The sequence below is a fragment of the Hylobates moloch genome, unplaced genomic scaffold (genome assembly GCF_009828535.3).
Source record: "Hylobates moloch isolate HMO894 unplaced genomic scaffold, HMol_V3 SCAFFOLD_12, whole genome shotgun sequence".
In the NCBI taxonomy this organism is placed as follows: domain Eukaryota; kingdom Metazoa; phylum Chordata; class Mammalia; order Primates; family Hylobatidae; genus Hylobates; species Hylobates moloch.
This window is the reverse complement of record NW_026652287.1, coordinates 97,324,073-97,468,251: the sequence shown is the minus strand read 5'-3', so window position 1 is coordinate 97,468,251 and position 144,179 is coordinate 97,324,073. Positions and strand designations below refer to the sequence as shown.

The window sequence follows — 144,179 nt, the reverse complement described above, 5'->3', positions numbered from 1 at the left end:
TTTTTTCTCTACAACCTTCCCTTAAGGACAAGTTCCAAAAAGTGAAGTAGTTTTAATTAATATGAAAAAGAAAACTAGTGTGAAGATTTCTCTTAATAGCCCAGTCTATTGTCCTAAAACAAAGTGGTGGTCAATAAAATATTTAGAATTAGCACATCTTTTTTATGCATGCATTTCCAGTGTGAGAGGGAAAAGAGTCAGATATTCAACACAAAATAATTGTTTTCATTTATGTTGTCTTCAACGCATTGCTCTGTTATGTTTCATTTTGCTAACAGTGCCTGTTCTAATAATGTCAGTTACTTAGGTTTATGGGGTAACCTGATAACCAATCCAGCCTTATTCATAGATTTACCCCAGTTTCTTATGGGGTGGTAAGAGATATGATGCTATAATTTAATTAGGTCAGAAACTGATATATGCTATGCAAAAAGGAATTATATGATTCATTTGAATCTTAAATCCTGAAATATATACAATCATAGCTCATCACTACTCACCATCCAGCCATTAAATTGTCTAATGTGAAGTGCTTACATTTTACCCTTTCTATTGATTTTTATTCTTCTGGCACTTGTGTCTTTCATCTGAGACCAAAATGATCTGCCTAAATCCTTCTGTTAAAAGATCTGCCTAAAACACTTCCTATTTCTATGCTTTCAAGTCTGCTATCTTTATTTTTGTGCAAGAACATTGTTTGGCCTGCATTTAAACAGATATCTTCATTTAGGTATAAAATTCTAGTTTTGCAATTATTTCGTTTCATCCCTTCAAAGATACCCCATTGTCTTCCTGCTTCTATCACTTTCATTTAGAAGTCAGGCAATGTCCTATTGTTGCTCCTTTTGAAGGTAGTACATATTTTCTATGCTCTGGCTGTTTTAAGAGCCTCTTCTTGTCTTTAATTTTCAGTAGTCTTTCTATACTGTGCTTAGGTGTAGTTTTCTTGCATTTATATTACTTGGAATGCTTCAGGCTTTTTGAATCTGGTTTGAAGCCTTTCATCAGTTTTGAAAACTTCTTACGTCTCGAATGTTTATTTCTCCTCCATTTTCTCTCCTTTCCTTCTGACACTTCAGTTGCATGTATGCTATAACTTTTTACTATGTTTCATATTCCTGAAGGATGATTTTCTATGTTATCCTTTTTTTTTTCTGGATTTCTATCCAGGCATTTTTTTTTTTATTGACTTGTCTCATAGTTTACTAATTCTCTTATCAGTTGTTTCTAATTGGTGATCAAACACATCTACTAAGTTTTTAGATTTTCTTTGCTATAAATTCCATTTATTTCTATTGTACTAGTACTGGTTTTCTGCTAAAATTATCCATGTTTTTATCAAGTTTTTTGATACATTAATTATAGTTCTCTTTCTTGGTTCTCTTTCTTAGTAATTTTTTCTCTTGTATTCTGACATGGCTAGTAATTTTTTGTTAAAATGGACATAATATATAAAAAGTATATAAAGATAAATAGAGGGTCTGGGTAACATTATCTTCCTCCATATTTACATTATTCAGTGTAATAGTAACAAGGCACAGGGAGCTATTTCAACTTAAATTAGTTAGAATTAATTAAAATGTGTAATTTCTGCATCACACTAGCCACCTTTCATGTGCTCAATAGCCACATGTGGCTAGTAGCTACATCATTAAACAGCACAGATATAGAACATCTCCATCATCACAGAAAGTTCCCTTGGACAGCTTTACTCTGGAGTACTCATTTTTGCTTCTGGATGACAGTCACTCCATTGTGAGGTGAATAGAAGCTGGGTTTTACTCTTTTTGAAGCTAGATCTATTCCTGCTTGTTTTTATTCTTAAGGTGAAGCCCTTCAGGATTCCCCAGTGAAGCCCTGAGTCATTTAGCAGCACCCTTACCTCTAATTTGTTGTCTCTATAGCTGTTAGACTGCCCATAGGTCTGGTCATCTTCTTCTTTTTTTTTTTAATCATACTTTAAGTTCTGGGATATATGTGCAGAACGTGAAGGTTCGTTACATAGGTATACATGTGCTATAGTGGTTTGCTGCACCCATCAACCGGTCATCTACATTAAGTATTTCTCCTAATGCTATCCTTCCCCTTGCTCCCCATCCCCCGACAGGCCCTGGTGTACACTGTTCCCCTCCTGTGCCCATATGTTCTCACTGTTCAACTCCCACTTATGAGTGAAAACATGCGGTGTTTGGTTTTCTGTTCCTGTGTTAGTTTGCTGAGAATGATGGTTTCTAGCTTCATCCATGTCCCTGCAAACGATGTGAACTCATTCTTTTTTACAGCTGCATAGTATTCCATGGTGTATATGTGCCACATTTTCTTTATCCAGTCTATCACTGATGGGCATTTGGGTTGGTTCCAAGTCTTTGCTATTGTGAACAGTGCTGCAATAGATATACGTGTGTACGCGTCTTTATAGTAGAATGACTTATAATCCTCTGGGTATATACACAGTGATGGGATTGCTGGGTCAAATGGGATTTCTAGTTTCGATCCTTGAGGAATTGCCACACTGTCTTCCACAATGGTTGAACTAATTTACACTCCCACCGACAGTGTAAAAGCATTCCTATTTCTCCAAATCCTCTCCAGTATCTGTTGTTTCCTGACTTTTTAATGATCACCATTGTAACTTGCAAGCAATGGTATCTCACTGTGGTTTTGATTTGCATTTCTGTAATGACCAGTGCTGATGAGCCTTTTTTGGTATGTTTGTTGACCACATAAATGTCTTCTTTTGAAAAGTGTGTGTTCATATACTTTGCCCACTTTTTGATGGGGTTGTTTGTTTTTTTCTTGTAAATTTGTTTAAATTCCTTGTAGATTCTGAATTTTAGCCGTCTGTCAGATGGATACATTGCAAAAATTTTCTCCCATTCGGTAGGTTGCCTATTCACTCTGATGATAGTTTCTTTTGCTGTACAGAAGCTCTTTAGTTTAATTAGATCCCATTTGTCAGTTTCGGCTTTTGTTGCCATTGCTTTTGGTGTTTTAGTCATGAAGTCTTTGCCCATGCCTATGACCTGAATGGTATTGCCTAGGTTTTCTTCTAGGGTTTTTATGGTGTTAGGTTTTATGTTTAAATCTTTAATCCATCTTGAGTTAATTTTTGTATAAGGTGTAAGGAATGGGTCCAGTTTCAGTTTTCTGCATATGGCTAGCCAGTTTTCCCAACATCATTTATTAAATAGGGAATCTTTTCCCCATTGCTTGTTTTTCTCAGGTTTGTCAAAGATCAGATGGTTGTAGATGTGTGTTGTTATTTCCGAGGCCTCTGTTCTGTTCTATTGGTCTATATATCTCTTTTGGTACCAGTACCATGCTGTTTTTGTTACTGTAGCCTTGTAGTATAGTTTGAAGTCAGGTCATGTGATGCCTCCAGCTTTGTTCTTTTTGCTTAGGGTCATCTTGGTTATACAGGCTCCTTTTTGGTTCCATATGAAATTTAAAGTAGTGTTTTCTAATTCTGTGAAGAAAGTCAATGGTAGCTTGATGGGAATAGCATTGAATCTATCAATTACTTTGGGCAGTATGGCCATTTTCACGATATTGATTCTTCCTATCCATGAGCATGGAATGTTTTTCCATTTGTTTGTGTCCTCTCTTATTTCCTTGAGCAGTGGTTTGTAGTTCTCCTTGGAGAGGTCCTTCACATTCCTTGTAAGTTTTATTCCTAGGTGTTTTATTCTCTTTGTATCAACTGTGAATGGGAGTTTGCTTATGATTTGGCTCTCTGTCTATTATTGGTGTATAGGAATGCTCGTGATTTTTGCACAATGATGTTGTATCCAGAGACTTTGCTGCAGTTGCTTATCAGCTTAAGGAATTTTTGGGCTGAGACGATGGGGTTTTCTAAATATACAATCATGTAATCTGCATACAGAGATAATTTGACTTCCTGCCTTCCTATTTGAATATGCTTTATTTCTTTCTCTTGCCTGATTGCCTTGGCCAGAACTTCCAATACTGTGTCGAGTATGAGTAGTGAGAGAGGGCATCCTTGTCTTGTGCCTGTTTTCAAAGGTAATGTTTCCTGTTTTTGCCCATTCAGTATGATATTGGCTCAAGGTTTGTCCTTAGTTTGAGATATGTTCCATCAATACCTAGTTTATTGAGTGTTTTTAACATGAAGGAGTGTTGAATTTTATCAAAGGCCTTTTCTGTATCTATTGAGATAATCATGTTGTTTTTGTCATTGGCTCTGTTTATGCGATGGATTACGTTTATGGATATGCATATGTTGAACCAACCTTGCATCTCAGGGATGAAGCCGACTTGATCAGATCATGGTGGATAAACTTTTTAATGTGCTGCTGGATTTGGTTTGCCAGTATTTTTCTTATTTTATTTATTTTTTTTTTGAGAAAAGAGTCTCATTCTGTTGCCCAGGCTGGAGTGCAATGGCATGATCTCGGCTCATTGCAACCTCCATCTCCTGGGTTTAAGCAATTCTCATGCCGCAGCCTCCTGTGTAGCTGAGGTAATTTTTTGTACTTTAGTAGAGACAGGGTTTCACCATGTTGCCCAGGCTGGTCTTGAACTCCTGAGCTTAGGCAATCTGCCCTCCTTGGCCTCCCAAAGTACTAGGATTACAGGCATGAGTCACCGCACCCAGCCACCGGTATTATATTGAGGATTTTCGCATTGATGTTCATTAGGGATATTGGCCTGAAATTTTCTTTTTTTGTTGTGTCTCTGCCAGGTTTTTGTATCAGGATGATGCTGGCCTCATAAAATTAGTTTGGGAGGGTCCCTCTTTTTCCATTGTGTGGAACAGTTTCAGGAGGAATGGTACCAGCTCCTCTTTGCACCTCTGGTGGAATTCGGCTGTGAATCCATCTGGTCCTGGGCTTTTTTTCATTGGTAGGCAATTAATTACTGTCTCAATTTCAGAACTTGTTATTGGTCTACTCAAGGATTCAACTTCTTCCTGGTTTAGTCTTGGGAAGGTATATGTGTCCAGAAATTTATCCATTTCTTCTAGATTTTCTAGTTTATTTGTGTAGAGGTGTTTATAGTATTCTCTGATGGTAGTTTGTATTTCTGTGGGATCGGTGGTGATCTCCCCTTTATCATTTTTTATTGTGTCTATTTGATTCTTCTCTCTTTTCTCCTTTATTAATCTGGCTAGTGGTTTATCAATTTTGTTACTCTTTTCAAAAAGCCAGCTCCTGGATTCATTGATTTTTTTGAATGGTTTTTGGGTCTCTATCTCCTTCAGTTCTGTTCTTAATTATTTCTTGTCTTCTGCTAGCTTTTGCATTTGTTTACTCTTGCTTCTCTAATTCTTTTAACTGTGATGTTAGGGTGTCGATTTTAGAGCTTTCCTCCTTTCTTCTGTAGGCACTTAGTGCTATAAATTTCCCTCTACACACTGCTTTAACTGTGTCCCAGAGATTCTGGTTTGTTGTGTCTTTGTTCTCATTGGTTTCAAAGAACTTATTTATTTCTGCCTTAATTTTGTTATTTACCCAGTAGTCATTCAGGAGAAGGTTGTTCAGCTTCTATGTATTTGTGTTGTTTTGAGTGAGTTTCTTGATCCTGAGTTCTAACTTGATTGCACTGTGGTCTGAGAGACTGCTTGTTACGATTTCCATTCTTTTGCATTTGCTGAGGACTGTTTTACTTTCAATTATGTGGTCAATTTTAGAATAAGTGCTATGTGGTTCTGAGAAGAATGTATGTTCTCTTCATTTGGAGTGGAGAGTCTGTAGATGTCTATTAGGTCCGCTTGGTCCAGAGGTAATTACAAGTCCTGACTATCATTGTTAAATTTCTGTCTCATTGATTTGCCTAATATTGAGAGTGGGGTGTTAAATTCTCCCACTATTATTGTGTGGGAGTATAAGTCTCTTTGCAGGTCTCTAAGAACTTGCTTTATGAATCTGGATGCTCCTGTATTGGGCACATATATATTTAGGATAGTTAGCTCTTCTTGTTGCATTGATCCCTTTACCATTAGGTAACGCCCTTCTTTGTATTTTTTGATCTTTGTTGGTTTAAAGTCTGTTTAATCAGAGACTAGGATTGCAAGCCCTGCTTTTTTTGGCATTCCATTTGCTTGGTAAATCTTCTTCCATCCCTTTATTTTGAGCCTATGTGTGTCTTTGCACATGAGATGGGTCTCCTGAATACAGCACACTGATGGGTCTTGACTCTTTATCCAATTTGTCAGTCTGTGACTTTTATCAGGGCATTTAGCCTGTTTACATTTAAGGTTAATATTGTTATGTGTGAATTTGATCCTGTCATTATGATGCTAGCTGGTTATTTTGCCCATTAGTTGATACAGTTTCTCCATAGTGTCAATGGTCTTTACATTTTGGTTTGTTTTTGCATGGCTGGTACCAATTTTTCCTTTGCATATTTAGGGCTTTCTTCAGGAGCTCTGTAAGGCAGGGCTGGTGGTGACAAAATCCCTCAGAATTTGCTTGTCTATGAAGGATTTTATTTCTCCTTCACTTATGAAGCTTAGTTTGGCTGGATATGAAATTCTGGGTTGAAAATTCTTTTCTTTAAGAATGTTGAATATCGGCTTTCACTCTCTTCTGGCTTGTAGAGTTTCTGCAGATAGATCTCCTGTTAGTCTGATGGGCTTCCCTTTGTGGGTAACCCGCCCTTTCTCTTTGGCTGCCCTTTACATTTTTTCCTTCATTTCAACCTTGGTGAATCTGAGAATTATGTGTCTTGGGGTTGCTCTTCTCGAGGAGTATCTTTGTGGTGTTCTCTGTATTTCCTGAATTTGAATGTTGGCCTGTCTTGCTAGGTTGGGAAGTTCTCCTGGATAATATATTACAGTGTGCTTTCCAACTTGGTTCCATTCTCCTGTCACTTTCAGGTACACCAATCAAATGTAGGTTTGGTCTTTTCATATAGTCCCATATTTCTTGGAGGCTTTGTTTTCTCTTCATTCTTTTTTCTCTAAACTTGTCTTCATGCTTTATTTCATTAAGTTGATCTGCAGTCTCTGATATCCTTTCTTCTGCTTGATCAATTTGGCTACTGATATTTGTGTATGCTTCACGAAGTTCTCATGCTGTGTTTTTCAGCTCCATCAGGTCATTTATGTTCGTCTCTAAACTGGTTATTTGAGTTAGCAATTCCTGTAACCTTTTATCAAGTTTCTTAACTTCCTTGCATTGGGTTAGAACATGCTCTACTAGTTCTGAGGAGTTTGTTATTACCCACCTTCTGAAGCCTGCCTCTGTCAATTCATCAAACTCATTCTTTGTCCAGTTTTGTTCCCTTGCTGGTGAGGAATTGTGATCCTTTAGAGGAGAAGAGGCATTCTGGTTTTTGGAATTTTCAGCTTTTTTTGTGCTGGTTTTTTTTCATCTTCGTGGATTTATCTACCTTTGGTCTTTGCAGTTGGTGGCCTTCAGATGGACTTTTTGCGTGGTTGACCTTTTTGTTGACATTGATACTATTCCTTTCTGTTTGTTAGTTTTCCTTCTAACAATCAGGTCCCTCTGCTGCAGGTCTGCTGGAGTTTGCTGGGGTTCCACTCCAGACCCTGTTTTCCTGGGTATCACCAGCAGAGGCTGCAGAACAGCAAAAATTGCTGCGTCCTCCTTCTTCTGGAAGCTTCATCCCAGAGGATCACTCGCCAGTTGCCAGTTGGAGCTCTTCTATATGAAGTGTCTGTTGACCCCTGAGGGAAGGTATCTCCCAGTAAAGGGGTACGGGGATCAGGGACCCACTTGAGGAAACAGTCTGTCCCTTAGCAGAGATCGAACACTGTGCTGGGAGATCTGCTGCTCTCTTCAGAGCCAGCAGGCAGGAATGTTTAAGTCTGCTGAAGCTGTGCCCACAGCCGCCCCTTCCCCCAGGTACTCTGTCCCAGGAAGATGAGAGTTTTATCTATAAGCCCCTGACTGGGGCTGCTGTCTTTCTTTCAGAGATGCCCTGCCCAAAGAAGAGGAATCTAGACAGGCAGTCTGGCTACAGCGACTTGGCCACTCTGTGGTAGGCTCTGCCCAGTCTGAACTTCCCAGTGGCTTTGTTTACACTGTGAGGGGAAAACTGCCTACCGAAGCCTCAGTAATGGCAGATGCCCCTCCCCCCACCAAGCTCAAGTGTCCCAGGTCGACTTCAGACTGCTGTGTTGGCAGTAAGAATTTCAAGCCAGTGGATCTTAGCTTGCTGGGCTTTGTGGGGGTGGGATCTGCTGAGCTAGACCACTTGGGTCCCTGGCTTCAGCCCCCTTTCCAGCGGAGTGAATGGTTCTGTCTTGCTGGCATTCCAGGTGCCACTGGGGTACCAAATAAAACTCTTGCAGCCAGCTCGGTGTCTGCCCAAATGGCCGCCCAGTTTTTGTGCTTGAAACCCAGGGCCTTTGTGGTGTAGGCACTCAAAGGAATCTCCTGGTCTGTGGGTTGTGAAGACCATGGGAAAAGTGTAGTATCTGAGCCAGATAGCACTGTCCCTCACGGCATGGTCCCTCAGAGCTTCCCTTGGCTAGGGGAGGGAGTTCCCTGACCTCTTGTGTTTTCTGGGTGAGGTGACACCCCACCCTGCTTCTGCTCACCCTCCATGGGCTGCAACCCCTGTCTAACCAGTCCCAGTGAGACGAACTGGGTACTTCAGTTGGAAATGCAGAAATCACCTGCCTTCTGCATTGGTCTCACTGGGAGTTGCAGATTGAAGCTGTTCATATTCAGCCATCTTCCTGGTCATCTTCTTAATTCCATGGCTGTCACTTTCTGCTTGGCCTCCCTGCCTTTACTCCAGGTACCTCTTATAAATAAGCAAGTGAATTAAATTGGGGGAAAAAAAACCCAGCAACAATTGCTGAGCTTTCTTCAGTGCCCTTTCTTTCTCTCTGGATCATGGCCAATTAGTACTGTCACTCTTAGCGTCTCTCAGATATCTTCAAATAGATTTTTTAAAATCCAGCTTTTCTAGTTATTTCAGCAGGGGGTTAGTTTGATACAAGCTCAACCATTATAGCCAGAAGCAGCATCTTCCCATTCTCTCTACAGCTCCCTGCTGTCAGGTTTTCATCTTCCCATGGAAATATGGAAATATTAAACTATTCTTGTCAAGGTCACTAATGACCTCTCTGTCATCAATTCAGTGGTCAGTTCTCATCTCACATGGACTTTCAGTGGCATTCAAATGCTCCTCTAAATGTATATATTCAACTTCCTACTTGACTTTTCCAAATAAAAGTTTAACAGTCATCTCAAATGTAATGCATATGGTTATAAATTCTGGATCTCCCCATTCTGCTTCTCCCTCAATCTTCTGTCATCTCCATAAATGACAGCTTTATACAGAATTCTAAGTGCACTGGTGAAATACATTGTAATCATCTGACTCCTCTCCAATGACTTTCCATTTTACTCAGAACACCACCCAACCTTCAATCCCACAGACTCTGAGCCATAAATAATCCATCCTCCCTCTACCTCTCTGACTTCATTCTCCTGCCATAGTTCGTGTCTCCTGTTCTACTCCAGTTATGCTGGTCTCCTTGCTGTTCCTTGAAGATGCCAAATAGCTTCCTTCGTCAGCATCTTAAACCAGCTGTTCCCTTGGCTTAGTTATGCTTTGTCCAGATACATACGAGGTCTTTGCCAAAACATTACTCCCCACAAAATCTTCAGCTCATTATTCCACGAAAATGAGTACCTTTCTATCACTCTCTATCCCTTTACCTTGTTTTGTATTTCTGTTATGTTTTTATCACTACTTAATAAATTATTAAGTAGTGATGAAAAGATGTATTTACTTGATTTTTGTCTTTGCTAGAATGCAAGCCCTACTGGAGCAGAGATATTATCTGTTTTATTACTGCTGTATCCTCAGTGTCAGCCATACTAATACAAAAATAGTGCATCATTCCCATTTTACAGGTTATACATGGAAAAAACAAAGAGGTTATTCACTTTAATCCAGGACATAGAGCTAGTGAGCTAGGACTGAATCTGGTAGCTTGAGTCCAGTGTCCATTCTCTTAGCTATTTCCTTGTATCCTCTTCTGATAGAGAAGGTTTTAATTAATAGTCTGGGCTACATGAATCCACACAACTTCTTTTGCTTGTAGAAGTTGGGCTCAAGACAAAACAAAACAAAATAAAACAAACAAAAACAGTGTTATCTGGCATGCCCGCAAACCCTCCAGAATCCTTCTTGTTTTCTAAAAAGATGAAAGTGGAAGGGAAGAATCCTTATCCCTAGTGGGAGCAAAACTGAGACCTCTTATTATAAGCACTTCCAATGTCCAGGCAAAATAAGACAAAAGTTCAAGAAAAGAGGAGGCAGAAGAGGGAAAGGCAGAAGAGGAAAGGGAAGAATGGAGGAACAGAGGAAAAAAGAGAGAGGGAAAGAGGAAGAAAGCATGCAGCCTCGTGCATGTTCCGATTTTACTTGTTTTTCACATATACCAAAACCATACCACAATTTAACCTTATAGTTGAATAACTATTATTTTCATTGATTCTTATTCAAGCCAGGGAGAGACAGGAGGTATAAAAGGAGTCACGAACTCTTCTTAGAAGACAAAGCACCCACTTTCTCTTAATAGTTCCCATTGGTAGAATAGAGAGAAGCAAGCCAAGGAAAATGTAGGCCTAGTTGGACAACAGAGGAACCATGTGATGAGAAAATCTTTCTCTTAGAAAGACCCAGAGCAAGCAGAGGAAGGATTAATCTGGAGAAGCTAATAGCGTCTGTCTGCTAATGGTTAGACTATGAATGGGTAGGAAGCTCAGTATCTGTCTACTAATGGTTAAACTATGAATGGGTAGGAAGCTCAGCAACTTATGAATAAAGGAATTTAGTAGAGTCTACTCAGGTTATGTGTTTAAGATTGGAGATTAAATAAGCTCTCACAGAAATAATACAAAGCCTAGTTAGAAAAGAAGAAAGGCATTTGACCCGTATTTCCCATATGTTTTTAACTTCTAAATGTTTGCTCTGAAAAAGGGCCAAGGGATTTGCTACATTTTGAGGCCATCTATTCTATGCATGGACAATTATCAATGCATTACATAACTTATTTACATACGTAAAGACTTCCTCTCTATAGCTTTGCCAACTGGTGCTACTTTTGCCTTACAGAGTTGTACTGGTAAACTGTGTTCATTTTCCCAAATACCAGTTCTTTAGGTAATTAAAGACAGGATTCATATTCCTCTACAGATCTCCTCTGTTATGGTCTCTACTCTCCTGTTTCAGCTTTCACTCTAGGTAAACTTCCAGTTGTGGGCTGGACATTTGGATCAGGAGGTCATCTTGCTTAGATCTCAATTTCAACGTGATTAAAACAGAACAGAATCACTCCTACCCCTAGAGCAACTCTTCTCTTGACTTTCTCATCTGCCAAGAAGTCATTTTTGACTCTCTTATTTCTCTACTGCAATCTTGAATTAAATAGATCACCATGTCTTTGTGGACATTATCCCATTTGTTCCTTCCTTCCCATCTCCTCTGCCTTGACTCGAATCTATGCCATAATGACCACTCCCTTTGACCTCTAATTGATGTCTCCTTACCTCCTCCTACTCTTTCTTTCAACTCATCTAACATATCCCAGCTAAACCATATTCTTATCAAAATTGTCAGTGCTTTCTAACGGTCATTTAATACAATACAAACTCCTTAACCCAGTATTTGAGGCAATCTACACTACGGTCTGACTCTATGAGATTGTCTTGTACCAGATTGCTACTAGGTTGGTGCAAAAGTCATTGCGGTTTTGCCATTAAAAGTAATGGCAAAACCGCAATGACTTTTGCACCAACCTAATGTATCAACAAAAACAACAACAATAATTAAAATGTATTGACTACTTCTGACTCTCTACTATGTTTCGTATAAATCACATCTTCTAGAACAATGTTGTCCAACATGGTGGCCACCAGATACATGTGGCCTATTGAGCACTTAAAATAAGGCTAGTTTATATTAAGATGTGCTGTAAATGTAAAATACATACTGGATTTTGAAGACTTAGTATGCAAAAAGAATGTACTACATCTCACTAGTTTTATATTGATTACATGATGTAATGATAATATTTAGATATAGATTAAGTTAAATAAAAAATTAAGGCCAGGTGCGGTGGCTCACACCTGTAATCCCAGCACTCTGGGAGGCGGAGGTGGGTGGATCACTTGAGGTCAGGAGTTCGAGACCAGCCTGGCCAACATGGTGAAACCCCATCTGTACTAAAAATACAAAAATGAGCTGGGCATGGTGGTGGGCACCTATAGTCTCAGCTACTTGGGAGGCTGAGGCAGGGGAATCACTTGAATCTGGGAGGTGGAGGTTGCAGTGAGCCAAGACTGCGCCACTGCACTACAGCCTGGGTGACAGAGCGAGACTCCGTCTCAAAGAAAAAAAAATTAAAATTACTTTAAATTTTTATAATGTGAGTCTTGGAAAATTTAAAAGTACATATATGGTTTGAATTTGTGGCTTAAATTATATTTTTATTGAATAGTTTTGCTTTGCTGTGACAAATAAATATGTGTATGAATGAAAAAAGGAAAATATGTAGAAATACAGTGTTTTAAAAACGTGACAGGATTTGGGGATGACTCTTTTGCTTTTTTTTTCAAAATAATTGTTATCATTTTAATTGTTTATAATAAAAAGTATAACACCCAGTTAAGTTTTAAAATGATCATATCCATCCCTCAAGATAACTCTTTCTACAGGAAGCCTTTTTCGGGAGTCTCAGCCAAAAGTAATTTCTTCTTCATTGTATTTCTTCTGTGTGTGGTTCTGAAATGTGCAGCACAGAGAACCACCCAGGGTGTACCTAAAAAATTACCAGCTACCCAGGCCAATTGAATCATCATTTCTACAGATGGGGTTTATTATCAATACTTAATAAAAGCAACATTGAGAAATAGCAATGGGTCAGGCTGTGGCACTTATTAGATGCTTCCTTTTAGTACAGTAACTTGTCTATTTGATATTTTGTCTCCTTTATTAGACTTAAGGTATGCAACTTTGTATCCTCTGTGCTACAAGGTTTTATGTGTCACAGATCATCAATAAGTATCATTAAATAAATGCTGAAAGTTGAAAAGCATTTCCATAAATGGAATCACTGTAGGTAAATTTAGTAAATTCTGTCAATTACTGGGTTATTTATTTCTTACCATCCTATGATGTGCATACTATTATTATTCCCATTTTTATGAAAATGAGAAAATGAGTTTTCTGAAAATGAAATAAAGTAGATGTGACATCCCACTGACCAGTGACAGGGTCAGGATTTGAACACAGATTGAACTGACTGCAAAGCACCCAGTCCTGGAAAAATAGCAGACATTATTGTTCTCTATATTGAGCACGACCAAAATGCACTCTGCCCAGAAAAGCATGAGACCAATAAAACAAGACAGGAGCAAAACTTAAACCTTTATGGCAAGAGTCGAGTGGTGGCACTGAGTAAAGAAGAAAGTTTAGCTTGTACTGAAAGGAGGAGAACATTTGAATGTGTTGCAAAAGCTTACATTTTGAGATTTTCTCATATTAGAGTGAAAATCTTTGAGTAGTAGCCAACTAAATCATATGTTGGGCTGAATTCAATCCATCAAACATTTTTTGAGGCTCTCCTATGTGCCAGGCACATAGGTCCTTAGCATACAATAAAGCAGAGCCTGACACATAGTAAACATTAGGAATGTTGCACACATTGCTGAGTTCTTGAATGCCTGAGTAATGAGTAATGATTCATAAAACAGTTTCTGCTCAAAAGGTACTCACAGTCTGGTGGGGAAAACAGTTAAGAGACAATTATAGCACCATCTGATCTGTGTTATAAAAGAGCTAAGTCCAGAGGGGAGCGTGGGCCAACATAAGGGCCACCTAGCTGAAGCCTCGCGTGGGAGAAAAAGGCCATAGTCCCTAATCTCTTGCATAGAGAGGAAAGCTTCCAGCTACAGAAGGCTATGGATCCCTTCTACTTAAAATATCCAGGATCCAGGAGTGTGCCCAGCTATTTTTAATTAGCACTGCCGATAGGAAATGTGTTATCTCATGGAATGTAATGCCATCCATGCAGGAACCCAAGGAAGCCTAAACATTACTCTCAACTTGATCTCCTCCTTCCCTGCCTATGTTCAACTGGTTGCAAACTCCTTCTTTTTTTTTTTTTTTTTTTTGAGACGGAGTCTCGCTCTGTCCCCCAGGCTGGAGTGCAGTGGCGCAATCTCGGCTCACTGCAAGCTCCGCCTCCCGGGTTCACGCCATTCTCCTGCCTCAGCCTCTCCGAGTAGCTGGGACTACAGGCGCCCGCCACCACGCCCGGCTGATTTTTTGTTTGTATTTTTAGTAGAGACGAGGTTTCACCGTGGTCTCCATCTCCTGACCGCGTGATCCGCCCGCCTCGGCCTCCCAAAGTGCTGGGATTACAAGCGTGAGCCACCGCGCCCGGCCGCAAACTCCTTCTTAATAGTCCTCCTTAATAGCTTTCTAATCTGCCCCCTGTAGTCTCCATCTCCATCGCTACCACTGTAGTTTGGGTCCTGATAAATTCTCTCCCAGATTACTGCGTCAGCCTCCTGACGCGTCTCTCTGCCCCCATCTTATCTTATTCTCCCACCCTGCAGCTCGAGAGATCCTCCCAAGAAGCAAAGCTGATCACAGTTCTCTCTGTCTCTGAATCTTAAGTGGCTCTCTATTGCACACAAGATAAAATATAACTCCTTATTTGACATACCTTTCAGGTCTCTACTTGAATCTTCTCTTTATAGCCTGTGATTCTGATGTACTGAATTGATGGCCTATCTTGCATCTTGTCGTGGTGGATGATGATTCTAAGCTGACCACGGGCTGCTGCTTCATCCTGAATGCTCTCCATTCCTCCTTCAGCTTTCTTCACGAAGCTTCCTCCAACTTACCTTTCAAATCTCAGCTGAAATGTGACTTCCTTAACAAGCGTTTCCTTGTTTGCCACGTCTGGGTAGGGGATGGCTCAATCTTCTAATAGAGCAGTTATCATGCTGCATTACAATTCCTTTCCCCACCTGAGCCTGAGCATCTTGCATCAGAGAGAAGTTGGTGTCTTTCCAACGTCTATTTCTTATGCCTAGCAAAGCACCTATCACTTAGTAGGAACTCAATGAATGCGTGTTGGGGTAGCCTTTCTAGTCAGTCAACACCACAACAAATACCCTCTCTCCTTGAGTAGGTATGATAATCTAATTAGCAAGGCTAATCTAAGAAACTTGTGCAAGTCAGAGGTCAGATGGTGGTGGTAAACAGAGGTCTTTGGGTTGTCCCAGTGGATGAGGACCAACTATGCAATATGTATTATATAATCAGTGCTAACTGAACAGGCCAGACAAAATGAGCTTGGAACCAAAAAGCTCTCCCTTGGCCAATCTAGTCAGTGTAAAACTGTCCAAACCATCATTTAGCTAGCCACCTGGAAATACCTAGTTTCCCAGAGAATACCCTGACAGCCAAAATTGAAAAAATTTCCCATCACCAGTGAGGTTTTATGTTTTTTTAATTTTCTGTTCCAATGACAAGAATATAAAAGTATGTAATCCTCTATACAAATGACAAGAATAGAAAAGTCTGAGTACAGTATGAACTTCATATCTTATTATGTATTATATTTTATTAGGCAGAATGATATCGAAGTTAATAATGTGAAGTTTTTGTGTAGGAACTGCTACTATTATCAGTAAAAATACAACGCTGAAACAAAATTATAGAAAAGGAATATTACACTTTTGTTTCTAAAGAATTTGCATTAAGCTCAAAGAGAGCAAATAATGAAGAATGAAAGCAGGCTTTGTTATTCAGCAATTTCTGTGATCTGCCAAAATGTCAAATAAACCATTTAATCAATCAGAAAATTAAAGAATGTGGCAAACCTCAAGGTAGTTTGAGATTACAGCTGTGCAAAGTACTTCAACTGTAACATGGAGCTATGTCACAATAACAATTACTTCATGACTCATTTTTCTATAACTTTGTTGATGCGAAAACATAATTTAGGTTTCAAATTAATTGCAGCTGTGCTTCTATTTGAATCTTGTACACTTTATTTGAGGATGTTTTCACAAATTCTTCCAACTGCTACTTTAATGAACCTCACTTTTATAGGGAGGCTATGTCTATTAAAAAGGAATTTTTGCCATATTTCATCCCAAAATTCAATTATAATCTTCAAACTTATTTCTTTGAATAATCATATAGTGAAATCAAGCTTGGGAGGCAATTTGAGATTTTTGAAAAGAAACATGAAATGTTCTGATAAGTTATCCCAGGATGGAGAAATTATTCAAGCAATCATTCAACAAACATTGAGTTCCTTCTGTGTACCAGGCCCTCTGGTAAATGTCGGAGAAAAATAGGGACAAACCAGAAATAGTCCCTGCTTTCATGGAGTATCAATTATAGTTGAGAAGAAAAACATGAGTGAATTATGCAAATGACAATTGATTAGAAACCAAGTCAAATGCTCTGAAAGAAAGAAATATGCTTTGATGGGAATAAGTAACAGGTGAGCCTGATCTGGACTAGAAAGCTAGGAACGTGATAGATGGGAGAAGAGTCTGAAGGCTGAATAGATGTGGACTAGAGAGAGAAGCAGAGGAGTGGGCTTGGAAAGGCTTCCAGGTGGAAGCAGTCATGAGGGTGGGAAGAGGTGGGAAGGGATGTTAAGGTAACTAGAGTGCCCAGAGAATGGGGATAAACCTGAAGAGGTAAACAGGGCCCAAATCATACAGCACCTGTGGGACATGGTGGTGACTTGGGCCTTTAACAGAACTGGCAAATCATTAAAGGGATTTAAGAAGGAAAGAAAGTCAACATGTCACACTTGAATTTGAAGAGCTATGTCTGGCTGCACTATGAGACTGGAGGCCCAGAGAGGATTCAAAGCACATTGGAACTGTAGGCCATTGCAGCAGTTTTGGCATGTTGACCTTGGGTGGTGGTGGTGAGGACAGAGACAGATGGATTTCATAGATTTGTAAGACATAAAAATCAATATAACTTTGAATTAGATTAGAAATGGGTCAAAAATTGTTTCAAGGATTATTCCTGGACTTCTGCTTTACCCAAATGGTATAAACCGCTAAGATAGGAAAACGTGTAGGAGTCCCAGGTTTAGGGCAGGAGATAACTAATTGGTTTTAAAGTTGTTGCAAATGATATACCTTTGAACCATTCTAGTGGCAGTGTCTAGAACTTAGATGTAGGGATTTGGAATTCAGAAGAGATCAGGGAAGAAGTTATTGACTCCATGGACTTGGAGGAGATTCCCCAGAGAAAGAAGAGGAAGAGATCTAGGCCCACCCAGGAAAATACCCAAAATCTTAAGTAACTTCAGATTAAATGTTTGGGCAAAAATGGAAAAACCTGCTAAAGAAATGAAGCTGTAGCTAGAAAGATAAGAGAAAAACAGAAAATTGTTGTGTCATAGAGGCCAGAATGACACAAAAGAGAATATATATATTTAAAGCCACTGATCAACAGCATAGATTGCTATGGAGAAGTCAGTAAATGAGGATCTAAATAGTTCATTAGATTTAGCTGCATGGAGATTACTGGTGACCTTAGCAGCAGCTATTTACAGAGATGAGTCATGGGTTATAAGGCAAATTGGAGTGAACTGAGAGCAAGGAGGAAGTAAGAAAATAAAGATGATGGTTATAATCATAATAGTATTAGCTTACACTTGTATAACATTTACTATGTTTCAGGCACTATTTTAAGTCATACCTAATTTATTCTCTACAGCAACCGTATGAGAAACATCCTCTATAGAGAGGTTTTACCATTCCTCTATGGAGAGGTTAAATAACTTCTCCAAGGTCACATGTGATGACAAGTCTCTGAAGAAGTTTTGTACGTGAAGAGAAGGAGACATTTATTTAGCAAAGTAACTGAAAAGCTTTAGAGTTGTCTTGTCCTCACCCCTTAAGGGAAACCGCTTGGTTTATTTATGTAGGAATAGGAAAGGTATTTGTATCCCCTCAAAGATAGAGGTGTGGGTTTCTATTTTATACCTATCAAGAGAAATGGGGTTTTACCTCTCAACCATGGTTCAGGAGATACTGAGCCCTGCTCAGCTAGACAACGAGGATCAGAATTGAAAATGTTCTGTGTAAAAGTTCACCCTCAACCTAAGAATTCATTTTAATTTTATTTTTATATCTGTGCAACCATAGGAGGAACTACTTTGAATCCTTATTTAAGATATGGAAATGGAGACTGGAAGAATGTCAACTCTGTGTTTTCTAGTTTTATGATAGTCATGATGTTGTGGCCTCCTTCCTCTGAAACCAGAGTTCATATCACTTGTCCAGGAGGCCTTCTCTGATTCCCCCAAAGGAATCACCCTATATATCTATTAAACCCTGGGCATCCCTTTTCACAGCATTCATTCCACTTTCACCACTCGCTCAGTCTGTTCCCCCGTCACCCCCATCATGCCATTAGTCCCAATTGGGGATCGTGTCTGCTTTGTTCTTGACAACATCCTTAGCCCCAGGCAGAGGACTTGGCACATAAATCAGCAAATGAATTTCAAATCTACACATTACAAGTGAAATGACATTTTTGTCTTTTTCATGTCAGTTTCTAATCTAATAACCCTGGAGATGTTATATCGCCATAGTCTTCATAGTGCTGTTAGGGTTTTCAAGCATTTCTGCTTATGTCTCTTGAGGAGATCCTCAGAACAACCTGAAATGGGAAGGATGGAAATCACCCCTAAGTTAGGGGGTTAATTTGGATTTGGATTTGATAAAACTGAAAAAACTATTTATTGAAATTAGCTTCTACAATTTGAATAAGAAGGGACCATAACCAAAAGGTATGTATTTTAAATGAAAATAACATTTGCAAAAGCAAGATGAGGAACTTGGGCTTCAAAGGAGTAAGTAACCTCTTCATGGCGATGAGGAACTTGGGCTTCAAAGGAATAAGTAACCTCTTCATGGCCACACATCTAGCCAGGAGCACAGGAGGGTCCTCTCATTGTATTAATTACACTGTCCTGTTTACCAGCTGCTGTGGCACACAATGTGTTCTGTGTTCCATTATCAAAAGCTTATGTGGATTGCCACAGGGTGGTTGAGCCTCTTTCAAATATCTACTTCCTCAATTTCCCTTTAGTTTTGATGTCACATGCCCTAGTAGAATTAGGATATAAGCCTTCCTCAGCTGCACTGTCTGCATAAGGATGTGGGGAAAGTCTGAAAATCCACCCCACAGAGACCTAGGGACCCTTGACACTTTGCTCCCTCCTGGGAGGTGGGAAACCTGCTATGCGGGTACTCAGAGGCTTTTGCCCAGAGGGCCATTCCTATCTGTTCTAGTATCATTCTGACCTTTACCAAGAATATGGGGAAAGGCTGGCAATATGGACAGAGAGAAACAGAGGGGCTGAGAGGGCTTGTAAGCTTTCCCTCGACTGGGCAGTCTCAATCATCAGAGGCAATAGAAGAAGGGAATGTTTATGGAGGAGTGGTGGGCACTCTCTGACCTCAAAGCCCTGATGAGAAGTAGGAGTGAAGGGATCTGACTATATCACCTTACGCAAAGCGTAGATGATAAGTTTGGAGCTGAGAGACAGTATCTTGATAATTGGCACACCTAGTACGAGTCCTGTCTGAGGACTGACATCAAGGTTATGATGAGAATATTTTGAAAAACATCCCAGGCAATCGTAATCTCTAAAAGCCTTACTTTCCAAATCTGGAAGAAAAAAATATTAAGGCAATAACTTCCTAGTGAGATTGTTGAGAGAATTAATCAAGAAAATTTATGTAAAAGACAGGGTATCTAAAAGGCTATTAGTGGATTATTGTGTTCTTAGTTCCAAGGTGTCTCAGAGAGGAAGATAGTGCAGAAATGGAGTGAGAGGCAGGAAAGCCATGAACATCTTAAGACAAAGTTGTTTTCTAGATTTGAGAGGCTACAACTGCTGAGAGATGGTGGGGGTCTCATTGGCTTTAAAAATTTGAATTTGATGAAATTGAGAAAAATATTTACTGAAATTATTTTCTATAATCTGGATAAGAGGGGGCCATAACCAAGAGGTATATATTTCAGATGAAAATAATATTTGCAAAAGCATGTGCAGTATTTGCTTAAAGCCTGGTTTTCTTTCGAGCCTTTTGCCTCTTGGTCCTTGAATTTAATAGAAATTTGTGCTCCTGAAACAAATGGGTCTGCTCACATGTACACATCTACACATACAACCATAGTGAGCATCTATTAAATGTATTCATTATCCTTCCTTTTGGATTTCTCCTGTCAACTTAAGTCATCTGTTTATTTTACCTAGGCTATTACATTTTCTTTAGAGACATTAAAGCCTATTTGTAAATAATTCTGTATTCTTCATAAATAGAAATTACGGACATCCTGCATTTAGCCTCCAGTTAAGACATATTTTCATATACTACTAATTTTTATCAGAACATGGTATCCTATTTAAACTCTCAACTGATTCATCCTTCAAAATCTGGGAATAAACAGTTCTTCTTTACTATGGATATTAACTACCATTCGATTGATGGCATTCCTCTAACAATTAAATTCGTGAGTAATGTAAGAACATCATAGCTGAAAAAAGTCTTATTAAGGCTTTTTTAATGTGGAAGAAAACCATACGACTAGTCTTGAAGATTTCAAAGGAAAGGCAACCTATAATTCTAAGTTTTTCATTAATGTATATTTCTCTACAGAGAAATGAGAGCCTATATGTGTTTATCTGTGAAGACAGATGCGGATGTCTCCAAAGGCTTATATAAATGTACATGCTGGTGTGAATCGCCATTCCCACAGAGTCTCCAAATGACAATTTGTTGATAGCTTCGGAAAAGTCCAAGACCTTTCTCTTTAGTAGGAATAGCAACTATCTGATTGTTTTACTTTTATTCAAAGAAATTTAACAAATGCTGCTCAATTCTTGGTTGCCTTACAATTTTATGAAATTCACACACAAAAAAAGACAAATGTGAAGGAGCCAGATTGTGCAAGAGTCTTAGATAAACAAAAGATTCTGGAACAAGCTAACACAGTAAGTAGAACAGGTAGTGCAACTTCAAAGTTATTTCATACACACCACAAACAGAGCTAATCTCTCAACATCGAGAGACACTCTTGTGGACATTTTGACCTTAATTTTAACAAGGAACATGTAGACACTGGTATTTAAGAGTTAGCATGGTGTACTTTGATTCCTATTTGGTGACTCATGGTTTTCAAATATTTTCAGGTGCTGATGTGAGTCACCAAAGTCCTGTGTCTCTCACTCCTGACCTTGTTAGTAGTCAGCAGTGTGATCTATGAACTCCATTTCCTCATATGTAGAATGGGGGATTGAAATATATAATTTATGGTTTCTTTCCATCTCTAAAATGATTGCTTTCATTCTAGAAATTTAAGATAGAATATTTGAAAAAGTAAATAGAAACAGCACATTTTGACAGACACTCCCAGAGGGAACAAAAAAAAGGAATGGAGACAGCAAGGGAATCTGGTTAACTTTGTGCAAAACAGCATAACACTGATTAAGAAGGTAAACAAAAATTTTCTGACATTTACTTCTGCTAGGAGTGTAGATTGGTACAACATTCCTGGAAAACAATTTGATAATAGTTATAAAGAGCCACAAAAATGCTCATTAATTTCTAAATTGGTAACTTCACTACTAAGAGTTTATTCTAAGGAAAAATAGAGATAAAAGTTGATGGGCAAAGAAAGATCCATCTCTGCATTATTTATAAGAGGGAAAACTAGAAAAGCAAAACTATGTGTCTTACAAGAAGATAATGGTTGGAGCATGGTGAACTCGGTGAGAAATGTAAGTGATTCTTTGTTGTCATGACATATAATGGCGGTATCTTGACACAATAATGCCAGGAAGTACCATATATGTATTACTTCTTTTAACAAATATTTGAGTGTCTGCTATGTGCAGACATAATTCTAGGCTCTGGGGACAAAGTAGCAAATAAAGAGGAAGATTTCTCTTCCAGCCCCCCGGAGCTAGTGAGGTAAGACTATAAACAAATAAAGAAACAGGTAAATATGTAGTATATCAGATGATGAAAAGTATTATGGAAAAAAACAAGGTGGTGGAGTCTGGAAGAGCAGGAGACTTGTGATTTTATAGTCACAGTCAGGGCAAGGCTCATTGATCAGAGATTTTGGAGCTGAGATTTGAGTCAGTGAGCTAGTGGACATGTAAATATCCAGGAAGGGTATTCTGGGTCAAGGAAAGAATTTCAAAGGCTCCGAAGTAGAAGTACACTTGGTGTATTTATGAAATACCCTAAACTCAGCAATGGGGAGAGTGATAAGAGATGAGGTCAGAAAGATGGCGTGAATGCAGGCCATGTGAGCCTTGGGGGCCACTGTAAGAACTTCGAGCTTAATTAAGCAAGAAATTAAGTCATCAACATTTATTGAGTCCTCGTTGTGTAACCTAATTTTGGACTACCAATAAATTGTTTATGTATTCCCTGCTAAAACATACTCTTAGAATATTTGCTATCAATAAAAAAAGATTTTTTAATGTCCAATTAAACAGATGAAAGAGAAAAAAAGCTAATGGAATGAAACAATGAACTATAAGGGCAAACCTTATTACCTTGAACCAACCGATTTATTTTGCATTCTTCTTGATAAGGAATAAAGGTGAAGAAAAAGGTAAAAAGGCCTGGTATCACTGACTTCCATCTCTGAATTATCATATGTTTCGGAGTCTCTTTTATGGAAGATTGTAAGAAGGGCCGTCTAATAGAATCAAGAGAGATTTTCCTCAAACCCCATCCCACTCCACCTTTTGGACATCAGTGTTTCAAATCCAAGAATAGTCTAATCTATAAAAACCGGGTCTGGGGAAACCCTTTCAGGAGTAGCTACCCTATAGAGATATGATTCCAGGAATTGGTTTAGAAGCAGAAAACCTGAGGCTCATGACCAAGAGGGTCACATTACTTGGTGCTCACTGAGGTTTTGGGTTCTGCTCTCCTGGTAGACCCCACCCTGATCCTAAGCTGCAGGTTCTGTTTCTTCCTCAGTCATGTCTCGCTTGCAGATGTGGGTGACTTTGCTGATAAAGGTGGGCAAGAGGAAGGGTGTGTGCCAGCATGAGCTCATTCACACCTGAGAAACACCGTGTACATGTCTACTTGGTAAGATCCAAATTGTGATGAAAAAGATCAGGCTCTGCGATTTGAATGATGGATTCAGTGTGCCTGTTACCACTCAAATAATGAGACAAGATTTCCAAACTCTATTTCACCGTCTTAGGAGGCCTACCAACTCCATAGCACCATTTTGGGATTTGAATATGTAGGATGATGGATGGTTTTTTTCTTAAGCTGCCCAAACCCAGATCCCATGAACATTGTCCTCCAATGACTAAGACAATGTTGTTGGTGAGACCTCTGATGAAGAGAAATTTCTGACAAGGGCATAGAGTTAAGCAACATGAGAAAGATGGCTCTGCGATCTTGTCACGCTCTCATTCTTTCCTGATGCTTGTGTCTCCTGCTTGTGCAAGACTAGTGGCAAGATTGAGAGATTTACTCATTCACTTGCTGAGGGAGACCACTTTTCACTGCAGCATTCTGCTCCACTGACCAACATATTTATATGCACTTTACGTAGGAATACCCTGTGAGATTTATTGCCAGCCAATACTTTTTAAAAGGTCAGAATCTGGTGACAGAGTCAATATCCAGAGCTACTGGGAGCTGCTGAGCCCTTCTTGGAGACAATCACTTTTGCACAAGTTGCCTCAGAGATGCAGCCTGTATTGGAATTCAGATAGAACCACACAAGAGTACAGGGAAGGGGAAAGTAGACAAATACATGGCCATTCCTGAAATCACTAGCATACTGGAAGCTTAGACTTATCTCACCCCATATGGGTAATAGCTGATTGCAGCCCACTGAGACTCAGCAGTAATTAATTAATCTAAGTAAGTGTGTCCATTAAAACCTACTATCTATCTGCTTCAAATGGTACTTGTGAAGATATTTAGAAGTAAATACATTCTCCAGGGTAGAATACTTTGTGTGTTGGAACAATTCCCAAGAACCACTCACTTAAGCTTTTCATGAATTCCTTGACTCATTAATTTTCAATCCTTGACTCTTGCCTATGGAAATTTGACTGTCTATATCCTGACATTAATCTTTCCCTGATTCTAGAAAACTTTCTTTACGTGAGGCCCCTATAGTGATTTTTTCTATGCCACTCGTATTACATTTTATCTTGAGTGGTGTAGCAATATCTACTCCAAACTTAAACTCTCCTCATTCTTGCAGTAGGCCTTTACATTCGTGTGTGTGTGTGTGTGTGTGTGTGTGTGTGTGTGCCCATGCATGCACGTGTCTGCCCTGCTTTCCTAAATATACAATATATTTCCTACGATATGGCCTTTTGCTTCTTTATTCTCCTCCTGGCTCCCCCTTCCTCTCTCCCTCCCACATCATCTTTCTCCCCTCTTTTCCCATTCATTTGTTCACAAATAACTAATGCCCTACTATCAGGGATATTTCTAGGACCTGGGGTTATAGGGATAAATGTGAGTTTTAAAGAACAAATTCGATGATGATAAAAGAACTCTGGATACAAATGTGGTGTCACTAATTTTCACCACATTCTATTTTTATAGCAATACACTTACATTATTCTATAATTTTAAAAAAGTTTCTGTTACTTGCAAAGTCCTTTCCTTTATTGACAATTATTCCTAGTCTTTAGTGATAAAGTCAGATTCTAACTTTTATATATTTAAAACATAAACGAGCATCACAGTTACAACTAAATTGATAAATATCCCCAAGCACATTGATATGCAAACAAAACGTGGGAGTGGAGAGTAGAGAGGGGATATAGTTCTTTTGGTACTAACAGTGGGTGGTTTTTAAGAAAAAAGCACCATTTGTCTTACTGGAGCAGCCTAGACACAGGCTAAAATCCCATTGGGTAAAGGAAATAGAGAGACAAAAGACAACAAAAATAATTTTTATTATAATTTTCATTGAAAAAATACAGAAAATCAATAAAAATGAGCAGAGGTAAATAGTCAACATTAAAACACTTCAAGCAAAAATAAATATACAGAAAACAGTAAAAGTGAATGTAAGTCCATAGTCAACATTAAATAGTTCAATAAAAAAATTAAACTATTGATCCAACCTAGGCATTTAGGCCACATATGGAAAGGAGGTGCAACTAGACATCCTTGAAGCAGTCTTTTCTTTCTCAAAGGCGCTGCTTAGATCCAAGGTGCTGTTTTAGACTAACATCTGAAGGAAGGAGAGGGGAGAGGAGGGAGAGAAAAAGGAACAGGGAGAAAATAGAAAGAGGGGAAGGAAGAAAAACTAATATTTCATGAGCTTTTAAAAAATATGATGTTACATACTTTGTTAGGCACTGTATGCATTACTTCATTTAATCCTCACAACAGCCCTACAAGGTAGGTATTACTTCTCTTCATTTTAAAGATAAGGAAAGAGGCTAATAGAGTTTATATCATTTGCCCCAGGTCACATAGTTGAAGTGGCAGAGAGATTAGAGTGCAACTCCACTCCAGAGCCCTCCTGCTTTCCTCCGACATCAGGTGTTCCTCATTGTACCACACCCTTACATGGAAAACAACTCTTGGTGGATTTATGGCTCTCAGGAGGAATTGATCTAACCCATCCAATGTATACCTTTTTTTGGAGCTTGGGAGTAGAGAAATCTGGACCATATTTCCAAGAGGGCAAGTCTGATTTGTCTATTTCTTCTTTGTTTCAGAAGAAAGACCTCAACAGGTGGCGAAAGAAGGCATAGAAGGATTGAATGCTGCCTACCCGACTGGTGGGCCATTAATAGTTCCCCTAGAGCATGTTCGTTAATAGAAAACGGAGAAAAATGTATGATAAACAAAAATGTGCAAACCCAAATGTGCCTGTTAATCAATGATTACGAATATGAATCCACCTAGATTCCTCAGCTGTCAAATCTAAGGATAAAGAAACTCAAAGGAACACCAAGCAGGTAGCAGAGCTATACACTAAATCATGTCTCCATCACATTCACAGCTCCACAGGCTAACATTCTCTATACTGATGGCCCCTTCTTAGTTGATGATTTTTCACAATGTATTTCATGGCTTCCATCCCTACATGAGACTTTATTACTATCACATAGGAATAAAAAGCCATAAAGCACTAGAGTGAATTTATCTTGGTCGGATGCAAAACTTATTTTCTTCACATGACTTCACAACCATTTCAAACCTAACCAATCATTTCATGCTACATTAAAAACATTTTAAACTACACATAGGTGACAGGAAGCACACTTAAATTGTGACATCACGAATTAACAAGATTTTATCCTTCCACGACATTCTTAGCTACAAGGACCAGGAAACAAGACCAAGAGACACTCAGCGACATTCAGCCATTGAATTCACCAAAAACAAAGGACACTGGGGAGAATTCCTGGAGAAAAGCTCATCACTTTGACATTGAACTTGGAAACACATACGGAAAGACAGAAGACAGACAAATCACTGATGCAAACTGAAACCAGAGGAATTATTTCAAGCCTCTTGCTCCAACTTTTCCCCAGAAAGCTTTCTTACATACCCATGCTGGCTTTTAGACTTTTCATTTTGGGTCAGGTGGGGAGTAGGAATCTTAGTACCTGTTTGACTATGTAAGCGTTAAGCTTTCTCTACACCTAAATAACAAAAAGGAAATAAAAGAGTATAGCATACTAAGTTCTAACTGCTCACCTACAGCCTTTTATAGAGATGCATCCCCCACCCCATCTACAAAAGCAAGAACGATGCCAGAAACAATACTATGCACTGAAATCTCTCAGTGATCTAAATAACTCAGGTCCAAAGACCAAGAACATTCTTCATGCTGCATTAAAGTGACATTGCTCTTGGTATTATTAAAACACGTATAAGTGGCCATGCTGAAACCCAATTCTCTGTACCACTGAAAACTCAATACCATAAATCCCAATGGTTTTATCTGGCCTTTCAAAAATAAACTTGAGGTGCCTATCTATCAACTCTCGAAACAGCATTCCAGACTATTAAGCACTGCCCTCTGCTTTATTTTGTAAAGATGCATTATTCAAATTCAAATAAAAGAAACAAGAACTTGAGTTCCTCCTTAGGAGTAAAGGCTAGGCAAGCTATTTCCATCTAGAGGTGACTACCATGACATCTTGGTTTATGTGAATCACAGGGAAGAGACTGGAAATAGTTAAATGAAAGGAAGTGCATACATAAATTCGATTATCATGCAGAAAACATGCAAATGATTTAAGCACTGCATCTGAAACACTAGTTTATATTCATTAATCTCAGGTTGCACTTTTGAAGGAGAAAGACATGCTAATTGGGTCCAGATTAATGCACTCCCAAACCTCTCCAATTTGTTTTTAGGTGAGGGTTAAATGATATGTTTTAAAATAAACACAGCTGCTCATCTGCCTCCACCTTCTACCTCCCAGACTCCACCTCTACCTCCTCCCCCAGCTGGCTCAGCTCTCCCCACCCGCTACCCTCCCAACCCCCACCGCTCCTCTACCACACCTCTCCTTCCATTAGGGAAGGAGTTCAAGAGCCCTACCATTTTCCCTTTGAAAATACACTAAAAGAATAACACTGTTTCTTAGCCAGCTCAACACTTTCCCTTTCTCCACCAGCCGCCAAACTCCAGAAACAGAGTCAATCGCATATCACATCTGCTGATGCTTAAATGGTAGCATCAAGAATGCGGATACAGGGGAAGGCAGCCTTGCATTTGCTCAGGCAGTGGGTTCTTTCTACAAGTTTGGACCTGCATCCTTTGGATCAGTACTGAAGGGCAGTTTTAAAGTGTCGAGGCACATGCTTGCTGAAAGCCAACATTGCTGAAGGTTGGCATGGCAATCCTGTGACTGTTATGTGGGAAACTAGAGACTCAGGAGAGAACTTGGGGGTTTTGTTGCTGTTCTTCCTCTGTGGCTCACTCAGCCAGCAAAAACTGGCACCGAGCGGAGGGCACTCAAAATGCCTTTCAAAAGGATCCCTTGCTTCCTTTCTCCCTCCTCCCTGGCAAAATTATCTTTAAAAAAAAAAGAATGTTATTATTGATTAACAGATTGATTGATTTAATGTATTAAAACACATTAGTTTGGGATGCACATTTTAGGGAGAATCTTATCTTGTGAGGAGTGAAGCTTTTGAAATAGTAAAATATTCATTTCCTGGACCTGATCTTTAGAAAAATAAAACAAAGGAGGAGGAACTGTGGGCTACTGGGAGTAGACCTGGGCACGGAGCTGGGATGGAAGAAATCCTCTCTGAATAAGCAGCCACCAAGGAGTTAAACCAGGCACACACACAAAAAAAAAAAAAGCCTTCAAACTAATTTCACACTGAAAGTGATGTTTAATTTGAATCACGCTCGTCCCAAAGGGAAAAGGTTAGTCTTGTCACTTGACTCATATCCCCTCCCCTTCCTCCTTTCATGTGAATTGAAAATTCAGATTCACCATTAATCATGAGGTGACACGTTCTTTTTTTCCCGTTCCAAAAATCAAATGAAAGCCTGGGACCACATCTGAGAACCCAATGGTTGGCTAATTCTCCCAACCTGCGTTCACAACAGAGAGAAGACAGAACAAGGGCACATACAGACACAGAGACATAAATTACTGGACATGCACTCACAGCAATACACACAAATACATACAGCAAGTAGCAGTCATTGGCTCGGAGGAGAGCCTTTCCGCCTAAATTGATTTTTGCATATTTACAAATGTAAAATTAGTCATAGTAAATAACAACATGGGCAAGACTGATATTAAATCTGTCAACATCCTGACAAATGCTCTGAACACTCTTTAGTTAGGAAATACACGTATGATAGTCATTGCTCCTAAAAGAGAAAATGATTATACGCTAACCAAACCCTAAGTACAAGCTAAAGATATTCACCTCATGAAGCCATTCCTCAACTAGCCCCTTGGCACTTGCTGGAATTATTCACAGCACGAGCTCTACTTTCTCATTTTCTGCTGACTCCGTGTGGGTAATTTCTTTCTCATGATTAAAAGTGAGCTTGGCAGATCCTTCAAAGCGTGGCTTTAGGTGTGTTGGGGCTCCGAGTGCATTCTTTGTCTAAGGCAGGTCTCCAGTAATTCATTACTGGACCATTGGAGGAGCAGGTCAGGGGAATATTCCTGCACCTAAAATGATTTTTTAAAAGGAAAACTTTATAGATATCTTTATATAAACATATTGGTATACTGAAACATGCCGCTGACAGATGAAATGAACTGTTTACCTTGGAAAGAATAGGTAGGCTTTTCTCTTCCAAGTAATCACTCCAGCCTCTCTGAATGTCATCCCAAAGCAATTCTGCCTCCTTCGACTTATCCAGCATCTGAGGTTGTGAGATAACCCTGGTAGCACTGGCCTCCTTCCCGGCCCCTTCATTATTAGCCTCCTGGTGGGTGAGATAGAATACAGTGAATGTAATAACCCTACTTCACACAACAGGCTTGCTCTCTCTTTTAAATTGAAAATCCCCTTATTACAAAACAAGGGGTGTTCTTTTTCTTCTACCTTTAAGTAGGACTGCCACATTCATTGCTTTTTACAAAAACGCAGCTGCTTTTTAAGCTACAGATAAATAGAATCTGCTAGGCGGTAATTCGACTGAGTCTGAATGCATTATTTTCTAAGACACTTTAGCGAGGGGCTTTTTATTATCAAATGGAATGAACAAGGAAAGTCCTTTTCTCTTCTAATTATGAATGTGTTTTGTTCCCTACTATTAACCTACAATGTCAGATTGATCTTCTTCTTCTTCTTCTTTTTCTGCAGTCAGTTCAATAAATCAACTTTTTTTCTGGAAAATTAGAGGGATAATGATTAAGTCTTCATGAACTTCAATGACAAAAATGAAAATAGCGCATGGGAAAAGCAAATGCTGAAACCATAAATAAAGACAACGAAGTGGCCCTCTGATGTCCAAGGTAACAAATCCTGTTCTGACACCAAAAGTTAAGATAAAAAGGATTTACTTAATTTTAATGAATTTAACTTTAATAAAATTAAGGCTTTCCAGGCATCTTATTGTATTTGTTCACCTAGAAAGGATGAAGGTATTTTTAAAATGACATTTCTATATAGAGTGCCCAAACCACTCGTGTTTGTTGTTTACTTGTTCATTATGGGTAATAGTTTGCAATGTAATCAGTCATCCCCACACTTCTAGAAGCAACGAAATGAAGAATTAAAACAGAAGAGGAAACACTGTGATAAAGCATATTCAATTTGAGCTTCTGCAGGCATTTCTGTAACTTCAAAGAGAAACACTGAGAAAAATCGTGAGTTCCTAATAATATCAAAAGGCAGTCTAGAAACTGGAGGTTGGTTTAATTTTGATCCCAGTGTTGATATTCCTGACTATAATATTACAATAGACCATGGCGTTTATGATCTAGGTCTATATGGATATATTGCCTTGCCAAGGGGAGGGGTGGGGGGAATCCCACAGGATATCAGTGGGGTTCCAATTAAGGAAAAATAAATACTGCTGCAGCCCTGACAGTAAGTGGAGATTACCAGTACATCACAGAAGCACAGGCAGGTGCCCCACTACTAAATTTACAGATTTAAAGCCAATGCTGTCATTTCCCTTCCTTTGGCAATAATAGAAAGCAAAGTGCTGAAGATGAACTCTGCGTGGCAGATAGTTTCAGAACAATTTACTCTGTTTGTTTATACAATTTTGAGTTTATTTCCAATAATGGTGAGAGTGGAAGTCAAAACGGCCTTATGCAAAACACAAAGTCATTCCTGAACCCTGAACTGAGATCACGTGCATATTCAAAAGATCCCAGACCCAATGTATATGAGAGAGAGAGAGAGAAACCTCAAAATCATATTTGCATCTAAAACCATGCTGCCTTTCTTGTGTCGTTCTGTGTGAATTTTTTTAAAGGGGATATTTATCACAAGTGAGATGCAGACCAAATTTTCAGAAAACTCCCTCTAGGAAGAGTATATTTGTAGTGAGTGTTGGTGACAGAGCTTTTGAGATTCTACCACTCTGCTTAGATTTGAATCCATTTTCTATCCTTCTGTTGTGCCTGGGAACAAATGAGGCCCCGTCAGGTTGCTGGCCTCGGTATCAGGAGTCTAAGTGACGCTGTGGCAACACAAAAAGCCCAGTTTACCCAGAATAAATAAGCAAGTCCCTTCCCTGAGACACAAATTGAAGTATATTAGGTATCACTATAAGAGCGAAATTGAATCCCGGGGCATCGATAGCTCCATTGAGCTAACGTCACAAAAACAAGCCTGCTCTAGCAATCAGGAATTTACGTTTGTAATATTGATGTGTGGAGGAAATAGAAGAAAAAAAACCTCAGCTGTATATTTGAAAAAAAATTAATTTCCTAGATACCCTGATACAGTAACACATTATTTTTATAGAAACAGGTTTTACTGAGTTACTCACAAAAATATCTTTGGACATCTGCTATCCTCAATTCATTCTTTCTGCCTTTTAACCCTGAACAATCATTAACACAGACAAAAGATAGAAGGCAGATTTGAATGTGAGCTTATGAAGGACAGCATATAATCACCATACTCTGCCACGTGTGTTCATCTTTTAAGTTAATGAAAAGTATGTGATGATAAATAAGCCATCGGCCAGAACTCTTAGCCCTTATCAAACTTTCAAAATAATTAAATAAGTAGCTCTACTAAGAGCAACTCCATGACGAAGGAGAGAAAAATGGCTGTCCTTGTTGACCAAGACCCAATGGGACAGTGCTTTAACAACCTGGCCACATTTCATTCTGTGTTTGAGAAAAGAAAAATAAAGAGAAGGAGAAGCTAAGTAAGAAGAAAGAGGAGAAGGTGATGAAGGAAGAGGATAGAAACAAGAAGGAAAAACTAGAGGGGAAAAATAAAAACACCAACGATTGCAATGAATAGATTGTTTCATTCCTTTCCATGTAAACATAATTTTTTTCATACAATCTTCCTCTCTAAGCTTCACTTTTTCTCCCTGTAAGTCGAAGATAGTTGTGCCTGTCTTATTGGGCTCCTATAAAGATTAAGTGAGGTTGTATGAGTTATCTGTGATACACCTGGTAAGTAGTAGTTATCCAGTAAGAATCAGCCATTATTATTATTGGCACTGTTAATTAGGTGACCTATTCCCTTTGTGCCTCTCTACCTGATTCATTCCACAGCCATCTTCCAAACTCTAAGCACACCCAGCAAAGCAAAACAACCCCAGTACAAAGTGACCCCCAGCATCACTTCACTTTGTTCTTCTACCAGATTCAAATCACTTTATGCTTGCGATGGGAAGTCTAAACATGTACTTTGTTTTACCTCCAGGTTCTGAAGCAAAGACGATATATCTCAGAAATGAGAAAGAGGAGGCACTAAACGTGCAATAATTAGAGCAATCAGCTAAGCCATTCTGTGTTCTGAAAGGGTTTCACAGGTATCGCTAAGTCTCCAATTTATTGAGAGGTGGCATCCACAGGGAGAAAATAGACTCTACTTGTTTTCAGAGTTGTTGCCTTCCAATCCCGATTTTAAGTTAGTATGCACACCTCACACATAGCTGCACACATACGTGCAGACATACACACAGCTGAATTAACAACCTCTCAGGTGTACTGCAACTCCACTCAAGAAAAAGACAGCTTTAATTACTGCACCTGAAAGTCTTCACTCTTCCTTGACTAGTGATAAAAACATTAAGTTGCATTGCAAATATCAAGTAAATCTGATTTGCAAAACTGCCAAAATACTCCATCTTTCCTAAACAAAATGCCATCTAATAACACCCAAGTCATAAAAGAACATCAGGACTGTGATTCTATTATCAAGACAGAGAAAATTTCAAATGATGACATAGCAGCTTATTTTTAAACATAACTTGGTGTATTCTATTTTAACTTTGACCAGAAACGTTAAGCACCTTGTTTTAAGTGAAAAAGACAAGCCATATCGTGAAGATGAACTTTGGCATGAATATCCAGTTTCTTCAGGAAAAAAAAAATACAGTGTTGTAAATATTAAAATGTCTGCTTTTCACCTCCTTTTTCCCAAGTCTATTTTGTAAATAGGGTTGTCTGAAATAATGTCATTTTTATAAAGTCAAGTATCTTATGACGATAATTAGTGTACAAGAAAATGCAAACTCTTAAAAGGGTAACTTCAAAAAGACTTTTTCCTCCTGGTGGCTGTTTGCCCATGAACATGCCTTCCAAGCCAGAAAGAGGCTCCAAGCTCCACTGACCACAGGAAATTCCAGCCAAGATTCTAATCTCCTCTGCAGAAGGCAGTACAGAGGCAATGGATGGGAACAACACAGCAGAGAATGCCATTGAATTTGGTGTGTCCTACAAATGAGGAAACACTGATATCTCCCTCCCCAGAATCACAGTCAACATGGAGATGCTCTAAATATAAAAAGTAAGACAAGCTTTTTAATTTCTTGTCAAGGCTTCCTGACATCCAACACTTTCATGAGGTCAAGAAATGTGTCCCCAGCTTCTGTTTTCTGTTCTCCTTCAGGGAACACGGTGAAGAGGCCGCCCAGCTGCCTTTTAACACGTCACACTTGGCTGACTCGCTTCCTTTCTAGGGGAGTATGTCTGCTGCATTTGGACTCACAGAAGAAAAAGCAAAATTAGTTTAACATAAAAGAAATTCTCATATTTTTGCCTCTTTAATATTCGAGAGAATGCCCATGGTTTGGTTAAATTGAAAAAGTTTTACAGAATGAAGATTACTGAGGCATAAATCACATAGGTAAAAACTGAGATGTAAGATGGGATGAAATTTAAAAGCTAATTAAGTTCAACCAGGGCTTCTCAAAAGACAACATGTCCACTAATCTTCTTGTGCTAATGTTTTGTTTTCAAGGGAGCAATAAGTGGAAAGTTGTCATGGTTGTAGATTCCACAGTGTGATCCTTTAGCAAGAACCTGAGAAGGGGGAAGAAAGATTAGATGCATGGGTTTCTGTGCCGAATGGATGCTGGGACCAAGATGCAAAGAACAGATAAGTTAGAGCTTCGGAGGAACTAAATTTGAAGCCAGCCGGTAAAATGGATTGAACCTTATTACCTCTAGTCACTGAGAAATTCCCGAGACAGTTGGATGCAATTTGAAAAGGTCAGAAAAATATTTCCTGCACAGCATTACTGCTTCATGGTTTAAGGGTGTACATTTGTGAGATGTCAACTCTAATCATTTTTATTGACTTTGCTTTCCAGAGACAGACAGACGGTCTGGGAGGCAAGACCAATAGATAAGAGAAAGGCAATCTTATAAATGAAAATCTCTCTTATTTTGTTCTCTCACTTGTGACTGTGAACAATTCCAAATCTCGCCCATTTGAAGGGAAATTATACCAACTTCACGGAGGGCTGACAGAATGGAAATGAAATCTAGGAAACTGTGGTTATAATTCCAGTGAGATTACTTTAACTGCTATTTATTTAGCCTCTACTATATGCTAAATACGCAAAACGTAGATGATGTTGGATTTCAATCCAAGTGTGAATATTTAAAATGAAACACCATAAAATACACAAAAGCATGGATGTTAATTTACTGTCGGCATTTCCACGGAGGAAAGGCTTTGTGAAAGAAGGAAATCCACAGGAAAAGGTAAACATTAAATGAAAGACATCAATATACAGTCAAGGTATTATCTCAATAAAGGCTGTATTGTCATTAGAGCTCTTCCAAATACAGAGAAAAAATAGTTTTCTTTTTACTTGAAAGGAGTCTTGGATGCAATAAGAACCTTTTAGCAAATATGTTTACAGGTCTTCTTGGGGGGACATGCAATTAAAGGTCAAAGCTGACTTTTTCTACAGAATGGGATGACCCATTCCAATCCTGCAAAGGTTTAATTAACATCTGACTTTTCTTTCTGTGCAATGCCATATGACGTAGAGACAAATACAAGCCTATTTACTCTTCTCTTGTTTAGCAGCAAGACCATAACTTTTTAATGGCCCTGAGACCCAGCTGCCTGCTTTCACAGCACATGCCGGCCCCATGAAGATGTCCTGGAAGCTCACTGGAGCTTTTCAACTAGCAAGGTATTTTCTTATGGAAAGCCTTCATTCTGATCAATTCCATTCCTCACAATATTTAATAATTTTAAATTGTATTCCATAATCACTACTACCAGCAATATAAGCAGCCAATAACAAAACATTTCATAATATCAAGTACCTCAAAAAAGGGAAAGAGCAAGATCATTAGCTAGACACCTAGATTCTTGGCAACGAGGGTAGAAATATCTAGCTTTTAATTGACTTTTTATTTCTATCTCACCTGAATAATTGATATTGGTTAGATACAAGTAATAACATTTTGTGAATCTTCAAAATTTTCACCTTTTGTGTTATCTTAAGACTTTTTTAAAAAAATTAAAAGTGTTTATTGAAACTTTGTGATGATATACAGGTCTCCAGTGAATCACATTGAAAACTTGAAATTGTCCACATTTATTTTTGTAGGCCCTGTTTTATTGGCAGAAAAGTATCTGAGGTATGCATCTTTTGATTTCTACTACTTAAGTTATCCACAGGGAAAAATTTTGAACCTTCTGCATAATCATTAATATGATTAATAATGATAATAACAATCCTAGAAGTATTATTGCTATTAAAAGTCATAATGATAATAGAAATAGTCACCATTGGCTGGGTGCGGTGGCTCATGCCTGTAATCCCAGCACTTTGGGAGGCTGAGGCAGATGGATCACCTGAGGTCGGGAGTTCAAGACCAGCCTGACCAACATGGCAAAACCCCGTCTCCACTCAAAATACAAAATTAGCTGGGCGTAGTGGCACATGCCTGTAATCCCAGCTACCCGGGCGGCTGAGGCAGGAGAATCGCTTGAACCCGGGAGGCAGAGGTTGCGGTGAACTAAGATCACGCCACTGCACTCCAGCCTGGGTGACAGAGCAAGACTGCATCTTAGACAAAAAAAAAAAAAAAAAAAGAGAGAGAAAGAAAAGAAAAATCACCATTAGTTGAGCATTTACTATGTGTGTATACTATGCAAATACGTCATCTCATTTAGTCGTTGCAGTCAACTTAAGTGAACTTGATTTTTTTTTTCAATTAAATATTACTCATGCCGGGAATGAGGCTTAGAGAGGCTTAGAAGAGATTGGACTTGGTCAGAAAACTAGTAGGTATTGATGCTGGGACTCAAACCCAGGCTTATTTGATTTGAGCCTATATTATTTCAAAGCTTCAAACTATTCATCATGCTCCAGGGGCATTACAGGACCAGGAGTGTCAACTGTTGAAGATCACACAGCATTTCTGAAGCTGAGTTAAGCCAAAGTTCACTGCTCATTTAGACTGAGGCATGACCACAACACACTTGCTAAAAGTCCACAACCTGCAATCACCTTCTAGAGCTATGAGCTAAGAGTTGTTGATAGACATCTTTCCTGCCCTCATGGAACTTAGTTCAAGAAGAGAGTAGCACACTCCTAGCAGGCTGCTTAATCAGGTTGCATAGCTCAACAGCACCACACAAATTTTGGAGCCTAACTGCACATAAATTTCTTTTCTATTTGAATTATCTTTGAATTATGTTCTGAGATGAGCAAGAAAAGGCCATTTCTTCTCAGCTGGGGCTGCATTAAGCCAAATGGTTAGTTCAAAGAATTATTCTCCAAACACAACTTTAAAAGGTAAAATGTATAGCTATTTTGTTATTATCACAGGCAAATAATTAGAATAAAAATAAAAAATGATGGGTCACAGGGTTTAGCACATAAACAACCATTATAGGTCTTTTAACAAAATGTACCAAATACAGTCATGTCTCAACTGGTAAAATAACATTTTACCAATCATTTATTCTAACAAATTCACAAAATGTATCCCCAGCAATAGTTGTTATTTACAGAGAGATTATGACCATAAGTGTTGAAATGCTGGTAGGCTGGCCTAGCACATGTTGTCCAGGTACCTGTCTTCACCTGCCTTTTGTAGGCTCACTCTTACCCCTTCTGTCTGGAGGAGAGCCTAGTTTGCTTGTCAGGACTGCTTTCAGAAGGAGACCTTTCTTCCAACTCTGAGAGCAAACTCTCCTACTAACAAAGCTGTCTTGTAGCTCAAGAGACACTAAAATGAACCAAGAGGAGAAATACCAGTAGCTGGGTTGCATTTCTTACAGAATGAAGTCACTGCTGAGGTCTAAAAGTGAAAGCATTTAACAGCAACGACAACAGCAAAATAGAAAGGGATTTAGGTGCAGCTACTGAAAGGTAGAGGAATGAGTAAAGAGGAGGCTGGTACACAAAACGAACTTAAACCTGGAGTACAAATTCCTCAGTGTTGCTGACTCCTTGCTTAAGAACAGAGCAGGGCAGAGAATGATAGAGTAGAGGGTGAAATGATGCCCTTTATTTGTACCCCTGAAGGGCTTTGGAACGAAAGGAGTCCAATTCTCAATCAAGGGAGAAATGATAAATGCCCTCCAAGGTAAACTAGGAATCCTAGGAATTCGTGTCAAGGAATCCGTTTTTAAGCCTTGATTTCTTTAAAAACAATGCCTGAAGAAATATTTTATGTCAGGTTAATTGGCTGATTTTATTTCACTTTTTAAATAACCTGCTTTCAAAATAGATTACGACTTCATTTAAAAATCTCTGTAATGAAAGTTCTGGAAGGAAACATCAAGCTGGCTTATTATATGGGATTTCTATTTTATCTGATTCTTCCTCTGTGCACAAACTCAGCTTCAGTCATTAGTATCATTAAAATTAACTTTCTAGAAATGATGCAAAGGAAGGATAACATACAATTAAAATACAGTATTTACAGCAATCGAAGCAGGTAACACACCTCAGAGGCTGGGGAGAATGAAAACAGCTTTTCCTTTCTCTTCTTTGGATTAAACGTAATAATTTAGCGATTTCTTACAACCTATGACTAGATTCTTTATTTTAATCGTTCATCCAACATTTCAATGTTACAATGTTAAATATTCTTGTAGCTAGCTGTCCTTCTCAAGAGGATTTTGGTAGCATGAAACTCAAATGTTATCTCAGTCCATTTTCTGCAAATTACAGGACTCTCCAGAGCATAGTCTTTCCTATGTGGGGAGATAGCACGGCTTAAATTTTTCTGAATAATTTTCAAAATCAAATTTGAAAGTTTTTATGAGATATGATCCTCCCTGGTGGGTGATATGAAGCATAACCTAAGGGACAAACATGAAAATAATAAGCATAAAACATATTAGCATATAGATGCCTTTGAAATAATAAACAGCAGAAACCAAAAGCCTTATCCCCAAAAGAAAGTTATGAGAAAATATGAAATTAATGTACACTTCTCGCATGACAACCCTAGCTTGAAAGCCAAACAGAATACCCTTATTCAGCAAAGAGTGGAATGGCCAGAGCGATGGAGAAATAACCCCCAAATCAACTCTTCTTTGTTCTGTTTTGATCATTATTACCACATCAGCATTCTCTATTTATCCTTCACCTCATGCCATTCCTTTCCTCCTTTAAACAGAAAAATAATTAGCAGGAAAATAAGTATTTTCCTTTTGCTTCTTCTATGAGCCATTACCAGGTAGACAGATGGAATATTCTCTCTTTTTTATTTTTATTTTTTCTCCTTTATCTACCTTTCTATATTGCCTATTGATGACACACAAAAGGCAGGGCTTGGTTATTCAATTACCAAGAGGACTAAGGAGGTTTAGTGGAAAATGAAACAGAACTTGGTCTTTTTTTAAAAAACAATGAACCATGAATGCCATTAATACTTTTTCTATTTAAATTGGTAGAGCCTCTCAGGATAGTAAGAGGGCATATTGCGGTGTTGTAGAAAAAATATGGTCTTTGGAGTCAGCCTCATTTAAAGGTCTGATCTGAGTAACTTTAGAAAAGTTGATTTGACACAATTAGTTAAGTGTTCTCATCTACGAAATAGTGATAATGTTGTCCACTTTTCTGAGTTGCGACAATTAGAAGTTATATATGTAAGCTACCTGGAACAGTCAGTGCTCTATTCACCTGGATGAATGGATCAATGATGTTATACAGACTCTATAAATTTGCAATTCTAGAAAAGCCAAATACTTTCCCTTTTGCATTTTGCATGTATGTGAATGAATATATGGCTCCGAAGACAATTATGAAGGAGAGATGCCACAAAATATGATGCTATGTTCTAGATCCATAGTGGCACGGGATTGCAAAATAGTTCCAATTGCACTAAGAATAATAAAGTCGAGAAAATAGAGATCCTACCGAAATATTGTATCTTATGGAGCCAAGAATGGGGCTTTAAATTTAACTTTGCAATTACTGACAGGAATCTATGAATATTTTATGTGATTCCAGGAAAGTGAGAATTTGCTAACTACATCTTAAATTACCTGACACAGGTGAATTCCCTCAGCAAGTTCATGTTGGATTGTTGAAATACAATATCCCTATATCTGGACACTATGGACATTATTTCAGTCCTTTTCATATTTTTATTATTTATTATTTATTTATTTATTTGAGACAGTTTCACTCTCGTTGGCCAAGCTGGAGTGCGATGGCATGATCTCGGCTCACCGCAACCTCCGCCTCCCGGGGTCAAGCGATTCTCCTGCCTCCGTCTCCCAAGTAGCTGGGACTACAGGCATGTGCCATCACACACAGCTAATTTTTGTATTTTTAGTAGAGACGGGGTTTCTCCATGTTGGTCAGGCTGGTCTCGAACTCCCGACCTCAGGCGATCCACCTGCCTCGGCCTCCCAAAGTGCTATATATTTATTTTTAATGGCTGTCAATACAATATTTAGAACACTGAGAAAGGGTGCTTCACCAATGACACCATTTGATATTCTCCATTTGTTTTTAACTTCAAACTTTTGATTGATACTAATTACTTAACAAACATTGTATGTTTTGGTCTCTTGGCATATAAAATTGGAAAGAAAACATTTATTACAAAATGCTGAATTCTATAGGTATTTGAAAATCAAACTTGGGTTATTTCACTTTGTTCTCTTTCTGTGGAGCACTGGTCCTGAACCTAACCTTCATTAATGAACACCTGCTTATATGTCAACAGTTCCATTTCTATCAAAATTGACCCATCTATTTCTTTAATGTTTATGATTTCTCATCAGTATCTCAGACTCTGCTGACAGATAGTAACGAGATTGGAACAGGGGAAAAACTAAGAAAGAAAAACCTTCAGAGTTACATTTTCTTGACAACCATGCTGCCTCATTGAGTTTGTGAAAAGCCTGTTGCTGAGAAAGTTTTGACTGCTCTGCATGAACAGAGTAATGGTTCTATGTTTACTTTTTCCTGTTTAAACTTACCACATTGGGTCTACCCCTTGAGACAGACACCATGTGAATGGCATCCTTGCTGAATGTCCTTTAATCCTCACCTTTCTTATTCACTCAGGCCTAAGAAAGGCCTAATTTATTGCCCTTTGGGGCTAATTTTAAAAAGAATGTTTAGAAAGACATACCCCAGTAAATAAACCAAAAGCTACTTTTGGCTTTCAGGCTTTGAGAATATTTTGATTGCCCATATGCTCTCTGAGAATGGCTCTTTTGGCTATAAAAGAAAAGATTCTGTTTGATGAATTAAGTGAATACATATTTATACAAAATGTATATTCTTAACTCTCTGCCAGGGATTTGGTACGATAAAACATACTCTTTTCTGAAAACTATAAAGGACTTGAAGTTCTACCAATGTTCCCTTAAGGAGATTTCAGCTTCTTATGGAACCTCGTGTGAATGCTAATGATGTGCAGATATATATGTTTCATAGTCTCTCTCAGAGTTCAAAACCACCCAGGGTGCATAGTAGGAAATAGTAAGGCCAGACTTGCTGCAGACTCTCAAATCTTTTTGTTTTGTTGATGTTCTCAAGTCATTCTTTCAAAAGTTTCTGCTGTCAGATCTTAGTGTATGTTAGAGCTTGAAAAAATATCTATTGCAAGGGATAAAATGAAAATAAACCTTTTCAAGTCAATCTCCATTATTTATTTTAAAAATTCAATTGCTAGACTTTTCTCCGTTTGTTTTTTTATGTGATCAAAATATGTTTTCTGCATCCAAACTGGAAGGAAGAAGTTAAATTGTCCCTGTTTACAGACAACATGATCTTATTTATAGAAAATCCTAAAGATTTTACAAAAAAACCTGTTATAGCTAGTAAACAAATTCAATAAATCTGCAGGATACAAAGTTACCATATAAAAATTAGCAATACTTCTATAAACTAATAATAAACTATCTGAAAAAGAAATTTTTTAAAATCCCATTTATAATAACTATAAATACTCAGGAATAAATTTAACCAAGGAGGTGAAAAACCTACACACTGAAAACTATAAGACATTGATGAACGAAATTAAAATAGCCCATGTTCATGGATTGGAAGAATTAATATTGTTAAAATATTCAAGATCTACAGATTCAAAGCAATCCCTATCAAAATTCCAATGGCATTTTTACAGAAATAGAAAAAATCCTAAAATTTGTATGGAACCACAAAAGACTGTGAATAGCCAAAGCAATCTTAAGCAAAAAGAACAAGGCTGGAAGCATCAAACTACCTGACTTCAAAATATACTACAAAGCTATAGTAATCAAAACAGCACAATACTAGCATAAAAACAAATGCATAGACCAATGGAATAGAACAGAGTGACCGGAAATAAACTCACCCGTTTATGGTCAATTTATTTTTGACAGAGGTGTCAAGACTACATAATGAGAAAAGAACAGTCTTTTTAAGAAATGTCAAGAAAACTGAACATCCACATGGAGAAGAATGAAAGTAGGCCCTTATTTCAAACCATATACAAAAATCAATTCAAAATAGGTTAAAGACTTAAATGTAAGAACAGAAAATGTAAAACTACTAGATTAGAACATAAGGGAAAAGCTCCATGACATTGGTGTAGGTAATAAATTTTTTTTAAATGTGACCCCAAAGCACAGGCAACAAGAGCAAAAATAGACAAATGAGAATACATCAAACTAAAAAGCTTGTGCAAGCAAAGGAAATAATCAACAAAATGAAAAGAAAACCTACAGAATGGCAGAAAGTATTTGCAAACTATACATGTGATAAGGGGCTAATATCAAAAATATAAAGAACTCAAACAACTCAGTAGCAAGAAAACAAATAATCTGATTTAAAATTGAGCAAAGCACCTGAATAGACATTTCTCAAAAGAAGACAGACGAATGGCCAACAGGTATATGAAAAGAGGCTCAACATCACTAATTATCAGACAAATGCAAATTAAAACTACAATCAGATATCACCTCAACTTGCTGTAGTGGCTATTATCAGAAAGACAAAAGACAACAAGGGTTGTTTTGCATGTGTAGAAAGGGGAGTCCTCTCACAGCATTGATTAGAATGTATATTAGTATAACCATTATGGAAAACAGTATGAAGATTCCTCAAAATATTAAACATAAAACTGTAATATAATCCAGCAATCCAACTACTGGGTATTTGTCCAAAGGAAATAAAACTCAAAGAGTCAAAGAGATATCTGCATTCCCATGTTCAGTGTAGCATTATTCACAAAAGCCAAGAAGAAGAATCAATCTAAGTGTTCATCAACAGACGAATGGATAAAGAAAATGTGATATGCATACACAGTGTAGATGTTTTATATACATATTATTATATTATTATTATTATTCAGTGATAAAAAAAGAATAAAGTTCTGTCATTTGCAGCAACATAGATTGAACTGGAGGTCATCCTCCAGTTGACCTCCAGTTCAATCTTTCTATGCCTGGCTATTTCATGTTAAGTGAAATGAGCTAGGCACAGAAAGACAAACACTGTGTGATTTCACTTATATGTGGAATCTACAAAAGTTTAACTCATAGAAAGATAGAGAAAAATGGTGGCTACCAGGAGCTGGAGAGCGTGAGAGGTTGGAGAGATGTTGGGCAAAGGATACAAAATTTCAGTTAGACAGAAGGAATTAGTCCAAGAGACCTATCGTACAATATGGTGACTATAGTTAATTGTATGCCTGAAAAATCACTAAGAGTAGATTTTAAGTGTTCTTACCACATACAAAAAAGATAAGTATGTGAGGTAATGTATATGTTAATTAGCTTCATTGAACCGCTCCCCATGTATAGACACATATTTCAAAACATCGTATTGTACATGATAAATATATACAATCTTAATTTGTCAATTAAGAATTTTTTTTTAAACTTCCACCACCGTAAAATAGTCACAAAATTTACTTTGGCATCAACATTTCCTTGATTTTTTTATTATTATTTTTTTTTTCGAGATGGAGTCTTGCTCCGTCACCCAGGCTAGAGTGCAGTGGTGAGATCTCGGTTCACTGCAACCTCCACCTTCCGGGTTCAAGCAGTTCTCCTGCCTCAGCCTCCCAAGTAGCTGGGATTAGAGGTATGTGCCACCATGCCTGGCTAATTTTTGTATCTTTAGTAGAGATGGGGTTTCACCATGTTGGCCAGGCTGGTCTCAAACTCCTGACCTCAAGTGATCCACCCACTTTGGCCTCCCAAAGTGTTGGAATTACAGGTGTGAGCCACTGCACCCAGCCCATTTCCTTGATTTAAAACATAGATGTGAAAGATTAGATCTCTCCACAAAAAAGTAGTATTTTTCAAATATTCTCAGTGACAGGGAAAAATTAAAAGTCCTCAAAAATAGCAATGCACCTCAGATAAAAGCCCTTCAAGGATAATGACAACCAAATTACCAAATTTAGGATATACCATAAAAAATAACAATAGTTGATGGTAATAATGATTAAGGCATATCTCCTTCAGCTCTACTTAAGTCATCCTCTTAACGTTCCTACTTTCTTTTTGTGCCAGTGATGACTAAACATTCAAAATTGTACCAGCAGGTAAATCCTTCCTGTTATCTGAAGTGTTTATGTCACTTGATGAACTGTTGTTTACATAAGAAACTGGCATATTCCCATTTCTCATCCCATCCAGTGACACAAGTAATTTGTAAAAAGTGTGCCCTATCCATCTCTTCTTCCATTCTAAAGCTGTTAGATATATTTATGTGGAGTCATAGGTAACCTGCAGTGTTAGAAATATGACTAGAACTGGCTCATCTCTAGGATTTTTTCCTCATCCAATCCCATGACCTGCCATATTTCTGCCCTTGACATTTTATAGTCCTAATGAAAATGCAAATATCCCTAGCCCTATCCCCTGATTATCTGCTTGCATTTCTACTTGCTAGAAAAGCTTTGGGGTAACTGGAAGCCAAAAACTGAGAGCCCTTTCCAAAGATGCTAACTGAAGGTGATAGAAGAAGAGATACAGGAGAGAATATTCACATTCCTTAAGGTCAAGCTCAATGACCGATCAGTTTTAAAAAAATTGTTCATTGAGGGTGGGACATGTCTGCACGGTTTTTTCAAAATTATCCACAGCACTAATAATCCCACAAATCTCTTATTTATCATTGTGAAGGACATCTAAGAGTCAGACTCTGAATCTTAGATCTGTCCCTCACTAGCTCCATGATGTTCCCTCTATATTTGCAATGTCAACCACTGTGGGCTATGGAAAGAAGAAAACATATGTAAAGGTGCATTATAAACTACTCCATAAATGTTGGTACTGTTTTGGGGAGATATAGTTATCATGGTGATGATGATGGTGATGATGATGGTTGCTAGTTGAGTACCAGTTGCCTTCATAGTACAGTATATGAAAGGAAAAATATGAGGAAATAGACTAGAGAGAGCTTGAAGTGCAAGAGTGTAATTTAATGTAAATGTGATTTTGTTGATCTGACCCGGAATGGGAAAAACCATGGGCACATCCAAAAGGTCTTGTGAAAAATGATTCTCTTCAGTTCTCTTCCAATGTATTGAATATGTTTACAAATAATAGATGCCTATTAATAGATGTCATTTATTGGAATTTTTTACCCTGTACCTAGTACTGCTAAGCATTTTGCATGAATCATCTTATTCTGTTAGTGGGGGCAGAAATTGATATTCTATCATATTAGGTAACAAATACATATTATATAGAAGGAATCAAAGGATTATATAAACCCCAAAAAAGCTATGTGACTTTTTAATGGGATTTCATTGGACTGATTAATTCAGGAGAAAAAGAGATACAAGAAAATTGATTTGACCATCTGGACTGATTGGAGTAGATTGCAGGGAAATTAGTTGATAAAATAATACTGCTGTGTGGAAGGACAATAGGAAAGGTTTCCAGGAAATTGATAGGTAATGAAAATAATTTACAATTCTAGCGAAGACATGGTACCACCTCTGGCTATGGAACTTGATTCCCCCAGTACAGAAATATACCCCTGAAAATTGTGCCATTCTTCTGAAGACTTAGCCATTACATTGTACATATTGTCCACTCTCTGATTACCTATGTGTCTAGAGTTGATTTTCACCAGTTTTTAAGGAATTTACAATTCTGGCACTAACCTAAGACAAAACCTACACTATCATGTGGGTTCTCTGCTGAGGTTTACAAACTAATTTTTGCTATCAGGCTAACCAAACCCAATTGGGCAGGCACAATTGTTACTAAAAGTTATATAACATGTCTTAACTTCAAATCTAAATCTGATTATTCTATCACAACATGTTTTAGTAAGAATGAACTTGAGTAACCATGAGTAAGCCAAGATAAAATCCCCAATACCAATTTTTCCATTTAGTTTGACAATATGCTTTGGGCTTGTTAATGCAATATTTTAACTAGCATCAAAACCTGGAGTGTTTATTTACAGCATTAGTCTTCTAGTCTCCTCTTCTTCTTTCTTTTTGATGGAAGGGCAAGGAAGTAGGCAAATCACTGAAGAGATATAATACAAAATAGGAAAAGTGAATGCCTCTACAGATTCCTACTTCTTAGAGTAAAATGGGATTAATTATCTTTGCACCACTGGGCTAAACTGAATTGCATATTTAAGAATAGCACAAAACTAAGAGATCATGGTTATAGGATGGCTTTCTTTGCTTACCAAAATGATGGATACATTCCTGACATGACTTATTTTCAAACCCCAGAAGCCACATTTCAACAACATGAGGTGTAGAAGATCATACTGGTGAGTTTGAATCCTGGCTCTATCAGGTAGGATTTGTGCTTCCATTTTCCATTCATAAAAAAGGGAGAATAGCAGCCCCCACCTCAAAGGGTTATCAGTATTAGATGTAAAGTACTGAGAACAGTGTCTGGCATATAGTAAACATTATATAAATGTTAGGCAGCAGCAGGAGCATTATTCATAGTCATATGCACATCATTTAAGAGACAAAAGAAGAGCTCCATATTATGCCAGCTTCAGCACAAAGGGAAGGGAATTAAATATGATTTCATTATCTCAGTGATTGTGAATTTATTCATTATCATATATAGAGCACTCATTATGTGCCAAACACTAAAGTATTAAACAGGGCAGAAAAATTGCCAGTCCCTATAGCATTTACTTTCTAGAAGGATAATAGACAACCAACAACTTTATAGTATAAAGTCTTGTAGTGGTGAGAACTATGGAAAAAACTAAAAGGAGGTAGAGAAATGCAGAATGGCCTTTACTCTGTCCCCACATTTGACTGTTTTTGACAAAAAGGCTTGGTGCGGGCCTTGCTTTCCTCCTGGAAGGAATGCTCACGCTGACATTCTAAGTAACTGCTTCACTGAAATCCCAACCATTTGGATGCAACAAAAATAATCCAGCATATGAGCACATCCAGATAGACATATGTACACTGGTTTTTTAAAATGTAATGTGTATGTAATTTCCCGAATGGCTGGTTGTCACATCCATCTGGTCTTATTTCCATAGCACTCGAATGCACCACGAGGATATAAACCCTAAAAGCTAGAAAACAGAATTTAAATACCCAAACACATACGAGGTGTGTTTTCAAAAGCAGCAGACCTCAAGTGAACACTGTGGTAACTTCATTAACTTCTCAGCCACAGTTGAGAGTAGCTGAGACTAAGCATAAAGGCCACAGAACATAAAAGACATTCCACTGCAGACCTCATTAAGTGGACTTAAGAGAAGCTTGACAAGCTAATGACAAAAATCTAATTTGGACTTTCTGGATGTAAGAACCCTGAACAAGTCCAAATATACTGAAACTCTGCCATGCGTGCTATCTGAAAAGGCAACAACCCCATGTCAATTAGGGCCATGGAGTTCATGAATCAAAGCCCCAGGGATGGATGTGGTCCTATTCAACCACACTGAATAGGAAATCATATTCTATGTGTTTTGGGGTTTGAGCTCTGGTCCTATTTAAATTGCACAGATGTTGTAGGTTTCTAAATTAACAGTGGTCCTCAGGGAGGTGTTCATCAGGCTGCATATATTCAACAAAGACATGGCTAGCTCTAGATACCACACTGTACAGAAAACATTTTTGGTATTATTTTCTCTTTTTCTAGAAATCTTTTCCTGTTTCTAAATTCATCAGCACCTGTAGAGTCCAGGCCAAGTGAAATTGCAATTATTTCTATGTCATACTAAAATTATCTACCTGCTTCAGGTGTGTTTATTTCACTCCCCAACTACTTGTATATCCCTCGAGTGGAGAAACATAATAGTAGTAGTAGTTCTTGTGTATGTCATGCACAAGGGGCAGTACCTTGCAAATAATAATTCTCATATCAATCTTATGATCAACTTATAGACATGGAAGCTAACATTCATATAACTGTCCCCACCTCTAATTAGTGGAGAACCAAGGATTTAAACTCAGGCTACCTGACTTTCAAGCCCACATTCATATTCCACTACCCAGTGCAAGACGGAATAAATACTTGTTGAAGGAATAAATGAATGAATGTGTTTCTTAATATCCATAGAATTTAAAAGACAAATAATTTATCTGTTAATGATGTCATTGTTGCAATAAGCATATAGTAATTATTATAATAATAAAGATAGTTATTTAGGATCCTTGAAGACATTGTGCCTTGCACGTTTTAGGTTCCTGTAGTGCCTTTTCAATAGCTCACATACAGAAGGTATTTGTAAGATAATTGTTAAATCAGTAAAATATTTTAATCCAATGGCTTCCTTGGGTCATTTTCTGTTTCCTATATAAAACTCCTTATAAAAAGGAAAGGAAGAATCTTCTTCTTCTTTTTTTTTTTTAATCTGCCTCCATGTGCTAATTTCTTAAGAAATCTCTAGACATTTTACCATGTTTAGATCTCTGAGCTTTTGTCTGAGCCTGAGGGAGACTTAAGTTCCTGGTTCCAGCTTTTCTAACTCGCCCACTCCATTTTCATACAAGCCCTATTAACAAGAGTGGAAATGAGAATGTTTAACTGTTGTAAGGAAGGCAGTGAGTCAGAGTATCTTAATAAACATTTACTGAGGAGAAACTAATTCTATCCACCTTTTGAAACCTGGATTTCTTAATATACTCATTTCTGTGCCCTATACTTAAATGTAGTATTATTCACTTAAGACATTTTTGTTTGCCAATATTCCGTGGAAAAACGGTATTATTAGCTTGTTTTTCCAAACAGTCTGGAAAAAGATTCCAAGTATATTCTCCTACCTTCATCTTTCCTGTTTTCAATGAAGTAATACCAGGTAAATCACTTAACATCTCTGTGTACTTTATAGAAAATGAATGCAATATCACTTGTCCTGTCTTGCTGCTGTGAAAATCAAATATGATAATGTATATAGAGTTATTTTTGAGCTATGCAGTGTTGTATAGCTGTTAGAAATTATTAGAAAATAAGAAAGCCAGAAGTGTATGTACTATATACTTTCAGTAAGCCAGGTATTTAATTTTGTCCTTACATAAATGATACATGGATGTGTACAAAACACATACATATACACCTGGGACAAAAAGGACTTCTGTATCTATCTATCTATATCTATATCTATCTATCTATCTATCTCTCTATCTATTTATCTATCTAATCTATGGATACACTCACACTGATTGGAAATTTTACTGCATAAAAGTTTAAGTAAATTAATGAATGCCAGATTTTAAAACCTTCTCTAATTGCCTCTGTTGGTTTCTAACACAGAGCTACTGTACTTTATGCAGTAATTATAGTTATTATTTACTGAGTGTCAACTTGATGTTAAGCATTGTGTTAAGGCATTTATATACATTATATAGTTCATTCACAACACCACTATAAAATAGGTATTATTTTCTCTTCTTTCCAAATGGGTAAACTAGGGCCCAAAAGATCTAGGGAAATGCCTCCCAGTCACATTGCTAGCAAATGACAGAGGCAAAATTTGAATTTAGGTCTGCCCGTCTACAAGCTTTGCTTAGCAATTCAAGTCCCATTTGTCTGAAATTTGCATCAATCCAAGTACGTATTAATCCATGTGCTATACTTCTCAGGGAACAAGTTCAAACGAACTCCATTCTTTGTGAAATGTTATAGAATTCCTTCGGTCAGACAATTAGCCAGCCAAAAATATACATCTTTTTCAAAAACAGGAGCTTTAAATTTTTTAAAATGTCTTCAGGGGGTTTATGGCCCCTGGGCCAGGTAACACGCTGATCATGAAATATAGGTGATTGACAATTAAAATGGAGTTAATGGTCATAGTTTTTATTCATGGTAACCACTGTTCACTCTCTTAGCACTTCAAGTGTCCCTACTGTGTGCACACCACGACAACACTACTCAGTGGTAAAGCTGTGACTGTGGTTAGGCAGAAGGTTAACAAAGAAATAGATTTCCCTCAATGCGCCTACAATCTCTCCTTTGGAAAGGAAATCAGGAAACACTAAGCAGTCAGAGGCAAATTAATTTTAGAATACATTAGCAATACTTAGAAGTAATAAAACTAAATCAAAATTTCTTCAAAGGATTAAGTCCTTCAGCCTTTAACTCAGTCAGACCTGCCTCCCTCACGTGCCAATTAGAGTTCAAAGACAAGATTCACACACTTCCACTTACAGATCCGTTGAAACTTGGGCGCAAATGATAAATCCTCAGTAAGTCAGAAAGATAGCTTTATTTATTCTTAAAATTAACTAATTTGCACACTGAGGTTGGGTGATTTGCCTAAAGACAATTCATTGAAATGTCTGATAAAATTTCATAACCCTGTTTCCGATTTGACATCACTGACCTGTTTTCCCATTTTAAAGTTAAAATGTAGAAATGCTCATGTGTGTCAAGAGTCTTACACAAAACACGTTCGCATCTCCACATGAAGATTAAAACAAAACAAAACTTTACTAAAATATTTAGATAATCTCATGAGAGCAAAAAGTGCCCAGGCATTGTTTTGTTTAGAATAGATTGCTGTACTTTTAGGAAGAAATTTTCTTCCTTTGTCTGTGCTGTAAAAGCAGACTTAGGTTTATTTAGCAGTTGCCTTAGTGAACTCAGAAATAAACATACCTGACAAATCAAACTGGTTGGCCGAATCTAGTGTCTGAATTCAATGGTTAGGCGATTTTATGAATGTATGTGCACACACAGTTACATCCACATACGCTTTGGTTCTGTAACAAAGAACTCTCTTGCACTGTGCATGGAGCATTTACCAAGCTACCTTCAGCCACAGGGAAATGAAACTTTCCAACTCTTCATCTCCAAGAATTAAGGAATTTTACATTAAACACCTTTGAAAGGCCTAATGCTTTTAAATGATAATCAAAGGCAAGATAATTCTGAAGGTGACTACAGTATTCTTTTTTCCGAAAGTGTACTATTAGATAATCATAACCATAATGCACACAAATTTTATTTTTAAAATACTGAAATTAGCTTCATTGATTAGACAGCAAATAGCAATAATCTGTTAAAATTAGTATTGATGTACAACATGGTAATCAAATGGCCCACACAGTTAACTCATACTGCCCTTTTTTCTATTTTTGATTTAAGCCATTTCCAGCCCCTACGGTTTTCCTGGGCCATTTAACAGTATGTCAGCATTTCTGTACCTAAGATATAACTAGCTGTGAATCACGTGTGTGCCGTTTTCACAAATTTTTTATTTTTAGTATGAGACTCCGTTGTAGTTCTGCAGGATCTAAACCTGTTTCAGAGAACCCAAACTACACAAAACTTTGGGGATAGAAATTAGCATAATTGAAATAATTCAATTTTTGGTAATTATGATTCTCACTTAAACCTAAATTAAATGTGCCAAACTATAATTATGTTCAAATTTGCATCATGAAAATCACCCCCATTTAGCTCGTGGCATCTTAAAATATCTAATAGGGATCTTAAACTCTTAAGGTTGAGTAAAGAGGCCTTATTTTCACAGCCTTTGGGAAGAGGAGACTTATTATGCATTAAGCACAGTTATTTAGCCTCTTGGGAAAGGAAAGATGGGTCCATTATTTCTTCACTATCTGATGTGCAGGATTTGTACTCTAAGCTTCAGACACCTCTGACTTACACTGCCATTAATGAGTTCTGAGTGCCACAGCAGAAAGTAAAGATTAATGCTTTCTTTCAAGAAAAACCTTAAGCAAAGCAGGTCATGCATTAGGACAAAGGTTACGGAAACCAAAGACAAAAAAAGGCTGTTAACACTTTAAAACCGGGCACTAGAAAATAAGCACTGTTTTGCTATCCATTTTTAAATGATTAAAGATTCAAAACAACCTGAAGGCAATGAGAATTCACCTTTCAGTCCTGTGAATTGCTCACTGATTCTTAACAATCCTAGGATCAAACCTTTATTATTATTTTTGGGGGGGTGCAAAAGGAAAACATTCATAAAATATTACTCAGTTAAGCTGCCTGTTTAACTAACCTTTCTATTACTTGATTTGATTAAATTAACCAGCTGATGTGATTAAGCTTGCAAGATGGCTTATTCATCTTCATCTTTGGGATGGTAGGTGGATATAATCTTCAAATATATTGATCAAGAAATAGATGTGTCCGGATGCACAGGGCTGGCATATTGTCAAAGCACATGATGAGTTCCCCACAAACAAACACGTGAATATATCTCCAGTTGAGTAAAATATTCACATTAATACCAGAATAAGGCAGAAGAACCCTGGCTGACATCCCATCTGTTCTTATGAATTAAATTTAGAAATCATATGTGATATAGACATTTCTGTCTGAATATCATGAAACCCTGACACATCCAGGCTTTCATTAGAAAGCTCCATGATGTGACTTGAATAACAATCTGTCTTACCTAATTAGTATTTTCAGTTTAGCATATTCACTTCCAGACATATTGCTGTTTGCACATGGTAATTTGGGTAAACAGATACCATCCACAGCTGCATCAATTAACACTGCTAATCAAAACTGAATTCAGGTAATTAGGCACATTTATGCAAAAAAATGTGTAATTTTGCAAAAAAGAGAGATTCTTCAATAATATGTCAATGAGTAAAAATCTCCTTTTGCTCATGAAGATAAAGAATGAGACAAGAGAAATCATCATTAATATATACATCATGCAGACAGAGTAAAATTCCTAAATTAAATCTCAGTCTTTAATTGGCCTGTATTTTCAGAAATTGGATCATATTTTTTATAAATGTTTTCCTCAATGTTTCCACATAGTAAAGTTGATTCACATCTGCCTAAGGATTTAATCATCAAGCAGGACTCAAATGGTTAATGAATTCTCAAGTATTTATATAATTAGAAAGAATGTTGGTCAAACTTGATCTTCCATCTTGTCTAGCATCTCTTGGGGAAGATTCTCTCAGTATGTCTCATTTTATTACACACCTTAATTTTCTCCGCTACAACACACTTTCATTTGTAATTAGAATCACAATAGCAATTTATTTTCCTGCAAATATTCTTCATCTTCTCTGATTCTACACAATGCCCTTTAGTTGCTTTTTCATTCATTTTCAAAATGAAGACTGTAAGTTGTTTTTCCTCTCTCCAAACATAAACCAAACTGATCATTTTGATTAAATATTTTAATCAGTTCAGAAAAACTAGTTTCATTGTTGTGAAGTAATAAGTGGCCAACTAGTGACTAACAAGTTCTGGCTAAGGGGAGATTTATGGGCATAAGTTAAAGCTAAAGTAAAGAAACCTGGATCATTTTAAAAAGCATCTGAAGCAGATATAAGAATAATGTAGGATGGAGATTGTTTGTGTATAATACACACACTCACAAATTTCTACTTCTTTTTCCTCCTTCAGACTTTGAAGCTTAGTTTTATCTCTTAGTATAAACAGCAGGCCTTTATAATGAAGTAAGTACTGGGCTCAGTGTCCCTACTTTTATCTTAATGGTAATAGTCACTTTCAATCCAAGTTGACAAACACTTCCTCACTCTCTACCACATATCATCGTCTCTTCTAGGCCCTGCGGATAAATACAGAGATGGATTTAGACTGACCACACTTCTCCGTGTCAACTTCAGAGAGTTTACAAACCAAAAGAGTCAACAATGAGAAGGTTGATGAAATCACCAAGTGAAAATGAATCTGTCAGTCGCAAATTTTTGGAACCATCTGGTCTAATTTTGCAGAAGTTTACTTTTTGCATAACTCAAGTTAATTCTTTCATTCTCTTAAGTAAGAAAAGGAGAAAAAAGTTTTTTTCAATTATTTTGCATGTTTTTTTCCTCACATTGCAGCAATACTGTACTTCTATATTTATTTTTTGATATTTATCAAAAATATTTTTTCCACATATTCCTTTAAACGCATTTGTCATAAACAATTGGGCAATTCCTGACAGCATAGACATCTAATAGACTTATACTCAGTTTCAAGGGCAGGAATTATAAAATATAGACACATTTATCAACAGGTTGTCAAACTGCTCACACCAAAGAAACCATATGAGGTAGGACAGATGCCTCTGACTTTCAGATTCTGTTAAACATAATTATTTATGAATTTTAAAAGAAAGATAGGTAAGCACAAGCATTTTAAAGACAATTTTTTAAAGAACCTAATGATTGGTTTTCAATGAACTAAACTATTAATATTTGGGGAGGAAAATGTCTTGTCTCTATGAAATAAGCTCACTGAGTAATGTTCATTGCATGGGTGACCCAGCGTATTACTCAAAGCACACTAAACCCCCTCTTCTCATACTTCCTCTAGAGTGAATTGGTACAGAATTAATTATCTCATCATAGTTCTGAGTTTTAGTAAATTCCTTTTTCTGCAGAAACAGTTTAAATTCATCTTGCAAGAATCCTGTTCTCATAGTCTCCAAGTTTTAGCAAAGTGGAATGCTATGATTATCCCACAGACAGCTTTGGTGAAGGAAATGCTTCACCAGCTTCCAAACCAGGCTATGCCACTGACTAGCTATCTGACTTCAGGTAAAACCTTCGCCAATCTGAGTGTGAGTTTCTTGTTTATACAACATGGCTCATAGGCTCACCTCACTGGATTGGGAGGATTACCTGAAACATAGTAGATGCTTAATAAAGGCTTGTTGAAACTGAATAAAGGTTAGTCAATGATGGCTCCAGAAATGCTAATGCTGAAGGCATTTGAGTTAAAAGTATCTATTTACGAAGTTCTCTGATTCCAAAGTAATACATAGAGATAGTATGATAATTTTAATACAAATAGCGTAGATTGTATCAAATAGGCCACAGACCACTGCGCTCTATTAGGTCACCTTCCAACTTACTTGAAAACTAGTCCTAGAAAACTAATCTTCCTAATTAAGTTGATAAGTTAAAATTGGGACACTTACTGTTTCTAAAGCATTTTTTATGATTTTGTTAAACAAATTACAAGAAGTAATTCCACTGACCATTATTAACCAAATAATTTTGTTTTAGAATTATTGTCTGTTAAAGAGGATAATCTTGAAAAATTCGTATGTGACTACTTTTTTACTATGAATAATTTTTTTTAAAAACCTAGAAAATCCTTGAGTCTGCCACTTGCTATCTCTCCTTAGTCCAGAAGAATAAAATCGCTTATAGTACATCTACTCTAAATTTCTGTAAAATTAAACTAAATTGCTGACTCATAAACAATGCACAACAAATAAAACAACACCATTAGTCACTTTTTAAAACAGTCTGCTTTTTAAACAGAAACACCCAGCTAAAATATGCAGTCTATAAAATATCAAATGGATTAATCTTGGCTTATTCATAGCAAAGAATGTTATTTCACAACTATAAGAGAAAATGTCAGGGCTGGGACTGGGTGGATTAGATGGAAACCAATTGATAGAAAACAAAGGCAACATAAACAAAATGTCTTCGAAGCACACTGAAGCAAAATAAATTATTGGATCTGGGATTTAGCAAAGTATAATCTTATTTTCCTTTGCTCTTTCACCAACAGTTTTTTCTACACTGAGACAATATGAATTTCACCTTCCAAACCCATGATTTTCTTTAATAAAAAGACTGCTAATAATTAATGACAATGTAAAGAAGGATGTTATCAGTAGTTCAGCACATTAGCTTTTTGTACTTTAGAGAATATTGTATTTATAACAAAATTTAATACTGAAGATTATTTTCATTTAGTTCTGTTAAGAGGTAAAATAAGATTAATCTAAATTAGAGAAGATAATTAAATTATGTCTGAAGGATTAATATTGCTTATTTTAGAGATATAATTTAGTGGTCATGTTTATCTTTTAGTTAAAATTATCTTTGATAAGAAAACAAGTATCATGAAACAACTGAATTTTTTAAAGTTTGACAATTCAATGTACTGAAGCTAAAGCTGATAATCTACACTTTTTCAGACAAGGTACAGAACAACGTATTTGATTACAATTTATGGTTGAACACTTGTCCCACAATTAAGAATTAGGAAATTATCCTTACAGCAAATAGATCTTAGTTAAACATATTATTAATCTATGCTTCTAGGTATTATCCAACTCTCTGGAGGATGCCAGAGTGACTTTGCCAGCTGAATAATCTCAGTCACTCTATCACAAGTTTTTCATCTTTGACTTTCTTCACAGGCTTGGAGTAGAAGCCTATCTTTCAGAAGGGTGTTAAAAGAATACATGAAAAGCTTGTACAAAAATAAACTATAGCACCTCAGACTTCTTAATTTTTACACTATAATGCCGTGGACTTTTCTACCTTGACAGATTCAGAGTGAATTCTTTGATGAAAAGAGAGAAATAAATTACATACGGAAGGAAGAGAACCTTTATTATCATTTTAATAGTTCACAGATACATAAAAGGAAGACGCATTCACTATGTGGTGGGACCTAAGACTAAAAATATTCACTGACTTAGAACTAAACACAATTAACATGATATGAAAAATGGAAACAGTTTTTTGAAGAAATATGAATACACAACTTTTCACCAAGGCTTAGAAAATTTAACAAAGAAAAATAAAACTAAACTATTAAATGGCATTGCAAATAACTAGTTAGCTTCTCGTACAGCATTTTTGAACTTAATGAAAATACTGAATATATTCAGAAACTATCAGAGGTCATGGAGAATGAAATTCCAGACATCAGAAATAATCAACTTTTAGGAACTGCTTCATAAGCAACTGTACCAAAAAGCACGCATTTCCAGGAGACATCATGTAGATTTCACATGGATATGATAAGCAATTTCGGTGGTTGGCATTGAACTAGAATAGAGATGTTATTGTTATTTATTCCTAACCCCTTCAGGACATCCCTAGGTTGTTTTTCTATCGGGAGCATGCATTTCAGTGTGCAGAGATCGGCATCGTGCTCCCTGCTTTTGTTGGGATGGTGGTTTTGATGTTTCGAATGCAGGCAGTAGTGTTTGGGACTCTTCCTATATGCTCCCAATTATCTGTAACGTTATCCTATATTCTCTGCCACCAGAATGCTTTTGCGAGAGCTATGGTCCTTCTAAAGCAGCATACCACTCAGAAGTGCAAAAATGAAAATTAAAATAGGAAGATGTTCTTATTATTATTTGAATGACATACGACCTGCTCGATGTTTGCATTTAAATTGAGCAGAATAATTCAGCTCTGGCTTTTAATTTCAGAAGGGTTAATCACCCTAACAAAGGTCAATCAAACTTTAATCTTCAATAAAATTGCTACAGCCCCAATCACCTGCAGGACATTTATTATATTCCCATCTCCATGCAAAAGAATGCATTGCTTTCATTATGTATCACTAATCTTCTAACTCTTTACATTAGCACATTTTACCAAAAAACATTAATTCCTTTGAAACTCTGACAAGAGTTCATTTCTACACCTCTCAGGAGATAATCCTGTTTAAAAAAAAAAAACGGGACATCAGCTGTGAACCACTTTCTGGCCACTTTCTAATCCTCATAGACCTTCAATACTCCAACAGAGTTCTGACAATACCAAATCTCAATTACACAAAATATTATGGTGGTTTAGGTTAAAATAACAATATATGACTTTAGGAACTTAATCCTCCCTATTGTCTGTGATTGTGCCAGTCATCTGCTTATTTCTATTCACAATATTTACTGCATACAAAACTTACTGATTTGGAGGAAGCAAATGTTAACCACCTTTGAATAACAGACGAAATACTTAGATTCATTGATTCATTCATTTGATAAACACCTACTGAATGCCTATTATGTGCCAGACATTGGGCTAGGGGTGGGGAATCAAAGTTAAGGAAACAAAAGAGAAACAAAAAGATAGTTATTAAAAGAGTAACATTCTCCTGTAAACATGGTGTCCGGAATATAATAAAATAATGATTTAAATATCCACTTTCAGTTTTTCTTACTGATGAAATTAAATTTTAGTGAAGACTAGAAATCTGTTAAGTCAAATTTCCACCAAAATTTTGATAAACAGTGTTTAAAATTATCTGGGCACTGAAAGGCTTTAAAATTCATAATGCCATAAAATGATTCATTTTTTATTTAAGAATATGAAATGTGATTATCAAATTTTAAAATGAATATATTGATAATGTCTAGTCACCCATGATTAGGAATAAAACCATGAGAAAGTTTAAATGAGCTTATTAAAATAGACATGCTGTGCAAAATTTGTTTCCAAAATGTAATTTCATGACATTTAAAAACTGCTATTAACACAAAAGACAATAGTAATGAGCAAAAGACAAATTATTGCATTTTGCCGTGATATAGTGGCCCAGATAACCATGGAGGGAAAGAACCTTAATATATGTCCCCGATTATATTGCAAATTGATTGCCTTGATATTGTAACGGTGGTGTGACACAGCATAAATAACCCAAACTTGCCTTCTGCATATTTTTCGAGACCTCTTCCTCCCTCTTTGTACTTAGATTAAGTGCACAGCCACATACACACAGGCACATGCCCTTCCTCATCAATATTCACACTCATTAATTAGCAATACAGGAAGGCTATCGTTTGGGAAACTCCTCAAATCTTAAATATTCAATCAAGCAAAGCAAGTCACAGTAAAAAGAAAATACACGTAAATAGTCTAAGACCAGACTGGCCCTGGAGAATAGCACAGAATTTCAAGAGATAGTCGTCTTTATAAATGTTGTTTTAAAAAGCCCCAGTTATGTTGTGCGACTTAAGTCAAGACCTTAGCTTTCCTTTGAGCATGTCTTGAAGTGAAAATAGCACCTCTACATATTCTATAACTACACTTTGCTTTTTTTTTTCCTTTCCTAGAACTAGGTTGACACAATAGAATATAGCAGAGCAACGGCTTTTACATTGTTGAGCAAAATAAATCCAGCGCTACACAATACAAATGTCCCATTGATATTTGTTACCAAATAGTTATTCTGAAAACTGATAAAGATTAGTTAGACTCAACAGAGAAAATATTGCTTTATATTCCATTTTCATCATCAAAAGCTGTTTAGTTATATTATGAATTTACAGATCTAGAAAAAAAAAAAAAAGCTTTCAGAGAATATGCTATAAATGCCCGAAAAGCATACGGATATTTTTCTGAATCATTTTGGTTAAGAAACAAAAAAAGAACCCATGAACCATCAAACAAAAATCTTAATAAGAAAACCTACGATGTGGAATTATGAAGGAAACATACCTTTGGCCGAACAAGTTCGCAATTTCTCATCTTGCCTACACAGCTCTGTCGTTCCACCTTGAGCAAAAGTCGACTCCGTGTCCCTTGTGATCTCTGTGACAATGCCATCATAGCACTGGAAAATTTTTCGATTAAACTTTGCAGATGTAGGTAGCAACTTTGTTAATTACGACATTAGCCAGCTGGCGGGTATGATCAGTCACCCACTGCAAGGAAAGCCAGACAAAGAGACATCTAATCATTGCAACCAGAGCAGATAAATTTTGTTCCTTTCTCATACGTGTCACAGATTCTATTCCTTCTGACCCTCTCCTCAGCCATCGACTGTCACATTTAGATTCCAAGAGCTTCCAGTTTCCCTTTATCCCTGCCTTAGATCTGAAACTCCTGGTTATCAGGAAGACACGCGTCACCAGCTGTCTCAGCGCAGGAAAGCAATCAGGTGAATACTACTTATTATCTTGCATTGCTTTCCGAGGAGTGACAAGATTGATTCGGAACCAAGAATACGTTCAGATCTCAGACAGCAGTTCCTAGGGTTTTGAGTTCAGACAGTAGGGTATGTGCTAAGTTGCAACAGGGAGGACTTCAATCCCAGTGTTAAAGCTACAGGATATTAGAAATTTAAGGAAAGTTTTAGAAAATTGATCACAGCTCCTTTTTCAGATGTCCTTGTATTAATATTTTCTTCTCTACCTCTGTGCTATGTTGGTGATGCCTATGAGTCAACTGTTACCCAGCAGAGCCAGCTTTACAATGAGGTAGCCCAAGTCAACCTGTGGAATCAGCATTCTGACATTATGAAATTATCTCCATCTGTCCCTTTTTCATGAAGACGAGTACTCTATAAATTCCAATTCCTGAAACTATCTTTGCTAAAAGTCCAAATCATATTTTTATATAATAACATTAGAAAACTAATTTAGGCATGTCAGCTAAAAATAACATACAAATTTAAGCTGGGGGAAGATACCATTACATTTTAATACAAATTTTACTGAAATCATGTTAGTATGTATCTATTGATCGATCAATATACACAACACATGCATAATGAATTTACTGATATCTCAATATATATTAGGTAATGCATAGAAGCATTCCTACAAAATAATATAACAATATTCTTCCGAGCAAAGCATCCAATGGAGCAGCAAAGGGCTTGATCTACATGGTAAGCCATTACCTTGATGCAATTTTTACTAAAGAATTACCACCAAAATGTTTGAGTATCAACAAAATAAAAAGTTTGCAAAGCAGAATTTGAAAGAGCATTCTATACCATAAAGTAATAAAGTTATATTTATCAATAAATTAGTAGGTCTTTCTGGGATGGAGAAATTTAGGGAAAACTTAAAATGTGATTCTGAAGTTGATTTTACCTAAGAATTGTGTATATTTGGCTGCTGAACACAACCCAAAATGTTTTATCTCTGTCTGTGAAAACTGCAGTTGTGGTACACTATATTAATAATTCATGATACATATCCTAAATTACATTTTATTTTTACATGAGAACACTCCTGCCATGGAGGGCCCAAAATCTCTGTTTAGCTTAAAGTGCTGCAAAGATAAACTGATAAATCTATTTAGATGCAACCTAAGATATAAAAATGAGGATGAGATGATTTAGGGATTCCTAAAACTACAGAGCAAGATACTTTCATCCTGGGAAGACAAAAAGGTTTCTAAAGTCCCACCAGAACTGGCATGGGAGGGAGAAAATATGATTTCAGAAATTCTTAGAAATTATATATCTGTATCTATATAGATATAGATATCTTGCCGAGAGTAAGATACTCTTTATCCTTTGCGTCTTGGGCTGATAGTAAGAAATGAGTCAGATTCCATAAAAGCAAAAGAACAAAGAAATCAAAAATGTCAGGACAAGAGTGTGTTGTGGCACAACATCAAGGACAAAGAATCTGTGATGCGACTTTCAGTGATGGCCTATTTGGAAATAAGCTGTTTCTATCCCATCCATTATCATAGCCTTGGCAACTGCTGTACAGCCTGGCACATAGCCGTTTCTCAAGAAATACATGTTGATGAAGAATAAATACTTAACTTGCATATATCATCCTCCTCAGCCCACTCACTTACTTTTAAAATTAAATGATGCAAAAATTCACTCTTTAGGCTTTATATGGATTACCCATATATTAATGACATATGTATTCAAACATATATCTTTAAAATACTGAAAAGAGTTTATTCCTAAAGAGCTCAAAGTAGACATTTCTCTGAAGATTTTAAAATAAGCATTAATAATATTCACTATTTGTTCCTATGAAAATGACTTTGACTCAGGGAGTTAGAATGAGTCAGAAAGATCTTTACTCTTTGAGTGGAAGAGGGGACATTTTCCTAGGAAATTCCCAGAGAATAAAATAATGCTATGTACACAATGTTTTTTCATTGCAATAGTATCTATAAGAGAGAATGGAAACAATGTCTCCAAAGAAGGAAATCAAGAAATAAATTTTGGCAATTAATCATAGGCAGTCATTACATGGCAATAAGAAAGACTGATAAAACCAACTTTTTATGACTATACTGAATTTAAAAAGCAGAATACATAATTGTACATATATTGATTACTGAGTATATTTGAAGAAAGACTGGATAGAGAAGGGTTAAAATAGAAAATATGTTTTGTAGAATTAGAAAGTATTTTCTTCTTCTACAAAAGTTTGCTTTAATGCCATTCTAATTGTTAATCTCAAAATGTAGAATCAAAGACTCCATCTGTAAAATGGGAACAAAAATAATAATTGTAATACTTACCTCACAGGTTCTTAATATTAAACCAGTTAATGTATATAAAACTCTGCATATTTTCTGACCTACAGGAAAACTCATTATATATCTTAGTTACTATTTTTTATTATAACCATCATAGAAATAATTCTGACATATTTGTGTTACACCTTTTATTTTTTTTTTCTGTGAAATATTACCAGAACTTCACTGCATTAAATGAGGTATTCTGAAATAGGAAAACTCAGTATTCAAAACCTAAGAAACCAAACACAGAAACATGGTCTAGATAGTAAAATTGATTTATAAAATAGTAACAGCAATAATAATAACCAATAGATATGAAGGACTTCAGTTAAAATTATAATTTCTATAAGACCTACATGACATAATTTTACTAGACCTGTAGATTGTACAATTTTGCGTTCTTTATGGCTGTTTATGGCATACCTACAGAGATGCAGAACTGCTGGAAACAGAGATTAAAATAGGAGAAATTGACCTGGAGAAATTGGCATTGCTTTGAAGAATCTCAGCACTTTTACTTTTCTCAGCACTCTTACTTTTATTTTCTAATGCGAGGCACTTGCTGATTTCTGCTCCCTGTGGCCACAAAGTCCAACTCAGAGCAGTCACCTAAGGCTGTTCTTTCTCTAGGGCATGTAAGCACAACATGTTCCATTCTAATTGTTGCCATTCTAATGACAATGGGTTGTTGAAGCTATACATGCAATGTACAGGTGTGGAATGTTTTAACGGTTGAAGCAGTTGGTGAGAACAAAACAATCTAGATTTGGAAACATTCTCCATAGAGAAGAGTGCATTCTGGATCCACATGGCTCCTCTCTGCTACAGATGCTTTTATTTTTGTGCCCCACCAACTGTCTTCCATTGGTCCTTGTGACAGCCCTTCCTATCCCTCTTATCACTTCAATACGTTTAATTAAGCCTCATATGTATATTAGTTTTATTTCTGCCTTCCAGCCTGCTAGATGTAGAATCAATACCTGAAACTCCCTTCTTTGTTGTGAGTCACAAGAGTCAGACATCCTGCTTCCAGGCCATTCCTAGCTCCTTGCTTACTAGCTCTGGGACTTTGGGCAAGTTAGTAAACCTTATTAAGAATCTGTTAAAGAACAACAACAACATCCTAACACATGTCATCTGCTTAGCACATGGTAGGTATCCAATAAATGCACTCTCATTCCCAAAGTAGCAACAGAATCACCAAGAAACAGTACAGTGTAGCAAACAAGAGCAAGGGATCGAAAGCCAAGCTTCGTGGGTGAATTCATATCCTAGCTTTCTCACTTAAATCAGTAATAACAACAATAATAATAGTAATAAATATCTTCCTCTAGATTTTTAAGAATTAAATGTATACTTATAAATTACCACATAGTAAATACTATTTTCAATTATTATTATTACCCTGTCTCCTATGCTGCTTGGTTATTTTTTCCCCATTGCTTACCCAGTTTTAGTAAAAATAAATCAGGACTTTGAATGTGAAGACCTGGACATCTATATAGTCACATATGCTTGATAATACATGGACAAGGATCATAGCTGCAGCACTGTTTATGATAGCAAAAGACTGAGACTAATCTAAAAAGTCACCAAAGGTAACTGGTTAAATAAAGTATGTTATATTCATACTGTAGAATGTCATGGAGCCATTAAAATGAATAAAGTACAAGTAGGAGTACCGACATGGAAGTATTTCTATGATACATTTTAAGGAAAAGAAGAATGGCGCAGAACAATAGGTATTGTATATTATAGCTGTCTCCAACATTTTTGGCACCAGGGACCAGTTTCACAGATGATAATTTTTCCATGGACCGGAAGTGGGGTGGGGGATGGTTTCAGGATGATTCAAGCGCATTACACTTATTGTGCACTTTATATCTATTATTATTACATCATAATATATAATGAAATAATTATACAATTCACCATAACGTAGAATCAGTGGGATCCCTGAGCTTGTTTTCCCGAAACTAGATGGTCCCATCTGAGGGTGATGGGGACAGTGACAGATCATCAGGCATTAGATTCTCATAAGGAGTGCACAACCCGGATCCCTCGCATGCACAGTTCACAACAGGGTTGGCACTGCTATGAAAATCTAATGCCACCACTGATCTGACAGGAGGCGAAGCTCAGGTTGTAATGCAAGTGATTTTGAGTGGCTGTAAATACAGATGAAGCTTCTCTCATTTGCAGGCCACACACTTCCTGCTGTGCAGCCTGTTTCCTGACAGGCTACAGACGTGCGCTCTGGTTTGTGGCCAGGGGGTTAGGGGCCCCTGGTATATTATCCTTTTGTTTAACAAGGATTTTGCATATACTGTTTATTTATGAAGATATTTCATAACTTTTTGAGGTATTTAGAGGATATTTCTGAAAAATATATAAGGAGTTGCACACAGTGGTTGTGTCAGTAGGGAAACTTGGGTCTGGAGACAGAAGAGGAGAAGAAACTACTCTTCACAGTATATCCTTTGAGGTTGTATGAATTTATGTTATATATGTAGCTCTCCTTTTAAACCTTAAAAAAGTAATTATTCCTACTTGAATATGCAGTCTATTCTAGTTCATTTACAAAAATTCTTCCCTTTCCCATGCTAGTGGCTGTGATCCACCAGCTGATGTCCACCTAGTTGATCAGCAGTACACACAGCATTGTTTGTCTGCACCATAACGTGACCTCACTACCTTTTGCTTCCAATTCACATTTCAGTGCTATTTTCAAAACCATTTGTTGACTGAGTTGATTTTTGTCACCCAATAAACATCAAAATGTTGGTATTCCTGCATCTCCTTTCTCAAAGGACGCCGTCCTTTAAAAGGATTTAATTTAGCCCACAAGAGACAAACCACATTTCTATGTTCTGTACAATTCTAAAGCCATTTCAAGTAAGGAGTCCTTTCCCCATGTTACAAATGTACAAATATTTGTCCTCAGAAAGGCAGCTCACTCTCAAAGCATCCTTTAGATGCCAGTAGAATGTCCAGGGCTGAGGGCCTCTAACGGGGCTTAAGATGCCACATGGTACACAATACATAATAAATTGTGATCTGATAGCCTGAACATGTGATATGAGCTTAAAACAGAAGGCTTTCCTTATCTTTTCAAATATACAAATTGGAGAACACATTGCTTATTACAAATATTATCGAAACAAATTTCAATTGACAACTTCATAGGAATCTTTCAAGTATCATAGTTTCTTCCTATTTGAAACAAATAGTCTGTCTTACTTTTAAAACGTTCAGCTCCCAGTTACAGACTCTACCTTGGGCATACCTGAGGCTAGCCATCAGAATGCTTGTATTTACAAGGGGGTGGTGATCCTAGGCAACCTGTTGCCTCAATTGTCTTGTCTGTAAAAGAGCATAAAACTCAGGAGGTAGATGATAGTTAAGCAGGTTAGTTGACATATTAGACAAAATGGCTAACACTTGGAAACACCTGATAATGGGTGTTATCCACAGCAGCAGCAGTGTCATTGTCAGCATTGTAATTTTAGACACCATTAGGTGGCCAATCACAGCTCTAGGGTATGAACAGTTGCTGGCCCTCTCTGCTGGTTAATTTTTCTTTTCCAGAGCAAATGTTATCCATGAAGTGAACACAGGTCTATACAGCAATTGGTAAGACTTATCCTGTATACCAGGACTTCTCAAACTTTAATGATCGTGTATATCACCTGGAGATCTTGCTAAAATGCAGATTTTGATTCAGTATGTCCGGGATGGAGCCTGACATTCTACATTTCTGCTAAGCTCTCAAATGCTGCTGCTGCTGATGGTGGTTGTGTAATACTAAGGTTATATTCCACCACGGATGTTACAGAGAGAATGACATACTTTGTGAAGAACACAATGGATATTCAACCATATAGTTATGTGAATTTTTTTTTTTTTTTTTGAGGCAGAGTCTCACTCTGTTGCCCAGGCTGGACTGCAGTGGCGCGATCTAGGCTCACTGCAAGCTCCGCCTCCCGGGTTCACGCCATTCTCCCTCTTCAGTCTCCCAAGTAGCTGGGCCTACAGGCGTGCGCCACCACGCCTGGCTAATTTTTGTATTTTTAGTAGAGACGGGGTTTCACCATGTTAACCAGGATGGTCTGGATCTCCTGACCTCGTGATCCGCCCGCCTCGACCTCCCAAAGTGCTGGGATTACAGGCGTGAGCCACTGCACCCGGCCAGTTATGTGAATTCTTATCTTCTCTTTCTCATGCTTACCTTGCTGAACAGCACTTAAATATTTCTCAGTCATGAGATAAGATGCAAGCGTGCGATAGCAGTACAATTAGAATTTCCTCCCTATGCTAACTTCTGGTGGATACAGAGGCAAGAAAAAAAAATTGTATCATTCTTTTTAACTGTTGTTTTAATTCACATGTAATAACTATTATGGAGTACAGTGTGATGTTTTCATACATGTATACATTGTATAATAATCAAATTAGTATTTAGCATATCCATCACCTCATACCTCTGTCATTTCTTTGAGGTGAGAACATTCAAAATCCTCTCTTCTGGCTATTTTGAAATATACAATGCAAGGTTGTTAACCAAACAGAACACTTGAACTTACTCCTCCTATCTAACTATAACTTCGTCCCCCTTGACTAATCTCTCCCTATTCCCCACATATTATCCGCAATAAAAACAATGGTCACATTTACAAAGCTGTCTTTAAATGAAAGGCAAAGGTTTTAATCTTCAGATATTTTAAAAGAGCGATAATTATTATTTCCTTTCTTGTCATAACACGAGTATACAGTCATAGTTTGTATTCGCTCTGCTTGGCCCAACAACCAAATAAGGTATTAACAAAATCTTTTTTCTGTGAACTGTATGCTTCGTTTGTGCAACGAAATGCTCGTGTCTCTTTCTTATACGACTACCTTAAACTAAATGGTTCAATCAGTAAGAACATTTTACCTTTAGGAAGCTGATACAGCCTAGCTTGAAACAACTCTGGAAGCGTTTACTAAGCTTCCATTATTATTTGCCTATTGCTGTGAGCTAATGCCCTTGATTTTCTGGAGGATAACTGGTAAAAAAAATAATCAAATCTGGATATGGTAAAATAATCCTCTAAATTCTAAAGCCCATAATCCACGCAAAAGCTTATTAGAGGCTATATGATCTCACTCAATGTTTTGTTTTTCAGGATTTTTTGATGGAAATCTATGGTAAGAAAATATTTACCATACAACCAAGTAGCACAAACACACTTGAAATATATTTGATAAAATACATTCATGAAATAATACCCTTACTAACATGAAATGCATTCATATTTCGAATCTTTTTATTACCTTTTTAACCTGGGTTATGATCTACTAAGTTGATTTCATGACCCACTAATGGGTTGTTCAAACTTCTGAGTTTAAAAGTAACACAGCCTTGGGCAATTTCTGGAACCCAAGGTTGAGTCTCTGAAATTTTATAGGTATGGGAGATGGTCAAGAAGTGAGGCCACATAAGACCATAAAGCAAAAGGCATGATCAGAGAGCATAAGGGCATTTAATGGCAGTTCACAGCTAGAAACTATATCTCAACCAACACAGCCTATGTGTTTTCTCTCCTACTGTTTCTGAAGGGTAATGTAAGAGAATTGCTTTTCACATTTAGGAAGAAACATGGAGGTAAATTCACTCACCCAGTTACTATTAGGAAGTAATAAGAAAGCAAGTTAAGAATGAATATAGGTCAGAATTGATGAATACAAGGAAATGTGCATGGAGCGATTTAGCATTTTTAAATGAATTCTCATATAGTAACATGCACTTACCTGGGAGTTATATCAGTGGAGCAAATGGACATGTTTTAACAAAGTTGGAACTTTTAGGGACCTTATAAATCACAAGAAAGCATGGAAATAAAATGGTGTATGTTGATCCACTTTATGCAAAGAGGCCAGATCATAACTTTCACAAGTACAAGTAGCACAAAATCATCATAGACTAAGAGTGTAGACATTTTCATTTCACTTTAATAGAAGAAACACAGCAATCAAGTATGTGAGATAAGAAACTAAAACAAATAAAGTCAGGGAATCTAAATAAAATGCTCACTGAAACCAACCATGTTTCCTTGGCTGGTTTCTAGATGCTTTCTTTCAAATTGAAGTGTTAACTGGGAAAATAAATAAATAAAGTCACATCTCAGTTTGTGGCGAGATAGACAAACTGAATATTGGGGGATACAATTATCTTTAGGGGGTTTCAGAGAGGCTCTGCCTAAAGAAGAATTGAGTAACCCTTTCACATTTCCTTCCTGCACAGTTATTCTCAGATTCCATATGGGAAGTACAAAAATAGTGATGAATATCTCCCTAGTTCAGGATTGAGTACTATGCGGGGGCTTGAGAGATACTTTTGAGTGAAAGGAAGTTATCTGAATGCCTTTAAAACAGCAGTATTATAGAGTTATGATTAGAAATCAAATTCTTTACATATTTATTTTATGTCTCAGTGTAACTAAGGAAAAATGTATTCTGATATTTCATAAATGGTTATTAGTATATTATATATACATACATACATATATATGTTGGGATAAAGTAAATGTTTAATAAACTAAAAGGTCATTATCACAATATTCCTTCTCTTGGAGAGAGACTTCTTCATAACTCTCTCAAGGGCTTTTGGCTCTTAGAAAACATCATTTTTTTGCTTAGCTGAAATTATTCTGACAGCTTTGACATTGCATTATCATCACAAGATCATGGTATACTTAAAGATAAATGAAGATTCACAGAGAGTTAAAAATAATTAATACAAGTCTCCGAAATACCAGATTAGAATACCAAAGGCCACTCAGATGAAAACAGATACTTTCTGGCTCAATTAATCATAACTCTAAATGATTTCAGGTGGGTAAGCAAACAATATCCCTTCACTGTTCCCTCAATATTCCTTCATTCCCACCTCACATAAGAATGTACACATTTCATTTTAAAGATTTGTTTCAAGAAAGATTATATTTTAGCACCCTATGACCTAGAATGGATTCTCCATATGGATTTGTTCTGATTCTAACTGATTTTCTCTGCAAGTCAGACTTTCTCACTCCTATCAAACAGAGGAACACTGCCCAGCAGGATCCTCACGTTTCCATGGTAGATTTTTCTATGTAGGTTGTATGCCTTTTGCTCCAATATGGTCTATTAAAAAGATATTATGCTATCATAAAATTGAGTAAATTGCAAAGATTGGCAGTTCCCATTTTTTATGCAAACCTGACCCTACAAAACACATACACATTCATAGGAACCTAATTAAATACTCTCAAGTCTGGTAGTCCCTTATACAGCAAGAGAATTAAAAATTGTTTGGAGGATTTTTCATGAAAATTTATCATGCCAACAAGAAAAGAAAAAAAAGGCCAAGATGAAAAGTGGAATTTGTGCCTAGGTTTTATACTGGCAATTTTTGTTTGTATAATTATTAATTATAATTTTAAATTTATTTTAGGAGCACCCACTAAAATAAGAGTATGGAAGATTGCATTAAGAGAAAGCATGAAACAGATGCAATACACAGTTAAGATCAAAGAGCCCCATCAATTCATTCAGAGAGTCAAAAATCCAGCTGAGGCTCAGAGCCCTGTCTGCATAATAAGAAAGGTTGACTAAAACATAAGGATTAAACAGATGAGCTGTCTCCTGCAGAGGCATGGGAGGGAAGCCCCACTGCGACACTTGTAAAGACACTTTGGAAGCTCACACCTGCTCCTCCACAGCCCAACCTACAGGAGACCAGGATGGCCAAAGACGTTCCACTATTGTACTAAATTGTTAGCTTTAAGAGAAAGAAATATATATGTCTGATGGATATCTTTTTATTTGTCAAGACATTTTCAGTCCAAACAATAAATTAATAAATCACCTCCATTTTTCCAAGGTGACTTTACCAAGCGCTTGACTTTCAAAATAAGAGTAGTAGATAGTGCAAAATTTCCTATTCCTTAAAACAGTGTTTGCAATGTGCCTGCCTCATGATCAATTATTTTTTCCAAACGAATAATGCTTGTCTTGAGACAATCTGGAATAACATTGGTAAATACACGCTAGTCCTGTTTTCCATTCTCAGAAAATTATCATTTTTAGTAGCATGAAGTGTATTTCAATTTTTATGAACACATGGCCACATTATACTTAAAGCTAAACCAAATTGTATAACCTGGTTCTATAACTATAGTAAGAAGATAGCACGGGCACTTAGGATTCTGTGCCTGTGAGAAATGTTGTATTTATTCTAATGATCTCACAAAAAAGTTATGTTGTAGCTACTGATAAGAACTGATTCTGAACATCTAAACAATTTTCTTTTAAGAAAGCTGAGCTACTTTAAAAGAGCTAAGCAAGCTAGGCCTTTGGGAACACAGACCTACTGGGGAAAAAATTATATGATTGTGTAACATTAAATTTCAAATAAAATTTTAAAACTCTAACTTTGGTGTGGATAAAATTTGTCAAGCACTTGATGCAGACTGATTCAAATATGCAATTAATAAACTCGAACAAATGGTAAGCATTAGCTTTTGTTGTAGTCACCAAAACAAAAAATACCCAATTTGAAGAGATAGCAATGAAATCTCCCTGGAGTAAAACAAGCCACCAAATGTCAGGAAGTGATTTCCTGGGATTGACGTACAGACTCTGACCTGCTCCTTCATAGTCTAATTACATTATCACTCACTCAACCAACCAACACATTTTTACAGTGTTCATTGTGTGTAAGTGACTATCAGAGACAAAGAGAAGAATTATACATGAGCCATAAGTAACAGTACTAAACCCTAAGTACCAAACAGTACTAAACCCTAAGTACAAACCCTAAGTACTAAACCCTAAGTACCCTAAGTGTGATGAAGATGCACAACGCAGACCATTGAGGGATAAAGATATAGAATTCTTCATCGAAGAGGTGAGATTTGGTTGGGTGCAGTGGTTCGTGCCTGTAATCCTGACACTTTGGGAGGCCAAGGCAGGACAATAGCTTGAGGCCAGGAGCTGAAGACCAGCCTGGGCAATATAGTGAGACCTCGTCTCTATAAAAACAATTTTTTTTTTAATCAGCTGGACATGGTGGCAGGTGCCTGTATCTCAGCTACTCTGGAAGCTGAGGCAGGAGGATCCTTGAGCCCAGAGTTTGAGAATGCAGTGAGCCATGATTGCACCACTGCACTCCAGCCTGGACAACAGAATGAGACCTTTTTTCTAAAAAATGCAAAAGGTGGGATTTGACTTAGGACTTGATAGGTAAAGACAGAAGTAGAGAGGAGGGAATTGGTTTTCCAGGAGGAAAGAACAGAGACAGAATAGCCTAGAATCCAGTCTGAGAGAGCTTGAGAGGGAATGTGTGATTCCACCTGGCTGGAGGATAGAAAGAGACATATGCAAGTTAAAAAGGAAACAAAAGTAATTATAAGCAGTCTTGACTGCTACATAAACAAGCTACACTTTTTCCTCCAGTCTATCTCAAGATAGTCTTGAGAATCCCCTAGATTCTTATTGAAAACTCAGGTTATCAGACCCATTCCAGACACTGAGAATTAGAATCTTCAGAGATGAGACCTGGAAATTGGATTTTTGAACAAGGTCACAAATTATGATATTATTGTTAATCTCTATGAGGCAGTGGGAAACCTTTAAAGCATTTTGGGAGAAGTGAACTAAAGGATATAGTTAAAGGACTTTAAGAAGGGAGGGTTGAGAGAGCAGGAAGAAACTGTGGGCAAGAAGTTCAAATCAGAATTTTTAAATTTTAACCAATGTGTATGGTAATAATATTCATCTTTGCTCCAAATAAATATCAATAGTTTCAGTTCTCTCAAAAACAGAAGTCCTTAATCCCAAATCTCATCAGATTTTTCTATGTATCAGTATTCCAGTTTATTTTTAAAGAATGACTGAAGTTGAACTAATTTCAATAAAACATTTCTATTATCTTTAAAAAAAAATTTTTTTTAAGTGCTCTACTTTATCTCTGATAACTCTACTTCAAGTACCCATTTTCAGAAGGTCTTACTCAATTCTAATCATTCAGAGAAATAAAAATAAGTTTGGATAATTATTAGAAAAATTATTAAATCATCCATAAATACTGAAATATTTGTCAAAAATTAAGAGACTAAGTAATATTCAGTGCTGGTGAAGGTCCTGTGAAAAGGACAATTGATACTTATTTATGGGAGTCCAAATTGACACACCATCTCAAGGCACCACTGGTAATACGTAAGAAAAATTTTAATGCACATACTCCTTAACAATAAAAAAGGACAGGCCGGGTGCGGTGGCTCATGCTTGTAATCCCAGCACTTTGGGAGGCCGAGGCGGGCAGATCACGAGGTCAGGAGATCGAGACCACGGTGAAACCCCGTCTCTACTAAAAATACAAAAAAAAATTAGCGGGGCGTGGTGGCGGGCGCCTGTAGTCCCAGCTACTCGGAGAGGCTGAGGCAGGAGAATGGCGTGAACCCGGGAGGCGGAGATTGCAGTGAGCCGAGACTGCGCCACTGCACTGCAGCCTGAGTGACAGAGCGAGACTCCGTCTGAAAAAAAAAAAAAAAAAAACAAAAAACAATAAAAAAGTGACTATAGTCTAGCTTAGAAAAGTAACTACAGAAGCCCATGATGATAAATAGAAGGATCACACAGAGACACACACACAGATGTTCATATAATTATTAATTTACAGAAAAAAAGTGTGAGACAATTTACAAGAACACCAGCAAAGGCATAGTTACACCAAAGTGCGTGTGAAGTAAGGAAAACTACACAGCTATGATTTCAAATTCTGAAAAACCTGTTATTGTGGGATAATGCTCAAGATAATTGATTTGAACAAGCAAATTATAGAAAAATACATATAGAATAATCCAATTTTTAATGAAAAAAGCAGTGTTTCTATGTGTATATACGTATGTTTTTCTTTCTTTAAAGAAAAACCTTAACTGGCAGATCTGGAGAATAGAAAAAGAAGTGAAGATAGGGCTTTCCCCTTTTGATTTACACGTCTGTATCACTCAGATTTTTTAACAATGAGTAAAACTCTTCTATAACTTAATAAACTTAAAATTGTAACTTATATACTGTTTGAAAAATATATTAAATGCTTGCCAAAGATTTTAAATAACTTGAGAAAATAGTGCCACTTGAAGATGGTGTGAAGGAGAAGCTGGCTTCCTTTCTGTTTGATTAATTCTCAAAATTAAGTGAAATTACTGTCTTTAAAAACCATTCAGAAAAGTGAATGAAGTATGTATTGACTTTTATGTTACAAAAAGCTTTCCATTTTTATTCATCTATCAATCTTTCCATCTGATAAGAGGAAATTTTATAATATCTAATCTTTAAAGAGTAGAATCTGAAATAAATACATACACATAATACTAGAACTTATAGGCTAAATTATGTAATTATGATACTTGATCATTCATTAGATACCTTTCATAAGACTATACAACTCATGATAATACTATTAGGTATTTACTTCCCATAGAATATTGTAAATGTTAGGTATTTACTTCCCATACAATATTGTAGCTTGTAATATGCAGGAAGTAATTTTACAGCAATTCATTTTCAAAATGATGCCCAATAGATGCTCTTTAAATTACTAATTTTACGTAATATAAAGACGGACTTTTTCTATAGCCTATATAGCAATTTCTAAAACAATTAACACAAAACTAACATAAATCTTTTGAGTCAGAAAAACTAACATAAATCTTTTGAGTCAGAAAAAAGTTCTTTGAACTTTTAAACACCATAGAAAGAACATAACTTCATCACGAATTTCTCTATATAATTAGGTAGATTTATGTATTTTTAGGGTTTACCTGTGAATTTTTCAGCAATTTGTTGTAATCTACCTTCACTCCTAATTGTAAGAAATATGAAGAAAAAAGTAAATTATAAATTTACAAATTATAAATGTATATTCAATATACATTGAATCAAGTTTTCAAATATTTAATAGCACCACTGATATACACATGTATCCCTTGCTGGCTGTGTATGTTACAGGGAAATGAACAGCTTTGCCAAACCTATTCAGATAGGCAATGATGAATAAGCTATGTACTGCAGGGTTTTACAAAATGTGATGGCAATTAGCACACCCTGCACCTGTTGTTTTATTTACGTTACTTTCAAAGCCATGGTTTACAAATGGAGCCATGGTTTACAATATGAGCAAGCATTAGGTTCTTGCGCAAAAGTATTCTTTCCATAATGTAAAATTACAATTGCAATAAAAGGAAAAAATAATATAAAGGATTTCTCAAGATATATGATAAAAAGAAATAGTCAACTATTGTTGACCTAGTTTCTGTATCATACATCTCTAAAAACTGGAGATTCATCATAGGAATAACCTATGATTTTTAGAAACTCTTTAAATACAAAGTCGTAGTTAGCTGATACAGAGAGCATCTAGGAAAGACCAAAAAGAAAAAATTACCAACAAAGAGTTTATAGAAGAGACAAAGTATATACATGTGAAACAATTGGAAAATATTTTAAAATAATAGCACAATCACAGATTAAAAGTATCCACAGTAAGTTCTCTGGTGTTTCTCAAATCCTCAGGCATGGCCATTTTTCTTAATAACCATACCAAATACATAAACATGTATTTTCAGAAGCTATTTAAATATTATTCAGCTTCATCAATGCTCATTTTTTTATTCTTACCCCACCCCTGGGACTTATCATCCTATAACAATGTAAAAATTACAAATATTAGAGATAAAATACATAAGTTCTATGGCACAAATTAGTAGCTCAACAAACATTGATTTCTATGATGATTTTTATTTATTTTCCCTATTGGGAAAACATGTTTATTCACTTAACTATTATTGAGCTCCCACTATGTGTTTGATACTATGTTTGGTACAATGCTAAGGTGATGGGGATGAAAGACGAAGAAATTGGCAAGGTCCCTGAACAGACATGAACTGGTTTCCTTGTTTTAAAGATTTTTCAGAGAAAATAATTCTGTACTTTAGCCATGCATTGTCTTCCGGGTCTGCCACAACTTACTTCGACATCTTAAATACTTCCCTTTTTTCTTATTTCTATTCTCTAAAAACATACATTCAGACTATAATAGATGTGCAGATTTTTTGTTTTTTGATTTTTAATAATACCTTTTAGGTTATAAGGAAAGTGATATTGAGAAGCAAGGAAGAATAATAAAGCACATGAACATTTGGTTTAGTTTAGGCCTAACTATGAAAAGTTAAGAGTGAAAAGGAAACTAGTGAAATTTTAGAGCATAAATCATATCAGAAACATAAACTGCTCCCCATAGACTTCTTAATAGTTCAAATTTAGTTTTCATTGATGATGATTTACTTTTGTCCTAACTTAATTGAAAAATGTCTTTCAATATAATTACTATCACGCAGCATGCTTAGGTAAGCCTGAGATCAATATCATAGCTTTAGCTTTGAAAACAATGAGTATTAACTTTTTAAAAGGTTTCACACACAAAAAAAGGTTTCACAGAACCAGCACCTTCAAAGTACTGAAATTGGTCTTAATTCTCGATAGTGTTTGTGTAGCAGCAGAACTTTTCATTTTTTTCTCTAAATACTTCTAGTTCATCAGCAACAGATGAATTCGTTAACTTCATTATTAATTCAAATGTTTTTTTCACTTTTATAAGCCCCAAGGTTGTCTCACTAAGATCAGCTCTTACTCTGTGTTCCATAAAATGTAATCAATCTCTATTATTGTCATGAAAATGGTATTTGTCACTTTGCTAAGAAAAAAAGAAATCAATGTACTTTCCAAGAATGAACAGGCATTTAATGCAATGAATTGTTAGATAAATTTAGCTTGTCAATAGTTCAGGACGAACTAATCGAAATCCAGAAAATTTACAGAAGATTGGCCAATGAGATATATAGATATAGATATGACATAGAAATTAATATTTGGGCATTAGAATAACCTGTCATTTTCAATCCTGGCCAAAAATTGGGGGGATTTAAACAGGCAAATCTCCAATCACTATTTTGGAAAACAAAAGTGAAATCCATATGCTCAGAAAACATTTCTTGAACATGGTTTACAAGTAAGAAAAGCTTCATTGTCATTTCCTATAGAATTTTCCAGGTACAGAGAGAATTATAGAGTTGCAAAATTCTAGGAAACCTTAAAGGTCAGAAACCCATGGGGATATTGTCATCTGGAAATACGTTGCCTCTGAGCTTTCCTGGGCTATGAATTATTGCAGTAATTAACTACAGAGCAAGAATGGTGTTTCAGAGTCATAGAATCCAAAGCACACTTTGCCAGTCTCTTACCCAGACTTGACTCTTGCCCCTGTACTTTGTTTCTGCTGAGTTACCTTCTGCAAAGAGAAATCTGGTGACCTCTTGCTCCTTGACAACCTCTTAATTAAGAATAACCCTTCTAATTGGAAAGTTCTGTCTTGAGCTAACATCTACCTCATAAAAAACTGCCACTCTTTGGTTCCAGTCCTACAGTGGAACAATGTAAACTCCATCTGTTGCCTTTCCTTTGAGTCAGCTCTTCACTGCTTGAGGTCATCTATCATTTCTCCTGACCCTTTTCTTTTCTGGACATAATATATATAGTACCTTCACCCATTTCACATAGCACACCATTTACCATAGCACATGGTCTTCAGAAAAATTCATGGCGTTATCTTCCCAAGACACTCCAATTTATCCATACCCCTTTTGATTTGCATCACCAAAAATAAACATAAGAATATGGGTGTGTTTAAAACAAAAATAAAACTCATTACAGTTCTAATTTACTGTAGTTGGAAACTGCATCTATATAGGTACTATAAGAGCTAATTCCCTCTTACTCTCTCTTTCACGACAGCTTCATCAGATTTGTTTAGGGTTAAATTTATAGGTTAACACTAGAATAGAAGCTCTATGAAGGCAGAAGCTCTGGTCTGTTTTGTTGACTCTCGCTCTCCATCTTCAACATCAAGCACATAGTAGGCACTCTACTCAATAAATAAATATATAGAAATGAGTATAGGAACAAATCAGTCCATTAAAGCTGCTGGATCTTTGCTTATTTGTATTTTTGACAAGCCAGAGCCCTTCCATTCTCTATTCATGAAACTGATTTTTAAAATACAAAAACCAGATAGGGCTTTATAACTGTTGAATATTGTCTTGTTGATTTAGATTGAGTGTTTCCAATAGCTAAAACTATACCAACAGGTATACACATGAAGGTGTATATATAAAAATGGCTGTAAAGTAATGGCCCTAGTTAGCCTATGAGACTTAATGGACTCAGTCATTTGGTCATTGTCATACCCCATAGTTTCAACTACAAAGTAAACATCTCTCTGTAGGTCAATCATTCCATTTTTAATCCTGCTGTAATTAGTTATTTCATTTACTCTTCAAAATAGTACTTATCATTTCCTACATGAGGCAACTGAGGCATAGTAAGATTAATAGCTTGCTGTGGGTCACACCAAAAGTAAATTCCAGGGCCAGGATTCAAAATCAGATATTCCGAATTCAAATCCTATATTCCTTTCACTACCTCAATTTAGAAAATTGAAAGAGAACATGAAAGGAAAAAATGGCAAGAAATTTCTAAAGAGAAACCCTCTGGGGTAATTTGTATTTGCTCTAATAAAGAGAAGTACAGGCCGCGGTGGCTCACGCACTTTGGGAGGCCGAGGCAGGTGGATCACTTGTGGTCAGGAGTTCAAGACCAACCTGGTCAACATGGTGAAACCCCATGTCTACCAAAAATACAAAAATCAGCAGCGTGTAGTGGCACATGCCTGTAGTCCCAGCTACTTGGGAGGCTGAGGCAAGAGAATCACTTGAACCCGGGAGACGGAGGTTGCAGTGAGCAGAGATTGTGCCAGTGCGCTCCAGGCTGGGCAACAGAGTGAGACGCCATCTCAAAAAAAAAAAAAAAAAAAAAGAAGAAGTACAATTTCCCAGAGAATTTATTATAATTGCCCACTAAACAAACATTTTCCCTGAAGTAATTTCCCTCCTCTGCGCCAGTCTCAAACAAAAATAATAACACAAATTTCAACTATAAAATTTAAGTCAAATTTTGGATTTTCATAACTATGGCTGCAGAAATTGATGAAGTAAAAAACAATAAAAAGATTCCAGAGAGAAGAAACAAGAATTCCAATTATGGACTCCATGTGAATAAATTGTGTTTGCACAATGACAAATCAACTACTCAGTTCAACTTAAAAAAAAAAGAAAAGTGACTGGAAAATAACATTCAGCCTATCGACTTTATTGCTGAGAATGGGTCAAAATAGACTAGTGATTAATTGAATTGGTTTAAATTTTTGACTATTTTGGTGGATGTCACATGGAGTGAACACGCAAGACAAATGTTTCACCTACTGGGCTTCAGGAAGTAACTCCCTATGTGATCAAAGATTACGGCAACTTTGACTAATGAATTGAAGAATTTGGCAATTTGGTGAAAATATTCCTTTCAAATAGAATAACTAAGATTCTACTGTGAGGAACTGGATAATCACCTCTTTGAATAATAGCATTACGAACACACACTGTACCAATTTTTTAAACTATCATGAAAATTTACTTTCGTATTAAATAAGAGCACATAATGGTCCATCTTCATTTGTAACAAAGCTGTGGATGCTCAATTCATTTTATTACTTGCTCAATTACAAAATAAATAAGTGACTCATGGAAATCACTTATTAGATCTAACAATGAAAACCGAAGATCTGATTTTCTCTGTGAGCTTCATCTGCCCTTCTGGTTTTTATGAATGGGATTTTTCTATGCCTCTATCTATTGGCGCCTCAGAAAATGCTTCTCAGAGAAATTTAACTGTAACTTTCTCTAAAATCCTACATTTGCTTCATTTCTAAGGTCACAGGACAAATCAAGTTAATTAAGTGTATTTCTTCGAATTAAACATAGCAGATAATTACTATGTCTTCCATAGATGCTTCTTCTCTTATAAATCTCAGAGTATAAATGAGTGTACATGTATATTAATCTATTAGCTAATAATTAACTTATCCAGCAATCTTTCATTGACCACCCTCTATGTGTCAAACATTGTGCTAGACCATGGAGATTTGAGGAAATAAGGCAACATTCTTTTCCCCAGGTAGCTCTAGTCTAGTGGGGAAGTCATAAAAATGAGCATAAAATTTTAACACAGTGAAATAAAAATAGTATTACAGTTCCCTGATGTCACCATCACCCAAAAAAATGCTCATCACACAACAGACACTCAATATATATTTGTTGACTGGCTGTATAATTGAACAAGTTACATTTGCACCAGGAAAACAGAGGGGTACCTCCATCAGTCTAGGGCTCCTGTACTGGGGACTGGAGTGAGGGATAAGGAGGTGATGTTTGATCTTTGTCTCCAGAATATTCTGATTTTATTCAGTATGAGAGGGGAGGAGAAGGGTCAGGGGAGGGAGAGAGAGGGGGAAAGAGAGAGAAGGAGAGAATGTAGAACTCAGTTGTCCATCTAAGGGAATTTTATTATAAGGTGACTTCCCCTACAAGGCAGGCTCTTTGTCTCAACCTCAGAGGAAAGAGGTTCTTTTTATGCTAATTACATTCAGGCCCTAAAATATAAAGTGACGTATTTGGACTTAAGTGGCTGAGGGCAGAACCTGGCCTGCAAGTTCGGTATATAGTCCACTATGCCATATCCCATATAACGAATTAATGAAAAAGCTTTTTATACTTGAGGGCAGATTTCAACAAATTTCAATAACAGTAAATTAAAGGTTTGACTTAAGACATCAACAGATCAGAGGAACTCAAGTATCAGCTGTATGCCTATGGCGAAATCTTTATAAATAAATTGATAATGCTCCCTTTCCAAAGGTCAATCTTTTATTATTCCATACTAACCAGAATGCAAGGGAGAAGGAAAGCGGTAACACAGCTGTTGAAACAAAGTAACAACAGTCTCCTCGTTAAAATCCTAGTCAAAGGATGAACTTTCTGAGAACTCATTTTACTATAAAAACTCAAGAAAATTAAGCCTGTGAGTCTAGGTTTCCTCCATTTATGCTGTCTTCCACAGTGATCAATCTAGTAAAAAGAGAAGCTGATTTCTGTCTAAATATTTGTCTTCTTTTAAAGCTGCCTCAGAATAAATTAAGCCTTTCTGCCTAAACCTCCACGATTGTAGTAAAAAGCAGAAGCAACGTTGTAATTCTTGACTGTCTAGTTTCTACCCCACTACAATACTACTTTCAGACATTTATATTTTGGCCTCCTGTCCTTCTGTTAAACTCCTGGATTAATCTCCTACTCTGGGTAAATTAATCAATAGATTTCCTCTACTGCTCTGAAGCTACTCAATGATGCGAAAAAACAAAAACAAAAACAAAAAAACAAAACAACAACAACAACAAAAAAGTTACACCCTGGGAAGACGGATGCCAGTATAAGGGGATGGTTTCCAGTCTTAACTTGGCATCTCACTGCTTCTCAGAAATCCCTCCACTTGCATCTTCTCAGCTTCCTGTCCTAATCTTCAAACCAGCTATTACAAATCTCTACAATTCTCCGTTTGTCCACTCTCAGCTGACCAACTTTCTTCCTCCTTCTGAAAGAATAAAAGACCCCAGGAGGAGGAAATCTCATTTTACCAGTTGACAATCATGCCTAGCTTCTTTCCTCTAATCTTGGAGGAGGGAGGTATCCATTTTTCTCTCCACAGCACTAGCTTGCACTCTCTTCCACCTCCCCCAGGAGTTGCTTCATTAGTGTTTCTCTTCTTTTCTTTCATTATAAACATCTTTCCCTTCTAATGTGCTCAACTCTCTCACTTTCTCGAAGAGCCTTCCTTTGGTCATACTACTTCTTATAGATAACATTTTATTTCCCTCCTTACCATTGCTGACTCTGAACTTCCTCAAGTCATATTCATTAATTCATCCATTATATTATAACTTACATTCCCACTAATTCACTCTTTCTGAGGTAATCATAAACATTTTTTCCAACAAAAGTCTGATACTACTCCAACCTGTCTTTACGCTACTTGGCCACTTTGTGAAATTTGATACCACTGAGTTTCTTCCGCTCAAGACCATTTTTGCCTTCGTTTCCATAGGGCTACTCTGGTCTGAGTGTCTCTCGCTTCCTTTTGTCTCCTTTGATGGACTCTTCCATTCTATACTTTCTTTTAATGTGAGCTGGCTTGCCAAGTGCCCATCTGCAGTGTTCTTCCATGCTTTCATTCATTCTCCCAGGTTAGATGTTGAGAAAAAAGAGGTTCTACAGCCTCACAAATACTACCTCCTCCATTCAGCACTCATCTGTCTCAAGGCATACAAAATAAGAATGAAACAGTCACAATCTTTTGAGTTCCATGTTCATATTACTAACCTCTGGAGATCTCCACCGGGATTTCTTAGAGGCATTTTAAACAATATTTATCTCCCTCTCCAGCCCCATTAAATTGGCCTACTTCCAGTATAAGTCATAGTGGCACTACCATCCATTGTGGTATTTTCAACCAGAACATTCACTGCCATCATTAACTTCTCCCTCTCTCTGCTCCATCTCCTTCAACTGGTCACTAACAACTGCAGATATTAACTCAAAAATGTTTATTGAATCTAGCCTGTCTTCCTCATTCTTATTACTATGCCTAAAATTACCTCATTATTTTGGGGGCTGGAAAATAATGAAATCTTTCTAACAATTCCTCTCTTCTTTCTCCCCATGCCAGTATGCATATTTGTCTATGGTTGGCAGAGTTAGCCATCTTTAAAAAAATAAATAAATAAAATAACAACACAGCATTTCAAATCACAAAGTTGTTTAAAAAGCAGACATGTAATCATACACCTTGGTCAGCTATTCCCTACAGAATTAAAAATCCAGATTTCTTTGCTTTATATTCAAAGTCCATCACCACCTGGTCTCACCACATCTTTCTACCTCCTTGTTTACCTCCTTTTTTTTCACATACATGTACACCTCAGAGCTCCATCATATTGAAATTCCCAACATAACTGTGGCATATTTTTGCAGGTGTTATTTTCTCTGCTTAGAATGATTCCTCTGGCGGCACTCAGTGGCTCATGCCTGTAATCCCAGCACTTTTGGAGGCTGAGGTGGGCGGATCATGAGGTCAGGAGTTCAAGACCAGCCTGGCCAACATAGTTAAACCCCGTCTCTACTAAAAATACAAAAATTAGCTCGGAGTGGTGGTACGTGCCTGTAATCCCAGCTACTCAGGAGGCTGAGGCAGGAGAATCGCTTGAACCCAGGAGGCAGAGGTTGCGATGAGCTGAGATTGCGCCATTGCACTCCACTCTGGGTGACAGAGCAAGATTACAACCCCCCCCCCCCAAAAAAAAAGATTACCCTAATGTCTTCAACCCGCATGCTTCAGCAATCAGTTTAAATGTCATCTTTTTTAGGTGACACATTTCCCAGTTACTGCATAGGGATTTACTGACACTAAATTTTCTCTATTTTGTCTGGCAATTTATTGATTTTTCCTCTCATCCCAACTTGACAATGTCCTAAAAGACAGATAATTTATCTCATTCATCTCTATCTTTGAGCCTAGCACAGTGCCTGGAAGATAAGAGGTTATCAGTTCATATTGACAAATATTTTTGATAAATAAGTATTTTATATTAATCGCTGAAAAATAATTATGGAATTTCACATAAAGAGGCTCACCATTATTTTGATTTCAATATGTCTCTCATGTTAAATATAGATTAGTTTTATGAATTAGATAAATCAGTCATAAAAGAAATAGAGTTTTGAGCCATTCTATAAAGTTTTAATTATGTTATAAATTTGGACATTTAAAAAGATAGTTTGATAGCTAATAAATGCCTTTTAATTTACTGTAATATAAAATCTAATGTGGTCACGAATGTTTATATTTTTTAATCTACCTATCTGGTTTATGTATTAAAAGTGTAATGTATCATTACATGTACTTACAATAGTTATAATGGCTACTTTTATTAAAATATATGGGTTTTTAGAATAATTAATTGACCTCATTTATACAGAAGTCAATAAATATTTTAAATGTTCACACCTGCATGTATTACATTTACTGTATATTCATCCTCTTGGCAATGTATAAGATAATAACCTGGTTTTCAGGTACTAAGATCTGACAATACTTTCTTTCCATCCCATCTGAAAATGTACAAATTGAAATTCTGAATTTTTTTTGCAACAAGAATTTTATAAGTAGACATCTTAAATTCATTTTAAGCACTCTGTCATGGCAGTGATATCAAAACTTAAACCCAGCTCTAAAATTGTCTTTGGATTATATTGAAAGCTCTAGAAAAATAAAAATAAAAGTGATCTTAGTAAAACAGAAGCCACCTGTGTACTATCCACACCATTATTAATATGCAATAACAAATATATGCATTTTGTAAGCTAATGGATAAGAATGACTGAAGTTAGTAAAAAGTGTAATACATGGCTTTGCCACCATTTATATTTATGGTTTGCACGAAAGAAACCACTTGTGATTCACAGTGAGAATTCATTACTGCAGAAGACAAATGTTACTCAGTTTTCACTGTAAACCTGTTCAGTCTTTGTTGTCAGAACCAAGCGTCTGCTAGTGTGCTACCATGCAAGAGATCTAAACACAGCCCTATGCTGCTGTCAATTTTCGCTTAAAGTTTTGTCAAAACCCAAATTCTTTTCAAGCAGCCACTTATTTGACGAGACTGGCATTCATCATTGATTGCCCAGACATTCTTAAATCAGAACTGTTTGGATGCTCATTTGTCATTCTGTAAGCATAATGAGTTAACTATTAATATATTTCTAATTGCTCTTGCAAGTGCCTTAAGAAAAAGAAAAACCATTATATTGACTTTGCTTTAGACATTTCTGAATAATTTGCACGTCAGACACTAAATTTCACTTATTTCAAAGTATAAATCCCAGAGAGAAAATAAGAATCAAATATTTTTCAATTAAAATCTTTCATAAGCCATGACTAGCAAAGTGAAATAAAAGTGAACATAACGTGAAGATTAAAATGAAAGACTCTCTAACAGGAGTGACCAAGGTTTCCAGGAAGATAATCCTTTTTATATTACTTCCTTTACCATTTCCTTCTCTAATCAGAGAGAGAAAGTCCAAGAGTCATTTTCTATGTGTCCAAAGGCTAGAACTCAGTGGAGCAATGTGTAAAGAGAACTCACTCATTTTCCCTATCCTCATATCCTGGATATAAAATAAATTGAAGTCTGAAACCATATGCATTAGGATAGCCAAGGTATAGTGAAAATAAATATTTAAAATAAATGTAAGTGACCCCTTTAGGCAAATCTAATTTTTCTAGGGACTCCTTTTTTCTTCATGTTCACAAAAATAAATACAATTCTCAGAATCCCTCTTTATTGGTAACACAAAAGCCAAAAAGTAAAAGGTAAGGTTTTATGATATCATACTCTTTACACATGAAGATCATTGAGCTAATAATGCTTTCAAGGCAATATTGTAATATTATGATGAAAATACTGACATAAAATAAGAAACGTATTTTAGGAAACCTAGTATTTAAGATTTAGATTAAATCTATTCATTAAAGTTTGTGCATCTGTGCATTCTTTTTTTTTTTGAAATGAAGTCTCACTCTGTCGCCCAGGTTGGAGTGCACTGAAGCAATCTCTCCTCTCTGCAACCTCTGCCTCCCATGTTCAAGCGATTTTCCTGCCTCAGCCTCCCAAGTATCTGGGACTATGGGCGTGTGCTACAAGGCCTGGCTAATTTTTGTATTTTCAGTAGAAATGGGGGTTTGCCATGTTGGCCAGGCTGGTCTCCAACTCCTGACCTCAAGTGATCTGCCTGTCTCGGCCTCCCAGAGTGCTGCGGTTACAGGAGTGAGCCATCACTTGAGGCCAGGAGTTCGAGACCCCCCTGGTTAACATAGTGAAAACCCATCTCTACTAAAAATACAAAAAAATTAGCAGGGCACAGTGGTACATGACTGAGAATCGCTTGAATCCAGGAGGCAGAAGTTGCAGTGAGACGAGATGGCACCATTGCTCTCCAGCCGGGGTGACACAACGAGACTGTCTCACAGCAAAAAAAGAAAAAAAAAAAGTTTTAATTGTATTGGTCTTTCTTAATAAATGAATAGTGACGTATATTTATCAAGCAGTGACTGTGGGCATCTGAAGACGCGTTAGTCATTATCCATGTCTGAACTGCAATATTCTAGATGGGAATAGAAATTGTGTCTGTACCAAAATAAGATCTGAGATGGACTTTTTCCACTTTCTTGAGGCATGCAGGGATTTGCTCCCTTCACACTTCAGCTGACATTTATTGTAGCATTGGCATTTATTAATGACTCCAAGTTTGGGTGGATTCACCAATGTCTAATTTGCAGCCAGACATCATGAGGAGGCCTATTTGGTTCACTTGGGGAATCTTTCCCATTGCTAAACATTATCTTTTTTGTCTGTGGACTTTGTCTGGTTTGGCAGTTAGCAGTGCATGGTTACAGTCATTAGTCCTCAAAGTGCTTATTTTTTTAAATAAGCATCCCACCTTTTTTTTTCCTGGAATTAAAAAAAATAATAGAAAGGGAGTGTTTTTAAAATTCTCCAATCTCCCTATAGATAATTTACTCATTTTAATTTTTTCAAACAAAAGTCTCCATGTGGTCAAAGTTCACGTAGCTAAAGTTGAGTCATTATAAGCTTTCGTTTAAACAAATTAAATACTATTTAGGTGTGCCTTGTATTGCAGATCCTGGCAGGCAAGGCTAAAGTCCTATTTAAAAGTTGGGAGCCTGTTAACTCCTGATGAATTTTGTTACAGGAGAAGAAGGAAATTAAAATAATCAACAGATGCTAAGTTTTTGAAACTAGAAGGAAGCTGCTGGCAATCAATATGGTAAAGACAGGCAGTGGAGAGATATGGAAAGCATAAACAAAATTTGCTTTTAGCCACACTAGCTTTTAGCTATTGCCCAGACACAAGGAACATGACATGGAGAAGCAGAGAAATAACGTGAAAGATTCCATGAAAACAGGTGCTCTATTGGGAGATTAAGACTCCCAAGAAAATAGGTCATGAATCAAAAGAGCCCAAGGAAGTCACATTGTACAAGAATATCAATATAAGTGTTTATTATTACTACATTTAGAACTCTTATTTATTTTTCCTTATCTAGGCTAAATGTCAACTATTTTGTGAAGCACTTCCTGACTTGACGGCCAGAGCTTGTCAGTTCTACATTCATACAGGCCCCACAGTGGCTCATGCCTGGAATCCCAGCACTGTGGGAGGCTGAGGTGGGTGGATCGTTTGAGCCCAGAAGTTCGAAACCAATCTAAGCACTTAGTGAGACCTCGTCTCTATTAAAAATAAAAGAAAAAATTAGCCAGGCATTGGTGGCACGTGCTTGTTGTCTGAGCTACTAGGGATGCTGAGGTGGGAGGATTGCTTGAGCTCAGAAGGTGGAGACTGCAGTGAGCTGTGATTGCACCATTGTACTGCAGCCTGGTGGCAGAGTGAGACTGTCTCAAAAAAAAAAAAAAATCATTTATTATAGCAGATGCTACAATATTTTCAATCTCTGTCTCTGTGTGCCTCCACAACCAAGGTGGAAACTTCTTGAGGGCAAAATCAAGTATTCAGAGTTTTATCTCCAAGATCTAGCAATCTCCCACAGGACCTGGTGCATAAGTGTGCACTCCATAAATGAATAATCAATGCATGAATTATTACATTAAATTTAAATAATAGATTTTACACCAAGACAAAGCATTGCTTAAGAACAAGAATGCCGAGGCGGGTGGATCACGAGGTCGGGAGATCGAGACCACGGTGAAACCCCGTCTCTACTAAAAATACAAAAAAAAAAATTAGCCGGGCGTGGTGGCGGGCGCCTGTAGTCCCAGCTACTCGGAGAGGCTGAGGCAGGAGAATGGCGTGAACCCGGGAGGCGGAGCTTGCAGTGAGCCGAGATTGCGCCACTGCACTCCAGCCTGGGCGACAGAGCGAGACTCCGTCTCAAAAAAAAAAAAAAAAAAAAAAAAGAACAAGAATGAAGGAGTTTCATTTGAACTTCAGGACACTAAGGTCACCAATTTAATGGCCAGGAAAGGCTCCATTATAAGACAAACAAGGATTCTAATTTCTGCCATTATTTTTACCTCCATTGATTGCAGAAAAAGTCCTACATTGACATGACTACAACACATATAATGCAATGATTGGTCCAAACAGATCTTCTAATCTAATACCTCTTCCTTAAAGTTAAAGCCCAATCATTATTATCCGTAACTCATACTAATACTGAGTTAGTGCGGCATTCCAAACAGCAGTAACGTGCTTTGAGGGGGTGGGTCAGGAAACAAGATACACTAAGTTTTGTCTTGAAATCTGGCATAAAATATTGCCAAATAAGCACAAAAATAGCAACTTTTGCATCGTCTATTTATTAAGGCTTTTTCTCTCATCTATTTTCTGTGGATATTTCTCGAGGGGTGGAGACAGGTACCTGCTATAGTCCCTGTTCTCCCCTGAATGACACTAACCAGCTATTTTTCATGGCCATTCTAAGATCTGCTTTGACAAATGCTGAAAAGGGGACCAATGCTGAGCTAACTTGCTCTGCCCAGCAAGGAGAGGCAGGTGACAGGCATTTCTATAGTGTCGCTGTGGGAACTAACCAGAAATGTTTGCTTTTCTGGCTTTGTCATCCTGCAAGTTTTAATTTCTGTAACCTGCTTGGATACAGTGGGTAAGAATGTTAATTAATCAACACAATAATGAGCCTGTCCTCTGGAGAAAAAGTAATATACCTGCAACATAGTGGTATACCTATTTTATCAAATAAGCTAATTTACAACGGTCTACATTTCTCAGTTATGTAGGTTACAAGACAGTAGGCCTTCAAATATGTATTCCATATAAAATTAATTTAATTCCTGTGGGTATATTGTTAAGACATTCCATTTAACTTTCCCTACATAAAAAAGCACAAAAAGTAGGGGTAATGGCTTTTAACGTTTAACTGTGTTTTAGTCTATTTCCTACCTTGGTACTATCCAAGGCCTTACTGGTAAATATTGAAATTAAATCCATGCCTACAAGACTTCTGCTAATGAATAAGGAAACCGCTTTATCTTCAGCTAGGTCATATTCCACAGTCCTAGACAAGTGCTCCTCAAAGCCTTGTCTGTGGCTGGCTGTTGAGTCCAGCAGTTTTGTTACTGGTCCACCACAAAATAGGCACACACATTGTGAGCAATCATTTAGAAACACCTATAGCAAAGTGGCAGAGTAATTTTATGTTTGTTGAATCTAATAATACAAAATTGAGTTTCTGTCTTGTGTGTCTGGGTTTTAATTTTATTTTTCTAGTAATTCAATTGTATTCTATTTTATGAAAGTATCAATCTATAGTTGATTGTTAATTAAAAGAAAACTAAAAGAAAGATTCTTCCCAAGATTAGAAATACTCAGAAAGTTAGTGCAGTGGAATGTTCAGGGTCGGGCTGACTTGAATGGGATTGCCGCTCTTCCACATAGAGCTATGTGGACAAGTTATTTAAACACTCTGTGTCCCAATGGCTCTAGCTGCAAAATGCATATCATAATATCTGCATCCCAGGATCCTAGGGGAAAATCCAATAAATACTGGCTTTGGTGTCACACAGCCCTCAGTTTCTTCAACTGTTAAGTGGATGTAATAACCCCAGTGTTACAGAGTGGTTTAAGGATCAAATAACTTGGATAAAATCTGTAGTTCAGTGCCTATGCAGTGTCTAGCAAAAACCTCAAGTCAGCAGTCATTATTATTGGAAGTGTCTTATGCATAGGAGTTTCTTGATAAATATTAACTTATATCATCCCTCATTTGTGTAGAGGATCCTGAAGCACTCGTGCTTCCTGATTTCAGTCTATGAATCATGGACTGAAATCCATGACTGATTCAGTCAGTATATGACATGGTCATATACTGATGCTCTCAAAAAGGATCTGAACCCTTTGAGAAACAGTTCGTGGATGTGGCCCAAAGCAGCAGGACAGGCTGCTTCTGTTTACCAGCAGACATTTCTTCTCTTACATTTACATCGGAGAAAATTCTCCTCTCTGCATTGAATGACATAATGCTGGGAGAAGGCAATTGACAGCCATATCATAGGAATGCACAGAATAGTTCTTTCAGGTAATGGGGAAAAATGTCAAAAGAGAGATCATCCTATCTCTTCTTTCACAAATTATTAAACATGACATGTCTCTTCATGCCCATCTTTTTAAAAACATGCATGAAGGGCTAGTTGTAATGAGTAAAAAGAAGACATAGGCTGGGCATGATGACTCACGCCTGTAATCCCTTGGGAGGCCAAGGCAGGCAGATCACCCGAGGTCAGGAGTTCAAAACCAGCCGGGCCAACACGGTGAAACCCCATCTGTACAAAAATACAAAAATTAGCCAGGAGTGGTGGCACACACCTGCAATCCCAGCTACTCGGGAGGCTGAGGAAGGAGAATTGCTTGAACCTGGGAGGTGGAAGCTGCAATGAGCAAAGATCATGCCATTGCACTCCAGTCTGGGCAACAGAGTGAGACTCTGTCTCAAAAAAAAAAAAATGAAAAAGAAAAAGAAAAAGAAGAAAACATAAAAAGCTCTACATCATTTTAGACTTTACAAAACACTTTGATCTGATTTGATTTTTACAATACTATGGGCAGAGCCTTCTATTTCCACCTCTGACATACTCAGCTGAGAAATTAAATGGTTTTCTAAGCATACATTGCTAGTGAAGGCATATCTTAAATTTGAACCCAATCGTTCAAATCCCAAAATATGGGTACAGAAAATACAGGTAAAACAAGTTACATTTTAAAAAAGAATATTTCAGGAGAACATCTCAGAAAAATAGTCGGATATGTGAAAAACTTAATTATGAAAACAGATCTCTGAAAGAAATACAATGGACAACCAAGAACAAGTATATGGATGGGATGTGGGTAGAAAAAAAAAATTGATGTATATCCAAAAATAAAGAATATTAGGAAAAAATGTTCAAAGGATTACAGTTTGTGTTTAAGGTATAACTAGATACAAAACCCACAGATGTAAATGGGAGAAAAGAAAAAAAAAATCGAAAAAGCTGACAGACATTCCTAAATGGTCCCAGGCTTAGAGACAGAGGCAGCCTTTGAGGATGTCAGACAAACCCCACAGAGAGCCCCAGCAGGCACCTTCAGCAGAACTAACCTTACCCGTTGGCCCACTTAACCATTACCACTCTGAGAGCTCCTGAAGGCAAGGGGTAGATCACACTGTCAGACAAATGTCTCCAGCTGCTACCAATGGCTGAAACCTCATCAGCTTAGTATCTGACACTTAATAAGAGGTCAGTGACCTTCACAAGGGCAGCACCTCAAATATTCTCAGTCATCTAGATCTTTGTGTGGATGAATTTCAGGTCCTTATTGAAAGGAGGTCTTAGCAGTAGAGAAAAACAGAGAGGCAGAGCCAATAAGGAAAGAGTGTACCTTCTCAAGAAAGGCTGGTAATGCTGACGGAAGGTACTGCCTTTTCACGATTTGCCCAGTTTCTGTAGTTACCACGATTGCCTGAAACAATTTTCTTTAATATTTTTATTAGGTAATTTTAGGCAACATTTTTTGAATCATAATGCATTATACAGAAAAATTGTATATAGAGGATACGTGTATACATGCAAAGACAGGCAATAAATAACAACAATATTAAAGATCATTGCTAAGCCTCAACAACCTCTTACCATAGGCTTTATACTCATTATCCTGTTTAATCTTTACAAGCACTCTGCGGGGATGGGGATGATTACTTTCCTCATTTTGTAGGTGAAGAAGCTGTTTATACTGCTTCTTAGAAACCGTTTATACTGCTAATAAGTGGTAGAGCAGGAATGCGAACCAGTCCAATTCTGGTTCAACCACCATATTTGTGCACCAAACTTAATTGGTAATATTTTCATCATATCACCCACATTCATACATACATCAATATTCTAGATCCCCGTAGCAAGGAAGCCAAAGCCCCTTATTACTAAAACTTTAAAAAATAATAAAATAATCATAACAGAATACAGTGAATTTCTAAGCTAAATCACAAAGCTTCCAATTAAAAATGGTTTTGCTTAAAACTTGCTTGGGGTAACACCCCTAGACCCAAGGAGTCCTTGTTCTCTCCCCTAATCTATTTATATTATTACTTTGTTGAAAAATTTGGACCAGTCTGCTCAGCAAATACGTGTGAGCAGGTATTTGACCTGAACCATGGATAATTGATCTTCATATTTCAAGATGAATCTGTTCAAGGGGTCTATTAACTTTATGTCACATTAGAGAGAAATGGTACAGCCTTCTTTTGAGCTGTAAACTTATTAACATAGCATAGTGGACCCCTGCAAAACACAGTAGCAGAAGGGTGACTGCCTCCTTCCCCATCTCCTCACCATGACAATTATGCTCTAATTCACATTATATGTGTTTCTTTGATTAAAAAGCAAAACACATTTTATTCTCTAGCATTTTTCATTTATCAAGTTAGAAAAAGAAATGCAAAAAAAAAAAAAAATCATCCTTGTGCCCTACCTCTCTAAATCTTACCCTCATTCATGACTATCTTGGGAAAGGGTTTTGAAAACCAGAAAGCACTGAACAAATGTAAGGCCTCATGTTATTAGACAATGAGGGGGTCATTTAGTGCACTAGAGTGCCGTGGAGTTGCCCTGGTCAGTGTCTGAATGATTTTGTTTATATCCACAGCAATGCTGCTATATTTAAACAGAGAAGTGCATGGCAACTTTGAAATATTTTGAACTTATTGATCTTGAACCTCTCTTTAGAAAATAAATGAGGGTCCAAAATTCCTCATGGGCCCCAAGGACATTTATAAATAGAAAATCTTTGTCAGGTTGAGGCCAAACTGGCTACAGAATTTGTCTAATTACTGAGACAGAGGGACCTCAAGCCCTTGAAAAGATTCTAGTTACAGTCATAGCATGCACATGCATTCACCTTTAATTATTCGTATTTTTCTTGCTAAAACTTTGAAAATGTTATTTTCCTTTTCCACTGCACTCTCTGTTAACTGTTGACCTAATCTGATAAGAAATATCTAGAGGATGGTCATAGAATATAAAACCAAGCAAAGCAGGTTTATATTCCATGGTAAGATGGCGCATGTGCAGACTCCAGGGAAAGGAGAGGCTTCGTAAAATTTATTTCAATATATAAGGATGTGGGCACTAGCTGAGGAACTTTCTGACTCATTCATAAAATGAGTTATGATAGTATCACTGTCATCTGACACATCTCAGAACTTTAGTCTTCCTACTGCAACTGTGTATTGCATTCACCTATCCAAGATGACTCTTTTAGAGTGATCAAAGCTCCCTTAAAAATGCATTCGATGTCAATGCAAACTGATAATATTCATCCCAATTTCATTGTTCCCAGGGAAAGTCCCCTCCAAAAGACAATTCCATAGCCCATTACTATTCAGGGAGCACGGCTAATGCTTTTCCTCACTCTTTCTGTCCCCAAGCTACATCTGCATGCACATGAGAAAAAGACATCCAACACAAGAGAGTGACAAGCCAAAAGGTCAAGGATCAGCATAGTGATATGATAGTGTGCTTTATAATATTTGCTTGATTAAGTGAGCTTCACAAAATACATAAGGAGGTTTATACTTACCACTTAGGGCACAGTAATCAAATTAACAGAACACTGTGAAACCCATTCTCAATTTCTTGTTCTAATAGGAGCAAATAATGACACGTAAAATTTTGTAAAACACATATAAGTTTGAGGTACTTCACAAACATGTATATTTAATGGGATTTTTTACTCCAGATATTTAATTTTTAATAACCCAGGAGTTATTATTAAAACTACTTGGAATTCTTCTACTACATTCTATTTTGGCAGTGGTAGAAAGTAGCCCCATAACATGCTGGAGAGAAGGGTACACCCATTTGGGTCGAAAAAAATCCACCATACTTAATCCTCGAAAGTGAAATTTTTGCATCCTATAATCAGGAGTTGCTGGGCATTTGATTAAACACCCCAGGCATTTCATCCCCAACCTACTTTCATTTCTCCCCCCAACTGGCAAACAAAAGAAATTAGACCAAGAACCTGAAGAAACAAAGTGTATACTTTAATACAGAAATGCTTTTACCTGCCATCCTGCTGTGAATGAAATGGGCTGGGCTTTCAAAATGTTAGTCAGCTTAACTCCCAGTTGGTGGTACTGGGAAAATGTAGCCACGCAGTCTTATTGCTGTGTTTCTGTTCTTTAACTGCCAACTGGAATACAATAGAGGATTCAAATGGAAACAAAAGAGAGATGGATCCAGAAAGAACCAGAAGGACGACAACAAAGCAAGTCAAGAAAATGCTAAGGAGCCAAAGACACTGTGCTCCCCAAAGTCGTCATCCCAGACCTTCTTCACATTGAAGATAATTATGCTTCCCTTAATTGCCACTTCCCCTCAGACAGTCATGATATTTACAAATCATGAATTATCTAGTAGATGCTTATCTTTGCGACATTTTAGGAAAATCATAAGCTATACTTAACCCAAAGAGAGAATGGCTATATCACGGTGCTCAGACACGGATAATATGTATTTTACATATTATGAGGGATTTTAATATAGTATACAGGGTATCAGTGTTGAACACACCAATATTTTTGGACTTGAGGACAGTGCCTCCATTCTGATGGATTACAGTATATATAGCATACATAGAAGGCTAGATATTTTAGTATCCTCATATTGCATCAACAGGTACCTGGAATTTTACTTATGTTCAGCTTCTCCATCATCTCGCCATTGTTTTTTGTACTTTTTTTCTTCTCATGCAGACATTATATTATTACAATAGTAGACACAAGGCTGCCACTTATCACACAATCCTCATGTCCTCTTTTAACTTCAGAATGTGTCAAAGTATATATGCCATTGTCTTTGGTTTGTGCACGTTTAAGAATTCACACATCAAAAGTCAAATTTTGTCCAGGGTTATAGAATAGCATGCCTTTCACAGCACCCCCCCCATAAGAATAATGATGTACACAATTTATATTTTAATTTAAATATGCTGTATGGTGTACTGAGTCATATTTTTCTAAGCTGCAAAGGATGAAAAAAACAGTAAAAATAATGTGACTTACACATAAACAAAAGATATTCAATAGCCCGGCTTTTAGGTCACAGTTTAAATAATTGTATATGAAGCTTTATATTATAGATTTCGATATCAAATGGATAAATGAAAACTTTCATGGGGCTAAGATAGTCATAAGTAAAATTGTATGAAATCACATCTTACGAGACATGATAAAATCTTACCTTATTAGATGTGACATCCAAAATGTTGCATTTTCCCTGTGATTTTATTAATAATGCAGGAGCATCCTTCTAATAGAGAATATCTTTTATAGAACATTGTCTTTGGTAATAATCAGAGTCAGAGTATTAACTAGGTGATCCAAAGTTAGAGCATAAATTTTAAACAACTGTTGTGGTTTCAGCCAGTCTGAAAGTTCAGAACAAGAAAAAAAAGTAAGAATTTTTGACTGGCCAGCAAAAAGTAATAATCTAAAAAAATACTAAAGTTTTTATATTACTGTGAATGTGAAGGCATTTTATATTTTAACTATCTTTGAATGTTATTTTATTTATAGCGATGTGGTCTCTGCTACCCAGGCTGGAGTATAGCAGCACAATCATAGCTCACTGTAGCCTCAAAGTCCTGGGCTCAAGGGGTCCTCCCACCTCAGCCTCCCAAGTAGCTGGGATTACAGGTGTGAGTCACCACACCCAGATTAATTTTCTTATAATCCATTTTTGATCCCACGAATTACTAAAACTCAAATTATATCTATCCCCAGACAAAGCAAGATAGTAATTTGTCAGTTTTCTACTTTGAGGTCTAAATTATTTTCCTTAATCTTCCATTCTGCTCAAATTCATTATAAAAATGAACAATTTGCCATCTCACTTCACATGAAGAAGATAATATTATAGAATGTGGATCCCAGGATAGAACAACCAAATGCTACCTGGGGACAGATGAACATGCATGTATGCGTAACTTGAATTGTTCCAATTATTCTTTTGCTTATAAAACAATTTCTATACGAGCTCCAGAAGCCACTTTGAAGCAACATCCATTAGCATACAGCATTTTCTACTTCTGGAAGCCAACTCACAATAAATCTCTTACCCTATAGAGAGACAGAACAGCACAGGGCTCGTAACAGGATGAGTGACGCATAAAATGGTCTTCAGCTGACTTCCCATGGGATTTGTATTTCCAAACCTAGGAACACTGTCTGCCTGCACGGATGGAATGCTAAGCAATGCAGTCAAACAATCAATATGTTATGTATGGTTTTTTAGCTTTAAGAAATCTAGAAGAAACTGTAAAATATGTAAACAAGCAAGTTTGTGTCTAAAAATTATAGCACAAATTAGCCAGAAAAATACATAGCTTAAATAAGGAAGGTTAGTGATGGACTCATATTTGTAAGTGTGACTGTGATTATGTAGATAATATGCCTTTTCTTGGAAACTGACAGGTTGCTGCAGTCTTGCTTATAGGTTTAAGAGACAGACTCTTTTATATCATATAATGCAAGTATTCCATGTGGAAATCATAGGATCTGAATTACAGATAAAATGTCAGTCAAGGAGTCCATTTTTGGGGGTTTCTTTTTCAAAAGTACCCAAGAGAATAAAGAAAAGAATCTAAGAAAATAAATAAGAAAAATGTATATGTTGAAATTCTACTTACATTTTCCCATTTATTTGCTTGAAAAAAGTATCACTATTTTTTTTACAGTACAGTTTCAAATCAGACTTATTTCCTGTCTAAATTTAGCCTCTGTTCATTGTGTCGTATTTCTGCAGGCATGGGAAGGGAAATAAATGCCCCTACTCACCTTTGGAAGAATTTCACTGCCAAGTCTCCGTGGTTCTATGAGATCCAATAATCCTTGGCTCAGTGTTGATTTTTGTATGACACCTGTAGAAACAGTCTCTCCTTCCTTTCTAACAAAACATAGCAACAAAAATCGTGTAGTTTCTGAATGAATTAAGCATACGTTATTAAGCACAACCTCATCCTGTGAAGAAATGTGGTTTGTATTTTTTAAAAAATGTTAACTTTGCTTGATTTTTTCTGAGCCATTTAACTACTGTTTAAAGGTGATGTGAATATCTATTTGTAAAAATAATTTGAACATAACTTTCTTAGGTTTCTGGCAGCTAATTCTTATACTGCAAATAGCATTTATTCTTCTAAGAAAATAGACAAATGGTAAAGCCTGAGTTCAATTTCCAATTTTAAAATATCTCCAAAATCAAAATCTTTTTGAATATAAAAATCTACAGTCATGCTTTTAAAATCTAAGGCTTTGATGAGATAGAGGACCTTCAAGGGAGTAAATAGGGTATATCAAATCCTAGGAGAGAGAATGGGTTAAATTTGGGTTGTATTTTATAGCATTAAGAGAGTTGGAAAAACAGGCAAGAAGCATCAGCCTTTCTACTTTTCTTGACAAACACAAATGCAAAAACAAACAAACAAAAAAAACAACAAGACGTCATGTTTCCAATATTCTTTACACACCTGATTTAAACCTCAAAGGTATTTGTTTCACCCTAAGCAGACTTCTTTGGGCATGTCTGATTCTATTTCCCCGCAGCCATTCTGTGCTGAGTGGAGTAACTACAGTTGGCAACCTATTCCATCACTTACTTCATCATCCTGAGAATCTGCAAAATAAAAATGTAGTGTTAAAAAAAAAAAGCAAACAAACAAACAAAAAACTTTATTTTACATTTGCTTTTCCCAGTAAAATCCTAGAAAAGAAAATGCAGAGCAGCGTGTTTCCCACAATATATGTGACATCTTGGTTAAAAGTGACAGGACCATGTTGCACTCTGGCAGGTTTAGTGTTAAGACCTGACAGATATAAACCTGCGCGAACAACCTCCCTGCCACAGATATTTAAGCTCATGTAAAAACTTTGATTTGATAGTCCCTTGATTAGCTTTTGCAACAGTGAGTGCTACTGCCTTTCAAGTTCGTTATAAATTACTGAATTCTTCACAGTACTGTCAATTTAAGCTCTCGTTTCACTAAAAGGCAGGCATTTGAACCGCTCATCAAACCTGTGCACATTTTTGAGTTAAGGAATTAGATCAATCCAAACTCCAGTTCTCAAGGGAGAAGTTCCATTGTTTATCAGGCCATGTCTACACTGGCTGAGCAAAGCGCTCTGTTCAGAAGGAGAAGCGCCTTTGGCAGCTAGAGTCCACATAGCTGACCCATGGACGCTCGGGTGGAGTTTCTTCACCTAATTACACAGTGCAATGAAATTACTGAACATTTGATGAAAATGACCCATGACGACAAAAAAGCCATGACACAATTGTCGTTCTAATCTATTGACATGGTAGTCATCTAGAATGTAATTCAAAGAATCTGTAAGAATGAGAAGATGCTTACACTTACAGAAGATGATGCATATGGGTATTGAAATACTTGATAACTCAACATTTGGTATTACCCAAGTCATTCTTCCTAAACAAGACAATGGTGGCACAATTTTAAAATGCAATACCTCTTCCCAACTGGTCCAGGTTAAGCTCGCAATGCTAATCTTATATTAATAGAGAAATCCACAGGGTTTAAATAATTAAAAAGATGATTGTGATCACACACACACACACACACACACACACACAAAGGGGTTAAAAGGTAATCAACATTTTGGAGGAAATATTTACATTTTTCTGACTTGTTCTGTTAAGATTTAGTAACATCTATGGGTGCATTCGATTCTGGTGACAGTACCGTGCCCTCGACTCATCTGGAACGTTTTAGATAAAAAGTGGTTTAGCAGAAACGTTCTACTAACAGCCATGAAATTATAGGCTTTCCCTTCCATCCATCCAAACACACTCCACCCTGTGAAGTAATAGAAATGACACTAATCACCTTTGGAATTTTGCCAGCCTTCCCTATAGGTGAGCTGCAGAGTTGGACCAAATTGCATTGGAGGAATAAAGCCTGTCTCACCCCTGTGAATGCTCTCAGAGGGCTTCAGAATGCATACACTTCGATTCATCGAAGAAAGCAGAAGCAAAGGTTTAACTGTGTGGGAACCTATCAGAACTGTTATCTATGAGATACACTTACTTCTATCAATATCACCCCAAAATAAATTAATTAGGTCAAACTCAAACCCATTTTCCCTAATCACTTGGACTTTGCAAATGGGAGTAGCTCATTATTTTTCTTTTTTTGCCAATCCCAACTTAAGATTTTCAAGATAAGTGTTCAGTCACTCTGTTTCAGTCTGCTAGTCGTGCGATTTGTACATCAAATCCCCTTTTGCTGGGTGCAAACTTCCAACTTCAGATGGAGTCATGACAACATCTGGCTGACTAGTTTTTTAAATTACCACTCAAATTATAAAACAAAAGAAATCTAGTTGCTCTAATTGCCTTGTTTAGCAAAGTTATCCAAGATAAGTTGAATTTTGTATCTTTTTTTTCTATATGAAAGCACTGAGAATGTCTAAATATAAATATAATATTGTTGCCAAACATATTTTAGTCACATGAAGATAATGATGATGGTGGTGGAGGTGGTGGTGATGATAATGAAATAGCAAACATCCTTATGGTACTTGACTATGTGCCAGGCACTGTCCTAAATGCTTTGTGTATAGAAACTCATTTAATCCCCCAACAACCCTATAAGATAGATGCTATTAGCCCGATTTAACAGATGAGGAAACAGGATTACAGAGACAGCAAGTAACTTGCCCTGGATCACATAGATAGTAAATGGTAGAGATGGATTTGAATCTGTGCAGTCTGGCTCCAGTGTCTGTTTTCTCTTAGATGGTGTCGTGCTTGGCCTAGCCACAGTGATGAAACTGGCATATCATTATGCATAGAGATTTAAATTAAAAGGTGGTGTTTTTACATCGGCTCTTTCCTTCCTCTATCAGTGGAATTAACATGCCTGGAACCAGAGCTTTACTCTGTAAACTGTTCTGTCCGTCCGCCAGGCTCATTCTTCTATTTCTCACTCACTCACTCATTCTTCTAAATCTCATTCAGGATTTCCTTTACACCTTTCAAAACTTACATTTTAAGATGTTTGTAAATGTGAAAAATATCACATGAGAAAGGAACTGTAAGAATAAAAATTATTAAATTGGGCCTAGGAATAGAGCATGTACCTAAATGTAACCTCATGGGATCAGGCCTACTGAGTTCAAATCCTGATGCTGCCTATTCCAAGTTAGACAAGGTGTTTTATTTCTCTATGACTTAGCTCCATTGTCTATAAAATGGGAATGAAAATAGTACTACAGTTTAGGATTGTGAAGATTAAATAAATTAATCCATATAAAATGCTTACCCCAGTGCATGACACATATCAAGCATTTGATAAATATGAGCTATTGTTATTATTATATTTAGTTTATATAGACTAGCCTTCAGCTGCAACTAAGCATTAACAATTAAAATTTGTCACGGTAGTGTGAAAGTATTAACACAGATTTAAGAAAAATTGGTTGTTCTCACACGAAATCTTTTCAGCACAGGGACCATTTGGCTTTAAAAATTCACTGAGACTTATTTTCACAAATAATTTTATTCTCCCTATTCTCAAGAACATAGACAAATTACAGATTGTGACAGAACCACCTAAAAAGTCATCAGAGTGTACAATGTTATCACCTAACAAGCTAAAAGTAGCCTTTTTTTTTTTTTTTTTTTTTTTTTTTTTTTTTTCTTGAGACAGGAACTCTCTATGTCATTCAGGCTGGAGTGCAGTGGCATGATCACAGCTCACCGCAGCCTTAATCTCCTGGTCTCAAGTGATCCTCCTGCCTCAGCCTCCCAAGCAGCTGGGACTCCAGTGCATGACACCATGCCTGGCTAATTTTTTGTATTTTTAGTAGAGATGAGGTCTCTACTGTATGTTGCCCAGGCTGCTCTCAAACTCCTGAGCTCAAGTGACCTTCCCACCTCAGTTTTCCAAAGTGCTGGGATTACAGGTGTGAGCCATTGTGCCTGGCCTAAAAGTAGCTTTTCCTATACAGCAAGATTTTAAATAACATAAAAGTATTGCCTGATTAATTGTTTTTATATCATAATTCATATTTCTAAACAGAGTTACTTAAGTCAAATTGACCTTGATGGCAGTGATGCAATTTTAACAATTGTGCAATTAAACATCAAGTAAAATTGTCCATATCTTCAGCTTGTCCATTTTTTATGCATACTTCTCAATAATCTGAGTGCTTATAGGCTTATGTTTACGTCCCAACTCTTTGAGGCCATATGGGTGAGTTAGAAATGGCTATTCTGGAGCATAAAATAGAAATTTCCATCCCAAAGAAAGTGTAATGCAAGGACTAGGAGAAAATTAATTACTGAGTGCTCACTTGTATGGAGCTACTGGGTACATGCTATACAAAGAAAACGGAACGGATTGAAACCTTTTTGCTTCAGTTCTAAAATGGACACCTTCACCAGAGACAGCGTGAAAACCCCAGAGGCCCAGAAGCTATTCTAGGTAAATCTCACACTTTCACCTGGATATTCCCAGGATGCACTGAACTGCCTTTTTCCAGTTTGGCCACCACGGAACTTGAGAGCCGCTTGCTGGTCCCCAAGGAGCTAGCAGTGAAGAGAGACACTTTTGCCTCATTTCCCAGTACCTCAGAGACCAGATATTCTTTGGCAATCCTCAGAGAAAGAAAGTCTTGATGTATATAGATAGTGCCTTGGTCAAGAATTAAAGTTTTGCATAAAGGGGTTTGTGTGTAGCCTCATCTGGGACAAAGAGAGTAGACTGAAAACAAGGCACAATCAATGTGTCTCAATGTGAATCCTAACTGCACCCACCTAGGTTCCTGGCTGCAACCTCCACCTCCCAGGTTCAAGCGATTCTCCTGCCTCAGCCTTCTGAGTAGCTGGGAACACAGGCATGCACCACCAGCTAATTTTTGTATTTTTAGTAGAGACGGGGTTTCGCCATGTTGGCCAGGGTGATCTCGAACTCCCCACCTCAGGGGATCCACCCGCTTCAGCCTCCCAAAGCGCTGGATTACAGGTGTGAGCCACCGCGCCTGGCCAGAAAGCTCTAATTCTGAAAAGGGATCTCAGCTATCATCAGTCTCCAGGTCTCTAGATGGGGATGACATGTCCCAGAGAGAGCCTTCTGCCAAAAGTCTCACAGAGTGAGCAGCAGTTTTAGAATTAGAACCCGTGGGGGTAGAAGGAGATGGTTGAAGTGTTAGAGAAGAAATAAATTATTCACAGCAATTAACTGATTAGAAGGAAAATGGAAACACAAGGAAAGACACAAATGACTTCTACTGGCAAGAGATGTCAGCCACTTCAACCGTGAATTACTGGCACAGACAACCGGGGGATGTGAAGAACAAAGACTGCGAGGAGCTAAACAAGGCAACCTGGTTTCCCTGGAGAGGGTGAGGATGCCCTAGCAAACGGAATGGACTGTTGCAGTAACTATGTGGGGAAGTTATCTGATGTTCAGACTTTCTATCTGAGAGCATCTTTAAGTTACTTAAGCACAGTGTCAGTCACAGCGTTATCTCCAGTATCTTCAACAAACATTATTAGCTGCAGCTGTTACTGCTGCTACTCCATACCTCACTCCCTCCAACCCAGCTGCTGGAGGTCCATCACACGTGCTTTTCAGATTTTCTGAACAAATTACGAAATTCTTATTTTCTTGTGGCAGTTTCATTTTTCTTATTGTTGCATGTTTAGTTCTCTTTTAAAGACGTTTAGATCTTTTAACTTAAGTTTTGGAAAGGATACGCCTTATTTCATATCATATACGAAGTCTAACAAATAATCTCCAAATATCAAATGGAAAGTTTAAAAAAGGTCACATCTACCCAGTGTCTGTCGTTGGCTACTCCACAGACCTGCTGTCATTTCTCATTATCTTTTTTTTATGATGCCACACACAAATCCAACCCAGGTGATTTGGTTCTTAAAGAAATGAATGTGAATTAATTCTGATGATCATAAATTTTAATGAGACAACACTTCAGATGCTCTCAGACGTTCCAAATGCAAAACTTATCTTTTCTGTGGTGAAACTGGAAATTCTTTTCTTAGGAAACCTTGATTGTTTCACCCCTGCTATTTTTTACATAATGAAACAATTTGCATATCAGCAAGGTCAGAGGGGACAGAACTGGAATCTCACGCTCCGCATCTCCCTGCTGCTCCCAATGCCAATGCTACACATTTCTCATTCCCTTTTGTTCATAAGTTTTATAATTTCACAGAATTACAAGTCGTATAGCATGACATCAAGCTTGATCTTGTCATTTTGCTTGATTGTGCAAAATTACAGTCGTTCCAGAATGTTGACAGAATTCCTTTCAATATTTTCTCTGTTCGTTTATTAAGTGGCAATGTCATACTTAAAGAATGATCATTTCTGGGACCACTCATTCAAATCTTTGAAGACTGACATCCCATTAAAAATTCGTTTCTCCCAATCACCCTCTATTCTCTCTGTCCCCAGTACACTCAACATGTCAGAAATAATTATAAGTGGCTTAATATATACAGAAGCTATTTCTATTTAATATTTCAGAATGAATGAATGTAGTATTGCTTTGTTATCAGCTTTATTCTGGTTGGAAATTTACACTCAGTATCAGTAATATCTCATGAAAAAGTTGAAACCTGCTCTAATGTTTCCAGTTTCTCTAGATCAGCCCTACCTTCAGACATCGTTTGTTTCTTACAAATAATTATTTAATATTAATGGCAAAGGTCTGTCTTCCTCAAAGACGGCCCTCACCTTCTTTTGCTGCCTTTCATAGGTGCATGTTCAAGGTAATGACTCTGCTATGTCACTTACTCACATTAGGGCAGCTTGTTTAAAAACAGATTTCTGATTAGAATTTTTTTTAAAAAGCAGGAGGTGATTATCAAGCCCATTCAGAGCTCTCTCTTATTTCACATTGCCTCTTTAGAGCGGGCACTGCCTGTTCTTTTTATCAGGCAAAGGCGGAAAACTTGTTTTGTATCCAAGGTAAATGGAGAATGTCTATACCTGTATTTTTGTTCAAAGCTTACCATTCTTACCTATGGTAAAAGACTATTACAAAGGGTCCTACTCTGTCACGGTCTTGCTTGTTTGTAGAATAAATAAAGCAGTCTCTACAAAAGGATGCATTCTGTGTACCTATCTCCAAGTTGATGGAATGCAATGTATTATGGGAAACATTATCCCTTTGCACAGATAATCAGGATTACAAGCTTTCTGGATCTCTGACTTGTTGGCTGATATTACCTGCTTGGAGAAGCTCTAAAAAGACACACTGCCAGGTGGGCCTACATGTGGAGAGGCCCAAGGCTTGCTGAAATGCCCTGATGTAAATGCTGAGAGACTAGTTTCCAAGATGGCTGCACCTTGATGGAAAAAGTTCGACTTGGACAGATGGAACTGTCTCTCCTCTTTGCCACTTATTAGCTATGTGGCTTTGAACAAACCATTTATGCTTCCTGAGGCTTATTTTATAAAATGCCGGTAATAATGCCTTGGGGGCTCATATAATAAATAAAATAATGTATGTGACAATGTTGGCTCATAACAAATTATCAGGCAGATGCTTGGCATTATTTTTCTTAAGTAATTACCTAAAGCTAACAAGCAAGTCAGTCAAGATCATGGATATCAAACAGCAATCTAGAGGAAATCTGTACATAATATAACCACATTTGCTCGACACTAGGAATAGGAATTTCTTCTAATGAAATACTACCATGAGTAAAATTTAATCTTATGTATCTATCATATGTACAGGTAACCAATTTTCAGTGAGTGGAAATGCAGTAAAATACTCAAAACCTGCATATAGAGTAGACATAAATTAACACTTTTTAATAATTCAGGAGGCATTTCATTGTCTTATTGTACCTAAGGGTCATAATTATGATTATCAGTGGCTAATTTACTAGAGAAATGGATGGAATGCAAATGACTCTATGGTATAACTGAGAATAAATCTTTGGAATTAATCCATGCTATCCATTTTTAATAGTCACAGGCCTCTATTTAAAAGATGCAGCATGACTTCAATCATTCTAAGTTATCTGACCTGAGCTTTTTGATGATTTGTATTCTCCTAAGGGGATGTTAACCTCAGCACAAATTTCCACATTCTAACATGTCACCAAGCATGTTGTCCAAACATAATGCCTTGTGGGTAGTGTGCAAGGCTGGGAAGTCTTCTACATGTCTGACCCTGATGCACCAGGTGTGGAAAGAGCAGCAAGAAATAACTGCAGAAAGGGGAAATAGAGAGGAAATAATAAGCTCTGTGCTGACTAATTGATGAGACTGTCAAAAAGATGAAAGGAATTAAAAGCTAAGGAAGACTCTGTAAATTATATGGCACTAGAGAAGTCTAAGGTATTATTATAATTATTGTTATTAATAGTCTTAGTTTACAATGGAAGAGTCATATATAGTTTGAAAGAGAAGAGCTCTTTTTCAAATGATGCTACATTTATTCCTTCATCATCCAATTCTTGCTCTCTCAGCTTATTTCTCAGCCAACATGAGTGACATGTATAGTCTATCCTTGTTTTCTTCTGTTTTTATCATAGTTTGACACAGTTGAAATAGATGGGAAGATCTTGCAGAGAATAAGGCTGCAAGCAAATTCTGAAATCTTAAAAATAGCTGTCTCTGAATAGTAAAAAGGTTTCGGCACATAGGAAGCTGAAGATGCTGTTGTTAATATGACTAAAAGCATGTAGCAATTATTGTAGGATGGTAGAATATTCTAAAAGCTCAGCATCTGCACGCTATATCTGTTAGGATGCCATTGTCACAAAAGGCAGATCCATGTCAGAATGATGTCCACTTCTGAGCTTGGCCATCTGAACTGTCTACTTGAAATAAATAAATCTGCACATGTGAGTGTGCGTGCATGTGCAGGCATAGCTCTTATGGTTGTATTGCTATAGACACACATATTTATACAAAAATATATCACTGTAAGAACTGAGGACATATTTGACAGAGGGCTATAAAACTCTACAATGCCATCGACAATCATTCATAAATCACTTAAAAGTAGAACTAGATTAATAAAGGTAAATATTCATTTCCCCACCACAAGAAGAAGAGTTATTTCCATCTCCTTAATTAACTAATACAAGTATCTTCAGAATATAAGCAAAGCACAGTCCATAGTGCTTAAAGAAGAAAGAAAGAAAAGTATAAAATGGTTATATAAAGGGAAGTACAGTAATAAATAGAATGAAGGAGGTTTACATTGGCTAGCATGGAATGATACATTACATACATTAGGTCGAAAAGCAATTTGTAGAACGTTAAGTATAATATTATCCCACTTGGGCTTTACATACACACATAGACAAGTGTACTTACAGAAAAAAGTGTAAAATGACAAAAATCAATTAATACTTCTTCTGGGAAAAGAAGTAGAATTGGGGAGGGAGGAGGTACAGCTCCTTTTCACTATTTAAATTTCAATATAGCTATTATTTTTACAAGTATTTTTTAAAGAAACGAAGGAGATATAAGTCATAGCACCTCCACATAGAGAACACTGAGTGTAATTACAAGTTTTTTAAATCATCGAGCCTACCAATTTCTGTTGGTCACATTGTTCTGTAAAATAAACATTTTTAAATTGAGGGACATAGCATCTTTTCTGGCTTACGGCCACTTACCCTTCACAAGTACTTCCAAAGCTTCATCCAGAACATTATGCCCATGTTAACCTCAAGTCTAAAGAATAGAAAATACTAGTAAATCCATCTTGCTCTCTGCCCACATTCACCACAAAAAGAATGTTCCTTCTTGTTTTTAACTGAACAGATTTAAAGCACTAGAAATAAAAATCGTACCCTACTTTTAAAAAACCTATCTATACATGCTTACCACAAAAACCTCCATGAGTAGCTGTTTCAGAGCATGGGCTTAGGTGAAAGCACATCCCACTTTCACCATCATCAACAGCGTGCTTCTTTAGCCCTTTATTAGTGCAACTAATATGGGAACCTTTGAAATAACAGAGCACAAAGGGCCAAGAAAGTAAAAATTCAGGTCTGATATTTTGTCTACAATATTATCAAACTGACAATAGCATACAGTGGCCTAGTCATTCATTCATTCATTTGAAAATACGACTGTCCCAAGAACCATGCACCTGGTCACGGTGAAAGTGTAAGACAAATTCTCAGCTATTTGCTCCCCTCAAGAAACTTACAGTTGTGTAAGCAGGAACTTCAAAATAGAAAAAATCTTGGGTGGTGTTTGGCATGAGGGGCTTCTGGGTTCCTCTGCACTAACCACCCCCATAAACAAATTAATTAATTAATTAATTAAATATTAAATAAATTAAATAATAAATTTAAAAATCTTAAAGAGCATCAATTTTTTCTAATCTTTGAGAAATTCCTGTATTTGTCTTCGATATAACCTACAATTTTACTCGTGACGGAAGTAAAGCATTAATATTTATTTCCATGATGTCAAAAATCAAAACAAAAAAAGTTACTAATGGAAGTAATGAGGAGTAATGGGAAGCTACATGGAGGGCTGGCAAACCATGACCGGTGGCCTAATCCAGGCTGCTGCCTGTTTGTGTCAATAAAGTTTTATTGGAACACAGTCACACTCTTCTCTTTAGGTATTGTCTCTGGCTGCTTTTGAGCTACCACAGAAGAGATGAGTATTCATAATAGACCTCATATGCGCCACAAAAACTAAAATACTCACTAAACTAGCTCAGTAAAACTTGCCAGTCCCCAAGATGTTAATAAAAACTGGACAATGTACTTAAAAACTGGAATGCACCTTTTGTCTATTTTCCATTTTGGTGTGTGCTTTTTGGAAACTTTGGTTTCCAAAGGGATTCCTTAAGGCATGTATGTTTGCTCCTTCTCTGATATTAGAAGGAACAAAAAGAGACAGTGAATAAACAGTGTTGTAAAACATAGGTTGAGGGAATTTAAATTAAAAATAGAATAACTTTACAAACAATGTTTGTAAATCTGAACTTTGCCACTACATTCACGCTCGTGTTGGCCAAGGGCTGAAGTTTTGAGATGGATGTGGAAAGAAGAGCCTGAATCAAATGAGTAAGATCACAATGGGGCTTATTTAGCCAGTCTTGGAAATATTTATAATATCATGAGTACTGCCCAAATTTCTGAATGTCCCAACTTTATTCTAAAAAGAATCTGGCCAAAACATTTTTTAAAAATGCTTCAGCTAAATTTTCATAAAACACTCGCACGGATGGAACAATGAAGACTACTGCCAAAGATGCTCCAATTTAATTCTGCCTGGCACATCGGCCAGGCTTGTTTGGCATTTCATTAAGAAAAAATAAACCTCACTCTTCTTCCTGAGAAAATAGCATGTGTAGTATTTTTGGGGACAGCAAAGCTCAGCATGCTATTTCTCAGTATGAAAAAAATATATCTGAAATGTGGATAAATAAAGCTTTTAAAAGCCTTTCTTTGGCATGGTAACTGGCCACCCTGGGAAATCCGTGTTCTTAGTATGTGACTGAATAAAGCTAACATAAAACAGACCTTTAAATGTTTAAAAATTCACAGAGAAACAAGGTAATAAAATAGCACGAGGATTGTTCTGGAAACAGAAAACAGATTCTTGTGACACTTTGACACTATGATGTGCCATGCAAGCCAGTAACTTCATCTTTCTTAATTTTAGCCTCTTTTTGGAGTAAAATATACATAAAGTATGGATGTCATAAGAGAAGATAAAAGATACTTGTATCTGTGACTTGTTTGCTCTTCCTCAGAAGAAATGAAAGAAAAAAATTAAAAGTTAAAAAAATATATACATGCATCCTTACGTGAACAGCTTCATGACTCAGTTATCAGCAGTGGAACAGACAAAGATCGTTCCAGTTCTGCGCCAAATTCTTATTCAAGGAAGTCTGAATTTAGTTGAAGAAAATAAGTTGCTAACAGCTATCAATGAACTGTAGAGCTCAGGTTAACACAAATTGGATACTGATATAATTAATGTAATGACTGGATTATGTACGGGGTATTGATAAGGCTAAAGATAGTTGGGATGGGGGTGGGGACAGGACACGTAAGGGAAAGTTTCTTGGAGGAGGTGACACACTTGTGTTGACTGAAGAAAAAGTAGGAGTGGGCCAGGAAAGAAGAGTGAGAAGAGACTTAGAGGCAAAGTAGACAGTATGTGCAAAGAAATAATATGGTTCATGTGTAGAATTCCAAGCTGTTGCATGTAGCTGGAAAGCAAAGTGCAAGACAGGAAATTGTTAGAGATAAGACTAGAAAGAGGGAGGAAGCAGCAGATTTAAGGCTAGAATTTAGCTTGGGAATATTTTGTACTTTATCTGGCAGAGTAGGGAAACACTAGAGGGTTTTAAGCTTGCACACAGCAGGTCCACTTTGGGTTGCATGTTAGGTGGATCGCATGGCGACAAGGCTGATGGAAGAAAGGTCATGTGTATGGTGCAGATGTCCAAGCAAGAGATGAAACATCACAAGTCGCAGTAGTTCTGAACTACAACAGTGGTAGTGATCGCGAGCCTTGCAGATGGATTCACGAAATGTTTAGCTTGAAAAATTAGCAGTTCCCTAATCCCAGCACTTTGGAAGGGTGAGGCGGGCAGATCACGAGGTCAGGAGATTGAGACCATCCTAGCTAATATGGTGAAACCCCGTCTCTACTAAAAATACAAAAAAATTAGCCAGGCGTGGTGGCGGGCGCCTGCAGTCCCAGCTACTCGGGAGGCTGAGGCAGGAGAATGGCGTGAACCTGCAAGCAGAGCTTGCAGTGAGCCAAGATCAGGCCACTGTACTCTAACCTGGGTGACAGAGTGAGACTCTGTCTCAAAAAAAAAAAAAAAGAAAAGAAAAGAAAAATTAGCAGTTCCTGGTAACGGGTTTGATATGGAAAACAAAAGAGGGCAAAAAAGAGCCAAAAGTGATTCTTGGGTTTCTAGTTTGGATGAATGGGTAAACACAGTGGTGCCACAAAATGGGACAGAGAGCATAGAATGAGAAACCACGTTAAGGGGGATGATGATGAGGTTAGTTTGCACATGTTAGGTTGGAGGATGCCTGTTGGACATGGCAAGCAGTTGGATATTTGAGTCTGAACTGCAGACAAGAGACTGGACTACAAATAAAATGTCTGAGTAGCTACAAACATGATGGTGGATGAGGGTACTGAGGGAAAGTGTACAGGGCGAGAGCAACGGGCTGGGGATGAACCCAGGGGAAGAGGAAGAAGAGAAGTCCAGGAAAGAGGCAAAAAGACACAATTAGAGGACCACCCACAGGGTATGGTACAATGGAAGCCAGGGCAATGGGCAACTTTCAGAGGGAGGGAGCTATCAATGGGGTCAAATGCACAGAGAGATCTAGGAAATAATTTAAAAGCCCACTGGATTTAGCAATTCAGGAACTACTGGTTCATCAGTAGTGAGGTAGGAGCAGAAGCCAGATGCTGGGAATTGTAAAACAAAGAAAAGGTTGGGCATTGTGGCTCAAGCCTATAATCTCAGCACTTTGAGAGGCCAAGGCAGGAGGATAACTCGAGGCCAGGAGTTGTAGAACAGCCTGGGCAACATACAGAGACCCCCACCTCTACAAAAAAAATAAAATAAAAGAATTAGGCAGGTACAGTGGTGCACACGCCTGTAGTCCTAGCTACTTGGGAGGCTGAGGTGGGAAGATTGCTTGAGCCCAGGAGTTTGAGGCTGCAGCAGGCTATGACTGTGCCACTGCACTCCAGGCTGGGCAAGAGAATGAGACCTTGTCTCAAAAAAAAAAAAAAAAAAAAAAAAAGCTAAGACAAAGAAACACCCAAAGTACAGATACACCAAATTTTCAAGAGGTTTGAATGAGATGAGAAGGAGAGCGATCAGAATAATGATGGAGAGGTACCAGGACAAGGGAGAGGGCATTTGGGACAAAAGAAACATGAGGATGGATGGATGCTCTTGAGCCACAGAGCACTGGTGCCCGAGTGCCAACCTAGACCACAGCTCTACTAGAGGCTGCTCTGCTTCTTCTCTTTTCCATTTGAGAAACTTTGGAAGCAACTTGCCCTGGTCCTAGGATGATGGGTTCTATAGCAAGCAAAACATGGAATAAAATGGAGTCAGATGTGTTGTTTTCTTGTTAAATCTCCTAAGGAAATCAGACAAAAGGCAATTTCTTAAATAATTAGTGTTCACTAAAAGTCTCTTTTTTAACTCCTATTTAAGCCCTGTCAGTCACTATCAGAAGTGCTTACACTTTATTTATAATAATGCTTGTATGATAGGTGTATGGGCACACTATGAAACATCCAAACTGATACCTGATTTATTGGGGAATGCCAATTATACTCGCTGGTGTTTGTCTACAGTTCAGAATCTCCTACACTGAGAAGGGACAGTACACCATAGTTAAAGGAGGCTCATCTGGGTATAAATAGCTTTGAGACTTTCCTGGCTCTGTCACTACTTAGCTGTGTGACCTTCAACAAGTCCTCTTTCCAAGTTCAGCCTCCCTTACGACAATGAAATGAGATGCTTCCACTTCACGGTTTCCTCTACCAGAATTTCCAGTTAAGAGAAGACTACAGATAATCTGGTTATACTTTCTACGATGTAAGAAATTAAATCAAAATATGTTTTATAGATACTGAAGCAAATATTGAGTAGTTCTCAGGTCATAAAATTAGGGTGTACATCTTAGGAGAGAAATATCTACTGATAATAATTAGGAACGATAGCTATACAAAGAGCCTCTTCGTTTTCAAATGAAAAGCTCATTTGAATTACACAATATTTTCCTTCCCTTTCAAAGCCCAATACCAAGTGTTTGATGACAAATCAAAGCAGAATTGTTCCAGCCTTAGTACATGTGCCACTGTCTCCAAAAGCAAAGACAGAAAGACAATTTCTGGAGACAAATAATTCATTTCTGTTTCTGCTCTATTCACTAGAAGGATATAACCACAGCTGAGATTCAATCTGACATTCAGTCATACCAAGTCTACGGATTTCTTTACCACACAGATTGCAATTTCTCTCTGCCGTGTCTCCCTAGACAATGCTGAATAAAGTGACCTCAAAGAACTGGCAGAGGGGAACTAGACAATTAAAAAGTGCTTTTAGCTTTATATAAATTTAAGCAACACATTCTTGTGATCCTGAAGGTAAAATGGAATAAATCACAGTGCAAAGAAATAACCTTATCCTTTCTCTTCCTCATTCCAGAGACAGAAGAAAAACCATGCATTGAGTATGTTTGTTCCCTTAAAGGTTTGCTGGGATCCTGCATATTCTTACTCCGTCCTGCTCTATGAGTAGCTTTTCTATCAGAGAAGCAAAACCTATGACCAGTTTTTAATTTTTTTCTATCCTTTAATGTTTCTGAATCCTCCTCTTCTATAGTGTTAAATTGTGCTGATGTTGTTATTTCGTTTTATATAATTTTTTACAACTATTAAATTTATCCCCCTTTTTGGTTTTCACATCATAGCTATGGTCTCAGTCCTGGATCTGTTGCACTCTCACCTGGATTATTGTGGCCTTTCTTATCTGGTCTTTTGATTTCTGAAAATTAAGATTCTTCATCTGCCTTTCCATGGCTCCAAGTCTTCATGAAAAAGCCTGTTATCAATGCTCAGCAAGATTGCTAGGGTTGCTTCCACTGCTTATCCACGGACCTCACCACATCTACTTCCTCCTTAGGTTTCCACGTTGATATTTTATATTGCTGGCTTTCCTAACTTCAAAGCGCATGTGGGCACCTCACTCTGCTCCATCCACTATGTCTCTTAACCCTCTTTAGTCTGCCATATTCTTCTCAGTCAAGTCACCTCCGTACCCTCATCATCTAACCATTCCTATTTTATTTCTAAACCTTCCCCTAAAGTCTGTCCTGAGTCTTTAAATCACTTAATCTTCCACCTTCGTTCCCTCAGTAATGCCTGGCTCTAGAATTCCGTAAGAAGCCAATCTTTGCTGGCAACCTCTGGAAAGCAAATATCCCTTAGTTGCAATTTCTGAAGTACACACCATTCTTTCCTTCATTCCTTTTTTAATACCCCAAATTACCCTGTGATTTGAATATTTTATGTCTTTATGACTTTAGCAGTATTTTCTAATTCCAAATTTATTATGTTTATATGTCTTTTTTTTAGATCTTCAACCCCTCAAGTGCAGGTATTGTATAGCTATAAATCAGTCTTTTGGAGTACTGTCCAGACACCATTTTGAAAATGTAGAAATTTTAATGGTGATAATAAAATAGAAAGTATTATGCAAATTTGCCTATTCTTCCATGAGGACATGAATGAACAAATCATTTTGGAAACCACATAGCTTGGCTCTATCAGCTCCCTAGTGGGCCTTGATAGCACTAAGCCTATTTCTTACCTTGCTCTCTGTCCTGTGGAGCTAATCCAACCATAGACTTGCCTTTGAAGTCCACTGGAACATCATGCATGGGTGAGCTCCAGAGAGCACACAAAAGCAAGAGAAGAAAACTGACATGTTATTCTTAACCAGAGGGACTGTGCTATTTCTGAGTTTCTATACACACTTGGGCATCCCACAGACTTCAAGAGCCTGCAGATGAAGCAGGAGAAGAAGCTGAAGTTATCAGTGTCCTGCAAATGGGCAGCAGATGATGCCACAGTAGAATGAAACTTTTAAATTCCTAGTAAATCATTCTCTTTTTTTTATTCTTTATCAAGAGTCATACAATCGCAAATATAAAATTCTTTTAGGCTATAAAATGACTCCCTGAGAATGTCAAGCTCTTCTGCAAATGGCATCCACTCTTCATCTAAGGTATAAAAATTGCCTTGTAGACTAGCATTCAATTCCATGCAACAGACATTTATCCAGAATCTTTACTGAAAAGGAGTTGTGCTCATCAAGATGAGAGCACCATCAACATCTTCAAAAAGAAAAGCATAAAGCAGCTCTCATAGCATATAGTCCTCCACAGCCACTTAAAAGCACACTCTCAAACAGCATCAGTATGTGATGCAGCAACATGGGTGAAATAGAAAATTACAGCTTTAACACTGCGGTATTAATACTCTAGTATATCTCTAATATCATACCCAAGGGCTTAAACTAAATCGCATTTGGGAAACATATTTATTATGTACATATTTTTGGACCCTGCACGTCCTTTCCTAAAAACAAATTCTACTGAAATAAGATAATCAACAAGAGGACCCACTACTTAACAACTATGTGTGTTCTTGGGTGTTTTTTTTTTTTAATCTCTCTAAACCTCTGTACAGTAACTCGTAAAGTGTGAAGGATCATAAGGCTTGCCTTTAGTCCATGTGAAAATGATGCCCTGACATGTGGGAAATGGTAAAAAAAAAAAAAAAAAAAAGAAAAGATACTAAGGTGGGTATTACAATCCTTATTTTACAGAGGAAGAAACTGTGTTTCAAAGATACTAAGCAATTGGTCCATGGCCGTAGTAGGTCTGGAATTTTAATCTAATTTGGTTTGACTCCAAAGGCTGTACTCTTCCTACCACAAAGGTTGCTGCTTCTCTTCTGGCCCCAGGGTGAAAAAGAAAAGGTGACATCAGCTGAGAAGATCTTCCAAATGCCATCAGACATAGATGCCTGTGTTCCAATTACCCTCTCTTGAAAGTGTATGCTCAAATATTAGAATACTAGACCTTCAAAAGCCTTCCAATGTCCTCAAATCACAGGGCACAAACTCCACGGTAAAAATGGCTGAAACCGTGACTGATCAATGTAGCCTAGAAAAATACACATGCATCTGAGAAGTAGAAACTCACTGATTACTGACAAGATATGGACAAGACAATCAATTTGTGCTGCTGGACACTGATTGATGTAGCACTGTAATTTAGATTTCACGTTTAAATATTTCAAGATGAAAGCTAAGAAGTTGTATTTGTTTTCGGAAGCAACATTACTCAAAATACTTTGGCTACATTATTGGGGAAAAGACAGAAAGCAATGAGCAATTTATGTCAAAGTTAAATTATTATGAATGAGTACACTGGAGATGTACCAAAGAGGTGTATCATCTCCTAATAGTAACAAAATGAGTATGTCTACTCTCAAACATATTTACTTTAGAGGCATGACACTAAAATTAAATTTGAAGAAGACATTGGACATTATGATCCAGCAAGTGAAAGTGAAACTGGGAATAGCTGAATCTGTAATTCAATAAAAACAATTTTTTTCCACATATTTTCTTTCAACTCTTCTGATTTCTAAATTTAACCATATACTATATTTCCTCAATATATAATCCTTTGTCCTCAAGGTTTTTTGGTTTTTTTTTTGGCTTCTTTTTTCTTCAAATTGTGTGAGTCTTAGTGTGTATTTTCAAAGGTAAGTCAGATATACTCTCTCTAAGTACCTAATCTTCAAGCTCTAAATCACCCAGAGGAAAATGAGGGTGGGGGAAAAGGAGAAGAAATTCCATTGAAGAATTTCTCAATCACATCTTTCACACTGCATGGAGTTCAAAGGTGTCTCCTGCAAATGGCTATCAAAATGAAATACAGCTCAGAGCAGACAGCAGTGAGAGGAGTTCCTTATTTGGGAGCACGAAAGGCATTCACAAGTCACAGGGAGAAGGTGTGTAGCACCTCTGCTGTCATTGTCTGTTTAGACAAGTGGATGGCGAACCTTGCTTCCCAAAGACACTGAGAATTGAGAGTGGCCGCATCCAGGAGTGGGTTTCATTAAGCAGCCTTCTTTCTCATTTTCTCCATGATGTGTCCAGTATAAGTCCCTTCACATAATAGGATCTCCAGGAAAATTGGTCCTTTGCTGCATCCTCCCCCTGCCCCCAATAAAAGGGTATCTGTCTTCCCCAGCTCACAGAATACCATACACTGTCAATAAGAAATGTCTGCTAGGAATGTGTACTTTTTTAGCCAATTCTTCCCTTCCCTGGGCAGAGAAGCCAGAAATAGTCAAGGCTCTTTTCTCTACATCTACAAAACACAAACTCCACCAGAGAAAAGAAGAGAATAATTAAGTCATTACTAGGCCTTTGCTTTTCAACACACAGGTAACTAAGGGCAAAAATGTCAAGGCTTTTCAAGTGAAGTTTTCCAATTCTTTTTGGCCTGCTAATCTTTGGCTTTCCTGGAAAATGATTATGAACATGCATACAAAGTTGTTTTTCCTTAAAATCGTAAACTTTCATATTTGAGATAGAAAGCGAGAATTGAACCAATACCAAAGCTCTTTGCTTAATGTTAGGTTTTATTTGGAATAGTGTTTTTATCTATGTGGGTAAATGGTATAATATTTCTGCCAGAGAATGAAGCTATGGGCAGGGCTTTACACATCCTGGGATGTGAAAGACAGCTTTGAAAAGTTTTCCATCACATAGAATGTGTTAGCCTATCTTCTCAAGATAGTGAGGAAGTTGACATATTTCAAAAGATAGGCACAAGCAATGATGTAAACTATTTTTAAAATATTTCAATTTACATTCATGTCCAAACTACAGAAGACTATTGCAAAGTTGAATAAGGGCACCAATAAACCCACCAAGCCCCCAGTCTTCGATACACACACACATATTTTACTATAAACCTTCAATAAAGTAAAATATTTGTAATTTTTAGACAGTTGGATTAATCACTAACAGGATGACATAGTTACATTTTTTAAAGTTTTTACGAAATGAAAGCCTTATGTTTTTGCTGATGAAATCATTTGAAAATTCTAAAATCCATTTCCAAGAATTAGCCTTTATTCTGAATATTCTCATTATTCTCACAACAAATAATCTGAACCTATATTCTGAGCCTAAAAGTTATATTTGATTGTTAATACTGCTTTCTACCTGTGCAGAAATAGCTTTTCCCTTCACACTACTGAAGTATGATTGCTAACAGTAATTTTATTATATTATTCAATTAGTTCTTCAAGGTTTTCTTTTCTCTCCAATTCTACTACGGTTGATGAGAGAACGATTATATTTTCTCCTTTTATAAAATCCTTCACAGTGCCATTAGCAATATTGTTCAGATAAGATAATTAAGAAAAAAAGCCAATTGAACGATTGAGTGAATGAATGATTGAAAATCTTTCCAAAGTTATAATAATAATTGTGATTATTGGGGTCAAAGAGAAACCATTTTAGTCTGAAAGATTATACACTATACCAACTTTTACCCAATTTGGAATGAAAAATTAAATTTCCAAACCATGTAGAAATTCTGAACTCTTTGAAATATTTTGTTTTGTGGGAAAGAACCAGAAATTCTTTGTCATATGTACCCATCTATCTTATTTTAGTTACCCAACCGAAAGATAAAATAATATTATCAAAGAGATAATTGACTGGAGGAGTTTAAAGTGTTTATAAATATCAGAGATCCAATCAGTAAATAAATGAGTTAATTGTCACGGACTGGACTGCATTGCATTGAATCAGCAGGATTCAAGTGAGGACTACTCGACTCTGGATTCAGATCTTCCTAGCACTTTTAAAAACATCAGGCTTAAAATAAAATAGATCTGAGTCTTTAGGGCAATCTGCCTGTTTATACTGGCATTCTGCACTATGCCATATTCTTACTTGTCAAACCGTTTCCCTGGATTGAATATAAGCACAACATCTGATGAGAGTCCATGTATGTCTCCCATTTCCATTACGTAAGTATGTACCTTCTAGATGACTTCCTCACCACTTGAAAGTTACACCATTCTCAATATTTTTTAAAATTAAAATTAAAAGCTGCTAACACAAAACTATTTCTGTAAATGTCACCAAATGGAATTTCTTTTAAAGATCAACAGCATCATCATACAACATGCCTAAAAATGGAATCGTATTATTCGTGCGTCACTTACAGCCTTTCACATATTAAGTCCACAGCCAACTAACACAACAGAGGACTCCGGGAGCTTTTTAAAAAAAATCTTTTCACCAAAGTGAGCTATGAATTTAGCATAAAATATCTCCTTTATGCTTGTATGTTCAAATTAATATGTAATGTCCCCAAATTTGCATAATAGGAAGTCAAGAGGAAGCCAAAGGATCTATCTTCACAGTGACAAAACAAGCCGTTAATATGGAGGAAAAAAAAAATCTTCAACCAACTCAACTGATGGGGACTGCATTGAGAAAATTGGCTGATTAAATATTTCCCTTTCCAACTGCATGTTGTGAGTTCTTGTGGCAAATCACAGAGGCTAAATATTGTTCTCCATTTCCTACTCTCATTGTGCACCCAGGTGGCGGTCAGATACCAACAACTACACACTGTAGCTAAGGTCCAAGGTTCGTGCCTGAAATTAGTGTCAAAATGAAAGCACCATAGAAATTTAGGGTTAAAGGGGAGCCCAGCTCATCCTCTGCATTTAAGTGACATCAACACAGCATGTGATAAGCATTTGGAGCACAGTTCATTTCTGGAACTCTCATGGGCTGTTCAGCTACTACTACTACAAGACAGACTGTGGAAATATCTCTTGTTTCTTAAAAGCAGGACAGCTCAAAGCCTCATGGCCAAAGCTTTGTGCTCACTTATCTCCACTAGCAGGTAGGAATTCCCAAAGAACGGGGCTGCTTCAGCAGGGTCTTCCCATATAAGTTAGAGGGTATACACAACCTGTTATAGTCACTGGTTTAAGAAGCAACTTTTCTAGCTTGCTTCACCCAGGAAAATTAACACAAGCTACACATATATTATGCAAAAGTAATAGCTCCTTGAAGGAAGCCCTATCTATATTTATATCTATGTACATTAATCTGGCTCTTGCAGCCAGTAAAACAGCCTTACAGCAGAGGTCAGATGTAGCACTTGATTTTTTTAAATATCCACCTGTATTTTCCTATGAAGTAAAATTTCTATCTTAATAACTTGGTTTGCGTGTTCATAAAAATATAGACACATATCTCTCTTAAGATTTCAAGGCTACACCTTTGCATATAATCAAGCAAAAATATAAATAAAATTAACCACAAGTACTGTTTATTGATAGAGGAGATTTGCACTAGGAGTTTGAATGTTGAATTTGGCTTTTATTGAAAATAAAAACCCAACATGAGGTATTAGCTAATAAAACTTTATGATGGTTAAGGAAATGGCTCTTTTTTGGGGAGCAGTGGGTGGTCAGCAACTTTTATGATACTGAAATATGTCCCAGGAAATAGAAAAATAATCACTTACAGTGTAAAACAGCAAAATCAACTTAGAGTTAACAGCATTGTAGGCCTGAATTGTGATGGAAAACACACAAACACAACACAATTGCACTTTCCCTTAGAAACACCAGAAAGTCCATTCCATATCAAATGTATTAATGTAGATAAAAGTGACCATCTATTCCAGGAAGAATCAAAAATGTATTGCATATATTCATATATTCCTTAATGATATCTCTAACCCTAATATAAATATTTAAAGATCTTTAAAGGCCTTAGGTTATGATTTTAGGAGTATTATTTTCTCCTTCCCTGCAAGCTTTCCTCCATTGTCATTCTCTTCCTCCTCCCTCCCCTCCTCTCCTTTTCCTGGCCTAAAACATGTATGAACTGCATACCCTATGCCAGGCACTGTGCTAGGCAGTGGAGGCTCTTACTTCCTAGTCTTCGGGTCCTATCTTTTTAATATTCTTCTCTTATTTCACAGCTAGGACCCCGAACTCTTAGTCAGTATGTCAGTTGGGCACACCTACAAACACAGACACGGTAAAAAATGTGGAGCATTATCTCGCTCAAATCATCTTAGTTGCCGCAAGTGTCATGTGTTAAATAATCAATGCAGATAAAAGAATTTGGGGATTTTATTTCTAAGACAGGCTTCCTGGGAGCCAAGGGCTTTGACCCAGACATTGAAGATTTGAAGGCTTTGAGAAGGCAGTGGCAAAATTATTTCAGGTGCAGGAATGAACAGAGAAAATGCAAGACAAACTTTGCAGGGGCAATGAGCAAATCAGCCTTACAGTGTAGACCATCCCTATTTAGAAATAGACAATGATACAGTTGGAAAGAAAGACTGAACCAAATGGTATGAGATCTATAAAGGTTTGACATTTTAAAATTGTATCCTATTGGCTCTGGGGAATTCCTGAATGCAGAAGAAAATAACATAATAAAAGCGTCAAGGTAGTTATGAGGTAGCTGTATTCTAAGGACATTGACTTGGGCAATAAAGTACAGGGCTTTAAAGCCTGTTCTATCCACTGCTTTATTCCGAACATCTTGAACAAGCCTAGGACATTATAGAGCCTCAATAATATGTGTTGAATAACAAGAAAAATTAATAGCACCTGAAGGACCTAGATTTTAAGTCATCTCAGCTGCTTGTTAGCTCTGTGACCCTGAAGAAGTTAACTTCTTGAAACCTCAGTTTCCTCATCTACAAACAGACGTAAGGATGATACCATTCTCATAAAGTGACTGAGAAGATTAAATTAGAAAATGAAGGTAAAAGTCTTAGCACACTGTCTGGCATATAGAAGGTAAATGTTAGCCATTCATAATTAGAATTAGAAATCCCTTAAAATAATACAGGAAGCATTCAAAGGAAGCATAAAAACAACGAAACCAATTTAGTGTCTGCCGCAGAGTGGGCCTGAATAATAAGGAAAATGGGATAAATTTAGACTTTCTAAATACATATCAATAAGATAACTTCTTGAAGCACATTCTGACTGTTTTACCAATATCTTCTTCTAAATTGGTGTATATATATATATACACACACACACATACACACATATATACACACATATATATACACACATATATACACATATATATACACACACATATACATATATATACACACATATATACATATATACACACATATATACATATATATACACACATATATATACACATATATATACACACATATATATATACACATATATATACACACACACACACACACATGCACTCTGGTTTCTCTTCAGATTGTATAAATCTTTCCCCTTTTACTAAATTGGTATATATGCCTAGAATATATATATCTTAAGCCATTTAAAGAGTAGAAAAGAGAAATATATGCTTCAAAATAATATGGATTGCGATGTGTGATTCATTGATGATGTATAAATCACTGGTAAGACTCCCATAATCTATAAAATCAGGAAAGTATATTAAACACTGAACTAATGGTGACAAATCAAGAGCCACAAGAATAGTGTCTGGCACATGGTAGGCACTGAACAAACATTTGATGCATGAGTGAATGAATAAATGAATGCTTTCTGAATCCATATGGGAGGAGATTTTTAAAATAATTCATTTGACTTCCATGTTTCCAATTTCTGGCAAATTGAATTCTTCTTTAAATATTTTCTGGAAATTCTGCGTGTTTTAGGATCTCTACGGTAAACTATGTTAAAACACTTGAGATCATGATAATTAACTACAAACCATATGTTCCTGACCACTGTGTGTTACCTTGTCTCTCTCTAAGGAAACTACTAACCTACTAGTATACTTCAGTAACTGCATTTGAACTACGAACTCAATTGTCAGAAAAACACAGGAAATTCACCGACTTATAAATCACAAGAACACTGTGCTTAAATAATGTCAACTAACATAAAGGGCATGAATGATATTAGAGATATTAGTAAGGATGCAAAAAGGTTTTGTATAATATACAGTGTAGTATTATAGGATCATAATGTCTAGCAACTTTAGAAGGATTCAGGGACATAACGAGTCTATATAGCCCTTCTCTTGGAAAAGAGATTATAAACACCATTAAGCAAATACAATGTTCACATTTTAAAATCTGAATAAGTTATTCGTGAGTCCTAGAGTGGGTAATTAAGCTTTTTAGGATAACTTTTTTCTTAAATCATTCTGGTAGTATTTAAACAACAGCTATCCAACTGATAGTGAAACAAATGAAAATTTGCTGTTGGATCACAAAGATGATTAAATACAAAACCTGTAGATAAAGCTTTACCATGTATCCTTGCCAACAAGGTAGAACAGTAACTCGGAGCGATATTTTTACTAGCTATCTAAGAGGGCCCCTCCCTGACAGTGCATTCTCTATAATAAATTTCCTAGATGATGTTCTGTTTTGTGGAAAATAAACCAAGATACCTGAAGAAAAGATTTTATTGAATTACACAAATAACTGGCTACTACTAAGAAAATCCATATCCTAATATCAATCCCGTGAACATACCAAAGCCAGCTCAAATCTTTTAGCACTTCATACACAATTTCTAATGAACCAAGTTTTAGCCTTTCCCCCGCCTCACCCAAATTCAGGCAAATGGGTCAGATAAATAGCTTCGAAGTCAATACAACTTTCTAGGTGACAGATAAGAATAATGGCACAGCACAAAGACAAAGGCAGAATTATAGTAGGCAGAAAGAAACTATAAGTAAGTATTATAATAGCTGGTCTGTAATAGTGGTATTTGAAAAGGAACATAATGACAAGAAGAAAGCAAACTTGGAGAAATGTAGTAAACATATCAGGAGAGAATAATGTAATCAGATGCCAGAGCTTAATTTTACTTCTCTAAAAAATTACACTAATGGTGTGTTAATTCAGCAATATTATATTCTGACTAATTATTTACTATAATCAAGTTAAATTGTATAAAAATTTGTCTAATTAGCATTTAGAACAAAGCAGTCTGGAAGCTATTGGCTTTGTGTAACTTGCACAGAAAAATTGATGTCAGGATTTCATTTTGACTTACATGAAAATTGATCTAATATGTCATAACTTTAGCTCCCAAAAGATATGATTCTTTAAAAGCTATGTGATTAACGTTGCTTGTGTGTACACCTCCTGAAAGAATTGAGGTGCAAAGATGTTCCTGGTAACATTAGCTGTAATCTTATCACGTTTATATCTCCGCACTTACCTATTTAATAAAGAAGATAGTTATAACAACAGCATATTTACAACATTTTTTATTTCTTAGTCCAATCTTAAATTTTAAAATATATATGATGTCTGGCAAACAAAGTAAAACCAAGCAAAGTAAAATCACTCATAGTATTTATTCCTTCTTTGCATCTTTTCTCAGCTTTCTCTGACTTGCATGCCTCTTTGGTTTTTCTCCTTAAACTACAAACTATCATATCAAATATTCTTCCCTTTAAGACACTCCTAATTCTCCTAAGGAAGTGTCAAATTAAAGTAGGCGCAATCTGGAAATACTCACTGTTTTATCTCAAGAGTTCAGTGCAATTGCTTCAGCTGAGATAAATGCATGAAGACTTTTCTGAAATAACTTTTACATAAGGATAAAATGATTTCTATACAAGAAACAATTACCAGCCAACATTATTATCACCAGAAAATTGTAAGCTAGAATGAGCAATAAAAACATTGTGTTTGGAACGAGATATTAGAGAATAGCTATTAAAACATTTTACTCAATTTCTATTACACCTTAAAATGAAAGTCATCAAAATGTCATTACAGGCCTTTTCCCCAGATTCTTCAGAGAGTGAATTTAATCATTTCAGGAAATTGAGTACTATCCACCATTCACTTAAATCCTTTGAAATAACAGCAAAGCAAAACACAATGTGAAATGTATAAGACACTTTATATTAAAATGTGTTCATATATATACATAGATACATACCGAGGAGTACTTGTCTCCAAATACCTAAGATTAAATCTTGGGAAATTAACCACTTATATAAAATATTACCTTCAAGAGGACTTGAAGTAAGAAACCCAAGTAAAGGAGCCAGAAGTTGAGCTCTATAAAACCCCAGAGTTAATAAAGAACTAACATATCAGGGTTTTCTTAATACTTTCAAAAATCAATTATTTGGAAATTACTTCCAGCCACAATGATTACTTGTACACCAAAGCATGGAACTTTTGCTGCTGCTCTGCTAAAGAAAGCTAAACATTGGTTGAATAAGTGCGATTACAATAATACAGGCATGGTTATTGGCTCCTTTAGAAAAGTGGTACTTCGTAAAGAATTTTCAAGCCAGAAGAGACCTTTTGACATCACCTAACCCTGGTTCTTAATTTACTAGTTCTAGAAATAAAATCCACATAAAATAAATATTACTTTTATTGATCTCCAAAATGATCATTTTCTCTAAGGAAATAAAAAGCTGCTTATTTTCAAGGCTGAAGGGAAACATAGGGAGCACCTGATTGCATTTGATCACCAAAGCTAGCCAATCTTCAGAAAATGACCAACAATCAGATTCTCTAAGCTCTTCTCTTTAAACCTTTAATGGTTAAAAACATCAAATTTTAAATAATTATATTTAGAGAGCAGTTTTCCAATGCTACTGGCAAGAAGTAGAGGAAATGGTTTGAAAATTGCACTTTTAAAAATGTTGAATTTTTACCTTTTGATTCGAGGAGGATGTCACTTCTCATGGAACCCATTTTCCTGAAGATATTCAGCGCTGGCCGATTTAGAATAAAACTATTAGCATATTACTTAACAAAAAAAAACTTTACTACAAAGCCACAATCTCACTTGAAAGGAAGCTGATGGTGCTTATAAGCAATAAATGCCTTTCCTGATACCTATTTTGTCATCACCATCTTATTAGCAGAGTGCATGTTTTCTGCAGCATCCATCAATTAGCCGTTTTTAAGGAAACGGGAAATGGATCAGGGCTCATCTGCTAAGCAAGGCTGTATACTCCATAGCCTCTTAATCACCAAGGCCCCTTTCTAACAAGGTTCTAGAAGACAAGGAAGCCCAGAGACCATTAAATAGCACACAAGCAGAATATTCCCGGGAGTCACCAATATGGGATACAACTTTCCCCCAAAGAACCAGCCTGCGACTGAAGGCGACAGAGCCGCCCGTAGCAGAGCCGCAGCACATCTGCCAGCTTGTGCCTTAGCGCTTGGCAATTGCAAAGCAGATCCCAATACCATCAGACAAACTACTCCTGACTTCTTACTCCCCCAGCAGAATCCAGGCATTTGGAGAGAGCCTGCCAGTTTCACAGGCACCCCAACTAGAGAGAAGGTAAGGAAATGGAAGGCTCACCCTTTCATAGTCAATCCACCTAGAGCTGCATCATCCGAATCACAAATGAAATGCTAATGTACAAGAAAATGAATGCCAATTTCCTCCACTTTGCTCCAAGTTTCAGTGGCCCCTCCACAATAAAAGATAGCTGTTTGTGGAGGCTGCCTTGTTCCATACCATTAACTCAGAACAAAACATATTTTTAGTGGGACAGCAGTGTTTACTTGTAAGAACTGATGAATTGCTCGGCACCATTTATCACTTGCAGACAAAGACGTTCAGCCACAATTTTGGACATAAATCAAGGTACATGCTCCTCAATAAAAAAAGAGACTGCTAAGTCCCCAAAACCACGGAGATTGAGGTCAGACTGGCCATAGCAACCACCAACAGGACTTGGGCCTCCAGAAGGACCTAGCAACCGATAAATGAGTTCAGATCTCTTTTCATCTCCACTGGTGTGAAAGCCAAAATTAAAAAGATTAGATCACCCTGCACCCATTACAAAAGGCGCCACAATGAAAAAGTCATTTCCAGCCTTTGAATCACATCAAATAAATAACATTCATCCCTGCTATAATGAACAACTTTCAAAGTAAATTGAATCTCCATAGTACTGCTTTCCCTGGCTGAACAGTATTTACATAACAATATATCACAGGAAGCTCCGAATGGATCTTGTAAATGGGGACCTGGGGATAAAAACCATCTTTAGCCCCGATTACTGTATATTCAGACTGCTTTTCGGTCCCCCTCATTTAAACAATATGTTGTATCAGCAACATAAACAATGCTTTTAAATTGTGGGAAATGAAAGTTTTTGGTACATTTTTAAATGTCTGGACTCATCCCAATAGACTCCCTTTTGTGGGGCACTAAGAACATAAAAATCACTTAACCTCCTAAATCGATGTCCTGGACTCATTTTTGTGACAAACAATTCTATGTGTACACTTGCTTCTTTGTTCATGCCAGCAATGTTTCACCCTAAATATCTGCTGAGTTTTTGTGTATTACTTAAAATGAAAACACATTTGCAGATTTCTTTTTGGCATGCAACTCATTCATTATTTCTTATTTCCTCGAAAGTAAAAGATATTCTCTATTGCCATAACAATAATGTCTATTAAGTTTTAGTAATATCTCTACACAAAGTGTTCATCCTCTACAGTCTAATTTTGAGTCAATTTCTCCTCATCATTAAAAAAACTGACTGATTTCCAAAAACATACAGGCTTCCATAAACTATTGTACATTTCATATATATTTCAAATGGAGTATGTTCCAAATAAGACAGTTAAATCTATGTTGAAAACATACCATCATAATGTTATCTTTTTGTGACAGCCCACGTAGATATTACTATTTGAACTCCACAGGGAATCTCATTAATTTTTGAAACTCTCTGACCTCAGTACAGTTGAGTGTAAAAATAATTACAAATTAAGAATGAAAGAGCATCCCTTGAATTCTGCATGGCCATATGCTGCTCTACGTTGCACAAAACATTGCTAACTATCATCAAACAGAATTTTTTTCCAGATATAAATTTAAACAGCATGCTGAATATCACCAGACAGACACAAAAAGCAGCTCACCCTTCCACTCAGCTCTGCTCACACTTCACCTCCGACGATTCCAGTAACACAAAGCCCCGAGAACACAGGTTTGCAGGCAAGTGACAGCACAGATGATACCCTCACAAAAATATTTCCCTATCCAGAGTCGCTTTCTATCTCAATGTTGCAGACACAAAGTGCAGAAATACAAGAATCAGCGCAGAAATATTTTCTTACCTAAAACTTGTCCGAAGGATGGTCTTGTTACTGTTGTCACCTCCGGTGCCCCCTCTCACCATCGTGGAAATCGGCTCCACTATGTGTACTGCTCTGTGCCTCAGTTACAGCTGTGACACTCATCTGCCTGCATAGAACCTATGAGGGGAAATGAGAGAAAGAGAGAGAGAGGATTTGCGCTTGTGTATGTGTGTGCTTGTATGTGTGTGTGCGTCTCTGTGTGTGTGTGTTTCAGAGAGAGAGAGGGAGAGAGAGACTGCCGACTTGAAACTAAGAACCTAAAACCTCCGGCCAAGTCAAGCCTGAACAAAAATGATCAAAGCTCTGTCCTTCATCAAGAGAGAAGACAGATATTTTGTTCTCCTCCACTGAAAAGTGGGACTGTCATTGGGGATTCTCACCAGGAAAGTGCAGACAGCGGCAGACCTTCTCCAGAGTGCTAGTGCTGCCCAGCAGTCCGTGCAGAATACAGGTACCTATTGTTCCAGAGACAGATATGTAGCCAGCCAGTCAGACTCTGACAGATCTCAGCAAACCAGCAAGCCTGCCTTCATTTTAACTCCTTATTTACTAGTGCTTTTTGGTCAAATGCAAAGTCTTCTCATCACCCCCGAGAAATCAATGGAGATGATACAGATAAACTCACAGCAGAAACTAATCCTGTATCTTTTACAAAGAGGGACTTTTTGCTATTGAAATGCTGAATTTGATGCAAATATCTTATTTTTCTGGGAAGAAATGAAGCATTAGATTACATGAGCAAGACTTAGCAAGTATAGGAAAACCTTGATATTCAAGATGAACAGTGCAGCCGATTTAAAAAGAGAAGAATAAGGGCTGCTCAAAACATCCCGAGTGTAAATATATATACTCCAACACAAACCGGGTGAATAAAGCTAAGGGGTCCCAACCTTTTGCAAAGGGGTGTGGCACATTGAAAACCTGCATAAAAAGCCACCCCAACAGACCTATTTCCCTAGAGGCTAGAGTCTTTGGTGTCTCTTTTTTAGATCCCACTGCTTTCTCAAGCACCCCAAAACACCTCCCACCCCCAGTACTGCCCCAGTGTCTGAATTATATCTAAGGCAGTGAAACAAAATTAGGGAAGGTCAGAGAAAAATAACTTACTCTACATTCTCCCTGATGGATTCTGAAACCCAGAAGGTACATTTGATTCTTTAAATTCCTGGACCTTAATAGATTACAGTAGGTTTCTAACTTTTATCTTTGTGTATTAATTGATTGATTTTCTTTTAAGGAGTGAAAGAGGACAAAATACCTTGCATTTGATTGTTTAGCAATACTAGAAGACAAGGAATAGAAAAACAAAAAGTAGCTTGTCATTTAGTTAAAATAAGAGATGGAACTCTCCTTCCCCAGAAGACTTAATATACAAGCTCTTTGAATTTTTTTTGAATAAACGTCAATTCTCATTAATTGCTACCATTCACCCAAGAAGCATATTCTGATATAGTAGGTGTGCTGTATAGTGTAGAAAATCGTTATGAAACTCCTTTGTAAAATCCACACTCAGGCATCACTTAACAAAGCCAGAGGGTAAATCCTCAATGCAATAGGGGGAGGTTTAGCCATGCATGGCTGTTAACGGTAATGAGACGTGTAGAACATATCTGCGCACTGCCAAACAGCTTCTTCTAAATATCTAGCGTTTGTATTCTTTATTTTTTAGAAAGAAACTGATAAGAGATTGCATGATGTTTCAAAACTCCGCATACACACAAAAAACAGCCTAGAAAATACAGTTACCTCCTTTCACACTGTCTCTTGTCCTAATCCCAGCATTTTTAAAACATTTCAGGTCATGCTAATTTAGCTAGGACTGAGCAATTAATATAGGCTTTAGAAACTCTTTCAGAAGTCAAAATTGCTTAACTTGGTGACTTCTGAAAAAGCTGCCTTGTGGTTTCTACTCAGGGAGAGCTTCTATTATGTTCAGAAGGGAAAGGATGTCAAAAGACTGCCTGAATGACGAGAAAAATATACGGGGTTTCTGACTAAACTCATCATAACCTATAAGCCAAGAACAAAACAAGAGAATCTTGTAGCCTGCTTCTTCTAAGTGGCATGAACCGATTATTTTCAAGCCCATTTTAAAGAACATGTGCTTCTTTGTAAGGTCAAAGGACAACCTTATTTCACATTACTATCTTAACAGCAAAATAACAGAAGCCCATTCAGTGAAAGAAAGTAGGATATAGATTATAGGTAGGTACACATATAGAACAGAGCTGAATCACAGTGGAGGTGACAGCTTCCATGCAAGGCCCCCGTGACTGACTAACGCTGCAGTTTGAAAGAGGCATCTATGCGCTCACTCCTAAGCATGGGATAAGACTTAGGTGTAAGTACATTTAATTAGAGCATTACCCAGGACCCATCCAGATGTTATTATCTTTTATGTTTTTTTTTTTTCTTTTTGATCTCTCTATCCCACTTCTGGTGTCTTCAGAAAGCCAAGCTTGGTGAGCCAAACACATTTTAAATATTCAGCTCTTAACATGTTAGAATACAGACAGTTCTCACAGTCAGGCTCCATTATTTTCTAGAGGTATATACAGAGGTTTACCACCATTAATGAGAGTCATGGGCACATGAAAATAAAACACAGAGACACCATAAAGAGTGTGGATGTGTGTGTGTGTGTATAAAGAAGTATCATACTTGTGCAAAATACATGTTTTACATGCTTCATGAGTATGCAAAAGCATCATTTTTTTCTCAATAAAATTTTTTGTGAAGTCCCTACTAAAATATCTGTCCCTAGAATACCCCTGAGGTCCATTATATAGCTCTGAGTTTATAATTCACACTTCAGTCCCTAATTTGCCAAATAATTCAGGTCAAGCAAGAGTCCAACATGAAATGCCAACTGTTTCTTGAAAGAAAACAAACCATAACTGTTTCATGTGCTAGGATTTTAAGAAATAAACATTTGAGGATTAGAGGCACCTCTTGCTAATAGTAGTAAGGGGCAGGCTAATGCTCCTGAGAATCCACTGGGTATCTATCCCTTTTCATCCATATCACTTGATTTGAGCGACTTGAAATTAGGTTTCCCAGAAAAAAAAAAGGGGGAAGGAAAACAGAATCTCTTCTTTATATTACAGAATGTTCTGATTTTTATAATATTCCCCAAGACATGCTCCAGCCACATTCAGTTATTCATTCACACAATAAACTTCATGCTGACATAACTTCTGAGGGTCTCTCTGGGAATGCTAAAAGTAACCCAACTCTACCAAAGTTAAAAATCATCTCTCCACCAAATTAAACATTATCTAAGTTCTCCATGCAGTTATTAAATACATAGAAGATCACCTCTGTGCATAATCTACAAATGGCTTAGATTACATATTAAAATTCTAATTAAAAGTCTTCATCTTATCTCAGTTGGCCGATTTGAGATTAGAGAGCAAACACGGGTTTGGCATGAAAGCTCATGCGGAATCAAGATTTCTGATGATCGCAACTTAGAAATTAGTAGCAGTGTTACAGAGTATTGCTAATAGAAATAAAAAAACATAAAACTATGAACAACTTCTGAGACCCTTCTTAGATGGTGAGTATAGAGTGACATGAAGAGATTCCCTGGTAACTTCTATTCCATAGGAATGTACTTGTTTGAGAGTTGGAGAAAGATATGAGAGATGAAATTTCTGCAGGTGTGAGAGGAAATTATGCCCATTATTACATTCGAAATTGAAATATTGAAAAATTTGATCATGTAATTTGACTGACTAGAAAACGTATTATGCAACATAAACTAAGGCTTTTCAATATTTAAGATCCACGTTAGAAGAAACATTAGATTACCACTTAATCCATAACTAAGTGAAAACAGTATTTCTGAGAGTGATGCTCTAAAAAGTCATGGAACATTTAATGGAAAATATTAGGAGTTACTTCATACCATCTACATGCTTACAACATTTTATAGTGTGACCATTTGGTAATTAGTAGAAGGAAAGATATGCATTTTCCCTAATAATCCTCTCACGGCAAAGCAATAACACATTTTACAAAGCCTACCTCGTCAACTTCCTGATGTACAGTTTAAATTAGATAAATTCATTTCAGAAGAGCTCAATGAAGTATTTTACTCATTAATTAGTAAGCAATCAGATATTTAGAAGGAACAGTGGAGTATTTTGCCTTCTTTATTCAAAGGTAGCTGCTGGAAGTCAACTCTAAGAACATGCACACGGAGACCAGAATGTGAACATTTTGAATGGTAACAAAGGGAAAGGACGTGTATTGCTGCATATGAAAATGAAACAATATGTTTTCCATAAATGTTTCTATAAATGTGCTCTTAAATACTCTGGGGCTTACAGCATAATGAAAAAAAAATGTCCATGTAGCTGATTGATGAGAGTTGATATTTAACACACAGGTATTTCATAGAAGTTGGGAAACTCCCAAAAGGAATTGGGCAGAAAAAATGTAGTGAAGATTTTCCTACATTTATTTTGTACAGCATTTTTGAAAAATCTCAGAATATTCCAGAACATGCACATTTTCTTCAAGAATTGCCATTCTAGAAATTTTTCTTACTAGACATATGTTATTATTCTACATCCCATTCTTTAAGTGACATAGGACCTACCCAGCTTCTCCAACAGCTGACTGCAGAGCTGCACAACGATTGGTAGAGTATTATTCTGAGACAGGCAGAGCATCACATGAAAGTGCTCATCTCCCTTCCTTCTGTCACGTGGAGTCTCCTCCATCCAAATCTTCTGATAAAAGTCAGGATAAAGCATGATTTATTAACATGGTAAAGTCATTATACTCCTGACCTAAAATGTTACTGGACCTTTCCCTAGCTATTGCTATTTAAGGAATTCTTTAAAAAACAATTTAATTTCCTTCCACCCAGTCAAGTTTTTCTCCACAGATAACTGGCTTTCATTATAAGCACACACACAAAAAAAACATCAGTGAAGTCAGTATGTATGAGGCATTGAAATATTTTCAAATTAAAGTATGCCTGTATTTATGTTAGGGTACCCAAACACACACTTCCATTTGATTCTGTATAACTGATCTTATTTGAGGAAGCACTCTTACAACATATGAGAAAGCACTGTGGAAATGTTAAAGGCTACACAGCCAGGTTAGTCATTAATAGTAGTAGAAGTCTAAATAAGTCAGTATTGCAGATGGCATATTTTTTTATTTTAAACAAGCACCTTATTGAAAAGCAATAGAGTCTCCTTGCTAATTTTACTGAAGTTTTGCACGCTTACTACTAGAACACTCTAGTTTTATTTTCTGATTTTTTTTCTAATATCATTTACACAACAGCCCTTTGGGGATTTATAGAACGTATCTCAGTATATTATTGTCATCAAAGGTGTGTTTGAGATGCTAGTGCAGAATTGCTAATTGTTCATAAGTACCTTGAAACGTTAGATTAGCAATGTTTATAATTGTCCAAATATAGCATGACCATATGAAATCAATTACTATGCACATCAATCTTTGACATTTTAATGCATTACAACTGTCGTACAGTTGCCACAAACTTTTGTACAAAGCCGGAGTTCTATTGCCTGAAAATCGAATGAAGTAGTATTTGATTGTAAACATTGGAGAAATAAGCATAGTAGCATATGTAATGCTGAAATTGGTCTACTTACTTGAATATTCATCTGCTTTAAATTTAGACTCTATCCTCCAATGTGAAAAATTTCACATTGGAGAAATTTTCAGTGTCCTCTTGATCCCACAGTCTCTCTTCCATAGGTGAACTCTTATCAAATAAAAAGAGCCCCATCTGAATAATACTACAACTCTTTTGTAAAAGTCACTTAACTTCTGAGAACTGACCGATATTCTGAAACGCCTTCATGACACAGGTGTCTGTTGCTGGCCATTGTCAGATTTGATTTATCGGACTTATGTAGTCAAAATTGTTTTCATTTTTTCTTCCTGGAGCCCAAGGTGGTGAAGTGGGAATGGCTTCTCTGTAATATTTATTTGCTTCCTGATTGGAAGGAGAGAGTTAGCATTTTTCAATTCAAGATCAAAGATAGACATGTCCATGGGACAAAATACAGTTTTCTGGTTGAATTTGGGTCTGATATTTGCTCCATTTCTGAATGACACAAAATAAAACAAAACAACAAAACTCAGTTCGTAACATTTTGGTGTGTTTGATTCCATCAAGTCACTGTGACTTAAAAGAAAAAGCCGGTCAAATGAGAAAAGAAAGGAAGCATTCCAAGCAAATTAGTTTCTTCTCTCAGTCCCACCGCATCCCCTGAGTCCCGAGACCTGACTGCCGACCGGGCTTTTCCTCCTGTTGAATAGTCACTGTTTCTGAACCGACAGCACTCAATGAAGCTAAGGTCAGGCTATATCGAGTTGGCATTTGCAGTGATAACAAATCAGAAATGATAGCATCATAGAGATTTATGAATTTTTTACCCCTGCAGTCACAAACATCAGACGTTTACTTTATAAAGAGAGCTTTTAGATCCTTCCTGCAGTTTCCATAGTGATTTCATTTTTTCCCTTTTATCACAGATTGGCTGAAGAGCTGCTACCCTTTGTGAGTTAAAAGGCTTGCGCTACCAACTGTCGATATAAAAGGTAGCTGAGGCAAAGACGCAATATATACTGCCAAAAATAATTGAAATAGAGAGAGACATGTCGGTGAAAAGTTCCAGAAGATTTTTGTTTCTGTATCAATGTGATAGTACAGGAGAAAATAATTTTGCCTGAATTCTCATAATTACTTTGAGTTGAATGTAGTTATATTTTATGCTGTGTACCATACTTATATTAAAACACTCATCATACAAAACATAATCCTTTCATAAAAGGCTTTAATATAGCTTATGCTGTTCCAAGTGTCTTGGCTTGTTAAACATCAAAGTTCATTACAGAAACATTTTCACTTCAGTTACTTTAGTTTAGGCTGCAATGTTTACTCCAACGTTTATTCTTCTTTTCTCATCTCTCAGCTTATTCAACTTTATTTTTTCTGTTAAAGAAAAGTGCACTGCATTTTAAGATTAATCCAGACTTTCCATAGCATAACAGTGAAAACTTGTGGAAAGAACCAGTGCATTTCTAGCTAGCATGTAAGAAAGTGAGGGCTCAGTTATTAATTTAGTTCTACCTTGTTTTATATAGTTCTTCTTCCTATTAAAATTGAGCATTTAAATGAATTTTAAATGTTATACTGATTTTTCTTTCAATTAGCATATTATTTAATAATGTTGGTACCTGAATAATCCTAGTCATAGGTTGCTATAATCCTAAGAGAAATGTCTACTCTCTAACTACTTATTAAACATATTGAATTCTTGTCATGATGCTGTGGATGTATTACAAATAAACTTTTAGCTCAATATGCTGTTTTAAGACTGTGGAGAAAATAACAATATTGCTAATTTCTACTACAGTTGATGTTATTTCTAGTAGAGTCAGCCTGCCTTATCTGAGGGTTCCACACCTGTGGATTCAACCAACTACAGATCAAAAATATTAAAAAATAAAAATAAAGAACAATACAATGATAGAAAATAATACAAATAAAAGCAATACGGTATGACAACTACGTATATGGCATTTACATTGTATTAGGTATTATAAGTAATCTAGAGATGATTTAAAGTATATGGGAGGTACAAGTATATGACAAGTATATTATATTAACATATTATACCATTTTATTTAAGGGACTTGAGTATCCTTGAATTGAGGTATTTATCAATGGTCTTGTAACTAATACTCTGTGGATACTAAGGGAAGACTGTATTAAATGACAATAAATATAATTGTCATTTTAGAAAAAAATGGTATTTCTATGAAAGTAGTTAAGATAGACACTTGACCTTTAAATAATGTGGGGGTTAGGAGTGCCAACCCCCCATGAAGTCAAAAATCCAAGTGTAACTTTTGAGTCACCAAAACTTAACTATCAATAACCCACTATTGACCAAAAGACTTATCAATAACACAAATAATTGATTAACATATATTTTGTATGTTTTATATATACAAAGAATATACTGTGTTTTTATAATAAAGTGAGAAGAAAAAAATATTATTAAGAAAATCATAATGAAGAGAAAATGTATTTACTATTTATTAAGTGGAAGTGGATCACCATAAAGGTCTTCATACTTGTCTTCACGTTGAGTAGGCTAAGGAGGTAGAAGAGGAAGGGTTGGTCTTGCTATCTCAGGAGTGGCAGAAGTAGAGGAAAATCTGCATACAAATGGACTTATGCAGCTCAAACCCAAGTTGTTCAATGGTTAACTAATATATCCTTATATATTAAAATATTTCAATTTCTAAGAAGATATAGGTATCTATGGTCTCTACTGCATGGTTATTGCACATACACTTTTTTCCAGCTCATATTTTCTTTTTTCTAATTTCCAAAGTACGTATAGCCTAAATAGGCTAGTTATTCCTGAATTTTTACTCAGTATTAACAAAATTATGCACCACAGTAAGATGTATTCTTTTCCTTTTCATCCTACTTTCATCAGGGGAAACAAGAAATCAAATAGATTTTGAAAGAAAAGATACAAATTGATTGATATGCTAAGAATTTCAGGAGTTCGTGGGACAGGTAGGCATAATATAAGGAACCTATTTTAGTTAAGCTCTTTGAGGGTCAAGGAATAGAGATTTTTTTTTATTTTTACTCACCTTGACAAATGGTATAGTTATGTGTAAGAAAACACAAAGTAGGCCGGGTGCAGTGGCCCATGCCTGTAATCTCTGCACTTTCCAAGCCTGGGGCAGGAGGATTGCTTGAGTTCAAGAGTTCAACACCAGCCTGAGCAACATAGTGAGATCCCACCTCTATAAAAAAACAATTCTTTAAATGAGCTGGGCATGGTGATGCATGTCTATAGTCCCAGCTACTTGGGAGGCTGAAGTGGGAGAATCACTAGAGCCCAGGAAATTGAGGCTGCAGTGAACCATGATCTCACCACTGCACTCCAGCTTGGGCAACAGAGCAAGATTTTGTATGATAAAAAAAAAAAAAAAAAAGAAAGAAAACACAAAGTAATAATTAACATGGAACTCTCACTCTAATCTATATAATCATACTTCTGAACTGCATAGACACTGAAACAGGAGTCAAAAAAGTACTGGAGACCTGGTCTGCTAGAATTTATGGATTCAGTCATTGAACAAATTCTTAAACACACCACATGCCAGACACTTTGGTATATGTTCGGTGTATTTCCATTTGTTAACAGGAGACAGCATCCTTGCCTTCGTGAGCCTTGCAGTCTGGAGAGGAAGTAGGGGGATAAAGAAGTAGCAAGCAAATAATATATAATTTTATTAAAGAAAATAGCAGTGTCTTCAAGACGGTCATTTATAATCTGGCACTTGAGGAATGAAGAGATGGCTGCCACACATGAACCATGTGGGAGGAGTATTTTTCAGACACAGTGAGATAATTCTATGTTTGAAGAAATGGAGGGAGGCCAGTGTAGATGCAGCAAGGGAGCAAGGATGATGGCAGCCCCAGATTTGATTACAGAAGGCATAGACTGTGGTTCGGGTCAATTAAGTTCTAAGCATATGGGAATATCATTGAAGGGTTGCAAGCAAAGAAAGAATATGATCAAGTTTTACTTTTAAGGATCATTCTGGATGGCATGTGTGAAATAGCTTGGAATAAGATGAATGTAGAAATAAAGAGATAAATTACTGTAGAGACTCAATAAAGAGATGCCAGTGGACTGGACCAGGGGAATACTGTCAAGAGGAGACAATGAAGATGGATTTGAGTAGATAATGGAGGTAGAATTGTCAGCCTGTAGAGATGGATAGTCTGTGGGTGGGAAGTCAGAAGAAGGAGCCAAGGACTCCCAGGTTGTTGTGACGCAGTGGCTGGGGGTGGATGGTGCGCAGGGAGGGAAGAGGAAATAGTGGGATGAGAAATACAAAGGAAAAAATATTTATCAGGGTAGAAAGAGCAAAACTTTAGTTCCAGACTTATTAGATTTTATACATCTATGGATGTCTCATAGATATGGTGTGGGTTGGAGACATAAATTTGTGAGTTGTCAGTATATGGATAGCATTTAAAGATATTTCTTTGTTTTCCAGGAAAAATAAACCATCTAGGAAAATCCTATGCAAAAAGAAGACAATGAATCCTAAGCTGGAGATCTGAGAAATGTCAACATTTAAAGATCTGATAGAAGGGGGAACTGAGAAACAACCAAAAAGGTAGGAAGAAAACAGAGAAACTAGACTGCCTCAGAAGCTCAGAAAAGAGGCTATTTCAGAAAGGGGGAAATGGCCAACCGTGCAAAATATTACGACAAGGTCAAGTAAGACAAGAATAGAAAAAATATTTTGAATTAATTTACATGTAGTTCACTGGTGGCATTATGAAATGCTACAGGTACAAACTACATCATAAGGAATTGAGGGATGATTGGGGAGTAAGAAAGTAGAGCTCTCATGTTTGGACAAATCATTGAGAAGTTTAGTAATGAAAGGAAGCAGATAGTCTAAAAGCTATTGGAGAGGTGACTGGCTCAAGGGTGGTTTTCTTGATTTTTGTCAATATTGAAGATTCTGGAATGTGTTAACAATGAGATTAATCCATCAATAAAGGATTAAGGAAAGAGAAAATGAGGAAATCACTGAACTCTTTGACAAGGCAAGAAAGGAAGGGATTTAGAGCACAAGTGGGAGGATTGAGTTTTGATAGGAGAAGAGACATTTCCCCCACTGTTAATAGGAGAGAAGATGAATGAAGAGCCAACTAGGTGTGTAGATTTGGTGTAAGAGGAGAGTGAGTTCTTGACTGACCACGGGCTTTCATTTTCTAAATGAAGTGTGAGCCACAGTGATCAGCTAAGAGCAAGGGGAGGAGATAGGATGTGGAATTTAAAGAGAAAGTATAAAATGTGTCATCTTGAGTTAAAGAAAGATTATTCAAGACACTTGTTAAAGACAGTAAGAAAGACTTTATTTAAGAAAGCATCCAAATTGGAAAGGAAGAAATCAAATTATCCTTGTTTGCAGATGACATGATCTTATATTTAGAAAACCTAAAGACTCCACCAAAAAGAAACCTCTTAGAACTGATAAACAAATTCAGTAAAGTTGTAGGATACAAAATCAGCATGCAAAAATCAGTAGCATTTCTATTTCTTAACAGCAATCAATCTGAAAAGGAAATCAAGAAAACAACTCAATTTGCAACAGCTACCAAAAAAAACCAACCAAACAAACAAACAAACAAAAACAACCTAGGAATAAATTGAACCAAAGAAGTGAAAACTTTACAAGGAAAACCATAAAATGCTGAAGAAAAAAATTTGAGATGGATATAAAAAATGGAAAAATATTCCATGCTCATGGATTGGAAGGATTAATATTGTTAAAATGTCTACTCAAAGTGATTTACATATTCAATACAATCCCTATTGAAATACTGATGGCATTTTTCACAGAAATAGAAAAAAATCCTAAAATTTGTATGAAATCACGAAAGACCCCAGATAGCTAAAGCAATCCTGACCAAAAACAGCAAAGCTGAAAGCATCACATTATCTGATGTCGAATTAGACAATGAAGGTATAGTAACCAAAATAGCAATGTACTGGAATAAAAACAGACATATAGACCAATGGAACAGAATAGAGAACCCAGAAATAAGTCCACATACTTACATCCAACTTATTTTTGACAAAGGTGCCATTTTAACAAACGTGGCAAGAACATTGGGGAAAGAACAGTCTCTTTAATAAATGGTGCTGGGCAAGCTGGATCTCCATATGCAGAAGAATGGCATGAGATCTCCATTTTTCATGAGATACAAAAATCAACTCAAAATGGATTAAAAACTTAAATGTAAGACCTGAAGCTATGCAAGTACTAGATAAAAACATTGGGGAAATAGTAAGGACATTGGTCTGGGGAAACATTTTTTTGGGGGGTAAGATATTGAAAGGACAGGAAACAAAAGCAAAAAATAGACAAATGGGATTAAATAAAGCTGAAAAGCTTCTGCATAGAAAGGAAACAATCAACGGAGTGAAAAGACAACCTACAGAATGGGAGAAAATATTTGCAAACTATCCATCTGACCATCTGACAAGCAATTAGTGATCAGAATATATAAGAAACTCAGACAATTCAATAGCACAAAAAAAATCTGATTAAGAATGGGCAAAAGACCTAAATAGACATTTCTCAAAAGAGGACATACAAATGGTCAACAGGTATATCAAAAAATGCTCAACATAACTAATTATCAGGGAAATGTAAATCAAAACAAAAATGAGATATTAGCTCACCCCAGTTAGAATGGCTGTTACAAAAAAGACAAAAAAATACAATGCTAACAAGGATGTTGGTGAGAATGTTAAGTAGTACAACCACTGTGGAAAACACTATCGAGGTTCCTCAAAAAACTTAAAATAGAACTACCATATGATCCAGCCATCTCACCGCTGGATAGATAGCCCAAAAAAAAGGAAATTGGTATATCGAAGAGATATCTGTACTCCTGTTTTTATTGCAGCACTATTCCTACTAACCAAAAAATGAAATCAATCTATGTGCCCGTCAGTGGATGAATCAATTGTTTAAAATGTGGTATATATGCACAGTAGAATACTATTGAGCCATAAAAGGAAGAAAATTCTGTCATTTGCAGCAATACAGATAGAACTGGAGGTCATTGTGTTAGGTAAAATAAGCCTGGCACAGAAAGACAAATATCACATGTTCCCACTCATATGTGGGAGCTAAAAAAGTGTATCTTATGAAGATGAGAGTAGAATGATGGTTACCAGAGAGTGAGAAGGGGAGAGAGGAGGAAATAAATGAAGAGAAGGTGGTTAGTGGGTATTAAAATACAGTTAGATAGAAGAAATAAATTCCAATATTTAATAGTACAGTAAGAAAATTATAGTTAACAATAATTTACTGTGTCTTTCAAAATGGCTAGAAGAGAAGATTTGTAATGTTTCCAGTGCAAAGAAAAAAATAAATATTTGAGGTAATGGATATCCCAATTATCCTGATTTCATCACTACGCAATGTATGCAGGTATCAAAATATCATACGTACTTCCAAAATATGTGTGATTATTACATATCACAAATAAAATAACGGAAAATCTAAAAAAAAATAGACTACTGAAATGAGAGGTTTTACAGTAGGAATGATCAGCTCAACTCCAGATATAACAAGGATGAGTGGGGATTTATAGCCAAGAAGCAGAGTGGGGGTCAGTGGATGGAAAACTATTAGAAGAAACATCAGGATAGGGGAGATTCTGGCTAGACTGACCTGATAGGATTCTTGCTGCAGACAGGTCAGAGTGATAAGATATCATGCACAGGGGATGAGGAATTTGATCAGATATTAAGAGTGCTCAAATACCCAGGATGGAGGATTTTCACTAAATGGATCCAGCAGGATTCTTACTTAAATTTGACTAAGGAGGGTAAGGACAAAGCCCAAGGTCAGGTCCTCATTACAAAAGGGCTCAGAGGAAGCTGTCTAGAGTCTGGTCAAAGAGAGACATTGTCACTTATAGAGTAGAAATATGAGCTTACTAGATAGATACAGAAGGACTGTCAGGCAGGCAGGTTTAAGTGCTCATTTAAGGTTTATGACCTTAAATTTAATGTGAAACAAAATTCTGAAAGAATGTTTGATTTTTTTTTTCTAATAAAGTTTAACTGCTTGACTCAAAGGTACCAGGCTGGGGCTGTGCCAAGTAAAACAACAGAGGGAATTAGATAAAATAAAGTAGGAGCATTTGCTGAAGCATGGTCATATTAATGGACTATGGAATCCTGTCTTGGGGAGGAGGAAAGGGAAGCCTTCCTGTCTTCTCGAGAATGAAAATGGTTGGTGGTCTATGGATTGTAGGTCTTGATAAGGCTGAAGGTTGTATAAATGAAGAGTCAAGATGAAACGATGGGAGACAGTGATCTCAGAACGAGATATTTGAAATGCAGATAGCAGAAGTAGTAAAGTCTCCATCAAGGCCAAGGGTAATAGCCATGGGAACACATGACATTTCTATTTCTTGTGGTTTGTAGAAGCCACAAAAGAGAAGTGGGTACTCTATGGATGCAGATATTAGAAAGCTCCAAGGAAATACAGATGGGAGTCTGTGTATTCCAAAGGGAATATCAAGTGGAAAGATGCCCAAGGGTGTTGAGAACTTATCAGAATCTCGACTTTGGAAAAAATACAAGCACTGAAGAAGAAAAATCAATACAATTTTGAAGATAGTAGTAAGGTTTGACAGGGTGCACTTTAAGAGAGCTCGATTAAATGAAGGCATATATAAAAGAAAAGGGCTGGGCACGGTGGCTCACACCTGTAATCCCAGCACTTTGGGAGGCCAAGGTGGGCAGATCACTTGAGGTCAGGAGTTTGAGACCAGCCTGGCCAACATGGTGAAACCCCATGTCTACTAAAAATACAAAAGTTATCTGGGTGTGGTGGTGCATCTTGTAGTTCCAGCTACTCGGGAGGCTGAGGCAAGAGAATCACTTGAATCTGGGAAGCGGAAGTTGCAGTGAACTGAGATCACGCCACTGTACGCCAGCTTGGGTAATGAAGTGAGACTCTGTCAAAAAAAAAAAGAAAGGAAGGAAGGAAGGCAAGCACATATCCAGAAATAAGAAAACAGGAAAGCAAAGACTATCAGGAAGGAAAAGACCAGAACAAGTTGACTTGTGTAAAAAATGTAATAAATGAAACAGATTTTAAACCTATATTCTGATGAAGAACAAGAAAGAGATCGACTACTTGGGGCAAATGGAGTCTTTCATTCATGCAGTTATTCAAATGAGCTTTTACAAAGTCCCTACTGTGTGCTGAGAATTAAACAACGTGAGATGGAAAAGTACAAACCTTACCCACAAATAAAAACAGACATAAATTTTTAAATGACAATTACCAATAAATGAGTGATTACCATGAGATAGGCACTGTTTTAAGCAATTTCCATATATTAGCTATTAAATCTGAATAACAGCCTTATGGGTAAGTACTAATATTATCCCCATTTTACAGATGACAGTTTGGAGGCAGAGAGAAGTTAACTAAAACGTTTAATAACACACAATTTATTTAGAAGAGGCAGTGTTTGAGTCCCATGTATCAGCCTGTAAAATCTGTAAATCTGTCAGAAACTCTTGAAGCAAGATGTGTTTTAGAATTCAGAAATCTTTTGGACTTCAGAAATATAAAATAATGCATATACAGTCATCCCTTTGTATCCATGGGAATTGGTCCCAGGACCCCCATGGATAACAAAATCCCCAAATGCTCAAGTCTCTCATGTGAAATGTTGTAGTATTTGCATACAACCTATGCTCATACAGATGGTATACTTTAAATTATCTCTAGGTTACTTGTAATTCCTAATACAGTAGAAATGCTATGTAAATAGTTGTTGCACTGTATTTTAAAATTTGTATTATTTCTTACTATTGCATTATTTTTTATTGTTTTTTTCCCAGGTATTTTTTATTTGCATTTGGTGAAACCCATGGTTGGTAGAATTCACACGTGTGGAAGGCTCACTACTTTTATTTCATAATGTCTCTAGGATAGTCCAAGTGATTATGATGAACTTACTAAGTGTTTTTGTAGTGAAACATATTAGTTTAATACTAAATGCAATAATAACTAAAGATTATAAACTTTACATATCAGTCCAGGTTAAGTTTTGAGGTCAAATGAGTTTTACTATCAAGAGAAGAAAAGAAGAGAGAAAGAAAAGAAGGGAAGAAGAGAGGAAGGGAGGGAGGGAGGTAAGAATGGAAAAAAGGGGGAAAAAGAAAAAAAAGAGCAAGGAAATCTTGGTTTTCGGTTCCTCTCTAATTCTGGAATTGCAGATGAAGGATTTGGGCCTATATTCTATATAGATCACAGAGTGATAAAACAGGTAAAATTCAAAATATTTAACAGTATAACTAGGGCACTGGACAACTAGAAGGAGAGACTGGAAACTAGTCTTGGGGAGGAATCCTGAAGACCATATACCATGTTGATAGTTAACCTTTTAGTTGCTGTATTTTAAGAAAGTCCAAAGAATGACAAAGATGTGGCTTGGGACTGCCAGGGAGACAGTGAGTGAGAACGCTGGGTAGGGAGGTAGCTTCGAGGTAACAACTTCCAAAAACAAACAATAGGAAAAATTTTAATATATTACCAGTCAGTACCTTGGAGAGAGATCACTACACAACACCATTACAATACTGTTTTATATATATATATATACACACACACACACACACACACACACACACACACAGCGTGGTAGAGCTAAAAGGAGAAACATCTATACATAGGAGTGGATGGGGGCATGGAGGAAGGGAGTCAGAGGATGTTTTCTTATTGCTCTTATACTTTAATAATAACAAAAATGATAGCAAACACTGAGATCTCATATGTACCAGGTACTCTTCTAAATACTTTATATTCTAAATACTTTATACTTTAAAAATACTTATTGAATCCTCATAATAGCTCTGTAGGAGGGTGTTGCTATTATCCCCAGTTTTCAGATGAGAAAACTGAGGTACAGAGCAGTTAAAAACTTTCTCCAGGCTAAATAGTTGCTAGGTGGAAGAGCCAGGACTTGAACTTAGGCAGTCTGGCTTCTGTGTCCATGCACAAAATCACCACACTAGACACTGTATTGTAAATTCAGCTTTACACAACAGTCCCTCACCTTGTACCAAGGATCCGGGCATGGGACCAGGTGTCATTCATTTCCACATCCTCTGCACAATGCCTAGGTCATAATAAGTACACAATAAATAGTTGTTGTGATTACTGTTATTTTATGAAATGATGCCCAAAAGATACTAAACAGTTAGGAGAAGAACTGAAGGAAAGAGTCTTAGATGGGGAGCACAGTGTGAGCAGAGACATGGAAGCCTTTGGCAGCAACTCCCATTGTGATTCCATTTTCACTAGGAAAGGAAATAATCTTGAAATTGAAAGAGGTGGAACCAACAGGGGTTGCAAACTCAAAACACTTCATGGGGCAGTCCAGTAGCATAAATGTGTGAAAATGCTAAGTGAAGAAAATAGAAAGCTTAGTAAGGACTGGAGGAACCCAGGGAGTGAATGTCCTGCCCATAGGCATTCAAGTTCAGACGCTCTGAAGCACTTCTTTTGTATCCTTTGGCTTAGAGAGACTTAAAGGGAGATGATTTTTTTAAAGCATTTAGGGGTTTGGGGGGATAAAATTAACACTCAGAAAAAATGATGAGCTGATAGAACCATTTTTGGTCCTCTTTGTGAAAATAGATTGAGGAAGAATCCAGAATATGGAACATGGACGTACCCATACCAAGACAAAGGAGAACATTTTGATTCCTGCGTCTACAAGTCAATGAGTCTGACGATGATTTCTTGGGAAGATTCTAGAGATGATTGAATTGATAAGTTATGAGCAATTAGCAGAGAAGTCAGAAATAATTGGAAGGACTCTTGGATTATTAAAAAATGAGGGCCGGGCACGGTGGCTCACGCCTGTAATCCCGGCACTTCGGGAGGCCGAGACGGGTGGATCACGAGGTCAGGAGATCGAGACCATCTTGGCTAACACGGTGAAACCCCGTTTCTACTAAAAATACAAAAAATTAGCCTGGCGTGTTGGCGGGCGCCTGTAGTCCCAGCTACTCGGGAGGCTGAGGCAGAAGAATGGCGTGAACCCAGGAGGTGGAGCTTGCAGTGAGCTGAGATCGCGCCACTGCACTCCAGCCTGGGGGACACAGTGAGACTCCGTCTCAAAAAAAAAAAAAAAATGAGTTAAACTAAGCTTAGTTCTTTCTTTGATAAGAGCTTTCCAGGCTAGTAGATCACTGTCTTTAAAGACCTCTTGTGGACAACATGGAGGATCCCGGGATGGAGCTGTGGTTAAGAAACCTTGGTCTCTGTCATCTGTCCCGATGAGATTCTGTAAAGAGTATTCGGTTGGAATCAAGCATACAAGGAGACCATAAGCAGTGGAAGCTCATCTAGAGAATGCAACCAGGTTGGACCAGTAACTTGAAACTACCTCATTATATAGAATAACAAAGATATTTGACCTAGAAAAAGACAAGAGTAGAAAGAGGGGAACAAAAAGCTCTCTTTGAAGGCTGTAGAGCATGCTACATGGAAGAAGAATAGAGTGTGCAGTAACATATAATAGACTCTTTTGTAAGACAATGAGATTCCAGTTGCTGGACCCCCATGGCTGTTGGGAAAACTCAGACTTAGTCTTTAGGTAAGACTCCCAACCAGTCCTGTAACTTTATTCATAAGAAAACGGATAACTGAAGGAGAAAGAGGATTTTGTCCAATGCCACATAGTGCTAGAAGGAAACTCAAGATTCTGACTTTCTAGTTCAATGTTGTGTCAAAAATTCTATGGCACTTGGAAGCTAATTTGCCTCCTCCTTCACG

General features: G+C 36.9%; 1 long non-coding RNA gene across 1 annotated transcript; it reads right to left on the bottom strand.

Moving 5' to 3' along the window:
- Positions 1-24,963: 24,963 nt before the first annotated feature.
- Positions 24,964-125,855, bottom strand: LOC116479128 (uncharacterized). Its single transcript, XR_004250942.2, has 11 exons — positions 125,718-125,855; positions 123,281-123,340; positions 96,475-96,620; positions 95,786-95,894; positions 95,068-95,196; positions 94,191-94,377; positions 93,014-93,141; positions 59,000-59,205; positions 29,296-29,457; positions 28,947-29,197; positions 24,964-25,260 (listed from the first exon to the last, which is right to left on the bottom strand). It is a non-coding gene; the product is annotated as an uncharacterized LOC116479128 (long non-coding RNA).
- Between the last annotated feature and the right edge of the window lie 18,324 nt (positions 125,856-144,179).